The sequence below is a fragment of the Aphelocoma coerulescens genome, chromosome 20 (genome assembly GCF_041296385.1).
Source record: "Aphelocoma coerulescens isolate FSJ_1873_10779 chromosome 20, UR_Acoe_1.0, whole genome shotgun sequence".
NCBI classification, from domain to species: domain Eukaryota; kingdom Metazoa; phylum Chordata; class Aves; order Passeriformes; family Corvidae; genus Aphelocoma; species Aphelocoma coerulescens.
Window position 1 is genome coordinate 9594390 of NC_091033.1, and position 137887 is coordinate 9732276.

The 137887-nt window shown below is 47.4% G+C and overlaps 5 protein-coding genes across 5 annotated transcripts; 4 read left to right on the top strand and 1 right to left on the bottom strand.

Moving 5' to 3' along the window:
- The first annotated feature begins 4030 nt into the window (after positions 1-4030).
- On the top strand, positions 4031-36518 carry MYT1 (myelin transcription factor 1). Its single transcript, XM_069034565.1, has 21 exons — positions 4031-4085; positions 5956-5986; positions 9171-9233; positions 9946-10195; positions 11052-11952; positions 12589-12723; positions 14064-14154; positions 14647-14760; positions 16217-16431; positions 19005-19129; positions 20042-20311; positions 21053-21207; positions 23151-23213; positions 23428-23496; positions 27584-27646; positions 28229-28312; positions 32505-32726; positions 33464-33555; positions 34418-34521; positions 34613-34756; positions 36378-36518. Exons 1-21 carry the CDS (start codon positions 4031-4033, stop codon positions 36516-36518), a joined length of 3387 nt encoding a protein of 1128 aa, XP_068890666.1.
- Positions 36519-50082: 13564 nt separating this feature from the next.
- Positions 50083-62242, top strand: PCMTD2 (protein-L-isoaspartate (D-aspartate) O-methyltransferase domain containing 2). Its single transcript, XM_069034055.1, has 6 exons — positions 50083-50281; positions 52639-52967; positions 54208-54310; positions 56092-56263; positions 57094-57217; positions 58741-62242. Exons 2-6 carry the CDS (start codon positions 52661-52663, stop codon positions 59121-59123), a joined length of 1089 nt encoding a protein of 362 aa, XP_068890156.1. The 5' UTR covers positions 50083-50281; positions 52639-52660; the 3' UTR covers positions 59124-62242.
- Positions 62243-65623: 3381 nt separating this feature from the next.
- On the top strand, positions 65624-110726 carry LOC138120926 (peroxidasin homolog). Its single transcript, XM_069034040.1, has 23 exons — positions 65624-65803; positions 75579-75650; positions 83192-83263; positions 83509-83580; positions 86643-86714; positions 88203-88274; positions 89807-89976; positions 92023-92140; positions 93669-93838; positions 94304-94576; positions 94742-94858; positions 96984-97142; positions 99161-99273; positions 100483-100639; positions 102218-102326; positions 103086-103243; positions 104497-106000; positions 106460-106594; positions 107167-107375; positions 108173-108287; positions 108634-108727; positions 108884-108990; positions 110274-110726. The coding sequence occupies exons 1-22, from the start codon at positions 65640-65642 to the stop codon at positions 108977-108979; spliced, it is 4221 nt and encodes a 1406-aa protein (XP_068890141.1). The 5' UTR covers positions 65624-65639; the 3' UTR covers positions 108980-108990; positions 110274-110726.
- Positions 110727-113714: 2988 nt separating this feature from the next.
- LOC138121111 (tyrosine-protein kinase Srms-like) lies at positions 113715-121654 on the top strand. The gene is made up of 8 exons (XM_069034327.1): positions 113715-114232; positions 116491-116612; positions 117459-117625; positions 118538-118676; positions 119145-119303; positions 120198-120379; positions 120533-120689; positions 121059-121654. Exons 1-8 carry the CDS (start codon positions 113877-113879, stop codon positions 121250-121252), a joined length of 1476 nt encoding a protein of 491 aa, XP_068890428.1. The 5' UTR covers positions 113715-113876; the 3' UTR covers positions 121253-121654.
- A 5133-nt stretch (positions 121655-126787) lies between these two features.
- PPDPF (pancreatic progenitor cell differentiation and proliferation factor) lies at positions 126788-129411 on the bottom strand. The gene is made up of 5 exons (XM_069034284.1): positions 129308-129411; positions 128444-128532; positions 127579-127653; positions 127318-127414; positions 126788-127118 (listed from the first exon to the last, which is right to left on the bottom strand). The coding sequence occupies exons 2-5, from the start codon at positions 128496-128498 to the stop codon at positions 127010-127012; spliced, it is 336 nt and encodes a 111-aa protein (XP_068890385.1). The 5' UTR covers positions 128499-128532; positions 129308-129411; the 3' UTR covers positions 126788-127009.
- Positions 129412-137887: the final 8476 nt, after the last annotated feature.

The window sequence follows — 137887 nt, forward strand, 5'->3', positions numbered from 1 at the left end:
CACTGCTTCTTGCAATTGGCATTTTGCTACATCCACAAATAAGCACCGATGGAAGTTCTGCTGCTTTCAGTGTAAAATAAATATTCCCGCTGAATCCTTACCTCCCTTTGTCCAGCTGAAGGGTTTTTCAGGGTGTTTATTTTCTCTGAGCTCTGGGGTGCTCTTGAATACATATAAAGTATTACTGCTGACCAGGGGGAATTTTGGCAGGGCCTTTAATGGCAGATTTGCATAGAGCTGTCGAAGCCCAGGCACACCTGGGCATCAGCATGTGCTGGGCTCCCAGTGGGTTTTGTGTTCTGTTATGTTCCTCAGGCTTCCATTGGAAAGGAAATTTGTATTAAGACAAGAAGGAAGAAGAAAATGTCAACCCTGTAGGTACTCCATAAAATGGAACTTCAGATCCGTGCTGTATTGCTGCCTTGGCAGCAGAACAAGACCTTTACTGTAGAATCTGGCTGTTAAAATTCACATTGTGCTCGGGTTAAACTCTTTTTCAAGTTTATCTGTCTGAACATCATTGATTTAGGTCTGCAGTATTGACAAATTATCATTATAACTTGTATTCTGCTCATGTCAGGGAGCTCCTTAGTGCAGGGTAAACACATGAGGCAAAATGTCTTACTTTTAGAGAGAGAAGAGGGGGAAAAGGGGCATGTAGAGAAAAAGTGATGTTCCCAAGGTTGCCCTGACTACCACAGGCAGAGCACTGAGCTGAATCCTGAAGGAGTACTCTGAGATGCAGCACAGGGTCCTTTCCTGTAGTGTTGGGTTAGGAAATTTGCTGGATGCTTATTTTGATTTAATCTGAGAGATAACCCATCGATAAGGTGAGGAGGTGTGGAATAAACCTCTGTCTTTTCTAGCCAGGCTAATGTGCTTGTGGCAGCAATAATTTATTTGCAGGTTTCCTTTTGGATTGCTGTGTTTTCATTGAGAGTTAAAGCAATAAGAGTGAAATCCAGACAGCTCCTCAGCCTGGCTGTTATGTGAACAAGAGAGAGACCTAATGAAAATACCCTGTCGGTCTCCAGGACTGCAAACATGCACTGTGTGACCTGAAATTTCACATTAAAACGATCTGTCTAGAGGGCTTCTGGCTGAGACGGCAACAATAAAGGACAATGGTTTCATGTAACCTTCCTGCATCTGAGCCTGATATCATGGAGGCTCCAGAAATGCAGTCATGGCTCTGCCAGTTGTTTAAGTTGCCTGGGAGGAGCAGGGGCTGAGCTATGAAATGGATCTTATTCCTGATGTTTCTGCACTTTGGAGGGAAACGAGGATTTTTGAGGATGATCCTGTTGTTGGTTTAAGCTGAAAAAAGGAGCTTGATTGTAGAAAACAGAATCTGGGAGCGCAGAGCCCACCCCATCCCCATGGTGATGTAAGTGAAACATTATAAGTACACAGCAGTGAGGTTGTGCCAAGTTCTCTAAACAAGTAACGGGGTCCTACTTATGGGGAAAACTCCCAATAATTTAGAAATTTGGAGTTGGGTTGGTTTTTTTTCTAGTATAATAGGCCAGACAAGGCAGCCTATTTGGCTTTTCCATTCTTTGGTCCTCAGCAAGGTTGGGTCACCAGATGTCCCTTCCAACCCTGAGAATTCTGTGATTCTGTGGGTCTGTCCCTGCCTTAGGTAGCTCCTATCCCCTTTCCTCATGTGGTGACTGAATCGGTTCCTGTCTTCCCAGGGCATTTGATCCTGGCTTGAAAGAGGAAGGGGAGGCAATGGGAGGAATTGCTCTGAGGGGCTGTGGAGTAGTGAGGGGCCTGGATGCCAGCTCAGATATGATCTTTAACTCCTGAAGGCAAATGTGACCTGAAATGGGATCTCCCCCATTTATAGACAAGCAGCTTGAGCCCATCCCACCTCCCTGGCTAAGAAAAATGAAATTGTGCTTTGCTTTTCCATGCTGTCCATGTGGGTTCCAGTCCCTCTTTTTTGGCCAGAGCTGGCCCCTTGCAGGCAATGCCCATTGCCCTTCCCACAGCCTGACCTCCTCTGCCACTTTGATCTGCAGAAAAGCCATATTGCCGGGTCACCACCCCAGCACATACCAATTCCCTGAGAGAATTGTCAAAAAAGAAAAAAAAGAGAGAGTAAAAAGAAAGAAAAAGCCCTCTCTGAAATTCCTGCCAGTTGGAGGCTCCCAGCAATCCGAGGTGCCGTTGTACTGGCGGCGTGTGGCGGCGTTCGGGAGCGAGCTCGGCGCACGCCGGCGCTGAAAGGCTCATAAATGTAATGAAGTCCCTGTGACACCTGCTCCTCTCCACACTTTAAACAGGAGCCATTGGTCCGCAGGGAGCCACGGCTTTAAAAATACAAATTATAGTAATTGTCCGCTGTGTTATTGGGAAGATTGTAATAAACGTGGAGCACAACACCGCCGTGCCATGAGCAGAATGCTGACAGGGTGCATAAATTGCTCCAGGTTTTGATTCCCCTCAGCCCCACTATTTTTTTTTCTTCTTCCTCTCCAGCTTTCCTGTCTAGCAAATCACAGCATGTTAACACTGAATTTCTGGAAGGTGGCAGAGTGAAGGAGAGAGGCTCTGGGGGAAACTTCATCCCTCCTCTCTGAGGGGATTTTAGCTGTGGTGCCCCGAGGGCTGGGGACTTTGGTCACCTCTCCCTGCTTGCCCCAACAGCCTCCCTCCCTCCTTGCTGCTCCCAAACCTCAGGGAAAGAGCCAAGCAGGGCTTCCTTTGAGGATGGGGAGCCCTGGCCCTTCTGCTGGGAACTGGGACTTGCATTCATCGAGAAAGGTTTGTAGGGTGCATGTGGGGATGCAGTAGCACATACCCTACCTGCACCATCCCGACTGCCAGTGGAGCAGCACGTGCTCTGCTGCATGTCCCTTCCTGCCTCTGGACTGGGGAGAGCAGCTGATGGTGTCCCTGCTCTGTCAGGAGTGCTGGAGCCGTGGAATCTCCTCTAGGAATGATACAGGAGCTGGTTTGTTCCTTCTCTAACTGGGCCTGTAGAGGATATTCCAGAGAGAGTTTGTTTTTATTATGTCAAATCCCACTTGTAAATGGTTCTTTCGTCTCCTTTTCTCTCTCCTTGTAATCTCTGGAGGAACTGTCCCACACGGTAACACTGCAGTAAAACCTAAACTGTCTTCCCAACCTACCAGGCTCTGATCCCCCTCCCTGCTCACACCCTGGTCTTGCCATTCCCCCTTGGCATTTACTGCCAAACACTCCTGCTTGCAGAGAGAGCATCTGTGTTGAGAGGGAGATGTAAAACAGCTCTTTGACCACTTCAGCAGCTCCTTTGACAACTTTAATGAAATCCCATTTATATTATTCCAGCCACACTTCTGTGCTGTGCCATGGAGGTCCGTGCTTTCCTGCTCCCACCTCCAGGCACTGCCTGGTTTCAAAGGTGCTGCACTCCAGAGGTGGCTGCACTTCATCCTTCTGCTACCTTGTGGCATGTGGTGATGTTTAATTAATATCCAGAACTTTGAAGTCCCCGATGTTACTTATTCATGCCCGTGTTCCCTGCAGACCTCATGTTTGATGTCCACGTTGTGGGTTATTTAGATGCAGACCTCTTTGTGGCAAATTTAAGCAGAGAGGAGAGGTTGTTCTTTAGGGCACTTGTGCAAAATTGCCCTTTTCAGGCAGGAGATCAGCTCAGGCACATATTCAGAGGTTTCTGATTCTGTGTTGGCATTCCACCCAGGTGCTCACAGCAGTTCTGTGCTGTAAATCCAGAGAAATCAGTTCTGCCCTATCTCAGGCACAGCCAACACATCTGGGTGTTTGTCCCTCTGTGCTACTTGACAGAAAAAGTCCTTCCTGTGTCCCAGGATGTGAAAATTAATTTAAAATTGCTAAATCTGTGCACTGTGGGTTGAACAACAGCATTGAGGCAAGAAGCCTCCATCTCAAAAACACGGGAAAGCTTTCCCAGCCGCCCAAGTATTTACACAAAGCCACAACCACATACGAGCTTGTCCCTTAATGATCATTTTCTGGTTCTCTTTCAGTAATGATTTCTTTCCTTCTGTTGCAGATGAGTTTAGAAAATGACGATAAGAGAGCACGCACGCGATCCAAGTCTATCCGAGGTGAGTGGGAGCACTGGGCTGTACAGACCTCAGCTCTCTGCCCTTTCCTTATCCCAAATAGGCTTTGATTTTTCAAGTCCAGGCCTGACTCGTCAAGTTATGCTCATTGCCCCTGCCCCAACCCCACTGAAATTTCTCTAAACAAACCTCCAAAAGTCCCAACGACAAAACTTTACAGGTCCTTATGATATTTAACCCTCATCCTCTCCACCCAGCTGAAGGAAAATAACAAGCAAATAAGGAAAAAAAGCCCCTGTGCCTGCTTTGCTGTAGGGGATGGCAATCACTGGAGCTTCAGATCAGCTCCCGGGGCTTTCATCACGCTCACTCTGCCAGCGGCTTTGAAGTCGCACATCTGAGAGCGCCTGGCAGAAGTAGCTCATGCTGGAGAAGCAAATGGGCCATCCCCTGGCAGGGATGGGAGGACAAACAACTGGTTAATGCAAAGATTGATTGCAATTTATTTCCTGATTTAAAAAAAAAAGGAGAACTGAAATTCTTTTCATGCTTTCTCTCCGGGAGAAGGTGAGAGGCTCTGATAGAGCCCAGGGTGTCACCTCAGGTGGTCCCATAGCCATGTGTGATGGTTACAGACCAGCCCCTCTATTTTTTGGTTCATTTTTGTGGCTGTAGATGTGATGAGTGACAAAGGAGGCTGGAAGTGAGACACCAACAAGGTTGGAAAGGTGTGATGGCTGCAGGGACTGCAGTTTTGTCCTACAGCTGGGCTGGACCACCTTCCTTTTGTCCTCACCTTCCTTCCTTCTTGCTCTTCACAGCATCTGCACCTTTTAAAAACAAAACCAAACCCAGACGTTGCCAGCTGTGTTGAACTGAGCTTGAATATTTGGATTTCATTGCTTTGTTGCACACACACAAAGGTGCTCGTTCAGGTTGCAAATGAGAGCGCCCTGATTCTATTTATTTTCTCACACCCTGCCTTCCCCGTGCTTGAATCCGGGGTTCTTGATGTGAAAAGGTAATTTACTGCCTGCACCCTGGGACTCGTCACTGCCTCCAGTTTGTTGAAGCTTGTGAGTCATCCCACCGGGAGCTGGATCCCAGGAAACCCAATTAGCTCAAACAAATTGAGCAAATGTGTTATGGTTTTTAGCCTGGGCAAATTTAGACTTGTGCTGAGGGATTTTTTTTTTTTTCTCTTGATTATTTGGATTGCTGGCTGGATGTAAGGTTTCAGCTGTGATGGGAAGTTGTTGTATGTTCTTATGGTGAGCAGTGAGAAGCCCTCTTATTCACAAGTGGGGAATACTCCCTGAAAATCCTACAAACTCCTGTTTACCCTAAATCCCAAGTAACAAATCCCCACCATATGTCTGAGCATTGGCAGTGGCTCCTGCATCAGTCTGATGTGACAAGGAAAGGAGAAAAATGCTGGTGTTATAGAGGTGAATGTGGCCATTGCAGGAAAACAGTCGTGAACTGTGAAAGAAGAAATTGATGAGCAGCTTTAAAGGGCAAAAAGAGAGACGAGGGCATGAGAAAACTCGGTCTTTATTTAGAAGTGTTTGAGTTACATGCATGCATGTCAGAACAGCTCCATTGACTTCAAAGTCATCACAGATTCAAAGAAGAGAGGCAGTCCCTGATGCTGCCAACATGCACTCACCTGCTGGAAAATAAGCACAGGCGTGAGGATTTACAAGGCAGGATTATAATTTACTACAGGCTGGCATGCAGCAAATGGCAGCAGGATAGATTGGCCCTTTCTTTTCCAAATGGGATGCCCAGGGAAGCAATAGAAACCCAGCTGCAGGCGGGAGAGCTTCAGTCTTGGGGGAGGGAGCGGGCACCCCTGGTGTGTTTCTGATCTTGTGTTTGTTTCCATTGCTGCATCCTGCCCTGCTCCCAGTGCCCACGGAGCTCATCGGCCAGGAGGTGAGGTAAGGACCCTGCTCCTCCTTGGCCATGGGAGGGATGGGTGGGACACATGGCTTGTTTCCTCAGCTTGGAAACCTGGGTGAGGGCAGCAAACCCATGGGACTAATGGGGTCTTGCTGGGGGGCTTGTATTGGTGGTTGTGTCCAAGCCCTCAGGGTACCACTTGACAACACATCAGAGGAATCACAAGAGTTAAAGAAATTAAAACAGGAGCTCTGGATGAATCACATAAGACTGGAGACCCTCCAGGCATCCGCTGTCCCACCCCAGATCTAAACCCCAGTCAAACCTAATGCCCACAGTTTGTGTTTCAGGATCATTAGGGTCAACATCCTACTAACCAGAGGTTTTTTCCACATATTTGTCACATCACTTCTGGTGCCAGATGCTCCCTGGGCCCCCTGTCCCCTGTTCGCTTACCGGGGTCCTGTTGTCACTCATTTAGCAGTGCTGGGATGCCAACAGCAGCAGCCAAAAGAGCAGGAGCTGAGCCTTTGCAGCCCTCCAGAGCTTCTCATTAGATGTAACAGCCTCCCCCACCTCTAAGCTCCCACTAAACCTTGCACAGGGGCTTATGCCAGAGGCAGGAGCCTTTAACCTGGACAGGCATTAAGAGCACGGGCTGCTTCTCCTTGCAGCCTCCCTTAAAAAGCCACGTGTGTCAAAGAGTAATTGGACCTAAACCAACCCAATTTCAGAGCATTTTGCTCCTCCACTCTCCTATTACTCTGGAGAGCCGGGAGGAGCCAGCGCTGGGCATGCCCCTTCTCCAACTTTTATTGCTGAACACTTGAGTGGAGGTGGTAATTGGAGCAGGTGACATATCTAAGGGGCAGGACAGAGTGCTCCACAAAGCCATCTCTGCAGCTGTCACCTAATTGCCTGAATAACTGGACGATTAATCGACTAATTGGAAGCAGGGCATCGTCTGCATAACAATAAGAAGCCCTTTTGTCAAGCAGATGAAGGCTGCGGAGAGGGGGAGAGCTGGTCGGTGTGGTGGCTCTTGAGGGATGGAGAGCAGCTTTAATAGACCTCGAAGCCCGTTCCCCATTTTGGGACTCCTGCCAAAATACACGAAACCTCCCCAACGGAGAGTGGGGAGGGAAAGCCTGGCCCAGAGCATGTAGGGCATCACCTTTGTGCTGGTGCTTTTTAAAGGCATTAAATCAACACACTGAAGCCAGAAACATTCCAAATCGACACCTGCTTCGGCAAACCTCGATGCTGAACCGCCTGGCTCTTTCCTATATACTTTTTACTGCAGGCTTCATTTAACCACATCAAAAATGGGGTGATGGGTAATCAGCTTTAATCAATACAGGATAATTTATAAAAGCCTGTAACGTCTTCATCAGAGCTGCTCTTGTTTGCCATTGAATAAGGCCTTTTTCAGGCAAGTCACTGGTGACATAAACACCACTCTGTCTTTTGGTGTGCAGTCACTGAAAGTGTGGCTGGGGCTGCTCGGGACAGAGCAGCCTCAGTCAGGACTGAGAGCAATTAAAATTAAAGACTTTCAGATCATAAGCAGCGAAGAAGGAAGCTCCTTCTTCCCATTACACATTAGTGGGATGAGATCTTGTTCTCTGTGACCTGGAGTGTCCTGCTGGAGAAGGCACACCACGCTGCCAGGCCAGACCCCAGGCGTGGTGCGTCTGGGGCTGTGTGTGAATGCCAGAAGAGCTGGGAGCCATCCCACAAGAGATGGCATTGGAAGGTGTTCAGCATCACAGGTTCAAGCCAGGTCACGAGCAAAGGGGACAGCAGGAAGGGGGGACTTATCTGGAGGAGCCATGAGGTGCAGCTTCCATCTCCCCAGAGCACTGTGTCCCCTTAGGGGATGCGCTGCCACCATTTGCCCTCTCAGCATTTGCTTTGCTAACCCAAAGCAAGCTGGTCTCCCTGAAGGAAGGATTCCAGCTCTCCTGACAGCTCAGCAGCCCTGTCCTACCCCGGTTCTGGATTGAATTATATTCTTTGAACACAAAGATCTGACTTACATTCTGGGGAGGTGAAGCATTAATAACCCGCTGGTGCTCCCAAGCTCCGGCACCCATTAGTGAAGCCAGACTCTCCGTGTCCTCAGCTTTCTGCACGGGCTGAGCTCTGCTGAGAGCAGAAATTCTGAGTCCCCAAAGCCTTACTTGGCACTTGGTACTGTTTAATGTTGCCCCATGTCTTTTACTCCAAGAATAACAGGCTGGCCAGATCCCCTCTGGGCTGGCGGTGCCTTCTCCCTTTGCACTGTCATCAAGAGATTTCATTAGCACTTCCAGCTTCCCAGGCTGAGGGTGATACAGTGCTAAATGAGGTTATTAATCCTACACAACTCCAGAATTCCTCAGACATCAGGCAAGTCACTTGGGCATCCTATAATCAATGCCATAATCTGGTTTTGCCAGAAAATGTTTGCTTTAATGCTTCTTATCTGGAGCCCTTACAGCTCCTGAAGCTGGGACTAATTACCCCTGCAGGGGAGGTGCGTGGTCCCGTGTGAGGGATGCTCAAGCGAAGGCAGCAGTGGCTGTGAGCAGGCTCAGAGCTCCCTGCAAGCCTTTAACTCATCCTCTTCTGCAGAGCAGCAGGAAAAAATTGCAGGGATTTGGGAGATCTAGTCAATTAAATCCCATTCCCCCAAAAGTGAGGTTTTGAGGATTTTAGTCCTGGTGATCTCCATCTAATGTCTGGCTAAAACCTCCTTGACAGAGTCCCAGTCTGCTCTTCCCAAAAACCCACACATTTTTTACTGTAAGGAGCCCCAGGTTCCTGACAAGCCACCAGATAAGGGAAAACCCCACGTTTTCCTCCTGAGAAAAAGAAAACTGGAGAGTAGCAGCGGGGAGGCAGAGTGCAGTAGCAGTCTGCCTTTAAAAGCTTGCTCTTACACATGCAAATCTTTAATTAAACATACTCATAAAACTATAGCAAACCGTTCATCTAATTAAATGGGGTGAGTAATTTCATTAATTTTTATCAAACTGCAAGGCTGTTCTCCTGCCCTCCTCCCTTGGAATTCAAAGGGACAAACTGAACCATTTGAAGGAAATTACCTTCCTGTCTGCAGTTGGCTCGTTCCTTGGGCATAGGACCTGTCTAACTGACCGTAGTTAATACAATTCTAATTAAAAATGAATTCTCTGAGTCCTCTTGCAGTTCCTGATGGTTGTTTGTTTCCCTCCCAAGCTGTCCAACCCCAGGCTGTAATGGCTCAGGACATATCCGTGGGAAGTATGCGAGACACAGAAGGTGAGGCGGGGTTGGAGGTAGTGGGGATGGAAAAATGTGAGCAGCAGACCCAAAGACAGGCATTCACTGGAGAAAGTCTGGTTCAGAGCAGCAACCCAACTTGTCTGCTCCAAATCTTCCTGTTTCTGGCTCTCCATCCGTCCCTATGGGATCCTGAGGGGATCTGCTTTTCCAGACTCATACCAGCCTTCCTACAAACCCCAAACTTGGCCAGAAGTACCTGACTCGGCTGTCTGGGATTGGTGGGAGCTGCTGATGGGCGGAGATTTTGGTCTGCCTGGTGTCTCTATGGATGGGGAAGGCAAATGAGAACACATTGGCTGCTTTGGAGGCCATGCCAGCCTTAACTGAGGGTTTTCATCATGCCATGATGGTGAAATTGGAGCAGTTGGTGGACATGCCCCAGGGGCTGGTTCTGCATCCCACGCCTGGTTTCTTGGTGCCTGTCACCAACATTAGTCCTGGGATGCCACATCCCAACATCCATGTGCTGATTTCCAGGAAATAGTTGATGTCGTTGCACAAAGTCAAGGTCTAAGAGCACATCTGGTCACAAGGGGTTAAACTAGCTAAAAATCTGGGGTGCTGGATGATTTCTTTGGTAGTATTTGTGTATTTGTCCCACTTGCCTTTGCCTAACCAGTTGGGATGAGGTAGCCAGGCCTTTCTCACTTGGCAATGCCTCCTCTCTGCTCCTTGATCCCATCCGCAGTTTACAAAGCTGCCCTCTAGCCAAGAAGAGGAAACTTCAGGATGCGGAGGCCGAACACCTGGTGTCAAAGAGGAAATCCCATCCGCTCAAACTGGCCTTGGATGAAGGCTACAACGTCGACAGCGATGGCAGCGAGGAGGCCGAGGCCAAGGAGGAGTCCGGCTCCGATGAGTCGGAGGGGATGCTGGAGGAGGACGAGGCGGAGGCCATGGAGCACGAGGAGACCCGCAGCCCCGAGGCAGCAGAAGGTGCTTTATCATTATTGATTGCAGAGCTGTGTTCTGCAGATGAAGAAAGGGCAGGAAGTGTTGACAGCCAGGAGTTATAGCTCCTCTGAATTATGTACAGGATGGGTCCCTCAATTATTACGTGGGGTAGAAGCACAATGGCAATGCTCTGGTTAAGCTGAGAGGGCACAGTGCCTCCAGTGTCTCAAAAGTGACAGCTTTTCCATCAGGGATGCTCCCTAGGGAAAGACCCATGGAAAGCACAGAGGAGCCTGCTGTGTGGCAGGGAAGGCGACCAGGGTCCCTCACCAGTGCCGTGAGGGGCTCAGCAGGAGCCTCCTCCCTGGACAGATCTGGCCACTATCCAAGAGGAGCGATAGGAAAAGGACATGGCAAAGGACGTGGATGTTCATCTGGGGTCCTGACACTGCCTTGCTCACTGGTTTGGAGCCCTGGCTGGGAGAGCACTGGGAGCAGGGGTGTAAGATATCTGCTGATGGGGCAGGCAGTGGGAAGACGGTGCATCTGATCAGTCCCATGTGGAAATCCTCTTTCTACCTGCCATCCCCAAATTCAATAAATTAGGCAGCTCCAGGGGTGGAACTGCCAGGCTCTAGTTTCAATTAAATTTAAGTGCAACAAAGTTGTATTTTATGAGTTTATGTAATTACTTTCTTTGCCTCCTTTTCTCTTCCCCCTCCTTTTCTCTTCCCCCTCCTTTTCTCTTCCCCCTCCTTTTCCCTTCCCCCTCCTTTTCTTTTACTCCTTTCTTCTTTTCCTCCTTTTCTCATTTCCTCCTTTTTTTTTTTTTTTTGTTCTTTTTCACATTTTCTTTCTTTTCCCCTTTTTCTTTCTATTCATTCTTTCCCTGCTTCAGAGAGAAGCCCAGTGAAATCAACCCACTTTGGACAAAACACAGCAACAACTACATCTGGGCCCAGCAAGGCCAACTACAGCAGCTACCAAGAAATAATCGCCAACTCTCTCCTAAACTTAGGCCAAATAGCAGAGGAAACCCTCGCCATCGAAGGGCAGCTGCCCGAAGCGGAGCTGCAGAGCTCCAAGCCGGCATCCAACGTTGTGCATTTGGTCCATGAGGATGCGGGAGAGGAGTTGGTGGAGGAGGAGTGCGACAAGGAGATCATCATGGAGGAGGAGTGTGACAAGGAGATCATCATCCAGACGGAGGACGCGGAGGAGGTCATCGAGGTCACCAGCGAGCGCAGCAGCGAGTTGTGTGCAGAGCCCCGAGATGACGCGAACGGAGAGGAGTCCTGCAAACTGGAAAAGGCTGAAGCGGAAGAAGAGGATGAGGAGGAGGAGGAGGAGGAGGATGATGATGAGGAGGAAGAGGAGGAAGAGGATGAGGAGGAGGAGGAGGAAGAGGAAGAAGAGGAGGATGAAGAGGAGGAGGAGATGGCTCCTGAAGTGATCTGCGAGGAAGCTCCTCACACTTCTCAGGACACCCAGAAAAGCCACTGTGAAGGGCAGTTCAGCCCCAAGCCTGAGTACTCGGTCATTGTGGAGGTCCGGTCGGACGATGACAAGGACGACGATGCCCGCTCCCAGAAATCAGCCGTGACCGATGAGTCGGAGATGTACGACATGATGACCAGGGGCAACCTGGGGCTGCTGGAACAAGCCATTGCCCTGAAAGCTGAGCAGGTGAAAATCGTGCGGGAGCCCAGCCGGCTGCCGGGAGAGCACGTGAAGCACTTCCAGGTGGAGGACAAACAGAACAAACCGCTGGACAGCATCCGGAAGAGCTACTACGGCAAAGGTATGGGACAAACATTTGTGTATCTCCCTCCTTCACATCCCTGGCGGAAGAGCTGAACTTGTCTGCTCAGCAAAGGATGATGGGGGGGAGCTCACAGGCCACAGGTGGAATTTAACCACAAATCCTCAATGCCCAGAGGGATGGGGACATCCTAGAGGTCAACAGTGAATGCACAAAATGATGGTGTCCTCTACACTGTCACGAGGGTTTCTTCCTCTGAGAAGAGGATTTGCTTAGCTAAATTGTCAGTTAACCTTGAAAACCTCAGCCTGAGCAAAAGGGGTGGTTTAAAATCCAAGTGGTTTTTAAAATAGTGGTAGGAGTCTGGCCACAGAAACATGAGGGCAGGGGCTCCAGCATCCCCAGGCTCTGAGCTGGGCTGCCTGCTCAGTTGCTGTGAGTGGCTCCATACTCCGAGCCTTGTTCCTCAAATCACTTTGCCGACTTCAATTTTTGAAACTTTCAGTATTACACTTCCACCTCCAGAAAAAAAAAAACCAAACCTCCAAACCCAAAGATTTCTCGCTGCTTGACTGGAAAAGTGGTGAGAAGCATCCTCAGCACTTGTCTTCTTTCCACTTTTTCACCTCCAAATCCACTAACCTGCTTCCCTCTGCCTTTCCCCATAATCCTTAGATCCTTCAAGACCCGAGAAGCGAGAAATCAAATGTCCAACTCCTGGTTGCGATGGGACCGGCCACGTCACGGGACTTTACCCTCACCATCGCAGCCTCTCTGGTTGTCCGCACAAAGACAGGATCCCCCCCGAGAGTGAGTACCTGGTGATACCAAGGGCTGCTTCAATTAGGCTGGAGCCTAATTTTCTTGGGGGAATTTCTCAAATGATATGAATTTGATGACTGAATGCCTAGAAAAAGTCTGATGTTATTCCTTGGAGTATAATGTTGTTTTTGGCATGGGATGGTCCTTATCCAAGTTGATCCTGGGTGCTGCTATCCACCAAAGTGTTATTGCTACTCACAGGAAAGGTGATGGGGATTTACTTGGGAGTCCTGTCCTTCTTAAAGGATTTTTAGCACCATCCTGTGGAGAATGAGATCCCTTCTCTGAAAATCAAAGAGGGGCTTTAAAAATTATGCCTGCCCACCTCCAGAGGTGTGTTAAGAAGTGCCCGTCTTTACACTAGAAGTCGCATATTTTTCCCTACTTGGGATATTACATAGGGGAAAAGGGAATATTGTTCTTCCTTGCTGTCCAGATGTGTTGCCATGCAGGAAAGGAGTCATTTAGGATTGTGCAGGATTGCTGAGTCTCCTGTGCTCTCATCACTGCAAAATTCCCAAGGTGCTATGCCAAGATTCACCTATTCTACAGAAAATATTTATCATCCTCATAACAGATTTTTGTATATACATATGCACAGAGAGAGATTTTATTTCTGCCTCTCTACCAGCATCCTAAATAGCTTTCCCTGTACAGATACATAAATATCAATGTTGTATGTTTATGATAATGGCATAATAGATGAAAAAAAAAGAGGAGGCCTTCCTTATCAGTAATTTCAAAGGTTGCAGACCTGACATAAACACAGAACTGGAAGAAACAAGGAGAAAGTACAGCCATCTTCACAGGCTGGAGTGCAAGGAAAAATATTAATAAATAAATAACACAAGCTGCGGGCTTAACAAAAGCTTGCAGATCAAATTATTTTCTTTACTTTTAAGGTCAGCGCTGCAGGAAGCAATAATCCTGAAGATTAAAAATAAAAAAAAAATCAAACAAAGATCAGTCCTAAGGATAAAAGCAGAGCTACAACTTCAATCACTTAAAACTACCTGAAACTGGGAGACCTGTTCCAAAACAGGGGTGGGGAGGAGGGGCTGGATGAGGGAAACTGGATTGCAATCAGAAAATGAGGAGAAAGCCCAGGCTGTGTGCAGAGATGCTAATCTAGTGCTGACCTGGGCACTGCTGCATTGTAAATCTTTTATTTTTTCTCTGCAAATTCTAATTACAGCATTTCACGTTCCCTGATTTCTAGGAAACCAGCGTACAAGGCTTGATGATTTTCTCTTTTTTCTTTCTCTTTGATTTTTATTAAGTTGTTTTTCTTTCCCTTCCCTTCTCCTCCTCCCCTTCTCGCTCTGAAGTCTTGGCAATGCACGAGAACGTTTTGAAATGCCCCACACCCGGGTGCACAGGACAGGGTCACGTCAACAGCAACCGCAACACGCACAGGAGGTACCACCTTTGCTTCTTCTTACACAAGCACAGGGACAGGACAGGGGGAATGGCTTCAAATTGGCAGAGGACAGGGCTAGATTGGAAGGAATTCTTCCCTCTGAGGGTGGGGAGGCCCTGGCACAGGGTGCCCAGAGAAGCTGTGGCTGCCCCAACCCTGGAAGTGTTCAAGGCCAGGTTGGATGGGGCTTGGAGCAACCTGGGATAGAGGAAGGTGTCCCTGTTCATGGCAGGGGGGTTGGAATCAGATGAGTTTTAAGGTTCTTTCCAACCCAAACCATTCCATAATCCATGACTCTGTGATTCTATCTTGATGAGGTGCAAGGTGAGTTTGTCTTATTACTTGTTCAGTGTGGAGGAAGCAAACACTTTTCTCACGGGCTCGGTGCAGTTTGGGTCCCTGAAATGAAGGCTTCTGTGCTCATTCCTCATGCTTGGTTTCCCTCTCTCTTTTTTTCTCCTTCAAAAAAAAACCCCAACCAACTCCCACAGTTTATCTGGGTGCCCCATTGCTGCTGCTGAAAAATTAGCCAAATCGCATGAAAAGCAACAGACCCAATCTGGTGATCCTGCGAAGACCAGCTCCAATTCTGACCGGATACTCAGGTAAGGGGGACAGGAAGGCTCAACTCTACATCCCCACACTGCCCCAGCCCTTCCCACCCCGCCACACTCACTGGAACAGCCGCCACGGCTCCCTCCAGCTGTATCTTGGTACTGCTGAGCCCTGTTGTTATGATCATAGGTCTCGCCAAGGTGGGGAGGTATTTAATTGATGATCCCAGGGAGAGCATTGAGGACAATGAATTGCTTCTGTAGCATCAATTAATGCTGAGGCTACAGGCCAAAGGGTTTTAGCAGTGCAGCAGAAGGCACTTGTGCCGATTGCTCCACAGCACAAACTGCCAGCAAGGGCTGGTTATTATATCAGTGTTATAAATAGGGTGGGCTCAGGGAGGGAGATGAGGAGAAGGAGGAGATTTAGGCTACACACAGATCACTCCATGGCAGTTGTGCATTAAAGTCCACCTGCTTTTCTTCCTTAGCCTGCATGTTTCAGAGGAGAGGAACCTGCCTCTTGTTTCCAAACCAGTCACATTAATTTTGATACTTTGCCTGTCTCTCTCTTCCTGGGAGAAAGGGCTGTCTCCCATTAAGGATGTCCCTGATAGATGCTGGCTTCCGTAGCTGATGTGATTCATGAGGCTACAGATGGATTGGAATATGGTTGGTTATTTTGCAATGGAAGCAAGATAAAAACCACAGTACGAGCCCCGAGCAGCCCTCCCACAAAGGCATCGAGCTCTGATTCATTTATTTATTTGCTCACCAGGACTGCTGAGCACCCTGGTGCTCCAGCTCTTGCTACTTTGGAAAGGCCATTTAGGGCGATTACTTATTTATTTGCAGCGGAGCTCGCGCCCGGCGCAGAGCGCTCTGAGCGTGTCACGAGGACGGCCCATGCTCCAAGGAGCTCCCGCTCCGAGGACTCTCTGGTGGAAAGAGGTCACGGGAAGGAGAATAACAATAGGCCATTTATATACAATTTATATGCAAGACAAATTGATTCATGATAGGCAGCCCCGCAGCAGCCGGTCTCTAAGAGGGGCTGCAGGCAGGGGAGAGGCCCTGGCGCCCCTGCAGTGAACCTGCAGCAGGGGCCGAGCTGAACTGGGGTCCTCAGGCCTTTGTGTGCCACCCCGTGTCATGGGTCCCATGAGGGAGTGATGCCAAAGTTTGTTCTCTTCTGGAAAATGCTGCCACACCACGACAGCCTGCAAGAACATTGTGTTGGATGAGGCTGACACCTCGGTGTTTCACTTAAAAAGAGGACAAAAGAAAAGAAGGTAAAAAATGATAGAAAAAATAAAAATGGAGTCTGAGAGATCCAAACCAGATGCAGCCTCACTGAGGGAGAGCAAAAGGGCTGTCCCTGCCTCCTTGTCCCCAGTAAGCCCTCAGGAACAAGGTGCAGCTACGCCCCCATCGTGTCTGGTCCCCTCTCAACAGTCACCTTGTCAAGGAAAAGAGAAATAATTGCTGTTCATTGTTTCATCCTCAGGCCTATGTGCTTTGTGAAGCAACTGGAGATCCCTCAGTATGGAAGCTACCGGCCCAACATGGTCCCAGCAACCCCCCGGGCCAACCTGGCCAAGGAGCTGGAGAAGTACTCCAAGGTCACCTTCGATTATGCAAGTTTTGATGCTCAGGTTTTTGGCAAACGCATGCTTGCCCCAAAGATTCAGACTAGCGAAACCTCACCTAAAGCCTTTAAATGTAAGTTGGGAGCAGAGACGGAGTTTTTGCATTTTCTGCCTTTCTCGGTGTTGTGAGGCTCTTGGGATCGTGGCTTTGGGGTGATGGGAGAGTCTTGGGTCTGAGCTGCTGGACCCTCCTGGGATGGGGAGGGTGAGATGGGTCCCAAGGTGGGCACCTTTGATGGTGAGGGGAGTCCGTGGCTCCTGGGAAAGCTTTGTTTGGAGGAGAGTCTCTTTGGCTTCAGCTTTGGGAAGAACTGTGGTGGGAACACTAATCTGAGTGATGTCTCGAGGTGGGATAAGTTACACAGCTGTCCTCAGTTGGTCCCCGTTGCTTTGCAGCTCATATCTATTGATCTGGCTTTCCTCATCTGGCTAAATGGATTACAGTTTTCTTCTCTTCCATCTTATATATGACCCACTCCCCCCATTTGTCTTCCCGGCTGTGCTCTGCTCTCCAGCTCTACCTATCGATCACCCACCTCTATCTTCCAGCTCTTTCCTGTCGTAGCCACCCATCTCTGCTCTGTTCTGAGGACCTTGCACTGGTTATAACTCTGGGTGAAAATGAATAAACTCTGAGGGGCTGGGCTACCAGGGGCAAGAGGGACACTGCATGGGGACACAGCCCATGCAAACGTGTTATTTGATGCCAACTGTGCACCTCAAGACATTCTTTTGAGGGGGTAAAAAAATTATTTAGGAGCCCAGTTTGTAGAAGTCAGCAGCCTCAAGAGGGCTTTCTGTCTGGCTAATCCCACTTCCACAATCCTGTTTAATCCTGATGCAGCTGCTCTCTAAAAAAAGTGCTCGTACTTGAAAGCATCCCGGTTGTTGCACTACAATGGGAGCGCCCTTTATTACAGTACTAAATCTGTACAGGATCAGACAATGAAATTGGATGGAGGCCAGAGAGCACAACTGCCACTGTCATCCTGGGTTAGGGCTGATGGAAAAGTAATTTGTTTCCCAGTACAAGTGATTCTCTCACTGAATAGATTGTGTTATTTGCAATATTAGCAAAGAATTTTCAGGGTAATTGTACTGACAAAAATAATTCCAGCAGACCCACTAGGATAATCCTTTCTATTTTTTCTCATCACTTATTTCACTAATTTGCTGATTGCAAGTCTATTAGTGGTAGAAATACTTACGAAATGGAAAAGCATCGCTGAGCCTACGGTGTGAAATTGAAATTGGCATCTCCCGATCCTGGATATTGTCAGGTTGGGTTGGCGGATACTTGCACCCCGCCTCGAAGACATGGATTAAACTGGACAGGAAAACAAGCAGCCAGACACAAGAATAACCATGTGGGCAAACCTCCAATGAGTTAATCAAAGCGACAAGATGAATATGATTGCCAATCATAGCAGGGAAATCTGCTCCTTTCGCTGAGAACTTATTTTAAAGAGATCTTCATCCAGAGGGATTTATATTCCCCCACATGTGTGTGCATAACTCCCATTAATGTCAATATGCATTATACACACACGCAACGAGGAAGAAAGCAGTGCTGGGGAAGATTAGTATTTTATAGTGTCTTATATTACGAGTTTGTAATGGGAATAATGAAATCACTTTGCTCCGCGGCTGCATCAGCTGAGGTTGGCTTTGCTTTGCCATGATCAGGCTGAAGCTTATGAGTTTCCCTGGGTGAGCCTCCCACTAAAGGGGAGATGGTTTCCCCCAGAAAGAGCACGGTGGAATGAATTAAGAATTTGAAGGTTTCGATAATTCATTCAGAATACAATCCTGGGGCGGTTCTAAATCAGATGATCTCCTGTTTGCACCCACTGAAATTACTGAGGGCCTCTAAATGGGACCAGCTTCAAGTTTTATTAACAGGGAGTTATTAGTTATTATTAGGGAAAGTTTTATTGTGCATCCACCCCGAGAAATCCTTTCATTTCACAGGGTATGAAGAAAAATTGCATTTCCAGGCTGGCACTGCTGCTGCTGTGACATACAGGAGCTGTGCGCAGCTGTGTAATAAATCCCGTTACTCTGACATATTTAAATGATATGTCAGCTGTCAGAAAATCCATATTTCACCAGTGTCATCCTTGGAAGCTCATATTTTATGACCATGTTTTTTCTATTAATGTAATTTTATAAATTTTAAGTTTCCAAACATGCTACTAGAAATCTCCCTGTAAGGCAGCCCTGCAAATAAATTATGGAAAGAAAGAGAATAAAAAAAGAGCCAGCAAGCTTCTCTAAGCTTTCTCCTTTAACTGCTTCCACTGAAGGAGCAGCTCTAATGAAGAAAAGCACTTGTGTTTTGGGTATTGATGGCAGAGTCAGTTAATGAATTAACCTTTCACACCAAGCACAAGCTGCAGCCAGCACTGCTCCTGTTGCACGTCCCAGGCAACAAACCAGCCCTTGGATCGGGAATAACCCCAGGAACTGTGCATACATTAACCGTGTCACACTGACTTAACCTTTCCCTGCTGCTCATGCTGCTTATACATTAGCCTTGTGTTGTTCCTTCTCTTTTTATTCCAGCCAAACCTTTTCCAAAGGCCTCTTCCCCCAGCCACAGCCCCTCCAGCAGTTACGTGAAGAGCACTTCATCTTCCTCCACAGGCTTCGACTACTCCCACGACGCTGAGGCTGCGCACATGGCGGCCACCGCCATCCTCAACCTCTCCACCCGCTGCTGGGAGATGCCCGAGAATCTCAGCACCAAGCAGCAAGAGGCCCCCGGCAAGGTGGGTGAACCTGCCCAGGCACCACTGCCCAGGGGCCAGACTTGAAGCTTGGGATGGGAGAAATACCTTGGTTTACCCTTCCTTTCAGTTTGTTTTTTTAAATATAGAAGGAATGCAGGCACTCGTACAAAATCCCCCTTTGGCTTCCTGCTTTGGGTTTGGAGGAGAGGATCTCGGCTCTTAGAGGGATGTGGAGGTGCCTCGTGGTTCCAATTAGCCATGTGAGATGAGCATCAATCCCAAGCCAAGTCTCGGGCTGAGATTGGATATTAGGAAAAGTTTATGATTTATGATGATGGTCAAGCCCTGGAACTGGCTGTCCAGGGCAGTGGTGGAGTCACCATCCCTGGAGGGATTTGAAGGACATGTGTATGTGGCACCTGGGGACATGGTTTAGTGATGGGCTTGGCAATGCTGTGGGTGAATGTTTGGACTTCATGATCTCAGAGGGCTTTTCCAACCCAAACAATTCTGTGATTCCATGATTCTCAGAGCTGGTTTCAGTTGTTCCCTGTTCTGTGTCTGATGCCATTTGAGATTCCCCAGTTTTGTCCAGTCTGACCTCCACCTATTTTTCAGAGGAACACAGGTTCTCCAGAACTCCCATGGAGCACTCCCAACCTTGGGCAGATGTTTTGGATGCCATGAGGCATCCTAAGTGGCACTAGATGCCTGTGTTCAATCAACTGAGTCAATATACTACACTGCTGGTAGTAGAGGGGTGCCTTTGCATGACATGTTCCTGAAATATTTAGGAAAGAGCAATCCTTGTTATTCAGTTCCTCCTACCTGGCTGTGGAGAGGATGCGACATGAAAACCTGCCTGCTGCACTGCAGAAGACAAACAGGGGCAAGACTTCCATGGGGAATTTCTGGCAGCTGCTAACATTGGGTTTGTTTCCAACCTTTCAGTCCATGGACATTGAGGTGGATGAAAACGGGACTCTGGACTTGAGTATGAACAAACACCGCAAACGGGAGACCACCTTCCCCAGCAGCAGCAGCTGCAGCAGTAGTCCCAGCATGAAGTCCCCAGATGTGTCCCAGCGCCAAAACAGCACCAGTGCCACGAGCAGCACCATGACCTCCCCCCAGTCCAGCCAGACCTCCCGCCAGGATGAATGGGATGGGCCCATTGACTACACTAAACCAAACCGTCAGCGGGAAGAGGAGCCAGAGGAGGTGAGCAGTGGCTCTTGATGCTTGAATAACAACTCATGGGATGTTGAATGCCATGTTCACCTGCAGAGTTGTCCAATTTCCCACAGAACCCCCAGTTTGTCCTTTGAGCCAAGGAAAGAAATATTCCTAGCTTTGTCAGTGCTATCAGGTATCAGCCAGGGCAAACCAGGCAGGAAGAAGTTGCTCTTGGATCTGTTGGGGTGCCCTTGCAAAGGAAGAACCCACCACTTTCCTTGCCCTGTGTCTGCAAGGCTTTCTTTGTTGTAAATCCTGTCAGCTCTCTTGCAGCAGTGCTGCTCCTGGTGATGTTTCCTGGGATGAGTTATATCTGCCATTAGCAGCTACAGCCCTGCATGGCACTGACATTAATCCTGCAGGTGGGGCACCCAGCCATGACCCCCTGGCTGGGCTGAGGGGCCCGGCTCTGGGAGCATCACCTGCCTCTGCCCATGGGGAGGCTGTTGAGGAATAGTGTGAGGGGACTGCACAGAGCTTCACCCCTTCAAGACCTTGGGAAAGCCACGTGTAATTCCCTGTACAGACATGTTTTACCCATTTCTACTAAAACCCCAGGAAATTACAGGCTATTGGATCTCTGGGTTGGGTACTGTGAGGTGCTTGCAGGGGGCTCAGGAATGTTGGCAGTGGTGCACTAACCCTTAGCTGGGATGAACTTGGGATCCTTTCCCACCACAGCTCAGCAGCAATGACCCCACCACAACTCTGCCCCTTTCCTTGCAGTCAGAGCCTGCTGCTCACTCTTTTGCCTCCTCGGAAGCTGATGAGCAAGAAGTGTCAGAGGAGAACTTTGAAGAGAGAAAATACCCAGGTGAAGTTACTTTAACCAACTTCAAGCTGAAATTCCTCTCAAAGGACATCAAGAAAGAGCTGCTCACGTGAGTCCTGCCTTCTAGTCTCTTCCTTCAAAATCTATTAATAGCCAATATCTATTAATATCTATTAATAGCCAGGATGCTAGGAAACAAAATTAGTAAATGCATTTTAAAAATAAGAACTGTAATTCCCCTTCTTACTGTGATTGATCTTACTCATCCTCCTACAACTGCTGATCAATGAGGCAAAGTATGTTCCTACATGGCTTTAGTTTGCAGTGATGAAGGCAACCTGAGAGCTTGGTGCTCTTGGGATTCATGGACAGGGTTGTGGGAAACTCCTTTCAGGGCCAGTTTTTCCTGGTGTTTTCCAGCAAGAGTGTTTCTGGCATGGTGATGGTGCCTACCCAATGTCCTGATTGTTTGGGACACTGGCTGGTGCTGCGCAGCCAAGAGCACCCAAGGGACCTCAGCACCTTCTTGAACGGGATGTTGAACACAAGGAGACAGGATTTGTTGGCTTAGAGCAATGGGTCCCAGCATTGTGATACTGCAGGGTCACAAAGTGGGACCTGAGGCTGCAGCAAGTTTGCTGTTGTGTTGCATTTTGCATTGGAGAGAGACCTTGACCCAGCTCACATCTGTCTGTCCGTTGTGTGGCTGGAAGTACAGACCCACATCTGCCCTATCAGATGGAGTATGGCTCTGCATCCACACTGATTCCCACAGGAATGGTTCATGTTTAAGAGTTTGAGCCAAACATGGCAGCTTGGGCCTGGCTCTGGTCTAACAGCATGTCGGGATCAGCCTGGAGGCTGTGATGGGGAGGTTTCCAGGCATCCCAGCTGTTCCTGGCTCCTTTCCTGTGCATCTGACCCTCCCACACATTACGCAGGGAGAGCCGGTGGGCACAGTTTTGCTGATCTCATCCAAATCACCCCTCATCTGCAGGCAGGAGGCTGAGGGAGCAGCCAGGCAGGGAGGAGATCTGTGGGGGCAGAGCAGCAGCAGCATCTTCCCTAAATGAGCAAAGCTCAGACCAGCTGCCCTACACAAACCTCTAAAGGGTTCTTTAAAACCCACCAGTGATGTGAACAGCAATTTCTGAGGTAGAGCCCTGAAGTCCTCCTGTGCTTTAATTTTATGGTGATGGTAGAGAAATTTCCTAAATAGAAACAGCCCTGGAATAAATAAATGGTGTTGTGGGCAGCCCTGAGCCTTCCCTCCCTGTTTAATATCCTTGTTCCTCTCTGGCCCGAGGGCTGTAATGAATTAGCTGTAGTTAACTCAGAAGCAGACTCGCCTGCTGTGTTGGATGCTCTGTGTCTGGGTGCAGATCTTGGGCCACTTCCAGGCAGGTGCTCCTCACCTGTATCTTCCCATCACCCCCAGGCACAGCCAGAGGTTGCTGTCATTCCCTTTCTGCAGCAAACAGTGTTTGCAAGCTTTTCTTTGCAGCTGTAAGGGTTGGGAGGAACAAAAAAAATCAGAAAGCTGAAATTTGAAGGACCTTATTCAGATCTGAAATCTGAACAAGATGATTCCTGAGGCCAGAGCTTCAGTATTGCAGGAATCATCCAACCTGGCAGCAGCTGCCAGGGGTGGCCACATCTGTCAGGCCATGCCACCCAGCAGGCTGCTGCCAGTCCCCCACTGCCACCAAGCCCTCCCAGCAACTACGGCTTTTAAACACTTTCTTTGCCTTTGACACAATTTTTCTCAATTATTTTTTATTTCAAAATGTGTTTTTAGGATCCTTATGGTCTTTTAGAAGTAAAAGGGGAGGAAGGGGAGCTGAAAGGGAAACAGATGATTTATATTCATGCAAACAGAAACACACACCAAGATCTGATGGATGGGACTGGTGTAAGGAATCAGGCAGCAGGGTGCACTAAGACCCCCCCCAGACAGACCCCGAAGGGGCTCTGCTGGTTTTGCCCACCCGTGGGTCTTGGGGAATCAATTCCTTCCCCACACTTACGCTCTTTGTTTTTGTTGTTGCCCAGTTGCCCAACCCCAGGCTGTGATGGCAGCGGACACATAACGGGGAACTATGCCTCTCACCGCAGGTGGGTCGACATTCTTTTCGTGGTTTGAACTCTAAAGACAACTTTTTTTTTCTTTTGGTATAGTTTGTGACCATGTGGATAGTTTGGTTCCGTTTCTTCCCCCCTTCTGTTGCCCCTCTCCCTCCCCATGCCCCAGCCCTTTTTCTTTTTCCTTTTTCTTTTTTTTTTTTTTTTTTTTTTTGCTTATCCAGATATTCCATCTCTTCTCTTTCAGCCTTTCTGGTTGTCCTCTTGCTGACAAGAGCCTCAGAAACCTCATGGCTGCCCACTCTGCTGACCTCAAGTATGTTTGCGCTCAACTTGGAACTCCTTTTTTTTCTTTATTTCCACCCTTTTTTTCTCTCTTCTCCCTTCCTGCCCCCACACTTCTTGCTCTGCTTTTGCTTTTCCATCCCCTCCCTTCTCCTTTCAAAGAGCTGATCAAAACCTGCCTCCGAGGAGCTCTGGTGGAGTCCAGCTTCCAGATGCTGCATTGAAGAGGCAATGGCATAGAGGAAGGATAATTTTGGGGAGGGGGCTGATGGCAGTGATTGGAAATAACCTGGACACCTGGCAGCTTTCCTCTGGGCACTGTAGACATGTTATTTTCTTTGTCACTTGGCATCTTTTCCCAAGCTCTTGTTGCCTAGTTTGGGCCATAACCCTTTTCATTTAACATTTTTGTCCATCTCAAATAATCCAAAGCCTGGATTTATTTTCGGCTAGAGACACAGCTGGGAAGTCACCACCAGCACACAGCCAAGCCAACTCTTTTGGAGAACCTGGGGTGCTATTTTTATGCTACATTTTTAGGGGCTGCTTGGGATGCAGTGAGAGAGGTTCCTCTTCATTTCCATGATTTGTGGGGGAATGAAAAGCAAAAGCATGGTGAGGCCGGATCCTGAGCCAGTGGGCAAGGGCTCATGGAAATTCAAACTTCCCCATTTCCATTGCTGCCCCTGAAGGGAGGAACCGTTTTGACATTTTCATTCAGGAATCTTCCTCTAAATCCTGTATTCAGCTTTGCTGCTGTCGCCTCCAAACTCCTCCTTTTCAGTAGGAGCTTATTCTTCACAGGTGGCTCTCCCAGATGTTCTCTTAGGTTGCCTTCCCTAAAGAAAGGTGAAATTGTATTTACTTGGGACACTGGGGAGACCCCAACCCTCTCTACCCAATCTGCATCTCTGGGGTAAAGCTCATTGTGAATTTTTTTCATCATCACTTTTGTGGGCCCAGTCTATCCTTGCAGGCTGAGTCTCCTCTGAGTTCCCCACTGAATCCAGCTGAATCCAGGTTTTAGATCATTTAGACACATTAGTTATGAATTAGATACCATAACTACAGCTGAGGAGCCTCCACCAAGAGTTAAACCTCATGAAGGGCTTCACATTGCACAGGCTTAAAAAATCCAAATGTGCTGTGTCCTGTGTGCAACCAGGGATTTCTGGAGCCATAGGTGAGTCAGTGGGATCCCAAATGGTCACTAAGGTCATTGGAAAATTCCCAAATCCCTCCGTGGTGGCTCCTGGACTCCTCTGTGCCCCACCACCAATGTGGAGCTGGTGCCAGGAAAAGTGTTTGTTAACCTGCTCCTTATCACAGAGGTGGAAGAGGTGGCAGGATTAGTTGATATTAATAGAATATGCTGGTGGATGGCAAGGGCTGCTGTGATTAGTGCTAAGTACACTTAATCACACACCATAGACGATACACGTTTTGAAAGGACCTCTTAAGAGAGCTTTGCTGAACTGGTGTTTCTCCAACAGCTTGAAAGAATAGCCAAGTGATCAAACAATTAGTGTTAAAGATATCAAAAGCTCTCAGGAGCAGTGGCCACTTCCAGCAAGGGCCAGACAAAAAGCAAACAGGCTCATCCCTGAGACCAAGCATCGTGTCCAGCCTTGCTGTGCAGCATCCCCTGTTCCCCTCTGGCATACAATGTCAGTGGTTTTTATCAAAATACTGTGGAAAATAGGAGACTTCTGGCCCAAAAAAAGCTTGTTAATATTTATTTCCTCAAATACTACTTTTTTTTATGTCCTGGTGAGGATGGGAGCAGAGGAAGAAGGAAGGGATTTTGAGATATTATTGATTGCACAGTCATAGCTTTTCACAACTCCAGATAAGACCATGTCAGTGTTTCTATTATAAATTCTATTTCAGGGGTTAATATCACTGATATAAAAAAAATAGCTCCAGGCTGGAACATGCAATAAAAGGTCTCTGTTGGTATGATTTGTCTCCAGATAATTAAAAATAAAAATCAAATTACTTCTCTCTCCTCTTTAAAAGTCCTGAAAGGAAGAAAGTGTTCGGTGTTAATGTTTTCATAATTTCCTCCCACCCTGAAGCTAGAACAACAGAGAAATAGTTTTGCTTTCTACTGTAACAGTGTAGAGCTGGGAAATACCACAGTCATCTCCCAAACCTGTAATTTCTAAATAAGTTGAAGAATTTGCACCCTCATTGAGGTCCTGCTGGATGTGTCCCTGCTCTTACTGCATCAGACCTATGTGCACTTATGTTTTCCTGGCTCTGAGCCTCCCTGTTACCCCTCTGAGTCCAGGATATGTTCCTGCTCTCCTACCCAAGGCGAGGTACCAATTTTTTTTACCAGTGGAGATTATTCAGTGACCGGCAAATGCCAAAGTCTCCCTCAGAGATGCTGCAAAGAGGAGAGTTTTGATATTTTCTGAACAAAAAAAGAAGACTTTAAAAAAAGCTGTTTTCCAAGCTGGCAAACTAAAGTCACCTGTGGAAACCATTGCTCCACTGACTCTCGGGGCCAGAGCACCAGCATAGAATCACAGAATAATTTGGGTTGGAAGGGACCTTAAAGGCCATCGAGTCCGATCCCCTGCAGTGAGCAGGGACATCTTCAGCTACCTCCGGCTGCTCAGAGCCCTGTCCAACCTTTGGGAAAGCATCTTGCCTTTCCCAAGGGCACTGACATCAGGGGCTGCCCGTGCACCACCACCTTGCCCATCATTTCACTGGCATGTCTGAGAGACACCGACCCCTGCCCTGCTGCAGGTACCAACCAGTCATCCCAACCAGGCACTGGTAGCTTTAAAAATAGGGATGGAGGAAGAGGAGAACAGGTGCTCTGCAAGCTCGTGGATGTGCCCTGAGCCTTGCTCGCTCTGCTCAGAAGGAGCAGCTGAGCATCTCCCCCTCGTCCTGCGGCAGCACCGTGGATTTCCTCCCCACACCCCCTCCCCCGGCCCTAATCACTTGACTCAAAAAGCCCTGGCTAATTGGCAGGCTGGCGTGCACATCCTCTGCAAACACTCCTCGCCTCTCTTCCTTGTCCCCATGACAACTTTTATGTCCGCCGCGTCACCTACAGCATTGGGAACAGATCTTTGTGCTCGTGGTACTTCACATCCCCTCACCGTTCCTGCTCTGAGCCCTTAATGATGTGGTGCTTAACTCGGGCCATTATCTTTGTGCCTTGGGTGGGCTCGCAGCCCCCACCAGCCTTTGTGCAGGTTGGGTGATCCCAGAAGCGTTCTCGAGCCTTTGCTGGATGCTCACCTGGAACCCCACGGCCACGGACGCACTTTCAAAGGTCACTTTGTAACGCAGTGGCTGAGGACTGAGGGGCAGATTCTGCACCAAAAGCTGCTGGTGCACCTGTGTGGTGACCCAGTGATCCCCAGCCCGAGGCCCCTCACGGGCTGTCCCCTTGCTGACCCCCTGTCGCCTGCCCATGGTGTTGTGGAAGGACAGGACCCAGGGATAAACTAACCTTTTCCCACCTCTTCCTTCATCATTTTCCTTCAAAAGCACCAGCCAGTTTTGCACTCTGAGGACCCTTCTGCCATGGGCTGCCCATTTGCCCTCACTGAGATTATGCCCCCAAAGTCACCTGGAACTGAGCCAAGACCTTCTGCTGGGCTTCTTCTTGGTGGTGGTCATGGGGGCCATGCTGTCCAGATCTGTAGGGTGTTTTTCTGGTTTCTTGTCTCTGCTTGGGTCCATCCTGCTGGCCCTGGATGGCCCCTGCTGTCTCCTTATGGCTTCCTCAAGATGACAAACATTGTCCTGGAGAGATTTTTTTAGCTCATTATCTGCTCCTGAGCTGTCCCCTTCACAAGACTGGGGACACAGGCTGGGACCTGAGTCCCTCATGGGAGAGCAGCCACTCACTGTGCTCCCAACATTCCACAGATGTTCCTCTCCAACACCACATCACGCAGTGATGCACTGACTTCCGTACCACGGATATTACAGACCAAATCTCGTCCTTACAGAGGCAGAAGGCGCAGGAAGGAAAAGCCTGCTCCTGTGTTGACAGTGCCCAGATTTCTCTTTGAAAAGAGCTGTCACAGAGTGTCGATCCCCTGCTCACATCCCCAGGCTAATCCGAGCCTCCCTTGCCTCCGCAGGTGCCCTACTCCTGGTTGTGATGGCTCTGGTCACATAACAGGAAATTATGCATCGCATAGAAGGTAAGATCTCCCTTAAATTATTTTCTCTCTCCCTCTTTCTGTGTTGCTTTCTTTCTTTTTTTTTTTTTTTTTTCCCCTGCAGTGGGCAGAGTTGTAAAGTTCTGAATAAAACATTAATGTTACTGACAACTGAAGCCTATTTTCATCTCTTTAATCTGACTTCTCTTTTTTTTTCTGATGTTTCCAGCATCTGATTAGAAGCTCCTTTCAACAGAATAAAAGACAAAGGGTCAGATTTTAGCTGATGCAATGTTCCTGTTAATATTGCTACCTATTTATGACTTCTATTATCGCTTTAGAACATTAATAGCAGAGATCTGAGCCTTCTGTTCCAACAATTCCATTAAACATTGCAGGCTGTTAGCAGATATCTTCTTATCTAGACACCATTAATTACTGTCCATCTCCCTCAATTTTTTACTATTTTTTTTCCTTCTGACTTCTCCTCGTGATGTGAAGCTGCAAAACGAGAGAGATCAAAAACACTGTGCCAAATTCAAGGGAAAGATGACTGAAGCGGGGGAATAGCAAATGCAGGGATTCTGCCAGTGAGACAGGCCTTTCTTCTCTTTTTAACCACAGTCTGTCAGGCTGCCCTCGTGCCAAGAAAAGTGGGATCAAGATTACCCCGACAAAGGATGATAAAGAAGACCCAGAGCTGATGAAGTAAGTCTGGAAAATAACTCCTGAACAAAGCTTGTCACTCCATCCCCTTTGCCTCACACAGATTTACGTGGGGGATCAGCACCCACCCCACATCCCTCCTTGGTCACGCTGCTTTGAGCATCTTCTACTGAAGCTCTTTGCTGTGTTTTGGTGTTGCAGTTCTGAGATTTGATGGAAAAATTGGGTGGTGGTGGGGTAATGCTGTATTTTTTCTTATTTGTTCCTGCAGATGTGAAAGGTAGGCTGGTAGGGCACTCTCTGCTAGCTGTACTTTATGTAATTCCAGAAAAATCACACCAGTGTTGTAAATGAGGGTAAAACCCCACGTCAAGCCAAACATTGCAGGTTTTGGGGAAGCAGTGGGCAGGCAAGGGCTGATGGACTGGCTTCAGTGCCAGGAACACAGAAGTAGAAACTACCCAGCTCTGAGCTGGGTCAGGACCTGGTAACCCTGAATAAACTGTGTTTTGTAGAGTCTTTGCCAGGGCAGAATATTTGAAGTGAACTGAAAAAACCTTTCTCTGCTGCCTCAGGCTGAAGTTTTCAAAACATCCCAGGGGGTTTATTCCTGCGGGGAATAGAGATTTGAAATCGCTTAGTCCACCTCAGGAGTTTTCACGAGCCGTGAAATCCATTTGTCCTGACTTTTAGCAAGTCTGAGCATCACAGGCTCAGCATGTGGGGTCTGGATCTATATCTCCTTACACAGTTATAGGGCATCAAAGGCAGCACTGACTCCAAGACCCTATTTTTTTTTTTGTTACCTCAGAGCATTTCCAGCCTTTCTGGAGCCTGTCCACTCACCCAGCAAGTGCAGGTGGAAGGGGGTAAAAAGAAACATGGAAAAAAATTATCAACCTCCTCCAAGAGTTTCTGGTTGCCCATGAGTGCTGGCATATCTGTCCAAACCCCTTTGGCTCAGCACACTGTCTGCAAATGGATCTTTTTTTTTACTTATTTTAGTCCCAGGGCAGGTCTTGCCCTCACAGAGGAGCAGAGGTGGATATCTCCATGTGCCCAGGTTTTGTCCTGGAGCAGAGGCTGAGCCAAAGCAGGACCCAGTGGGTGTGGAAGAACCCTGTGGGGTCTGTGGGAAGCCGGGATGTGCCCGCTGGGGGGGAAGAACCTTTCAGAAAAAGATGATATTTGAGCCATCTGCTCTGTTCTTCCTCCTCAGTCTACAGGAAGGAAAGCCTCCCAGTTAAATGAGCCGTGTGATAATTAGCAGGATTTAGGAGAGTTTATTAAAAATTAAGCAACCTACTTGTGAATCTGTGGGAAAAAAGGCTCTTTTGGCTCAAATACACTGAATTGCTGGTGGTGTTGCAATGCTGTGCCATTAACCAGTGACACAGGGAAGGAAAGGACAAGGAGCAGACTGGTGTTGTGCAAGTGCTGGCTGTTGTACCTTTGCTCTCACCATGGTTGGAGCCCCCAGCTGGGAGGTCACCCCTCTGCATGGTTTCCTCGGGGACACGTGCCCTGTGGAGCTGGGGAAGCTGTGGTTTTACTCATTTGTGCCTTCCCCATTCAGGGCAGGACAGGGCAGGAATGTGCCAAGCAGTTTCCCCAGTGTGGTTTCTCTGCACAGAAATCACTTCCCAGTGCAAGGAGAAAAGGGGTTTTTGTGTGGCTGTTTTGTTATGGTTCAGCTGGGCCTTGTGTAGGGGCATGGGATGGGCTGGCAGGACAGCCACAGCAGAGTGAGGGTCCCCACCAGCATCCTCACCAGGGTTTGGGTTTCTCCTAGCCCACCCTAAAGATGCAAACACTGGGAAGATAAAATGGCAAGAAATCATATAATTGTTTGGGTTGGAAGGGATCTTAAATCTCACCTCATTCCAACCCCCTGCCATGGGGTGGGACACCTTCCACTAGACCAGATTTCTCAAAGGCCCATCCAGTCTGGCCTTAGACACTTCAGAGGGGCACATCCACAGATTCTCTAGATTCCAGGCTCCAAATGGCGTTGAAGGATTTTGTGACTCCTAGAAACCTGATGTCATCCACCCCCAGAGAGGCCTCGTGGGACCATGGACATGGGTGCAGGAAGCGTGGGATGGGCTGCGAGGGTCTCTGCAGCAGCAGGAGGTGAAGGCATTCCCTAACATCCCATGGCCCAGGCACCAACCCCCCCCTCTTCCAGTACACCCAGGAGGAACAGAAGCTCCTCTGAGATGTGCAAGACAACGTGGCACCACAATCCCTGGCTGGTGCCTTCCCCCAGCCTGTGGAAGTGTTTGTTCCACCACCCACGGCAAGGTGCGCCCGGTGTGGGTTTACGTTAAGGAGCTTTGGCTCTAAATCCTTCCTCCGTCTGCACCGAGCTCCGCTTGGAACCCGGCCGAGTTTTGCACATCGTCACCGAGGAGAAAGTCATTTAGTGCCTGTTGTTTCTGCTGTTCATCCTTCAAGTAATTTGCTGCAGACGTGATTGAACAGATCACCTCAACCTTCAGCGAGCCCACAGAGCGGAAGCACCCACAGGTGTCTAATTGATCAAATGCTACTGGTGCTCCCACTAAATAATAATAATGTAAAAAAAATCATTTAAAAGATGTCCAAGACAGATGTTTTGCAGAATAAGGCTCTGGTTTATTTTTTAACAATGAAAGTGTAATAAAAGTTAAATTAACGGTGTAAAATATGTAATAGTTGGGCCGTAATGGCTGCATACGAAATGCTGGGGTTTGTCTCTTTCTCTCTTGCTCTTCCCCCCTCTCCCCCTTCTCCTTTTCCTCCTGAGGATTCAGTAATTTGCTCGTGATCATATAAAAGCAATGATGTTATGAATTTACTGAGGATCCTGCTGGCAGGGATATTATAAGTGAATTGTGCTGCATTTGCAGCTGATTAAAATCGAGATCAGCATTTTTCAAATTATCTTGGGAAAAGGCTGGGTGTACGCCCCCCCCCTTTGCTGTCATCTCCCTTTTGTGTGGAATGTAAACAATCAGGGCAATAATTTCTGCGGTGAAACGCAGCTTGCGATTTTCAGGAGCAGCTCCGCGAATGTTTTTGCTGAGGAGCCTCAAAGTCCCTAATTGCTCCCAAACTGAGGATATGGAGATTGTTTTTGTCATTTCTTATCTCCTTCCACCTCCCCTATTTTTGAGTAACCTCCCTTGAGTAATAAACTTTTAACTGTATTTATAATTGACAAGCATTTTTAAAACAAATGCAAACCCCAGCAGAAACCTGATAGATACATGGGGCTTGTGGGATGGCTGGATTTAGGGAGAATGCCATTAGGTGAGGAGGGAGGAAAGAGGTGCCTTTTAGAGACCCACTCGTGTGCTTGGCAGCAGCACAAGTTTTGTTGGTGCTTCCACAAGGCTTCTCACAGTTCCTGTGTGTTTCAACTGGCAATAAGGAGGCAGAAGTCTGGCAGTGGCAGGGCTCGTGTGCTGCCTCGATGATAATTCCCACTTTATCCCCTTGTGAGCGTGGGTTGATCTCCCCAGAGGCAGGATGTGAACCAGGAGGAGGAGGCAAGCGAGGCCATGCCGTGGCTGCAGGCTGAGTGATGGCCCAGTGATTTGTCCTGCCTGACGGGGTGCAGGCTCAGAAACCCCTCGGACAGCCTCCTGGCAGGAACAGGGCTGCAGCTCTTTGTGCACTGCCTGAACAGCTCCTGGCTCAGGAACTGGCTCCTGGGGAGGGCTGTGTCCCCAAGGGCACAGACAGTGCTCTTACATTGGGTTGACTGTGCTAGTGGAAGGTGATAAGCGATGAGTCTGGGTTCATCAGCAGCGACACCGGGCAGAGCCAGCAGTACGTGTGTGATGGTTCAGTGTGCGTGTCAGCCTTGGGGTACATCAGGATCCCTTGTCAGGCAGCCCAACCTGCCATTTTTGTCCCCAGTGAGGCACCAAATACCTGGTTTCTGACACCATTGGGACCTACATTTGCTTCATGTGATGTGACCTCCACAGACTTCCCTCCCGCAGAATTCTCCTTGATTCTCTTTGGCTCTTTCGAAGGAGCAGTTCGTAGCTCTTAATTTCCCATCTGCTATTTCCATCAACCAAGTACCTCCCCTGTAAACTCCAGACGAGACCCAAATGCAAATGCTCTCTTCCCAGGCTTCCTCATTCCTGCTCATCAATAATTTCCTTACGCCTTTATTCCTTCCTTTTGTTCCTTCCTCTTGATTACTGTGCTGTAACTTGGGGTGACTCCCTGTGCCCAGGTGTCCGGTTCCGGGCTGCGTTGGGCTGGGACACATCAGCGGCAAGTACGCGTCTCACCGGAGCGCCTCCGGGTGCCCTCTGGCAGCCCGCAGGCAGAAGGAAGGATCCCTCAACGGCTCCTCATTTTCCTGGAAGTCCTTGAAGAACGAAGGCCCAACCTGCCCCACCCCAGGCTGTGACGGTTCTGGCCATGCCAACGGGAGCTTCCTCACTCACAGAAGGTAAATGCCAGGCTTCAAATCAGTGTGAGTGTGATGATGTTGCTGTGGACTGATTACCTGCCCCAAGATGCTGCTTGAGCAGCGTTCAGCTCCTCAGGCGAGGGTGAAGAACTGGGGCTTTTGATGCTGAGTTCAGTCAGGTTGAAGTTTACTGAACAGAGAAAATGTGTGGTTATTTTGATATTCACAGAATCACAGAACAGTTTGGGTTGGAAGGGACCTTAAAGATCACCTCATTCCAACCTCCTGCCATGGGCAGGGACACCTTGCTCTGTCCCAGGTTGTTCTAAGCCCTGTCCAACCTGGCCTTGGACACTTCCAGGGATGAGGCAGCCACAGCTTCTCTGGGGAACTCTGGCCTCACCACCCTCACAGGGAAGAATTTCTTCCTAACCTCTAATCTAAATCTCTATTTGCATGCTGGAACAGAACTTGAGCACCACAAATAGCAGTTTGGTGCCCAAGACAACCAGACTCATCTCTCCCTCCTCACCTGGCACAACTCCTCTTTTAGGAAGCAATGTGTTTTTAATCTTTGTTTAAAGAAAATTGCTCTCACTTTATAAATGGGGAGTTTTGTGGCATTATTCATAAAGCAATTTCCTCTGTACCATAAAAAGCTTTTAGAAGAACTGTCTCGCAGCTTGAATTCCACCAAATGGCACATGCTCTTATGTTGGAACATAAGCACCTATAAATACTGAGAGTTTATGAAACCCATTTTACTTGTTTTTCAGTTTGTCAGGGTGTCCAAGAGCTACTTTTGCTGGGAAGAAAGGAAAACTCTCAGGGGATGAAATTCTCAACACAAAGTTCAAGACCAGCGATGGTAAGGTTTTACACTCCTTTGCCTTGCAGGTGTGTCAGGGTATTGAGCCCGTGGATCTTTTTCTTAATAGACTGGGGAGATTTCAGCTGAAATCTAGACACAGATTTCAAGGACATTGTGTACTTTGAACACCCATTCCTTGGTTTTCTGGGTGCTTGTGGTGGCATGGTACCAGTCTCACTCCTTGAGTCACATATTTTGAGGGAGCAACAATAAAGAAGGCAAAAGAAGTAATGCTGAAATTCAGATTTTTTTTCCCTTCATATATTCACTGGCATTTTTACAAACCCCTTGCAGTCATTCAGCAATTTTCACCTATTCAAGGCTTTTAATACTGAGATATTTCTGGATCTGGAATTTTGTTAGCAATGGCACTTTGCATTTCCAGTGCTATTACTGAGCTTTCTGTGGTATTTGACAAGTTTCAGGCATTGAACTTGAATACTTAGATAGCTTGGAACCTATAAATACCTGCACTCCTCTAGAATTATTGCCTTATTTTATGGACCTTGTAATTTCTCATCAAGACATGCATTAGTTTTTTAAGTGGCATCATTCCAAACTCAGGATTGGAGAGAGTGACCTGGTTGTTAAGGACAATCAACCTTGCTGGGTATGGGGATGTGTTGGACTCCAACTGCTCTGCTGTCCTTTGCTTTTGCATTTGCATATTGACCTGTTCAAGTATCATTGAATTGTGATGATAAAAACATTAATTATAAAAAAAAATAGAAGAAAAAAGGCAGGTGAGAGGTATGTCCTGTTTAGAGGATGGTGCAGCAGGATGGGCTCAGCAGAAAGCCCAACACTTTTGTTTTACCCAAGAGCATTTGCTGACTGCCCGTGACCTTCCCTCTTGCAGTTCTGGAGAACGATGAGGAGATCAAGCAGCTGAACAAGGAGATCAGTGAGCTGAACGAGTCCAACTCAGAGATGGAAGCGGCCATGGTGAAACTCCAGTCCCAGGTTTGTCCATGCATTCAAGCCCCGGGGTGCAGGGCGTTGGTGGGTGCCACTGGTGAGGGTTGGTAACCCTGCCATTCTCCTTGCTCCACAGATCTCCACCATGGAGAAGAACCTGAAGAACATTGAGGAGGAAAACAAAATCATAGAGGAGCAAAATGAAGCCCTGTTCCTGGAGCTCTCAGGGTTGAGCCAGGCTCTCATCCAAAGTCTTGCCAATATCCGCCTTCCGCACATGGTAAGAAACTTTGACAGTGCTCGGCCCAAGCCGGCATCACCGAGGGAGCTGTGCCAAACCCAATTCATGATAAGGCTTATTCACAATTAAAGAGTGGGAGAATTTCTTTCCATACACCTATGTGTCCTTTATAAGATCAGTACTTTTCCCTTATCTCTGAAGCTTGCATTTTATCTCCCTTTTGTTGTCATTTTCTGCTGATCTCCCTTTGTATCTATTGTTCTGTCTCATTACATCTGGAAGCACTATCACAAAATAGGAAACTTTATCAAGGGCACCCAGTGCCTTTTAGGCTAAGACAGCACAAGCAGAGATCAGGAGGGATTGGATTTCAACGTCAGAAAGATCTTAGAGCTCCTATTATAATGCAGGTAGTTTCAATTCAGTTTTGAATAGCTGGCAGCTAAAGAATAGCATTCTTAAAGAGAGTGTATTTTGTTTAATTTAACAAGGTCTAACAGCCCACAGCATGTTACCATAGAGTTACTGAGAAATGAAAAGACTGCATTAAAATAGTAAAACCACAAAAGGCTATTAATTACCTTCTCTCTATTCCCAGGAATGTAATTACTGTTGTCAAAACCAGGTGTGTGGAGGTGGGGCTCGTGTTGTTGAGAAAGCTGTCCTCTTACAACTCATAAAGACCATTGCAATGATCAGAGGAATGAGCTTTTGATTTATTTTTTCTTCCATACTTTTTTTCTTTTTCTTTTTTTTTTCTTTTTCTTTTTTTTTTTTGGGAATCCTTTTCATTGGGGTTTGTATTTAAATTCAGGCTGGCTGGAGAGAAGCCATCCTCCAGCAGAGCAGTTTTGGATAGTATTCACCCAGCTGCCTAACTGGCAGAAAACCACTTGCTGAGAGCTTTTTTGTAAAATATTTGACACATAAAGGTCAAATAAACTGTTCAGCAAATATTTTTTCAAGGTTTCAGGCAACTCCAATTAAATGATGCCCATGAGACTTGTATGCTCATTTTATTCCCATTCTTTTTCTTCCTGCTCTCTCTCTTTTTTCCCCCACTAAGCCCAAGTTAGATATTTGCAATGCCCCTGAAAAGCAGAAGCTGTACTGCAGCAGAGAGCTGGGCTGGGCAGCTGTGAGCCCAAGGTGACCTGACTTTGACTTTGGTTCTCTCCGTGATGTTTCAGCAGTCCTGTCGTCCTCCAGCCCTTCATTTCCATGCCTTAATTCAGCCTCCAGCCTGTCAGGCTGCCTGTACACACTTAACCTGATGCTGTCAATAGTTCCACAAGGCCAGTGCATAAAATTAAGGGCCTGGTTAAGATCCGGTGGGATCAGGGCGATTATGAGATTGCCGTAGGTGCAGCACTGCACACAAAAAAGCTCCAATGGGGAGACCTTTATCTGTCTGTACATACAGAGAATCATGGAATGGTTTGGGTCAGAAGGGACCTTAAACCTCACCCTGTTCCAGCCCCCTGCCATGGGTAGGGATAGCTTCCACCAGACCAGGTTTCTCCAAGCCTGGCCTTGAGCACTTTCAAGAGCCCACAGCTTCTCTGGGCACTAAAATACACAGATGGTTTATTGCAAAGACTCTCATCCGCTTCCTGCTCTTCTACTAACACTTTTATTTGGCTTTTTTTTTTGGCTGCAGGAACCAATTAGTGAGCAGAACTTTGATGCCTACGTGAACACGCTGACAGACATGTACACTAACCAGGAGTGCTACCAGAACCCGGAGAACAAGGACCTGCTGGAGAGCATCAAGCAAGCCGTCAAAGGCATCCAGGTGTAGTGCCGTGGGATGGAGAGCAGCAAGCAAACAGACTGTAAGATGGAACTTTCCCTCCAAGTATTCAGGTTTACAAGTTAGAAAACTTGTTTAATGAATGAAAAAAAAAGAAAAAAAAAAAAAAGGACCAAAATGTAACCAAGAGGCCATTTCTGAGACATGGAACTGATCAAACTCAATGTTCTCGTTTACTTAACTTTGGACCTTCTTGAGAAAAGTGGGATTTTTTTTCTACCTGGACCACAAGGTAGATCAGGATGGAAGGTTAAATTCTCCAGTAGGCTGTGGGGCTTGGTAGCAGGTGAAGAGCAGGCATCTTTCCTGAGTTGCTGTGCTCTTGCAGAGTTGATCCAAGGGTTAAAATGTTACAAGAACAGGGTCTTGTCCAATCCAAGACTAGTGTATGACTGGCTTAAACCCTCATGTTGTCTATGGTCGTATGTCCAGATCACCTACTCACACATGAGTTATGTTCTATGTTACTACAAGTGCTGGAGCTGCAAGCTACCTGTAAATCTGAACCTGTGCTGGGCCTCCCAACCGTGAAGTGTTCAGATATCCACTGGGCATGGGAACTCTGAAGTATTATAAAGTAGCTTATTTTTATTTTCTGAAAGAAATCTGAAGAGCAGTTCTGGATCTCCAGTGGAAAGCGCAATGGAAAAAAGGTTCTCAGGGAAGCTTTTGGAGTTTGCAACTACAGTATTCCTTTGTCTGTCTTAAATATGAGAGTAGCTATTATGAATAGACCAATTCCAGATATTTCAAACAGAAGAATTTCTTTAATGTGTCATGGTCCGGTGTATATGATTTTTTGGAAATCTGTTTGATGACAGTTCTGGTTCTTTTCATTATTGTGATCATCCCTACAGTGGCGCAGTACTGCCAGTCCAGAGATCATACATCAATGCCAGAGAACGGTTGAGATTGCAATGAACAAAACAAAACAAATCAAAAAGAAGCAAAAACCAACAAAAAGAGAGATGTTAATTGATGGCCAGAAAAGTGCTTATGTACCGTGAACCAGGAGCTGATTTCTTACACGTATCCACAGGGCAATGAGGATGGTTTGGTTTGGTGTTCTAGGATTTGTGCGAAATCACAGCGTGAGCGCCATTCTGCAACAACAAAAAAAGGGAAAAACGGAAAAGAAAAAGAGGATTCAGGTATTGGGAATTCTTCCAAAGAAGCAGTTGTAAGCAGCTGGGTACACGCAGCCCTCTGTGCACTTAGAGAACAACTCCATGGCCAGGGCCAGCTGTCACCCCACGGGGCTGCTCCTCACCTTTGCTCCCATCCGGAGCTCGCTTCCTTCTCCAAACACTTCAGTGAGGCAAAACCCCCCGAGGGGTCCCAGCGTGGGGGGCATCCCACATCCCATATCCTGCATCCCTCCCGGCCATGGGGTGGGCAGAACTGGGGAGGATCTTGTTGACCCCAACTAAAAGCAAGACTGTGGTGTCATTTCGAGCCAAATCCTGTAGATATTTAGGGTGTAATTCACAATTTGGAGAAGTCAGTGGAAAGTCCTAGTGACTACCATGGCCACTGGATCCGGCCTGGAAGCCCATGAGTGGCTTGATTGGAGTCGTTCCCTGTGTTGAGTTCCATAGGGCAGTTGGCCTGCGTGGGTTTGCTCCCATAATTAAGTGTTTGCAGGATCAGGCTCCACGAGTTCACTTACTTTAGAACCCATTCCAAGTGCAAAAATAGAAAAAAAAAGGTAAAAAAAAAAAAGGTATAAAATTTGAGGTGTTAAAAACACAACGTTCTTAACATGTAAATAGAGTCCAAATTGATTGTGACTGCAATTCAGTTAGTATTTAAAAGTAGAGAAATTGCACTTACTGGAAGAAAGAGAAGAAAAAAAAAAAAGTAGTTAGTTTAATTATCCTGTAAATTATTTAATTTTGGCAAGATGTATGTAATTTATATTTACAACACCTTATGTTAACTTTTTGCTATTTATTTAACTTTTTTATTTATTAATTTTATACTTATTTTAAACTGGACACTGCACCATAGAAATGAAGAGAAAAGAAGCAAAAAAAAAGTTAAAAATTAAAACCTTTGACCATAAAAAATGATATTCCAAAAAAAAAAAGAAAAAAAAGAAAAAAACCCCTATCTACAACTCCTACTTGTAATTTTGATGCAACCAAGTTATTTTTTATATATTTTGTTATTTATTCTTTTAATGATGGGAATTTTTTTAAAGATATTTTATAACTGAGACATTTTGATAATTTTTTGGTTTGTTTTTTTGCGGGGGCAGGGGCACTGGGGGGAAGAGAGACTTTTTCAGTTTTTCTTTTCTTTTTCATTCATATTGTTTCAGGCACTGATAACAGGAAATGAAAATTCTGTATTTATTATTTATTTAATATTTAAGTCGGGAAAAAAAATGAACTGTGCTCTTGTTGTATATTTATTTTGTCGTTTGTGTGTTGGTTATGTGATGACTGAGTACTTGTTTATGTGAAGGAATACTGTTAATATTTAAATAATAAAGAGTCACATTGAAAGTTATAGCAGGCTACATGTTATTCTGTGAAAACGAATACTGTGATCTACTTTCCTCAGGAAATGTATTTTGCAGACAGAACTTCCTTATGTACTGGCAGGGTTATTTCATAATAAAACCCAGTTCTGTTTGTGACTTTAGTTCCTATGGTCTTTCTTCGAGCTGCTGCCAATGTGTCCCCACTGGGCTTTGTCCTTGTCCTGCACCATGGCTTGGGGGTGGTCAGAATGTCCCTGCTGACCTGGAGCTCCAGCCAGGGACTGTGCACGTCCCACCTGGCTCTTCCCACCTCCTCAGCTGGGGGATTTAAGGGGAATTTAGGTTTGATATCTCTGAAGGCTTTGGAGAAGGAGCTGCCACCATCCAGCCAAGCACGTGCTTAAAATCCCGCTAGTGCTGTGATGGGGAGAATTGTAAGTCCCAGGAATGCTGCAGGCAGAATTCCTCTGGGCAGGACTTGCCCCCTGCAACCCCAGTGCTCCACATCCCCAGGAGTGCAGGAACACCTCTGCTATGGATGCAGGTTGAGAGAGCTGGGGTGTTCAGCCTGGAGAAGAGAAGAGCCTCTTCCAGTGCCTGAAGGATCTCCAAGAGAGATAGAGAAGGACTTGGGGCAAGGATGTGGAAGGACAGGACAAGGGGGATTGCCTTCACACTGACAGAGGGCAGGGTTAGATGGGATATGGCGAAGGAATTCTTCCCTGTGAGGGTGGTGAGGCCCTGGCACAGGGTGCCCAGAGAAGCTGTGGTTGCCCCATCCCTGGAAGAGTTCAAGGCCAGGTTGAATGGGGCTTGGAGCAACCTGGGATAGTGGAAGGTGTCTCTGTTCATAGCAGGAGGTTGGAATGAGATGGTCTTTAAGGTCCATTCCAACTCAAACCATTCCAGGATTTCATGATCTTGTGGCTTTGTGCTCCCACAGGTGGTGTGTGAGCAGAGGAGATGCCATTGGGAGTGGTACGGGAGATGCCAGCCCTAGGATGCGACACAGAGATGGACACTTTTCCCTCCTGGATTTCCAAAAAGCTTCACCAAACTGATCTCTGAGGTTTAGCTCAAATGCTGGGCAGTGTCTGGTTTTTGTCAACAAGATTTGCTCAGTTGCCTCAACCCAACTGTGATGTTCACAGATCGCCCTCCTGGAAGAACGGAGCCTTTTCTCCGGTAAGAGTTTATGTTTTGAAGCTGTAGCAATGAAGAGAATTTTTCACTGATCACTGTGTTGGAGACATAATTTCTAAAGTTGCCAAAATTCAGTTTTGCTCTGCTGTAGCTGAGGTGAAATAGGGTAAATCATGTTAAGGCCATTTGGAGCTGAGTGAATTGGATCAAATGGGAATTTCAGGCAGGTTCATCACCAAGAAATTCAGTTGTCTGATTAACTGAACTGAACTTCTCTGTCTGTCCCTGCACGGAAGCACAAGCACTGCTGGGTTACAGCAGAAGGAGGTGGTCCTACCACAGGCATGAAGGTAAAGGGGGCACAGTAAAATACAGCTGAAAAGGTAAGAACTGCAGTCAGAAAAACATAGAGAAAAGTTTGGGTAGAAGGAAGATTTCCTAAAGCCTTTCCTTGAGCATGTAGATGGCCATGGGTGCTCACTGGAAGTTTTTTTGCCTTCATTTGCTGTCTGCAAGGTGTGCCGGGGCAGTAAACTGGCAGAAGCTTAAGACAGGCTTAGGATCCCTTAGCCAGTGGTCCCAAATGCCTGAAAACAAACACCCCCAGAAAGGAGGACTGCTGGAGATGGAGCCACGCTTGCTCAAGAGTCCCAAGGGCAAAGTCTCTTTGAGGCTTTGCTGGACATAACTTGGAGTTGATAGGATTTTGTCCCTTTCTCACAGGAGGAAAACCAGCTGGACTCATGTTCACTTTACTGGCTGGCACATTGTTTTCCTGAAGGGCACATAATTGTTTTATGGGGGTTTCGCCTGACTTTGCAGTGCCGAGCAGTTCCTTGTGCCAATATTTGATTATGATGATCGAGCTAATAGACGTGCTCGCCTGTCCTTCCTTAACGAATTGGCTGAGCTGGATAATAGAGCGCTCAGATTTGTGCTAAATTGCAGCTCGGGGAGCCATCACTGGGAGATGTTATCTTCTTGGAACTGGCGTCCTTTATCGCAGGGAAGGGAATTGAATTGGTTTAAGATGGTACACTGTCAGTTTATAGGTGTGCTTAGGAGAGCTCTTAAGCCTCCTGCAGCGGGCGTAGGGTGAGAGCAGAATGTCAGAGCAGTGTGGGGTTTGGCTTCAAGGATGCCAGGGAAAAGATACTCGTCAGCATATGGTTGTCTCTAAACATGTCGATAAACCATTGACCAACGAGCATCATTTGGCCTCACTGATACCACTGTTAATTGTTAAAAGCTGCTAATGACCCATTCCTCCAGCAGTACCTTCCACTTGTCAGCATTGACCTAATCTCTCCCAGAGCAGCGCTCCAACCATGGCTTTCAGCTGTAAGCAGCGAGGGGGGGGTTCTTTCCCAACCTCGTGCATTTTTTCTGGTTGTTGTTCCCCTTGCCCCACAGCTCCTCTGAGTGAAGGCTCGAACCACCTCACCCCGCTCCCACAACCAAGGGGTCCTGAAAAACACACAGCTGGGTGGTCGGGAAGGGGTTGCCTCGTTCCCATCAGGTTTCTGGGGAGAGAAGGCCACTTTGCTCTTCAGAGATGCCATTTAGCATCAAATTCATCCCCTCTGGGCCTCAGAAAGACAATACTGAGGCTGAGGAGCAATGGGATAGGCTGGAGATGACACTGCAGCCAATGGAGCAGCCCTGAGATGGAAATTGCTCCAGCACAGCTTGGTTGGATATAAAGGCTCTGGCCTGCACTTGTTAGCACACTCACTTCTCCTACACTTTTACGAGAAGATATATCCTAAAACGACCTCCCGCTTTTGTACAGAAGGCTCATGGGATTGAGGCTTTGGAAAGCATGAGGATGATGCATTCTTCAGACAAACAGCTCTTGTTACTCCAGCTGCCTTCATCCCTGTCTCTCAGTGGGATGAATAAACCAGAAATTGTTGTAGAAACAGTAGTATCTGTTTTAAAGACATTTTCAACCCTGTCAACAAGGAAGTATAAGAACCTCTAAAGCCTGCCTTCATTTCTATGACTGCAGTGCTCCTTTGTTTAAATGACAGGGACTATCTGTGATGACCTGAGGAAACATGAGCCATGAAGGGGCAGAACAAGGACATATGCTCTGTCTGAGCTTCCCCAGGACCTGTCCATGCCAAGATGCCCTTGCAGCATCCTGCCCACAGCAGGTTAACACCAGCACATCCTTATTGAAACCAAGATATGCCAAAACTTTTCCTTGCCTCTTCCTTACTCACACCAAGCCCCGAAGTCCACCTACACTGAGCATGAGGCAATGGTTGAATGGTTTGGACTCAAACAGGGGCTAACCTGGCCTTAGCACTGCAGGGGAGTTGGTTTTGCTAGGTCAAGTCCAAGATCAAGGTCCTCAGGTTTTGCCATTTGTTAGAGGACTCCTTCTCAGGCTCTAATATTTAATAATCCAGCCTAATCATGCTGAGGCTGTTTAGCAATTAAATAACATAAATCCAGAAGCTAGATTAATAAACAGTCTGGTCTGTCTAGAGCAGTCTACAGGGTGGAGAGATAAAACTATAAAATATTTATTACCAGCTTGGGGATGAAGTCATTAATTTAATAACTACCCATTGCTTTGCTTCTTACAGTTGTTAGCAGTCTGAAGGTTGCAGAAGATTAGGTGGGAAACTTACTGCTTCCCTGCTGAGTGGAGCCTTTCCCATGAAAGCCAGGGCCCAGCTCCCATCTGTCACCCCATTACGTTTGGAGGTGGTGAATATATTACTGTGCCGCTTCCCGAAATAAAACAAAACAAAATTTCTGCTGGCCACATGGCAACCCTCCGTGGGATTTAATGACGACACTGCCCTTTGTGCACAAGGCCACTTCCAACAGCTGTAGAGACTAAGGCAGGGAGATCTTTGACCACACGCACGACGTGGCTCCCACGGTGAGCACGGCCCCAGCAGCACCGCCAGTGCAAGTGCCTTTGGGGACCAAAGCTTTGGCTGCCTCTTGTCCTGAGAGGTCGGGAGCACTGTCTGAGCCTCCCTCATCAAGGATTTCTCAGTGGGTCTTCATGTTTTCAGGAGAGGGAACAAGGGTATTAGTTGTGTCCCTGCTGTGATGTGATATTGGGGAGCATCCAGGACTTAGATCCACGCATCTGCTTTGCAGTGATTATGGCTAGAGTCCCCTGATGAGCGTGGTCCCCCGCTGACAGCTACGATTTGCAGCGATGTTGTACCAAAAGTCATGGGGGGAGAGGGAGGGAGGGCGGCTGTGTGCCCTCGGCATGTTTTGTCATCAGTTTCATCCAGGGACAGCAAAGAGGTGCCAACTGAGGGAGTGGGGTTTGAGCAGGAGCAGCGTGTGATGTGGGACATCAGTGCTGATGAGGGGCTGAAACACTGCTAATCCTCCCCAATGGCTGCACTGACAGCAAAGGTAATCCAATTCCCCAAATAATTTAATCGAATTGTTAGCCTGTTTTTTTAAAATAAATAAACTAAAAACAGGCACGGCCTGTGAACACCAACCACAGCATGGATGAACACAGGGGTGCAGCCAGCCAGCCCTGCCTGGCCTGTGACTGCTGACTCCCTTGGGAGGAACCAGCTCCAGCAGCTCTTAGTGTCCACCCCTGTTCCTGAGAAGGGCAGGGGAAACCGCTCAGGGAGTACTGAAAGGTCCTGGGGGGCTCCTGTCTTGCCAGAGCTCAGCCACCAGCCTTGGAAGAGCCCTGTTGTCCATGGGCATCCCCAATCCTCCTCCAGTCTCAGAGAGCTGCAGAGCCACAGGACTGATCCCAGGCAAAGCAGGAATGAGTGGGAATCCTAAGTGGGTGCCTTGAGGAAGTCAGAAAGGTCAACAGGAGCAAAGGTGGGCAGGGATGGAGAAAGGCATCTGTGCTGTCCAGGCGAGAAAGGAAAACAACAGCTGTAAAATAGTGCTCTGGCTTCTGAGGCTCCCACAAAGGAGATCCTTGCATGAGGCTTGTGGGCAGCTCAAAACAGGCAAGTCCAAACCTGGGTCTCCAAGTACTGGAGATGAGAAGCTCTGGACAGATGGATCAAATGAGGTATCTTGGCCTAGATTTTGCACTAAGGTTTAATGACATCACACTGTGCTTTAGCACAGAGAGAGTGAGATTTTAGGGGTACTTTTAGTAGGGTAGGGAGGAGAAGGAAAGAGAGGGAGAAAATTCATGTGAATCACAACAGACCTGCAAGGTATTTCTATTGTCACCCCAAAAGTAACAGAAATGTTTCTGCAGAGCATTCACCTCAATTTTTCTCTCACAGCAGACTAATTTGGAACTGTCAGCACAAGTATCTTTGTCCTGACCATCCTGTCCTCCAGTACACATCCAGCACAGGCAGGGCTAACTGCAGAGGCCCCACTCCAGTATCATGTCATCGCATTACCCTTTCATTTCTCTTATCAATGCTGCCATTCAGTTCCACTCCTTTTTCCCAGCCCTTATCACAGTGAGCCAAAAAAGTGCAGACCATCAGTCAGGAGGAAAAAAAAAAAAAAAAAGAACAGGTGAAATTCTGATTTTGTCAGCTAAAATAGCTTCCAGATGAGCTCTGCCCACAAAGAAGCTGAATCTTGGTGATTTAGTTGCCAAATTCTACATTTTCTCCCTCTCCCCCATCTCTCCTCTCATCTCCGAGCTCAAAGTGGAGTCCTGACACTGCAAAGCATTAATAGAATTAGTGTCCTGCTATAAACTGTTCACTGGGGCTTGTTAGCTCAATTGTTGATGCTAAATTCTTATCAGCAGAGCCACCTAAAAGAGCATTAATCAAGAAAGGCTGAACTCCCTGCTTGGGTCACGGAAATTTAATTAAACCCCAACTAAAACTGGAAAATCATTTTGAAAAAGAGAAGAGATGAATGCAAAGTGTTTTTCGTCATTTGACTCTGCACCTCGGCAGTTCAAACCCTCAGCCGTGATTTCAAAGAGAATTTTGCCACAGCAAAGGTTGAGGGAAACACAGGCAAGACTTTCCTCTGTGCCTCCTTTAATACAAGGTCCTGATGCTCATCCAGGGTAAATAAAATATGGAAAACCACCGATTAAGGCCTGTTAAAGACCTGCACCCACTAATGCAAAAGAGCAGAATGCATGACCAAGCAACACAGTGATCTCCTTGAGTAAGGTTCTGTTATGGTTAAGGTCGTGTTATGGTTATTCATTTACGGATTTGCATCTATTTTCCATTTGCTGTGCAAAAAGTCTCATGCAGCAAACCATTTATTTGGCAGATGCAGAGAAATATCAGTATTGGTACGACCTCGTGTGGGATATTTTGTGTATTTCTGGGACCTCTCCTTGGAAAAAGAAAAGATTAATTTATCCCTGAACAGGTGCGGAGAAGGACTGGCAGAGTGATTAGCAGAACTGAGAGCCTATCTTAGGAGAGGAGATTAAAAGAGCTTGGCTTGTTTAGCCTAGAAAAACAAAGGTTAAGAGGGGATATGATTACTTTTCATAAATACATTCAGGGTGGGAGGAAGGGGAATGATTTTTGTTAGAGGATAATATGGGTGGGAGAGCAAATAAGGAATAAATTTCCACTGGAAATTTGAAGATGTTTTCCTGTTGCTGGAGGAGGGAGGTTTTGGAAAGGCCTTCTGAGCAGGATGGATGAGCCCCTGTGGTCTTTGAGGGGACAAATGTGGCTAGCTCAGCCCGACCAGTGAGTCTGCAGGTAGGACACGTAGGACTGCCAAAGGCAAAGCAGGGAAGTGTGACATGGCTGCCATCTGATTGCATTTTTATTATTTATAAATCCATAAAATCCATCGATTTTATTTAATCCATGAATCACTTGAAAGATCCAGGAATGGTTTTCTTCCTCCATCAATATGAAAAGCTTGGTTTTCGAGATTTTTATTTGGCAGTCACCTCCTAAATCACAGCAGATGGGCCACAACAAGGCAGCAGAGGGACAGGACAGAGAGCTGCTGGTGCTCCTGGCAGTACCAAGAAGAGATGAAACACCTCTCTGCTCCATGTCCCCACTGTCAGGGATGCCTGGTGACACCTTCTCCCACTCTCAGCCAGGCTGCACCATCTCCTGGCTGCCTTCCTTCGATGACACACTTAAGTGAGATGAATCCAGGGCTCTAGGAGTCCTTTTTCCATGTGGCACTGGTTATGCATGGTGCAATCCAGTGGAAATCAAGACATATGTTCTTCCTCTTGCTTCAGCAATTACTCACAGAGCCCTGAGATGAAGTGAAGCAAGAGGACACACACACACACACATACATAGACAAATATATATACACACACACACACATATATATATAAATCCTTTGCATGGGCAGGAGGATCTCAAGCGATTTGCTGTCAGTGTGTTAATGTTAATTCTAGTGTAAATGCATATGTCTGCATGCATTTGCATATATGCACGTGTGTGCATATGCATATATGGAATATTTGCATATGAAAGTGGTACAGAGCCAAAATGACCAGAAAAGACAACACAGCATATTTTACAAAATGAAAAAAAAATGGTGAAAATATACCCCTATGATTTAATGCTCCCCCAGCTCTTAATTTATGTGAGTCCTCCTGTCACTCACTAATTACCCTGTTGACTTAACCAACCATCTGGATTGCCAGGCTGCAGGTCAGCTCGGTCTGCTGGGCCCTGGCTTGGGGGCTAAAATGCATTTTTACTGTTTGATCTTCCAAATAAATAAAAACATCTCATTTTAACTCATCATCACTAAGAGTTCAGAAGTTAATTCATGCTGACTGCTGTTTTGAAAATATTTATTAAAGAAACTGTTTTAAAAAAGATGAAGGTGGAAACTGTAAAACACGGGGAAATAAAGACAAGGAAAAGCAAGAAAAATCTTGGCTTCAGCTTGGCCTTATGAAAATTGATCACTCTCAGCAATTATCTCAGCTAATGAAGGATGGAGACTGAGTCTCTCTGGTAAGACCGTGGTTGCTGAGAGTTGGGACTCGTGCCTGTGAGGGTCCCTGCCCTGCCCCAGCCAGGGAGAAGATGCTGAGGTGCCACCTCCGAACCCCGCGGCAATGCCTGTACTGCTGGGGACACCTTGTGGTGCACGGCTGAGAGAGAAACGCTGCGATTTAAGTGTCACCAGGCCCTGCTTTCCCAATCCTACCCCGCTTTTTCCACTTCCAGGGGCTGCTGGGGCTCTCCAAGCCAGGGGCAGCTGCCCACAGGCGTTCGCAGACAGGAGAGAGTCACTGATCTATTGCTGACTGTAACTCCTGGCTAACAAAGCCCCAGTGAGCTGTAAGGAGGAAAGGAAGGTCTTTGTAAAGAGTAGGGAAAGAAGAAACACAGAGAATCAGCAGCTGGAGATCCGTGGAATCTCAACTGTTCTTTTTTTCTAAGCGTGGGGGTTTTTGCAACATTATTAGGTGGTTTTTGGTATCCTCCAGAGCTGGAGCCCCATGCTCTAACACCCATGGAGGTGTTTTCAGCCATAGCTACACTCTCAAAGAAAAGAGATGGGAAAAAGCTGCCAGGGGAGGAGAACCAACGGGAAGCTGGGGATGAACCCATGGAGCAGTGCCAGCGTGGCTGCCTGGGCACAGCTTGGCACGAGGGATTTGGGCCACGTGCAGCAGAGATCTGCAGGACTTAGAGGTGCAGAAAACAACCTGTCCCTGGAGGGTGACCGTGTCCTTTCAGCTGCTCCCTCCCCATGGTGGTGCTCCTGACATATTTGGGGTGCAGGCAATGAGGTGGGGATTTGCAGTGGGTAAATATCCTCCCTGTGTGTTTCTCCTGGCTAATCCCTGTAATTCTCTGGCTGGAAACAGGGGCTGCAGGTCTCACTGATCTTGGCAGTTTAAGGCTGGAAGGAATCATGAATACACCTGGGAGGGCACAGCGTACTTGGAAATTCCTTAAACACTCTTCAAGTCCTTTCTGGGCTTCCTGAGGACTCGTTGCTGCCAGAAAGAGGCACAAGCAGTGCTCTCCTCTGCCCCTGCGAGCTCTCTGCTGACAGAACAGCTGCTTTAGCAATAATTGCACATTTTTTTTACCCAGCTTTTATTATAACAATTTTCGCAAACAAAAAAAAAAAAAAAAAACCCAAAACCCCAAAATCCCAACTGCTATTTTCCAAGTGATTCCAGCAGCGAGGGGAGCAGATGCTGAATGGAATCACACGTGCAAGGAGTTTGTGTGTCCTGCGTTTGCAGTTTCCAGTGCGTTGCCATTATCCCTGAGCCTTCTCTGTATGAAAGATGAGGAGAGCGCAATCACCACGGCCTGGTTTGGTTGAATCAGCAAGGAGGAGTTTCAGAGCTGGCTCTCCACGAATAATCCCATTCTCCCAGGCAGCTGTCTTCTGCAAAATGAAAGTGCAGACATCTACAGTATTACCCTGCGCCTGTTTGCAGAGTCTGCTGTTATCACGTTAATGAGGGGAGCTGAGATAATCACCTTAAAGCATAAATAAATCTCGGATGCTGATTCACTTTCTCCTATTTGAGTCTCATTTACCAGGGTAATTCTTATTTCTTTTCCGCTGCGGGCTTGTTGTGTCTGCCAAGACAGCTTTTTTTCCACAATTCATCTCCAGAGGACTTGAATTAAGAGGCCTCTTGTTGTGTTGCAGTTTTTCCTTCTCATTTTGCAGCATATGAAGTCCTAGATCCAAGGCCAGTCCAGACAATTTTATTTTATCTGCAGCATCAGCCAATGCTGGGTGGGCCACTTACATATGAAAACAAAGATACACTTTTAGAGGATAATTTCTCTCAGTCTTAGACAGGTGACAGGAGACACCTTTTCCCCAGGTCACTGAAGGAGCTCACACAGGAGCGTAAAATTTAAATTCGTGGCCTATATAACGTTGGCCTAAATAACACTCCTTTGTGGGACAGGGATCCGTCACACTTGCCACAAATGGCAAGTCAGATACTGTGGAGTTCCACAATATTCCATATTTCCTTCAAGCCCCAGCCCCTGGAATCAGGTGAATCTGCATCTCACTGATTTATCCCTCAGTAAATGCACATCTGGCAATTACGGTTGCAGGGGGAAAAAAAAAAAAAAGGTAATCCGAGCGTGTGACTCAAATTGGATGTTCATCGGCTCAAAATGAAGAATATTAACCAGTTCCCACCAAATTTTTTTTTCCTGATTGCCTATGATTTTTTCCGAAGCCTGACTAAGTGATACCAGGACGCCTGGTGTTGGCCAGGCTTCACACAGGAGGGCTGCCTGTGCCAGCTGCTCACCGGCATCCCCCAGCCCCTCGCTCCCTGCGGCCCCTCCCGCATCCTGGGATGCCCTGATCCCACCAGGAGCTGGGGCAATGCGCTGTCACTGCGGCATCGCAGGGCACCAGGCTGGGACAACTGGGACAACTGGGACAGCTGGGAGAACTGGGACAACTGGGACAATTGGGAGAACTGGGACAACTGGGACAACTGGGAGAACTGGGACAATTGGGACAACTGGGCGATGAGTTGGAGGAGCAGGTGTAGAGATGAAGCCTCGTGCTGGGAACAAGAACTTTGGGAAGGGCAGAGGGTCCGGGAATGGGGAAAGGCATCCACGCTGGGATGGGGAGATGTTCCCAGGAGCTGTGCGATGGGACCGACGGGGAAAAGCGAGAGTCACAGTCTGTGTCTGGCCCTGGTACGCTGCACTGAGTGTGCATGGCAAGGCTGTGGTAGCGGAGTGCTTTCTGGGAGAAGTTGCTGGAAGATTTCCCTGTATCTGACGGGGTCAATTCCAGCCGGCTCCATCCCTGGGACTCCCCTCACGGAACCAGCCGTGGTACAGTCCCGCCCTCCGCGCCGGCTCTGCGTGGTACGGTCCAGGGGGGCAGCAGTGGTGTGCTCCCTTCCCCCCCCGCCCGCGGCGGTGGTGCGCTCCGCGCGTGCGCAGTGCCGCGGCCGGCGCTCAGCTGGGCAGTGTTTACAGCCCGAGCGCGCCGGCCTGGGCTGCGCCGAGCCGAGCCGAGCCGAGCGGAGCCGAGTCGAGCCGAACCGAACCAAACATAACCGAGCAGCACAGAGCCGAACCGAACGGAGCCGAGGCGAACCGAAACGGGCCGAACCTAACGGAGCCGAGGCGAACCGAAGCGAGCCGAACGGAGCCGAACCGTGCCGAACGGCGCCGAGCCGAACGGAGCCGAGCCATCCGCTGAGGTACCGCTGTTGCCTGAATCCCTGAGTAAGCTCCCCTTGGCTGCTCCCCGTGCCGTGTCGGGGCACGGGCTCCCCGCAGGTCTGCTGGCCGTGAGCAGCTGCATTTTTGTGCCTTGTGTATTGTTTTGAGCCCTGCCCTGGGCGTCGGGCGGCGTTGGTGTGCCTGGGCAGGAACCGCTCCGGTTCCAGGTGTTGTGGCAGGCGTCTGAGCGCAGCTGGGTGGTCGGTTCGTGTTCTGGTTTGTTGTTCTCGAAGGGGAAGGTGGCAACGAGGGGATGTTTGAACACTCAGAGGTGCCTCCGGTGTCTCTGTTGTGGGCAGCGACCCGAATTTCTGCGTGTGGACTTGGTCCCTGCTCACATTTGGGGAAATCTCTGTTTTGCCTTAGGAGTGAGGAAAATGCACCTGGGTTTGCTGCGGAGGGAGAGGGTTTTGTTTTGAAAAGTTTAATAAAAATAAGCCCTACTTGGTTCCCATTTCCCACCAAGTGAAGCACAGATGTGCAATCACATCAAGAGAGGAGTTTGAATGTCAGAGTTTTAAGTTCTGCCTATAAAGCCTTCATTTTACTGGAAATAAGTTAATGTGCAGTAAAAGTGATGATTTCAGAAGTGACTGGCACCTGTTACACTGTGGATATTCCTTGGTCCCATTGTCAGGATGTCTCAGGCAGCAGTTTTTGTTGTTTTCCATGGTGTAGAGCATGGAAGAGCACTTGTTGTCCATGGAGCTGAGCTAAAACCAGGTCAGACCAGTTGTCCCAGTGGGGCTTGCGTACATCAGCAGGAATTTGTTGGGGATCCAAAGTGGAGCACTGTTAAAGGCACAACTTCTTGTTCTTGCTTTAAATCTAACAATGTAGATTTTTACTTTCTTTTTTTTTTTAAATAGCAAAAAGAGTGGAAGAATGAAGGAGGCCTAAGAACAAAAATATATAAAAGAAAGTCAAGGGAATCAAGACCCTCGGTGAAAAGAGTATTTTAATGTGGAATGTTAAATAAAGACCAAAGATACAGGCAACCCTGTGTTGCAAATGCAATGAGGTTTTGTGTATGCAAGAGGAAGGGGAAAAAAATAATTGGTAGATTAACCCACCTGAACCTTCAACCTGATGTGTTCCCACTGTGAAGTAATAAAACACAATGATTTTTTGTAGAGAAAATGATGGCGTAACTGTAGAAAGGGGAGGGGTGGCATTTTATTTCATGTTTTTTAATGGTCTTGAACTGGATTGATGTGTTTGAGACATGAATGGATTAAAAACTGGCTCGAGTTCTCTGCCTAAGTATATCCTGTTTTGTGTGCCTCTACAGGTAATCAGAATGGTGTGTTATTTGAACAACTGTGAAATTTCCTTGCGGTCAGGTAGCTTTGCTTTGTTTCCTCAGAAAATGAAAGTGTATAATTTGCTCTGGCTGAATGTAACAAATAAACCCCAACAATTTCGCTGTAGGCAGATCTTCTGATCTGAGGAATGAACTCCAAAGCTTCTGCTTCGTGGTTATTACTGTGAGCAGGGAAAGGCATTGTAAATAAACACGTTTGAAAAATCATGGTGTGCTTTCTGGAAGGGATTTTGTTTTTCTTAACATGTGAGAAGGGGAGAAAAAGCCAGGTTAATTTTGAGTGGTTTTCTCCCCCTATACATTTTCCTTTAAAACCTGTGGGCTGCAGTGGGAATTCTCTCCGGAGCTGCTGTCTGTGTCATTAAGTGCTTTACTAATGGTGGTGGCTCAGGCTCTGGAGATGAGCTGTGTGAAATTGCATTTGCTAAAGTGCATTGGCTAAAGTAAGCAAGGTTGACAGGTCAGAGTTCTGTTGGGTTTTTTGAACCTCTGTGCAATCAACATCCTGATGCATGTTCAAAGGAAATGTAATTTGAGATTTTTCTGGATTTCCTGCCTGTGTCTTAGTCTTTTCAGTTGTTAGAGGTAGAAAGTCTGTGTGTGACAAGAATTCTGACAGACAGCCCAAACTTGCACTGTTGTCTGGGCCTGCAGTGAAAAATGACCCATAAGCACAGGAGCTGGAATAATCCTTTATATAAAAGGGTTCAGTGGAAAAGCTGATGTGCTGGTAAAACGGTGGGAGGGTTTGAAGACAGGCCTTGCACATTGAAATTGCTTATTGTGATTTTTTTCCCCCACTGGTGTCAGGTACTGGATGCCAGCTCTGCTGCTTTTTGTTTTCCATTGTTGGGATGGGGGACGGGAGCGCTGGGGTGAGGTTTTTCTGGAGCTTGTGGCCCTTGGAGTATGTCAAGACCTCTCTCAAAATACTCCATGTACAGCAACGTAATCTAGTGTTGGAGTGCATGGTCTGTACCTCACTTTGCTTTGTTGTTATTTCACTTTCAGTGTTTATAGGAGGCTGCTGAAGATGGGAGGCGCAGTGAGTGCGGGAGAGGATAACGATGAATTAATTGATAACCTGAAGGAGGCCCAATACATCAGGACAGAGCTGGTGGAACAGGCATTCCGAGCCATTGATCGGGCAGATTACTACCTGGAAGAGTTCAAAGACAATGCTTACAAGGACTTGGCATGGAAGCATGGAAATATTCATCTCTCAGCACCGTGCATTTACTCGGAGGTGATGGAAGCTTTGGACCTGCAGCCAGGGCTGTCGTTTCTGAACCTTGGCAGTGGCACTGGTTATCTGAGTTCTATGGTTGGACTCATCCTGGGTAAATACCTTTTCAGTCACATTAACTGTTTGTGTTAGAGCTTTAAAAAGAGATTTTGAAATCAGGGATGAGGCATTCCTCCACTACTGGAGCTAAAAAGGTAGCTGGGAAAGTAAAGAATGTATTAATCCAGCTCAGCAATTTATCAGGATTCTCACAGCCTTCTCTCGGGAGCTGGATGGGATCCAGATTTCTGTGGCAGATCAGAACAGGCACCGATGTCGTGGTGGCTGTAGGGGATTCCTGCAGGTGGGGACACAAAGCTGGGTTTGTTTCCACTTAAGCAGGACCCCAGGTCAGGATCAGGAGTACAGTGTTGAAACTGGGACTGAGCAAGTCCACAAAAAGCTGTGACTGCACCTGCTCTGTGCCTGGTTTTTGTTCATTTCTGTCTAGACTGAGACATGTTTGAAATCCACTTTTGACTCCTAACTCCCCAGCACACTGATGGGAATATTGTCTGGGAAGCACTGCAGTGCAGCAGAACTGATTTTGTGACCACATCTACAGTGGCACAAAGCAAATCATCAAAGTGTAATTGGACAATTTAAATTCCCCTTGCAGCGTTTCAGTCAGAGTTGTGCTGCCAGGATACATACAGGAAACGGCTGTAGGGTACTTTCTTCAATTTTGTGGGAGTGTCTGGAATTCTAACTGCTGGGATGTTTATTCTCAGGGTGAAGTCTCACTCTCATTTCCCATTTGTGATTTTCTTCTAGGTTTGTTGGCATTACTTGGGATACCAATATGTAGCTCCAGGGCTTCTATATTCTGTTTTGCAAAAGTTACGCTGTCAGTTCTGAATAAAAAGCATGAGTGTTGAACAACTTCCATATTTTCCAATTTGTTTTTGCTGTTAGTTGAGGTACAGTGTATGATGACTGTTCCTGATTTATTGCAGAGATTTTTGGATGTGCTAAAACATGCAGGCCATAGGAATTTTTTTCCAGGTGGTCACTTTCACAGCAATGGCATCAGTGTTTCCCTCCTATAGAGAAGTTTCCTGCATAGTTAAGAGCAAATGATTCAGAATCAATTGTGCAGAAGAGGCTCATTTGCTGCCAGAAATTGCAGGTATAGGATTGCAATTCCCATTGTAGCAGTGAGAGAGCTGACCCTACACAAACACCGACTCTGACACTCCTGGAACAATCTGCTGGAGGAAGGAACCCAAAGTGTATCGATCCTGCTGGATTTTGTGTTGTTGCTGTTGCCATTCCCTGGTGTTCTGCACTTGCAGGTCCTTTTGGTGTTAACCATGGTGTGGAGCTTCACTCTGATGTGATCGAGTACGCGAAGCAGAAATTGGACTTTTTCATTAAAACAAGTGACAGCTTTGACAAGTAAGAATGCAAAATGCCTGTTGGGATTAATTTTGGGCTTTTGGCTTTGCTCAGGGCAGTTCTTGCTCCCATGTGGCCCCTCTGGATTCAGGGTAATCTGAGGATTCAGGCTCCTTAGGCTTGCTGAGCTGCAGTGTGTGACCTTTGAAGCTGGTGTGTGTCATGGGGGAGTTTCAGAAATGTTTGCTGTGTTTTTAATAGCACTGCTGATGTTGCAGGGCTTAGAGGGACCTGAAGAAGTTTGTTTATTTTTAAATGCACTTGCAGTAACAGCTTAAAACTTGCAAATAACAATACTTGGTTCGTGCTTGTGATCTGAGAGCCTGCATGGTGATGAGATTATGAAGTGGTTTCTGTGCTGGCCTAATATGTTTTATCTGAGAAGAAGGAAAAATGGCATTTTAAAATATGAAGGTAGTTTTATGATGATTAAGTTGGTACTAAAACTGCCTGGGGTTTGATTTATGTTCTTCCTTAGACCCTCCATTCTGCTGCTGTCACAAGTAATAACTTCCCAGCCAGATAACCATTGCTAATAGTAACCTCAGCAGTAAAAGTTGTGGCTGTCATATTTTTGGATCCGTTTCACAGTTTGTTCAAACGGGGAAGCAAAGCATCTGTGAATACCTGATATCCTCCACTCCTGGGAGGAAGAAAATTAAAATCATGACATGCAGGATTTTAGGCTATTCAGCCTTTTGCTGTTCCTGCTGCCTTGGGAAGCTGCTGAGGAGGGGGTTGTATTTTCTGCATGTTGGCAGCAGACTGAAGGTTTCTGGCATGGATGGTGCTCAACAGGGTTTTTTTCAGTCATGTTGTTATTGTTTGAGTAGATGTTTTAAGGAAGACTATCTTCTCTCTCCAGACAAATATAGCTATGGAGCAAAAGTGAGCTGAATTCAGAAATCAACATGCCTGGAAAATTGGCATTGCTGAGTGATGTCTGCTGGGTTGTGCTCCTGGAACAGCGTGTGCAGGAACTGTTCTCTGGCTGCTCTGAATGTCCAGCACTCTTTGCAAACCCAGAAAGCTCCAGGAAGTGTTTAGGAATAAATAGGTGCTATGTTGAGCTGCTGCTCAAGATACCAGTAAAAGAATGGATGTGCTGAACAACTTCTATCAAAATCAGCCTTTAAATGTAGGGCTTAAAACTTAGGGAGTGTTGGAGCTTGTAAGAAAACCAGAGGCATCACAGAATCACTCATTTTTCTCTTAAACCGAGTCAGAAATGCTGAAGGCAAAAGGTCTTTTTTATGAAGGGTGAAATCACAGTTCTTTTGAAGCTGATGGCAAAACTTCCATTGGCTTCAGCACAGCTTACTTCTGTAGCATCAGGTGGTAATTCCCACATCTAAAAACCAGTTAAAAGCTTTTGAAAATAAAATAAAAATAAACCCAGGTGCAGTCCTTAAAATACTTTGACATTTGGAAGCGCAGGTCTAATATTTGTACTTGCATTTTATGACTGAGTCAGCATCAGGTGACTAAAAATAGCTCATTCTGAAGAGTTACCTGCAGCTCAAGTATGAAATTATGCATCCTTATCCTTTGGAGATTTTAATCCATGAATTCTGACCTCACTGTTCTGTGGTTTTGAGACTTCTAGCTGAGGTCTCTTACAATAATGTCTAGAATAGATGGGCTTTGGAGGAGAAATACTGTAAAACTGTTTTGGGTTTTTTTTTCAAGTTTTTAATAGTTCAGTTTTTCCAGAATTGTGAAAATAATGTATGTGATAAATTGTCATATTCTTGTCTAATACAAGTCTTCTTCACTTTCAGGTTTGAATTTTGTGAGCCATCCTTTGTCACTGGCAATTGTTTAGAGATTTCTCCAGACTGCACTCAGTATGACCGTGTTTACTGTGGTGCTGGAGTCCAGAAGGAGCACGAGGACTACATGAAGAACCTGTTGAAAGTTGGGGGAATTCTTGTCATGCCTCTAGAAGAGAAGGTTGAGTGCCTTTTTACTCATATTTCAGTTATTAATTCTGATCTTGGTTTAGTCAGTAGCTGCTCCTTTAGCTTGCCCTTGTAGCAGGCTGAAGAAAGAATTAAGTGCACCAGTTTTCACTACGACTGAAAACTGAACTCTGCACATTCCTCATATTTAAGAAATTTGTAGTTCTGCAGTCTTTCATATATTGAAATCTGTTGTTAATTGCAATTTTACTTTCATACTGCAAAAATGTGAGCTAGGTTTTGTTCAGTTATAAATTTAGTGTTCTTTATGGCAAAACAAAACATTCTGTACCCTGACTGGCTTGTGAAAGAGCATGCAGGATGTCTCTCTTTACAAGTGTCAGTGGGTTCTTTTTAGTAAAAAGTGGGTTAAGTGCCTGACCTTTTACCTCTGTCGGGGAACTTGAGAGGAGCAGGGTGCAGGTTTTTTTCCCAGTGAGAGGCTGTGCAGTGGGTCAGTGTAGGAGATTTGATCCAATGACCTTTTCAGGAGTGAGTGCTCATGGTGACTCAGGATTTTTCTCAGAGGTCAAACACAGCTGCTCTGGTCCAGCCTGGAGGAAGATCTGGGCAAGCAGAGTGACCCAAATTGCCAGTGCCCATGCTCTGTTGCAATAGATGAAGTTACTTGGGGCTAATCCTGCAAGGAGTTCTCAGGTTTTTTTCAAAAAACCACCATTATTTTCTCCTTATCACCTTTTACTATTGCACCTTCCAGTACTTCAACTTGTCCAGGCAGAAAAGTCATTTGTTCATTTTTTTTTGTTCAAAAATCTCACTGTAGTTCCCACAATGGACAATAATCTACCTGTTTTGCTTCAGTTGACTAAGATAACTCGGACTGGTCCTTCTGCCTGGGAGACGAAGAAGATTCTTGCTGTTTCTTTTGCTCCTTTGATTCAGCCAAACCATGCAGATTCAGGAAAATCAAAGCTCGTTCACTTGCGTGAGTACAGACATTCCTGAGCTTGGGGAAGGTTCCTTCTGCTGCTTGGCTGTGAGCTGTAACATCCCTGGGAATCCTTTCAAGGAAAATTACTCCAAGCCCTTCCTTTTTTTAAACAGTTGTCTGTCTTGTGCAAGAATTTGAGTTGTATGATCTAGATTCTAAATCACAGACTCACAGAATGGTCTGGGTTGGAAGGGACCTTAAAGATCATCCAATTCCAATATCCCTGCTGTGGACAGGGACACCTTCCACTGGGCCATCATTCTAAACCCAAATGATTTCTTGTGAAGTCGTACCTGGACTTTGCAGGGTGTTTTATCCTTATTTTTGCACATTCTGTTCCAGTCCTGAATGATTGAATCCTGTCGTGGTTCTCGGGCACTGTGCCACAAGGAGGGGAAATAACCAAGCAGTACCTGTGAACAAATGTTGTATCTGCTCAAAGATTCTCACCCCCAGCAATCCAGAATTATCCTGAACCTGGAATGCTTGAGGGATACAAGTTGTGCAGTTCTTGGTTAGCTGTTTGAAATGCTATCAGTGGCCCCAATCTTTAGATTAAGACTTTAATGTCAAGAGGCCTCTTAAGAACACATGAAGACAGAGGTACTTTCATAAAGAGATTAGTGAGGCTTTGGCCTTAACCTGGAAAGGTGTCTGCAGGACAGAGAGGAGCTCAGGAAACAGTGTACAGCATGCTAGAAAGTCCAATAAGTGCATGCTTCAGCATGATCTCACTTTGTAGTGAGACCTGCATGTAAATTACATGTAATTATTTCCTGCTTCCTTCACTCAGGTCCCCGGAAAGCTCCCTTGTTGGCAGAGGACAGGGACTTTTTGTATCAGTTTTGATTCATTTTAGTTCATGGATCTGTGTGCATCAATACATTTTTTAAACATTTTTGCTGCATTTCTGAGCTGGCAGCAAATAAGTGCAGAAGACAGAATAGTCTTCCAAACCATTAATGTGGGAGGCATTTTAATACAGGAACTTACTGTAATGTTTCTATAATTACTTCTACAAAGTGGTTTTCAGCCTGTCTTCACCCACTAAGTCTGAAGCAGTTTTTGAACAGCATAAATAGTACTTGTGTTTTATAAGTGCAGAGCTTGGCAAAGCTGAAGGAACTGTACAATAGAAAAATCATTTTATGGAAGAGTTAAATAGACTTCAGGTCTAGTTATCTACCACAGGAAAATACCTTATTCTGTGTCATTAAACAGTCACAGCTCCCAGCACTAAGTCTGCATTCATACAATCTTTAAGATGTGTATCTTACAATAATTGAGAACTTGAAATCAAAGTAGGAAGTTTTTTAATGAGAGAAATGCACAATTAAATTTTGTATGGAAAGTTGCAACGCAGTTTATCCGAGTTGACAGGAGCTGAATAGAGCTGTTTGTGTAATCCCAGCAGGGAATTCAAATGGCCTAATTTAATCTGAGCAAACAGAACTTTTCCTGGGAGTACTTTTGGGGGAGTTCCTCCGTCTCTGCTCACGGGTTTCGTTTGGTTGCAGCCCCCGTGGCCGTTCGCAGCCTGCAGGACCTGGCTCGCATCGCCATCCGCGGCACCATCAAGAAAATCATCCATCAGGAGGCGCTGAGCAGAGCTGGGAACGGGCTGAAGAACCCCCCCAGGTTCAAACGGAGGCGGGTCCGGCGCCGGCGCATGGAAACCATCGTGTTCCTGGACAAGGAGGTGTTCGCCAGCCACATCTCCAACCCCTCGGACGACAACAACAACAGCGAGGACATCGAGGAGGAGAGGCCAGAGGAGGAGGAAACCAAACCCTCTGAACTAAAGCCAGACCCTCCTGTAAACTTTTTGAGAGAAAAGGTCTTGAGCCTGCCTTTGCCCGATCCCTTGAAGTATTACTTGCTTTATTACAGGGAAAAGTAGTTTTCCTTCCTCTAGAAAGCGGGAAGTAGGCAGAGAATAAAGTATTCCTTAGGGCTTGACAAACGTGTCCCACTTGCTTGCCTGCGAATGTGACACCCGAGGCAGTAGGCTGGCTGGGGAATGTGGCTGCTGTAAACTTCGACATTATAGCTTTTTTGAGTTCCTTCTTTCTTCTCAGTTGTGTGCTATAGTTTTATCCTACAGCAGGGATTCCTTAGGAAGCAAGTTGGTGAAGTGCTCAGCTGCTTATGGAAAGGAGGATTTAATTCCCTCAAAACTAACTGCAGGAGGTATTCCTAAAAATCTCATGGCTGCTCCACCGAATATCAGTTTGGAAAAACTCCTAAGCAGTTCCCCAAAGACCTTTCCTGTCTGTGCTCTCTCCCACTAAACCTGCCGTGTGTTTGCCATGGTGTGTGTTTAATGGAGGATGAAGATTATTAGTTAAAACCTGACCTGGCAAATCTTGTTTCTTCCAGTAATCTGAAAAAGCACAACTTTTACAGAAAGGAAAGAATTTTTGGCATTACCCTTGTGGCATCCAGATTTTGAATGAGAAGGAAAGCATCAGCTCCCCTTTGGTTGGTCTGTTTTGCTTATAAATTATATATAATTTTTCAGTGAAAAGTGTTTTACAAAATGCTGGTTTTTAATGGAGAACACCTGTTCTGGTGAATGAGTTGGTGGGGTTTTTTTTTGTTTTTTTTTTTTTTAAAGCACAGGAGGCAAGTGAGGAATTGCAAAGCTGTTTAGCTTTGACAGGATGCAGGGGTAGTTAGGGTTGGGACTGTTGTCTCTGGAAATGTTTACAGAGTAATTCTGAATGGGGAAAGGGGTAGAGAAGAGCTGCAGAGCAGTGAGTTTGTGAAAGCTGAAAGCAGAATCTGTGGGTTTTGCTGTTGTGTGAGATAACTTAGATCGTCTGGGCTGTACAGAGTGTGGTGCAGAGCACCAGCCTGAGCAGTAAATCAGCCAAACAGAGTTTTGTGGAGAGTCTGCAGAATGTGAAAGCAGCCTAGAGAGCCACATGGGTGCAGTTCTTAGGTGTGTTCCTCTGTGTGTGCCCCTGCTGTGGCAAGGTGGCCGGAATGCAGCTCGTGCACAAGAGTGGAATGAAATTGCTCAGCTTGGCAGGTAATTTTATTCCTGCAACAATGAAGCAGAAATTTTACAGGCTCACGTGGAAGGACTTGTCACTCTGCAGTTCTGTGGATGTGAGCCGTAATTTTTATTCCCAAGTCTTTCTGTCATGGTGATGGAAGGAGATGCTATGGAACCATAGGATCACAGAATGGTTTGGGTTGGAAGGGACCTTAAAGACCATCTTGTTCTAACTCCCTGCCATGGACAGGGCATCTTCCATTAGGCCAGGTTGCTCCCAACCCTATCCAGCCTGGCCTTGAGCAGTTCCAGGAATGGGGAGGCCACAGTGTGTGGACAATAAAATACTGTCTTTAGAAGAGGTTTACTTGGTTCAGCCTGTTTGGAAAATCTACCTAAACTGGTAAAAGCTGGAGAGAAACCCTGGAGTTTGTGTTGATGTGAAATGGTCCTAAAGCTGGGGGGATGGAAGGCTCTCCCAGTAGGCAGTGAAGCTGTGTTAAGGCATTGCCCCATCAGAAGCACTTAAGTTGGTATCACTTTGATATCTTTTGGTTTTTTTCATGTGTGCTGTCTCCTCATTTTCTGAGGAGGAATGAGTGAAGACTGTATTGCCAAATGGTCCTGAGTTGCACAACTTGCTTCATGAAAAATAGTTTCAAAGTTCTGTGTGGCTTTGAAAATAAATGAGTTACTTGTATGTCTAAGCCTGAAGTGGAGAACTTTTCCTTGCTTAACAGGATTTTTGTGTCTCTTTGGGAATATTATCTGATAATCCTGTATCATGTGGCTGCTGGCACATAGCACTGTCATAGGCTGGGTTTTGCCTCTGGTTTCCTGTCTCCACTTCTGGTCTCAATGGTACCCCAAGCTGTCTTTCTCCCTTGGATTTTGATTTCCTTCTTTGCAGTGGGTGGTTCTGTGGCCACTGAGCTGATGGTTTCCTGTAAAGGTGCACGTCCCCATCCTGTGATACTGGCAACTCCCATGAATTTCTTTCTACAAATGCAAGTCCTGAACGTGGTGGTAAATAGAGGCTTAATAGAATCTGTGTGTAATTATTCTCAGTGCTTCCCTACAGGCTGTGCCCTCTTATTGGTTGGAAAATTCTGCTTAATAGGTGTTGTGCCAGGTATGTGCCTTTCTGGACTGTGGCACAATTTCCACACCTCTCCACAGTACAGGGTGCCTCCTGCTTTTGGCTGCCAGGTCATCCTTCAGTTTAGTCACAACACTTTTAAAGAAGTTCCTTTAAAAATGACATTAAACTTCAGGTTCCTGTTAGTAAGCCTTGCAGAGATTCTGTTAAAGCTGACCGGTTGAGAGAGGATTATCTTTCATTTATCCCTTGTTTCATTTTTATCCCCATCCCAGCCCCAGTTGCAAAAGGTATTTTATCAGATTTTTCACCAGATTTGCCTTTTTTATTGCATTTGCTAGATTTTTGTAGCTTTCTAGAAGATGCATAAATACTGCTATTTTTTCCTGGATAAGGTTGAATAAATAAATATATATATACAGGAAATTTATGTTCTAGGTTGTCAAATTGTCCCCTTGTCCAAAAAAAACCACAGATCTAAACAGATAGTAGAAATTTTATGTATAATATAACTGTGAAATAGTATTGCTTATAGCCTGTAAATAAAGGGCAGTTGTAAATACATTTTCCCTGTGCACAAGCACTTGCACTGTGGTTTTGTAGGCATTTCTAACAGAGGGGTTGAGGCAGAGCTGGGTTTGTATGGATCTGTGAGCTGTCCAGGAATTGTACCTGCTTTGTTTCCTTTTGTGTTCTAAGTAGTTGTCACTTTTTTTGTGTGTGTGACTCCTTTTAGGTTTTGATCCTGCAGTAAATTAGCAAAAAGAACTGAACTTCAAGCTGCTTTAGTCATGAGTGTGTAAGCTGAAAAATCTCTGTATAGAAACTAGAGTTAATTTGGCCTGAGGCATGCAGAAGTGTTATGCATCTTAAACTTTATTAATAAGTGTTTCTGTATCAATAAATTCAGTAAAGACTTTTTAGCCTTCTTACCATGGCTTTACATCATGTTGTGATTAGAATACTTTGTAGGTGAGTGCTTATTTCCATGATTGGAGGTCAAGACACAAAACCTTCAGAAAAAAATGCTTAATAATGTGGTGCAGGTGCATAGTTTTAGATGAACTCTGCAGAATGTGATCTCTCAAACCTGATGAGTTCCAAACCTTGATGTCGTGCAGTTGTGCAGGATGATTTTTGGGATCAGCACACACAGAACTGACCTAGATTGAATGTATCAGTGTGGTTAAAGAGTGAACTCACTTCCCTGGCTGTTTGACTGTAAACAACACATATCAAAAGGTGATTTAGTCCATTTCTGTACTTCAAGGAGGTGCCTAAACCAACCATGTCAGGAGTTTGTTCTGTGCATTGTGAACTGCAGCTCCCCTCTTGTCCCTGGGCTCTGAGTGTTTAATTAACGTGGATTTTGAAGAGCTGGTGTTCAAGGCTTTCATTTCTCCAGCACTGAGAACAATATTTTGGTTTCAGCTGTGGTAGGAATCTGGTCATAATAGCAAATACAGCTGCTGCTAATTAAGTGAATCTGTTAACCTTTATTCCATAGGATAATTGCCTGTCTGTATGTTTCTTCCTGTCATCTGTGTGTATGATAAATGTCCTTTACCCAGCTATAACAGGAGATTAGTCCAACGTTAATGTTTTCCTTCACGTGCTGCGTGCTGAAAGAAAATCCTTTTCTGCTTTGGAAAGCCACGGATGTGTCATACCAATGGTATTGAGGAAATTAAATTTGTCAGATGATGTTTATGTTCACTTCATTGTAAAATGTAACAACATCACAGTTCCTTGGGGTGTAGAGAGGGGGCAGGTCCCCTGAGGGAAATCTTTGTACTGCAGAAAAAGGGACAGAAGGGAGAGTTAAAAAATAAAGGGTGAAGGGGAGAAAAACCCCACCAGAGGGAAACCCCCCAACTTTCTTGCTTTCTACAGGTGTGAAAAGCCTGTGTAGCAGAGGCTGGAAATGCTGGAGCATGGGACACAAGTGTTCACATCATTCCTGGTGTTCAGGAGAGAAGTTTTGGTTGTTGCTCAGAGTTGCACGCTCCTTTTTAAGGACTCTGTCACAGTACTGGAAAATAAGAGAAATTAATGTGAGAGTAAGGGGCCTGGGATTGCTGGTGTTCCATAACTCCCACCAACATCCTGTTTGTCATGAGGGGAGATAGGCAAGGCAGGAGAGGTGTGGTGAAGGTCAGGTGAAGATCTGCCTCTCAGTAAAGGTGTGGGTTGCAGAACTTCCCTTCTTGCACTGAAATGACTCCATGTGCTCTGTTAAATCTGCTGACTTGGCTCAAGATCCCATTCGTACAAAGTAGTGGGCAAATACCCCTCAATCCTTCCCAAAGCTGCTCCCCCACACCACAGGCAGGCTCTGAAATGCGATTCCACAGACCGGACTCGTTCCACAGAAATGGGACTGAGCCCTGGCCCAGTTCTCCTCTTTGCAATACAAATAAACCTGGAAAGGATTTTGTTGTTGTTGTTGCAGAGGGTTGGTTTAGAGCTCAGGGTTTATGCACCACAGAGGCAGAAAACAAAAGCTTCGTATTTGCAGAGCAGCCAGATGTACCAGGGGAAATGATGGCTCCAAAATACTGACGCATGGTTTGGAGAGAGCGTTTTTGTTTCTTTTCCCAGCTTTGCAGAACAGCTCCTACCAGCTGTGGTACCCTGTCCTAGCAGAGTCCAGTGTGCTTGGGAAGGAGATGATGTGGGGAGCAATCGGTCTGGAAGAACAGAGAACTTGAGTCAGGAAGATTTTCACATAACACGCATAGCCTGGTGCACATGGAGGATGTGTTTCTAATGCACGTAAAGCAGAATTAAAAGCTGTCATGTTTAAGCCAGAGCAGTCTGATCTCAGCTGCCAGTTGTTGTATAAAGGCTGAAGATGATAATTTGGGCTTTCACAACCCGTTTTTGTGAGCAGGGTTGGCCTGGGTTGGGTTGGGTGGCCGCTAGAGGACACTCTGCCCAAAACCATGAGTTCAGTGAACTTGGTTGGATTTCCAAGCAATGGCAGGGCAAACAAACAGCAGAGTGCCTGAGGACTAAATGCAGAAAGCCTGCAGTATAATTCTCTTTATAGCTGGAAAAAAGAAACATCCTTTACCTTCTATGGCATAAAATTTTAGGTGAAACCCCAAACCCAATGCTCTCCCCAAATGCTCAAGTGACAGAGAATCTGAACTGGGAAGGTTTAAATGTCACTCTCATGAAGTACTGCTTTGTCACATCGATTATTTTTTAGTGTACAGTACAAAGCACATGTGCAGTTTGATGGGAAACCATCATTTGATCTTCCAGGCTCTGTGAGATGGTGCTGTGTTTGAAATTCCTCAAGTACCTTTACATCCTAATGTGTTTTAATACCTCCCTCCTGCTCAAGCCACACATTTGTAATAACTTGAAACCTAAAGATAGGCTGGTTTCACTGTAGCTTCTCTATAAAGGTGATTAATTCAACTGGAAACAAATCCTGCCTTTTGCATCTCAGTTTTATCATCCAGTGGGAAGAAAACAAGTGGAGGACTGCATTTCCTACTGCTCAAAATCAGTTGATTTTATTGTTTGTTTCCCTCTTCATCCCTCAGTTGCCTTGAACTTCGCAAAAAACCTGACATTCTTCCAAATGACATCCTTGTAGAAAGAAAGGCCTTTGAAATGAATCAGCTTTCACTCTGCCTAAGAAACTTTACAGATTCCAGGGTGGGGTTTTGTCTTTATTTGCAGGTTTTTTATCTCTGTTAGTGATATCTCCCTTTTAAAATCCCTTATCTGTAACATCCCATGCCCACATCAATGGTTGGAGGCATATTTTTGCTTGATGTTGTAATTACATGTGATAAGAGACAGCTTTTATGGTGAAAGTGTTACAGCACAATACATTTGACAGGCTGCTAGATAAGACTCCCTATTTAGTCTGCAGAGAGTGCTAGGGCAAAAAAATGGACATAAAAACCTTGGCCCCGCATCTTTTGCATCCCAGCTCAGCCCTGGAAGCACAGGGTCATTTTCTGGTTGCTGTCCATGGAGGTACATTGTGCTTTCAGACAGATGCCCGAGGAGAAGGTGAGGAGTTAACTTGCTGTTCAAAAGAAGCAACAAGGCGAAAATAGATCAAAATGAAGAGTTTGTATTTCAGCGCCACAATTAGAGAGGGGTGGGGGCAGTGTGAGCTCCAGTGATGTGCAGAATGGCAGAGAGGGTGGGCGGTTGGACTGTCAAACTGCCTTAATTTAATTGCAAACACATGCTGATGAGTCCCCTCCTCCTGGACCTCAGGGCTGGGAAACTTTTTTTGTCAGCTCCCTGCAGCTCAGAATTGAGGCAAATACGCTCCAGCAAACACCATGCTGATCAAACCTTCAGCTCTTGGAAGCTTTTTGTATTTTCTCCTCCTGCCTGGTTTCTCCTGCTCCTGCCCCAGCCGCTGCCTGTGCTTCAGGACTACAGTGAGATGCATGCATCTGATGTTGGAAACCATCCCCGAGATCCCGCCCCAGACAAACATTCTGTGAGTAACCACTTCATTTTCCTGCCTTTCTTACCTGCTTGGGCTGTAGAAAGAAAAAAAAAAAAAGAGCCAAGGCCAAAGGCATACTTTTATCCTCCTTCTTTTTCCTACAAGAACTGCCTCAAGAACTGTTTTGTGCTTTTAAAACATGAAACAGAAACTGCTTCTTTTGGCATCAGTTAATTGCTAATAGGACAATCAAGGGAATTGAAAAATTTAATGAGACTAATTCCAGGGCAAGCACTGGAAGACCGTTTTGGGGAATCAAAGGTCAAAAATATTAAACTGAGCTTATGGAAAGGAGCACAGTTTGCATTTTAGGATGCTTTGTATATGGGCGTAGGGGAGAGGGGAAAAAGAGCTGCTCAGGCTTTTGTCTCCAGTGACACAAACACTTTCCTTATATATACAACACCATTTCAGTACTGAACTTTTAAGTACTGGTTGTTTGCTTTCTATTTGAACTGTTCAAAGTTAAGGCTTATTTGGAAAGTAGCAACTGTGGTAACTCAATTCCTTGAGAAATAAGAAGGTGAGGGAGCTGGTGGCTGGGTCCATTCAAACGGGAAAGGTGGAGGAAAAGGACGTGTAATGCTTGGAGACTCCTAAAGAGCTCTTTCTGATAGGTGCAGAAGAGCACTTCCCTGTGATTCTAAACTAATCCTGAATTTAAAGGTGGCTTTAAGATGCAGTGGCACATGACAAAATCCTTCCCTTCGTGCTGCTCTTATCTGATCCCTTGGCTTGAAAGACCTTTTTTTTTGTAAGTAGCTGGAAAGACTTGTCAAAAATGAATCTTCATTCTCATCCTCCTTAAACTTTGCAAAACTTTTCCAACACGAGTTTGAGCAGCTTTTCCCTGTGCTTGTAACAAAGTCAGTTTTCTCTCAGCTAGCACATCCATACTGGCTTTTCTCCCATAAACATCTCACTAATACTCCTAATGCACTTTCTCTGCTGGCAGCCTGAGGAACATGCTGTGGGCAGGATGCTGGCATTGGTTTGCTGCCATCCAGGTCTGCTTTGGTGGGAGGTTCTTGCATTAGTGGCCCACAGGATAAGATCTACGCTTGCTACAGGTGCCAAAGCTTTCTCACCCCCCGGGCTGGTGCTGGAGTAGTTATTTTCAGTGGGACCCTGCTCAGGACTTGCTCACTGGGCAGTGGTTATGTGCTCTTATTAAAATACCCTGACACTGATTTTAGCAAAGTAACTTGTTCCTCCTTGTTTAAACCTAGATTTGTTTGAGGGAAGGGTTTTTTCCATTGGCTGAACTGAAGTATTTCTGAGATCATTGAAGCTTAATTCCTGTTCTCTGAAATGACACAACGTTTGTTGTCACAGTGGAGCCTGAGAGTGTTTCTGCTACAGATCCTTTGAGTGCAGAGGGAGGGAAGTTTACTGTGTCACCACCTCTTTCCCAGTTCTGGAATGGTGTGGTTCCAAGCTCCCTCTGGCAGCAGCACACCTCATTCTCTGCACCACCTTGAATGGGAAAATGGCTTTTAAAACATTAAAGAAATAGTATAGGTGTGAGATATAAAAATTGCAGTATTGCAAAGGAAGATCACTTTTCATAGACCAGTATTTTTTAAGGTGGTTTATGCATTTTATTCCCTTTTACTACTGTCTGCATAATTATAAGCAAATAATATGTTGGTGATCAGAGATCCTCACAGACATAAAGATGGATGAGCCTGGTGAGTGCTCTCTGTTGGCAGATCATGGGCCTTTGTGTGGCAAGGAAAAATCCTGACTTTCTGACTATCTTGAAGATCTAATGTGCGCAAATACATTTCCCAGCCAGCATCCCATTGTATCTGTTATAAATAGCATTAGAATAATTAAACTTTTTTTGAATTGTGGAAGATCAAGGAATGCCTCTTAACCAAGCCCTGAGTCTTTTTGGTATGTTAGTGTTTCTCCTGGGAGAACCCTTGTGTCAGACTGAACATTTGGAATTATAGCAAGAATAGTCTTGATCACGGAGTTATTCTGAGCAGAAAATGTGGGATTGGGATATTTTCCACAGTTAATCTTTGGTGTGAACAGGACTGAGTCTGTGACTGCTGCTCCAAACACCGATCCCGGGCTCCAGCTCGGTTCCCTTGAAGAACAGCTGCAGTTTCCAGATGGAGTTTGCTTTGAAGTTGGGAGTTTGGGACTTTCTGACCTCCATGACTCCATGCCACCCTCTCTAAGAATCCTGGAAGAGTGGGGAAGTCTCCTAGCTGGCACAGGCTGTGCTTCACCATTGGCAGATGGCCCCTGGGGCTGCAGCCAGCTGGCGGCACTTGGAGCCGCCCATCGCCTTCTCCGAGCGGTGCTGGATTGGCATGGAACCAGCTCCAGGATTGATGAGCTGTTACTGGCTCCTCTTGGGTTGCCATTTCCCTCCTCCCTTCCCAATCCCAGCTGGGTACAGCTGAGGATCTGGCCCAAAGTCTGGTTTTAGTGATATTTATCTTTGGTAATGGAGTCTGCTCGCTTTATCCCGAGCCGAGAATAGGACGGCAGGAACGACTACACGTGTACAGATAAGCCATAAAAACTCATTGTGTAGAACTGCAGACGTATTTTGGCTGTTGTCTGTTCAATTGGAACACGATTATCCAGATGTGATCTGCTGGTTACCACTGGGATTCAGGCAGTTCTTTCAGCCAGCAGCCCAAGGAAGGGAACAGCTGTGGAACATACACTCCGAAAATTTCAATAGGTCTTTAACCTTCGCAGCCATTTGTTCAGCAGTGTGACATTTAAACAATAAACTTCAAAACGTGTGGGCATGAGTAGAAGAAATCCATGGAAAGAAGTTCCCCTCTGGCTGGCAGCTAATGGATTGCAATCCAATTATCCATGGGTTATTCTTCTTTCTGCATTATGCAGGGCACATAATGAACGAGTACTGCTGGAGAAACATAGCTGAGGGCACAGGGCAGGATCTGGGATCTGAGCACATCGCTGGCATGAACTGAAGGTGACCCAGTTGTTCACAGACCTGGTTGCTAATTGGGCAGTGGAAGCATGGCCAGCTTGACAAGTTTTGTTTCCCTTCATCGTTGTGCTGCTTTTGGTGCCTGCTCAGTTCCTCTCCTCCTCCCGCGGGAGGAAGGCTGGAGTAGGACAGGGTGTAGCTCTCTTAGTCTATTAACGAGCACAGTTTGGTGAAGGAATTTTATACATTTGTTGGGGAAAGGTTTACTGAGCAAATGAGTTCTTGGAAGTGCTGCTCTGTTTGTGGTCTCTGTCGTGTGTTTTGGGTTGAAGAAGGGATTACTCATTTCCTCTGTGTGTGATAATCTTATATGCAGCCATTAAATGCACACCCACACATTCTGCATGTGCCAGGTAGAATGTGTAGTATTTAATCCCTATTAAACCTTCTAAAGGTGACCAAGAACTTTATGTTCTATTTTTAGAACTCCCTTCATTGGAAGCAAAATAGGGAGGGAAGGTATTTCAAACATACTTTCCTTCTAGAAACATTCCAGCATCTTTTCATGGAAGCATCCTAAGTCTTGTGATTGTGTTTAAATGTTTAAAATCCTACGTTCACTGAGCTCCCCAGTGCTTCAGCAGCTGGTTCACACTTGAATATTTGTATTTTTGTTGCCCTCACCACATCCCTCTCCCCATAGGGATACCAGGACTTTTTCCTGTGCTCTTTAAGGAGAAGCCAGTATTTTTTGGTGAAAGAATGTGTGTGTATTCTGTGTAAAAACTTTAATGATCATGCTCTTAAAAAAGTGAAAGACTGACACTTAAGCTACCCAAGACCCAATATTAAAGTGTTGATTTTACTTCCTCTGAATCAGGGCCAGAACACACTTCAGGAGGAGGGAAAAGTTGTCTTCCTTTGATGTAGGCAATACCTTGGGTAGTTGGTGCAAAGGAATTATGCATCAGGTTAAAAGAGTCCTTGCTGCCATGAATGCCCAAGAATAGACTCAGCTGGTTTGAGTGGGATCAGACCTTAATCTTCATCCCTTTCTAATACATAGTAGCTCAAACATTGCTGAATTCAGCATCTTTTTATGTAATCTCCCTACTTAAATATGTGTTCAGGACCAAAACTATGTTTTGGAGGTGTTCCTTGTTCCTCCCCTTCCTGCAAAGAGCTAAAGGGATGCCAGGTGGCATTTGAAGTGATTCCACCAGGAGTGAGGCACCAGCAGATCCCTCCTGCCCTGGAACTGCCTCTCAGGCATAGCATTCCCACCAGTTTACATACACAGAAAAAGTGGGATCAAACCAGCTTGGTACACTGGCTGCTGGATTATGGTCAAGTTCCTGCCCCAGCTGACGCACAGGGAGCCCTTTTGAAAATCTGACTCCTGTTTGTGCGAGTTGAATCTTAAAAAGCTGGGTTCAGGAATGCCTTTGGTAACTTCTTAATTAAAATCTAGTGTTCCTAGAATTTCAGAATAAGTGGTGTGGCAGTGCAACAGTGAACTGCAGCCTGTTCTGCCGAGTGAGGCTCCCTGCAGCTGCTTGTTCTCCACTGTTTCAGCCATGATCCCATCATTTCATTTCCTTGTATCTCCATGCTCAACATATCTTCCTTCCTCTTCACTCTTTGAACAGTCAGATCTTGATGTGTTAAGCTGGTAAACCTCAAAATAACCAGGACTTGGAAGATCCCCAGCCCTGAGCCTCCCCATGGTCTCCTCATCTGCCGTGCAGTGCTGGCAGGGGTCAGCTGTCCATGTAGGGGTTCTGGGATGAAGGCTGTCATTTATTAAAGCCATTTGGGGACTCGTGTGGGACAGGGACATTCCTGAGTTGTGGAGCTGATGACAGTGAGTCTGGAAGACTTCATTTCCATCTCAGCAAGGCAGCTTTCCCTTCCTGCCAGGACTGGAGTGGTTTGGCAGGACTGGGGAACCTGCAGAGCTGACTGATGCTGTGCAGATAAGTGTGAGGAACAGCTTCTTTCTGATAAGTGTCCTGGCTCTTCTTGTATATGGGAAACTTGACTTATAGGATATTTTTAGAATATGTTTAGGATGTCTTTCATGCCCTTTCTTCACTGGAAACACTGGGAGGAACTTCAACATCTTCTCTGTAAAAGCACCTTTACTCTGGGTGTCATTGTTGGTAGTGATTGTGTGGCTGCCACTTTCCAACCAGTTCTGGGCAGAACTGTCAGCATCACTGCTGTGCACACAAAGGATTCTTCTACAAACCCCATAATTTCCATGGAGCTGCAGTAAAATGCCTCTTGTAGCTAATTATCTGCTTAGTTAACATAGTAATACATGAGTCTGTGAAAACCTAAATAGATTAAACAGAAGTGGAAGTTTCTTGTAAAAGCCATTGATTGCTTTATATGCTAATCACTGATAATTATTTAACACAAGGCTTGCAGGGATGATTGTTCTGATAGCAGCTGAGAGGCTCAGACAGATTGAGTGTCATTCTGTAAAGACCCATTTCCCCATCCATTTGCAAATTCTGGCATTCTTTGTAGCCTCTGTTAATAGTTCCCAAATTCAGAAAAGGTGACTTACTTCACAGCAGACCCTGGATTGTATTCCAGGTCACTTTCCTGTCAGAGCTTGGGCACCAGGGTTTGGTGAGATTTTCAGTTGAGCCAGTCAAGCTGGTGTTGTCCAGAGGGATCCGTGTTGGGTGATGCTGCTGTCCCAGGCCTCCACTCTGTGTGAAGGTAAAAGAGGATCCAGAATCCTTTAGCAGCAGCTGTTCCTTGTAGGGAGGTCATTTGTAGTCCCAGACTGCCGGTCTTGAAATCATGGGGGAGATTTAAATCCCAAGGGATTATTTTTTCCCCCCATTTTTCAAATTCCCAGGTGGAAAGAAGTGGGCAGGAGGGAGGGAACCCAGCTGCTGGGGCACGGGGCAGCTGGGAGCAGCTGCCCTGGGAGCAGCTCCGCGGTGGGTCCCTGTAAAAACCACATTTGTTTCTGAAAAGAAACGTGAATTTCCAGAGTGAGTGCCCTGGGAATAAAGAGGAACAAGAGTTTCTGTGTGAGAGGAGACAAACTCTGTAGGGAATGTTCTCAATCAAACACATGCAAGCCAGGGAATTCCCAGTGCAGCCCTTCATTGCCAGCGATGCTTTAGGCTAAGGCAAGGTCTGGAGTAAAAACACTAAAGGATGAACCAAAATATTGGGGTTTTTATGTGGTAAAGAGGAATATGTAGGCTCCTCTGCATGCCCAGGGACTTTCTTTGCTGTGCAGGGACCTCCACATTGGTACTTTTAATGCTGTCTGGGGTACAGGGAGCAGAATAGCCTGGTCCATCCTTTGGCTCCAGGGCAGGATCCACCTACCTAAACCGTGTGTGGCTAATGCCTGTCTCACCTGCAGTCCACTGGGTGGTTTATGAGCCTTGCTAATTGAGATATTTGAAAAAAAACCCCTGAACCTGCAGTTTAGCCAGTGACCATTTGCCCTTTCTATTTGTAGCAATTTCCTGACATAGTTATTGTATCTATTGCTAAATAAGCAATTTCAGTTCTTTTCATTGTCATATTTTCTAGACTTCAGATCATTCCTATTGCTTTCCTTTGGATTCTCTCCAGTTATTTCACATCATTTCTTGAAATGAAGTGCTCAGAGAAGAGATGCAGTGTTTCAGTTCCATTTTTGTCTGTGGGGAAAGCTGTTGCCTTTGTGATGGTGAGCAATCCAAAAAGAACTTTCCAAAGGATTGAAAGATAGCAGGGCTCCAGAGAATCATCTAAAGGTCTTACCCGGAACAGAAAACAGAAGAAAAATTTAATTATTTCATTAAAATAATGAGCTAAGTTTTATTACATGCTCCTTGGGGGTGGTGTAGTTTAAAAAGAACAGGTTGTCCAGAGAAGCTGTAGCTGCCCCATCTCTGGAAGTGTCCGAGGCCACGTTGGATAGGGCTTGGAGCAGCCTGGGATAGTGGAAGGTGTCCCTGCCCATGGCAAGATAAACTTTGAGGTCCCTTTCAGCCCAAACCAGTCTGGGATTCTGTTCTATGATTCTAAAAGCTCCTGCCTGAACCCAGCCCCGCACTGCTCATTCAGCAGCGGGAACTGTCAGGAGGCATCTCCACCCCTGTGCTGCTCAGAGCAGGAGCCCCACAGAGCGGTGGAGCAGCCAGGGGACAGCCCTGAGAGCTCTGCTGGTGACACCGGGTCACTCCTGCCAGGCTCTGCCTCCCACCTGTGCTTTGTTTCTCTCCCAGGTGAACAAATCACCACCGGGGAGTTCAGACTTGCTTAGGGGGCTCAAGGCCATGTGCAAACTTCCACAGCACTGTTTCCAAGGAGTCCTTTTTGTCAAGTGACCGAAGAAACAGCCCTGGGATCGGTGGAGCTTGTGGTTTATTTTCCCCTGTGTTTTCAGAGGTGTTTTCTGTCACCTGAGCCCTGGCTTTGGCTTTGTTTCAGCCGTGGAAGCCGAGTGCCTCTGTGTGAATGCTGGGCTGTGAAGGATTGCATTGTCTTTGTTCATTAAAATACTCAGAGGCTTTTTGTCCCCACCTTCAGCCAGTGACCCGAAGTTGGATTTTACACTTCACTGCCTGCTCCCTGCTGCCTTCCTTGAGCATCACCAGCTCCAGCCCTGACCCCTGTGTGTTCCTCCCACGTATTTGTAATGTCCCCTATTACCTGCAGCCAGCTGCCTGGACTAATTACAGGGCCCTTTACAACCCCCCGGGGCAGCGGAGTTGGTGTCTGTGCATGGCAGGCTATAAATCAAGTTTGCATTTCTTTACCTTTTTTCCTGGTCTAGTCTTTCCTTTTAGTTTCCTTTTAATGAGGCCGTGGAAAACAGGCAGCGTGTTGTGCTATCACTGTTGCCAATATTTAATTGTGTTTGGCTTCATGGTGGCAGCCATTGCCTTGAAAAATCCATAAGGATGCCCTCAAACTCACGTTGTCAGGGAAGAAGGATACGGAACTCCCTCCGAGAAGGGCAAGAAATGCACATCTGAAGCAATGCAAGTTAAGCCAAACACACTTGAAAATGTCAGAGGTGAAGTTTCTGTTAAAAACTGAAATTCCAAAGGGTGATCCTTTGGGGCCGCAGTTTGCAGTGGACAGAGAAGGTGAATTACAATTAGAAATCTTGTGGTTTTTTAAATATTGTGAAGCTGTGTTTCATTCTGCCCTCTAATTCTTTGTGCAATATTTACCACTAAGAGAGGGGGAAGATTTCTTTCTATATTAGACTTCTGAATCCTTTGGTTGAAGTGGAAAAGTTAAAGGAAAAAAGTGCAACAGAAAAAAACAAATTCCACGGGCCCGTGTGCTGTTGCATCCAGTGATAACAAAGGGCTAACGAGGCAGAGATTTGATATTTCAGTATAATTTAAGTAAAACTGCCTTTCATTTTCTGCCTAAAATGTAAGAAAAATTATTATAAGTCTTTTCACATAAAATAACTACATTTTGCAAACTGTTAACCTAAAGAAACATTACATCTTGGGACAAAGGTTTTAAACTGAAAGAAGTCAGGTTTAGATTAGGTATTAAGCAGAATTTTTTACTCAGAGGGTGCTGAGGCCCTGGCACAGGGTGCCCAGAGGAGCAGTGGCTGCCCCTGGATCCCTGGAAGTGTTCAAGGCCAGGTTGGATGGGGCTTGGAGCAACCTGGGGTAGTGGAAGGTGTCCCTGCCCATGGCAGGGGGTTGGAATGAAATGAATTTTAAAGTCCCTTGCAACCCAAGCTATTCTATGATTCCATGATCTTAAAATAAAATCAGCTGTACTCCTTGTGCAGCCTCTTCCTGAGTACTTGCTCCAAGCTGTTTCATCTCCTTTGGGTCCTCACTGCCAGTTTGGGGTTACCTGCAATGACTGCACCTTTTTCTAATTTGAGTTTTATAAATGCTGGGATTCTTGTTGATACCTGTCTAAAAACAAGTCTTGAAAATGCAGCTATTTGTAGAATCCTTGGTTTAAACTCTGCGTCCAAGTGTGATTTTTTACCACCAGAATGGGCAACCTGTGCTTTTTCCTCTTAAAGCAAATGCCCTTAAAAAGCTGTCTTAAACTGAAAATTAGCCATGTATTCCCTAAATGTGATAGATCAAGCAGTGCAGGAGAAAAAAAAATCCACTTAATTGTGTGCTTTGGACAGAAACCTACAGCAATCCCCGTTTGTCAGCCTTTTGTGGTTTGTTATAATACACTGGACCACGCAAGGTGCCAAATCAATGCACGCTCCCTATAGAAGTGTTTCTCCTTGGTTAACCAGGTTAAACCACTTAGCTCTTGTTTTATTATCCCATTAGCAATCCAACCCCCATATTTTTGGGTTCCAAGCTGATGTAGTTCCATGGGCAGCCCTTGAAATTTGCCAGAATCCCCTGGGCTCCAGTAATTCTAATTGAAGTTGGCACAAATTTGAAATGCAGGCAGCGATAAGCTCTTGTAAGTCTTGGAGCATTGCAGAGCAAAATGGGAAATGCTTATTATATGAGGTTATTTGAGCAGATTTAACCATTTTAGGGCACAGATAGTTTTGGTAGGGAGCTAAATTATGGGTCCACGTGATGATGGGTGTTCCTCTACAAATCAGGATGAGATGCAAGAGTAATTGCACATGGGGTGTTTTGATGCAGACTTTTTTCTGGTGCTTATGGGAATGATCCCTTGAGACCTTTTAGTGTTTAGTTTTCTGTGGAATTAGAATAAAGAATTTTCTCAGTGTAGGCTTGTCCCAGCTGTTGGCTGACTTTGCAGACAAGGACAGACCCCAGCCATTGTCCCCCCACTCCTTCACTCCCTTCACTGGTCTAATGGCTTGTTTATATCCTCTGCTTTTAGAGATTTACGCTTCAACCGCATCAAGGAGATACAACCTGGAGCCTTCAGAAGACTGAAGAACCTCAACACACTGTAAGTTGCACTCTGAGAATATCCATTTATTACTTGTGTTAGTACTGTCCCCTAAAATGGCTTAAAGGTAGCCTTGGGCTTTGAGTTATTTCAGTCAAGTTGTGCATATCCAGCCAAAGCTTTAAAATTCCCTCTGTTCCACCGTGGATCATGTTTCTTACCCATTTTATTTAAATGTGGTGTTTAATAACTTTCGTTTTTCACACTTAACCTCTGTGTTCAAAAATAAAATATGGTGAGCTCTAGCACAGACTGAGGGTGTTTGAGCAGGTATGGGCTGGGAACAGCCTGTGAAAGCATTTCTCACCTGGGATCAAGACAGTGGAGGGATGGATTAAAATCTTCTTCCTTTCCATGATCTCCTCTAATGAATGAACCACATCAGTTGCTCTACATGAATTTGACTGAGCATCCTTCAAATGCCATCTTGCCCCTATGCCTTGCCCTAAAAGAGGTGCCTACAGCTGCCCTGCTCCAGGTAGAAATGGGGGTAGAAAGCTGCCCCTCCAACCTTCTATCCCTATATGTTGATACTCTCACATCACTGTACACACTGCTCCTCTAACCAGCTTCTCACTCTTCCCAATGGAAATCCTGGGAACCTCTGCTCCTTCTGGCTGCTGCAGGGCTGAGGGTTTGGAGACAGATCTGAGTGCATCTGCACCCCGTAGCCAAGGAGCTGAAAACACACCAGCTCCCAAATCAGAACCAGAAGCTGTGTCAGCACAGCACTGTGCTGGATGTAGCTGGGCTGTTGAGACTCAGACCTAATTATCTGAGCTGTGACATGGTGCTAACAGCCGTAGGATTTCCAGGTCCAAGCCAGAATTCCTCAGCGAGGCAAAGCAGCTCCTTTGGGAGCCTGACAGATATTCACACATTCATGATCCCAAATGGCAACAGAAAGTTCAGGCTGGTTTTTATTGTCTGGCCTTGAGCGATCTGAAGTCCCTGATCCTGTGAAGGTGGCAGAGCTGAAGGAAGGCAAGCCTGGGCAAAAAGGCATTCAGTCAACTCCAAGCAGTTGTAGGAAAAGTGGGATTACAGCAGGACTTTATTATAGAGACCTGCTCAAGTGTTATCTTTGAAAAACCAACATTTGCCAAAGATTGTTCCACTCTGTGTGTGGGGCTGAGTGGCCAAGCCATGACTGCAGGATGTTCCAGAGTACCCTGGCTGTGGCCCAGGACAAGTGGTCGTGGAGTGGGCTGGTCAAAAACTTTACTGCCACTGATGCTGTTCATCCAGAACAGCCCAGGTTAGTCTCACAAACAGCACCATGTGGTATTTAATTGCCAAAAATAATAGGGAAGAAAGGATGCTTTGGATGGATTTCTGTCATTTGAGATAGGGTCAGATACAGCGAGAAATGAGAAAAAAATATCTAGAGAGATAATAGAGTCCAAGTCCGTAGGGTTTTGCCTTATCACAAAGCTCTGCTGAGGCCTCTTGATCTCCAGCCCTGCTCTTCCACCCCTGGAGCTCTCCTGAGTCGAGGAAACAAAGGGTTCCAGATGATGTCATCTCTGTGTGATGCAGGCAGATGTTTGGCAGCAGCTCCCAGGACCACCAGGCGAGTTTCAGCCAAGCTCTGGGGAAAATGAGGATGCTGGCAGGGCTTCCCTGGGACAGATGCTCCACCCAGCCTGCCAAGCTTTGTAAGGGGTCCTAGTTCCTGCCCTGCCAGCACCTTGGACTGGGCAGGTCTCTGACCTGTGCAGGACTTTTGCTTTTGTCTTTCTGACTCCTCCACTCTGCATAGGGGTAGATACAGATAGAGCCTGGCTGAGGGGGAAAAGACCTGCCTATCTCTAACACCTGTTTGTGCTCCATGAATTTCTGCAGTTCCTTTTCCTTTCTGTCTCTATACACTCCTGGACAGAGACCTCAAGGACAGCAAGTCCAGGAGCAGTACCAGAAGGAATAGGCATGAATGTACCCCCTGCCATCCCTGATCTCATGATTTGGGATGCCAGGCCAGTAAGAACAATGCGTTTTCACAGGTGCTGGGCAGACACTCCTGCTTTCCCCAAACAGTGTCCTATGGCCATTGTCAGAGCTGGAATACTGGACTAGGTGAAATGCTGCTCTGAAAAAATACTGCATTTTTATATTTGAATTCTGAAAATCAACCTGATTTGCCAAGGAAACCTTTGTTTAGATAGTACTTCTGATGCTTTGTTGTATTTCCTGGTCTGGCCAGCAAACTGGAACACTCAGTTATTCTCACACTTGTAGTAGTTAATTCCCACGGCTGAGGAGCTTGATAACTGACTGAGGGAACATTGGACCTCACACTCCTGAAGCAAATTTCTCTCCAGGAACTTTGGTTTGTCCAATTCCCACATCAAAACTGACAAGAGCTGAAGAATTTGCTGATGTTTCTTAGATGGTAAATTTTGCCCAAGGACTTGGATAGCTTTTCAAGTGATAAAGAGAATGAATCCTTTCAAATCCCTGAGAAACTTCCTGGGAAAATTTGTCCAGAAAATTTGAAGTGAGAGGTTTGGAGGATAGAATAGTCCGGGTTCCACGTGCAGACCTCTGAGCTTGCAGCTTTCTGCCATTGAATTTAAATAAATCTTCCGTAAGCAAATAAATGTTTTTTAAAGAGCTGCTTTTTCCACTAATGGCAGAGGAAGAGCAACAGATTCTGGTGAAGCTTCTGTTCTCCATCTCCTTTAGGGCAGGGTGGCTGTTCTGTATCCAAGTTTGACAGTTTATAAACCACCCTGAAAAGGAAACCTTTGTAGCCTGTGTTGGATGCAGGGAAATGGGTTGACAGGAGAGGAGCTTGTGTGGATGTCCAGTGGGGCTGTTCAACAGTTCAAACCCTCCCCTGGCTCCTTTCTGCTTTCCTCTGGTGTGGGAGATTTGATAAATCACAGAGCACTCCTTTAGCATTAAAAACAGGAGCCCTGTTTTTGGAAGAGACACAGTCACTGTTTGCTTCCAGCTGGGGACTCCTGGTACAGCACCACAGGTAAAGAGCAGTTATCCCAAATCCTGCACCACTGGGAGCTTCTGTGTTGGCTGTGTGCCATTGGAGAAGTTCTCTTGGGCTAAACATCTTAGACAGTTGTAAGATTTCCTTGTCCCTTCCTACTGGCTCTGCTCTGTTCCCATCTGTGTAGATGTGGTGTGTATTTTTAAACTCTTAATATGTCCCCTTGGTACAAAAGAAAAAAAAAATAGGGTAACAGGGAGAGTGAGGCAAAAAAACCTTCATGTATGCCATCCACAAAATCCCCCCAGCTCCAGGACAGCTGCTTTGCTGCAGTTTGCCATCACTTGCTGCATGGCTGAAGCCAACATTAGCTCAGAGCAGGTGCTGGGCTGTGGGAGAGAGAGGAAGCCCTGTGAGCCCATGGTGAGGCACAGCCTCTCGCTGCTTCCCAGTTTTTGCTCCTTTAGGTCATTTTTGGGTGGGGATGGATGATGACACCCCTGTGAGGCCTCTCCTTACATGTTTCCACAGGAGTCAGCGCTGCCCTGTCAGCCCAGTTGGTTCATTGCTGTATTTTCAAACCACAGCCAAAGGGTTGCTGCTCCTTGGGTCTCTCCAGCACCATCCACAGAAATGTCCAACCCAGGGACCAAGGTTTCTTAACATCCCCAGTCTGTATTTTGTCCTTCCTGAGACAAGAGCACCCTAGGGAACAGCGACTCTGTGGAGACCACATTGCTGTGCCTCTGCCTGGCCCTTTGCCCTGTCACTGCTCACATCATATTTCTCTTCCTGCTTAGGAGAGAGCAAAAGCACTTCTGCTGAGCCCTGCAGCTCTGCTTTAGGTGCTGCTTGTGAAGGATCTCAGGGCAAACAACAGCAGTAATGTGGAGTTTCTGTCTTTTACCCTCTAGTAACTCTTGACAGAATGTGTTCCTGCCAGAAAGGAGGGGATGTCAGAGCCTGCTTGGATCTCAGAATAGGAGTTTCTCCCTTTAATATGGGAAATGGATATTCCAGATCATTCTGTCAACAAGGGAGAATGAGTGGTTGAACATAAAACTCACTTTTTTTCCCCCTCTAAATACACTGTGTGATGATTTCTATTAGTGGTGTGAGGAAAAAAATAGCTGTTTTTTCACAATGACTGTAGCATGTGGTTTGTCAAATGAAAAGAGGAAAGAGAGCATGGTTTGAGTCTGAATTCTGTACTGTCACATCATTTAATACATTCTTCAAAACAGAAAACCACTCATTTAATGCAACTTAAGCCTGTGCCTGGCAAGCTGGGGAGAGGGTGGGGAAGGAGAAGGGAGAGGCAGTCAGGACATAAAACCTAAAGGAAACCGAATATGAAACGTTCTCTTGGTGAATCTGGGCCAGATCTCATGGTGCTTGTATATCTCAAACGTCCCAGAAGAGTTTTGCAGGAATAGAACCTGTGTGATTGAGTTCTCCTGCTCATTTGGAGTCCAATTCACTGTCTGGCATGAAAGGGAATGTCCCATCCTTTTGCTAGGAAATGTGCTTCTGATACTTTTAATTTAGCCTGTTTTGCTACAGGGTGTGCTTAAGATAATGATTGTGATAATGATCTTTCCAGCCTCTGTCTGCCAGAGCATCTATTCCCGGCAGATCTGGGATTTCAGCTTTCAGCCCTCTAAGGGCAGCAGGAATTTGGGCATTTTTGCTATGGATGGCAGCTGGGACTGATAGGCCCAGGCCATGCCAGGATTTTGCCCACTTCTCTGCCTGGGTGAATTGCACAGGAGTCAAGGAGCAGACAGCTGTGCAGGAACCATCCAAAGTCTTTCTAGGAGCCACATGTGCTGCCTTATCCATGGATTTCTGTGAAAGCAGCATTTTGGATTAAGTGGACTGTTAGGGACTTCATCAATTATCTCACTCTCAAATGTTTTCCAGGACTTATTCTTCCATTACAATGGGGAATTCTGAGACAGGAAGCAGAGATGGCTTCTTCCATGCAGTTTTTATTCTTCAATCAGGCAATGAACAAATTTTTAAGTATCAGACGATGAGATAAGAGCCCTGTGTGCTGCTTGCCATCTGAACTTCCAGGATTCATCTTATTTGGCTGGGTCAGTGATTACACTCCCTTGAACTGTACAAAATAGCCAAGACAACAAAACAGACTGGGATAATGCTTTTAAATAGCCCCAAAACACAGCCAGACAACATAATGCAATTTGAAATCCCAGTGGAGATCAGTCCTGGTCTGAACTCTGAGCATTAAAGATAACAATCAGTGAAGGGCTCCAGACCGTGGTGCTGCGTGGGGCTGCTCAGGCTGTTGGTATGACCCTGCTCCCCTGGTCACTGTCACCTGTCCCCTGGGAGGCAAATGGCCAATGCCAGTTGCGTGACAGGTGCTCACATCCATGGGAATGACATCGATGCTGGCACCCGTCTGTCAGCCCTTTGTGTGCTCAGAAGTGTGGCCAAGGATCAGATAACAGAGAACAACTGCCTTGGTCCTGCTCTGGCCAGAGATGAAAGTTGATAGGGGCAGGGAGGGAAGCACTGCTGGTGCCTGTGTTGTCTTTGTCCTGTGGGTAAATAGACAAAAGCCCTGTCCCACACTGCTCTCAGGCAGTTATTTCCAGCCCTTGGGTGTTCAGTCACCAAACCAACTTTTGGGTTGATGCTCAGATGCTGTGTTTCCACTCAGCATAGCTGGCTGTCAAAGCAGGATCGTGTGTTCCAAGGACTTGACATCACTTTTGCATCCTTATGAGTGAGCTCGGGCTGTTTGACCTCAGCTGTGTGTATGGAGCCATTGCTTCCAGCTGTGCTGGAGCTTTGCAGCAACACTGCCTTAACCTCTCCAGGCTGCCTGTGCCAGCCCTGGTGATGTGCAGTCTGGCAGTGGCACCCACATCCATGGTATCAGGGCAGCCAATCCAGGGAGGATAGTCAAATCAAGGAGAATGAGGTTTTTCTCAACCCCTTATTACCTGACTTACAAAGTTGTTTGCTCTTAAGTTTCTCATATGCTGTTTTTGACTCTCAGTGTAATTCTCCACCTGAGAACAGGCTGGTGGAAAGCTGGTGTGACTCAGGTGCCTGGAGAGAACTTGTGAAGCTGCCATCCCACGTGTGTGCTTCTGACATCTTTTATCTCTCCTGTCATCCCTGAGGTGTTTGATTTTACCTTCATCTTCTTTTCCCACAGGTTTTTTATCATTTCTCCCCATCTCTTTGTCTTTTCTCTCCATCCTTTACCTGCACAAACTGTTTTTCCTCAGGAAATGACATTGGCTCATAATGCCAGAGGCTGGCTGCTCTTTCTTCTCCAGAAAAGTGGGGCAGAAGATTGGGTTTTACTGCTGGGAATGTGCTGAACTGTCTTCTCACCTGCTGCCTGGTGGCAGATCGTTCCTGAGGAGCAGCGCAATGCCAAAAATCAACTTGTGAAATGCACATCCAGTGCATGTATTGAATGTGAACCAGCGTTGTAAGGTCTGGCTGCTTGCACAGGGAATTGCTGTTTTTCCTATAACACCAGAAAAATGAATCTTTGCAGTACACAGTCAAGGACTCCCTCTCTGCCCACAGCTCCATTTAGGAATTTTAAAAATTAGTGTGGCTGGTGAAATCTTTGCTCTGGGCTATTCAACTCGAAAAGCTCCACCAGCTCTGAGCTTTGCCAGATCTGAACATCAGTGGGACACCGCAGCGAGAGACCCACGGGAGCATGGCCAGGCAGCCACGATGAACAGCTAAACTTTGTGTATTACAGAGCTATTTAAAAGTGATTCATCGTGTCTTCTCGGTGTTGGGCTTGGCAGGGGCTGCAGGAGAGTGTTCTGCAGGGCTCAGCTGTGTGGTTGCACTGCTGCACACTGTGGTTCTTACAGGGCTGGGCTGTTTCTGGTCACTGGCACTGGCCACCATCTGCATGCACAGTCATGGCAACTGCACACACAGGGCACACACAGCTTCCCAGTGCCATGTGGTGCAGAGGTTTTGTATTGAAATCTGGCACAAGGCTCCCTAGACCAAAAGAGGCTGTCTCTGAGCAGCCTCGGGAGTCAAAGTTGAATTTATTTCTTTCTCATTTGCAGGTATCGGTTACAAAGTGGTTAGAGCAAAGCCATCACCATTTTATAGCTCCTATAACTCTGCTGAGAACTGGTGTTTAAAACTGCATGTGTTCTTTTAAAAACTGGCTCTGCACTGCCCTGCTCACTTGTTGAACACGGCCAGGCACCTCCAAAACCCATCGTGGCTGTACAAGAGTGGCAGCAATGGTTTAATATCTCACTCCCCTACACTTCTGTCTGTGTGGGTCCCTTTCCCTCATCCCTTTTCTGGACAAAATTGTCAATTTGGGGTGAAAACTGTGGAAAAAGGTAAGGAAAATTCTTTGAACCCTGCAAGAGTGGAAGCACTTGGCAGCTTGCATTGACCTGGCTGGTGTGAGTATCCAAACTTTGGCTTTCCAACCCTGTTAAATCTTAAATTCTGTGACACCTGGACTCAGGATTTTTCAGTGGGTATCCAAGAACAGAAATGCCACAGTCTCACATGTGCTGATTTCACCAGCTGCATTTTTCTTTTTTGATTTGAACAGGCTGCTGAACAATAACCAGATAAAACAAATTGTGAGAAGATCCTTTGAAGGTCTGGACAACCTGAAATACCTGTGAGTTGATATCTCATTAATTTCTTAACCTCTTTAAAATCTAACAACCCACTTTTCATGGCTTTGCCAGTCAAGGATGTATTTTCTGTGTTTGGAGTTCGGTGTCAGAGGTATAAAACACGGCCCTTGAGTCCAGGCAGCAAGTTCTGCTTTGGGTTGAGGGTCATTGCTGTTTCCTGTGACTTTTTAGAACACAACTGCTGATCAGTTGGCCTAATGCTGTTTCTTTTCTCTCCTTTTGAAAGCTACCTTTATAAAAATGAAATTCAGAGCATCCAGCAACATGCCTTCCACGGGCTCCGTTCCCTGGAGCAGCTGTAAGTACAGACGAGCCTTGTTTGTGTGCTGTGTTCCCAGGCTCGGAGAGCAGCAGGAACTTAGCGAGGGGTAGGATGAAGCTTCTGCTCTTTTATCATCCAGATTTGCCAGACTACCCTGGGTTCATTTGAAAACAGCTGGTCTGAGTATTGGATTTGGTTAGTTAATACCGAACTTCCTGCTGATGTTCCGTATGTTTTCTCCTGCCCCTAAACCTCTGGAGCATAGGAAGAGCCCCGCTGTGCTTCTGATGGCCTTGATTTGCAAGGACCTTATGATGGGAGGAGAGAGGGGTCTGCAGGATGGCTGGAAGCAGAAGGCAGCTGCTCTGCTGGGTTTGTGTCTGGGGATTCCTTGAGCAGAGAGTCAGATCTGGTCCTTTACTTAAACGGAGGGTGCTGGTTGAGTTTCTCTTTCATCCAAAGCTCTGCTGGGAATGAATGGATGAAGTATGAGCTGGGAGCTGGGGCAGCTGAGTATTCCTGGGAGCTACCAGGATGGTGGAGCTCCCATGCTGCAAAGCATCTAGAAATTGCAGGGGGGGAAGATGATGGATCCAAACCAACACAGTAATGACCTTCCCTCAAGCTGCATGGCACTCTGTGCTGGATCTGGGATGAAGGGAGCCTCGTGTGTTTTCCTGGCAGCTGGAGTCCATCACAGTGACACTCCAGCAGTCCCCACTTGCTCCCCTTCTGTGTATGGCAAAACTCTGCTGTTTATTCAAAGAAGTTTTGTTTTTTTGGCTCTTTGTGCTCTGTGCTTGAGGTGAGATGGGCAAACTTATATTAAAATCTGGCACAAGGCTCCCTAGACCTGGCTCTTCTGAAGTGTCTTCCTAAACTGCGATTGGATTTTTCTTGCTTGGGACTGGTGGAGAGAGTGTGAGCTTGTATATTTGAATCGTAGATACATGGAATGGTGTGGCTTGGAAGTGATCTTAGAGCTCCTTTTATTCCAACCCCTTGCCATTGGCAGGGACACCTCCCACTAAGCCAGGCTTCTCCCAGCCCAGTCCAACCTGGCCTGGGATGAGGCAGCCACAGCTTCTCTGGGAAACCTGTGCCAGGCTCTCAACACCCTCACAGGGAAGAATTTCTTCCTAATGATTTATTCTTCCTAAATAATTGAAATGCAGGAATTACTTGCATCATCAGAGAACAGGGATCAAAGGTGAAACTGGTCTAATTCCTGAATTGTTCCCAGCCGCAGCATTTATAGGGCTGGAATGTAACCAAGAGTTTTGCTGTAAAAGGAATAGGATCCAGCTTGTTCTCCAGGTTGACAGAAGGAGGACAGAGAGCACAAGAGGACAGAGCACAACTGGAAGTTTCAGGCAGTCCTAACAATAGGTGTGCCACCAAGCTTGTGTACAGGGTGGTTTTTCATCAGCCAGCTCAGCAAGGATGCCTGGGAGAAAATTTAGGAAGCTGAAACTGGCTCTAAGCTGAGCTTAGAGAGCTGACGCTGCCCACAGGGATATTTTAGCAGTGAGCATTCCAGACTTGATGTCACGAATAAAAAAAAAAAAACCAAAACCAACAAACCCACAAAACCAACAAACAATCTGCTGAAAGTCCCATCTGTTTTCAATCCCAGGCAGGCTGATCTCCAAAAGAATTAGCGTTGTTCAAACCCTACCCCATTTTCCTGTCCCCCACAAGCCAGCTTTTCAAGAAAAAGTAGAACCCAATTGATGGACAGGATCAGATGCTTTCCTAAAGGTCCAAAGCAATCTCAACAGACATCTGAGACTGATTAGAGCAAGTCCCTCTCTTCCCCACTGTGACCCTCCAGTGCAGAATCTGAGTCATCCTCTCCCAGTTTGAGCTCTGATACTGGACCATTTATCATGAATCCTTCCATTACAAATCAAACAGCCATGTGGAGGCTTAGGCAATTATTTCTCAATGCAGTCAGCTACAATAGCAGAATGAGCATTTGTAGATCTGTGATTAATCTGTGTCTGCTGTGAAATTTATGCCTGTGTAAAATAAAGGAGAAGAGTTTAGGCAACTTTGGGACTGTGCAAAATCCATCTAAAGGTCAGGAATGCATCAGTTGTGCTGGTGAATGTCAGAGCTCATGGCAGCAGGGAGGCTCAGGTGTTGTGGTGAGTTGCTCTGCAGGCACCACGTTTCCTTTCTTGATGGCAAGGGATGACCTGGGGCAGGCAGGAGGTCCCCCAGGCCTCTGTAGTGGCAGGTCACACTTGAGATTTTAGTGGAACTAAAACCATTAACCCGTGTTAGCAAGAACTGGGCTGTCCCTGTTGATGTGTCATTAGGATCCAAGTGTTCCAGGTGACTGCACCTTCCCTGTTTTTGGAGGCTGTGCCTTCCTTCCACAGAACACAGCAACCCCACACCAGCCATTTGGAGATGCTTCTGCTCTTGCTGGGTGGATGCACATCCTGGGAGCCCCTGTTGGAATAAAAGATAAATGCAGGCTGGAAAATACCTTTGGCTGTATTTGGCTGTATCTCCAGTCCCACTTCAACAAGGACCAATTTCAAAGTTTTCTTGGGTTGTTCAGGGCCTTTTTCTTCAAATTAATACTCAGCAAACTGATTGTCCACTCAGAAGTGTTGCAATTCCTAGGCTGGGAAGAAGTGCCTTATTGTGAGGCTGTTTCTCCCTCCCTGTCAATTCAAGGGTGTGCTGAGAAAGGCAGGGAAAATTCCTGTACAGTGCTTGGATGGCAGCAGCTGCTGCTGGCTCTCCATGGGCAATAGTTTCTTCCTGTCTCTTAACAGTGCAGCAGTTCACAGGGATGGTGGTGTCGGTCTTCAGGGAAGAGCAAATCAGCAAATCTGTCCTTTATTCTTTCTGTGTTTGAGTTTATTTACAGAGAGAGTAAATAACTGACAGGATAGGGAAAGGCTATGTTCACTACTGTGTTTGCATGTGGAAACTGGGGACACTAAAGTGGATTCTGGCTTCTCAGCACCTGCCCTGAGATGAGTGTGACCAGCTGGGGGGCACTGGTGGATTGATCTGGGAAGATGTTCTGTCCCTTAAATTGCAATCTGTGTGATATCTGTGTGATTTCTGTATCACAGGTACCTGCATTTCAACAACCTGGAAAGTCTGGAGCTGGAGACTTTTAGTGACCTGCCTAAACTTGAAAGGCTGTGAGTAAAGATGGGATATTTCTTGGGACTAAGAGGGTGAGGAGAAGGGGGAAAACCCCTTTATTTAGTGTAGCAGTTTTGGTAGCACAGAGTGTGGTCTTCAAAATGCAAAAAAGCAGCTTTAAAGAAAGAGGTTTTACATAATTGCCGAGTAGGAGGGTGACTGAGGATGTGAAGGGAATTTCCCATCTTATGTTATGTTCACATTTCCATCTAAATAGGAGTAAATCTGCAGAAAGTCCTACAGCTGGTCAAGCCAAGTGAAATTTTACTCTGAGCATAAGGTCAGCAACATTAGTCACTGTTGGGCAAAGTGAGCAAAAAAAAGGGGGTGGAAAAGGGATAAAGTCAGAAGAAAGTCTAACAAGAAAAACACACATCCTTCTTGAAAGCAGTAGGGAAATGGAGTCTCTTGCTTCTAGCAGTAATGGAGCCACCAGCACAACAGTCCGTGTGTGGTTCCCACTCCATGGAGAAACCAGCAGACTTCTCTAGGCTGTGTGGAAATGTGCCTTATATCCATACATGCCAAGGAAATAAAATTGTGGGATCCCACACCCTTAGGAAAGTTCAGACCTGGATCAGTACATGGCTGATCTCAGTCACTGTATTGGGTCCAACAAAAATTCTGGATTTAAATTTTAAAGGAAGGCTTTTTAGCATCCAAGCTGGGCAACCAGGCTGAACTCTGGTGCACATGTGTGTGTGCAGACATTTGCACTCGAGCTGTGCTGCTTTTGTGTTCTCCAAAAAATTCACCTACTAAAATTGCTTCATATCTATTATCAGTGGTCTCTTATGAGTTTTTGGTGTAACCAACATAAGTAAATTCCCCTACCATTATGGGAATGGGGAGTTAGTTATCCCCTCTTGGTCCCCACTGATGCATTTTAGCACAATCGGGGTTTTTCCCCAAGAACTGGGGAGTTTTATGTGTGTGCTAAGATTCTGAAAGTGAGAATTTGCCTCAGTTTTGTTCAGAGATAAGCCCAGTTTAGGTGGCTGTTGTCTCAATTAGATTTGCTCACGGATTTGGGTTAATAACTACACAGAGTCTAAGGCAGGAGTTGTCTAACTCCAATGGCTGCCCTTGTAAAATTGTCACGTCATCTGCACAGGGGAAGGAAAAGGTCCCTTCTAAACTGGAGCTGACTCAGGCCCAGAAAACAGAGGGTGGGTCCAATCTGAGGGGATTTTGTGCCCTTTCTCCTCCCTTTGCAAAGAAACTGCAAGGGTCCAGTTTAAACCTGTTCCATCACATCCTGAGTCAGTGTTTCCAGCCCACACCCACTCTCGGCTTTGGCACATTACATCACACCCACCAAGGGATGAAATCCCTCCAGCTCATGGAAACAAACACGGAATTTAAAAACCGAGCTCCATTTTGATGAGCAGCCTTTGCATTTAAACTGAGTGGTGACCTGGGGTGTTATCATCCTCACAGTGCAAATACTGAATAATGTTTTGGCGTGGCTTCTCCCACTGCAGATTCTTGCACAACAACAAGATTTCCAGGATTCACCCAGGGACATTCTCTCAACTGGAATCCCTCAAGCGACTGTAAGTAAAAAACATTGCCTGCAAAGAGGATTTGTTTATCTTCAATCAGATGGGCAGGACCTGAGGAAGAATGTGCCTGGTTGGCAATGCTTTTAGTTGTTGCACTTCTAAGGCCACTGCTAAGTTTATAAAACAGTTTTGATTGGACCTGAAAGCTTATTTAAGCAGTTAGAAGTTTCTTTATTCTAGTGTCTAATTATAATCAGCTTACAGCTTAATAATGCCACAGGAATGAACGTTCCTGGAAAGTCTTCACAACAGTTTGAACCCATAAAACATCCTTGAAAAATGTAGAAAGTCCAGGTCATGGATATGACCTTGAACATGTCTGTAGATCAGGATCTAACATGGAAAGAAAAATCACAGTCATAAAAGAAAAGGCTTGTTTTCTAGATTGAAATTAGTCAGAGGGTGCCAAGGTGCATGATTCTCTTTCCACGCAGGAATTCCCCAGGGTGCTATTCCCATATAACCTGTCTGTCTCTTAAGCTTACTTCTTTCTTGCTTTGGTTTTATGATCTCTGGAAATAAGTTCTATGATGTGTTTGGGGGGAAAAAAATGAAAAAGGTAAAGAATTTTGGTGTTCTGCCACGATTTTCAAGTACAATAAAATAATGTATTTCTCACTGCAGCCCTCAGTCATTTCTGCAAGCAGGTAAAATGCTTCACTTCTCTTTAACAGGGAATATCTTGTGAAATGCTGTCTGTAGATGCCAGAGAAAAAGCTGGGGTGTCTATAAAATACTCAGTCATGGCCCTGGGTGAAATCTCACATTCTCAAATATGTGACCCTGAAAGTGTTAGACTTTTCTTCCATGGTTTTTTTTTTTTTTTTTTTTTTTTTTTTTTTTTTTTTTTTTTCGGATGGCCCAGACCCATTAACTGTAAAACTGTCAGTGGGGAAGGAGGCACAAACTAATCCCCCTGTAGTCCTTATTTATCCTCATGGATAGCACTGCTCGTAGGAATGAGGTCAGTGTAGGGAAGAGTCTGGGGGCGCTGGCAGGTCACTGGAGCTCCATTTGCTGTGGTTCAGGCTTGTGTTGCAGTAATAAAAGTTCTTCCAGTTGTGCAGAAATGCTGCAACCCCTCACAGCTGGTTACAGAAAGGGACTGATCCCATCCACACATAAATCAAGGGGGAGATTTTTTTGGAACTAAAAGAGAAAAGCTCTAACAGAGCCAGTTCTTATAGAATTCAGTAAAGGTTGAAATCTCCATCCCAGGGTAAACCCCAATATTTCAGTGTCTCAGTTAGTCAAAAAATGCATAATCCAGTTTAACTGAATCATTTATATTTGAAACTGGAATGGTTGATGGTAATGCTAGTTTTACAATTAAACCCTTCTACTAGTTAACCATCCTGCCAATGAGATATCTCAAATTTTCACTTGGGATATGATCAAATGCAGGGCAAACCACCCAAGTGACCCTTCACTCCAGAGGACTGCTCCCCTCCTGTGCCCTGGAGAAGGAGGCAGCACAGCAGTTGGAGGCTGGGCACTGAGCTGCCTTCTCCTGGCTCTTGCAGGCGGCTGGACTCCAACTCCCTGTTCTGTGACTGTGACCTGCTGTGGCTGGCAGAGCTGCTGAAGAAATACGCGGAGCAGGGCAGCATCCAGACAGCCGCCACCTGCGAGGCTCCCCGGGACCTGCACGGCCGCTCCATTGTCACCTTGACTGCCCAGGAGTTCAACTGTGGTGAGCGAGGTCAAACCCCTCCATCGGCCCCCCTCAGGCCCTGGAGCTGGGCTTTGGTCTGGGAATGCTTCCTCCATCCCTTTTCCTCCCTCTTTCCTCTGCTGGCATCCTGATTTATCCCTCCTTCACTGCTGAAATGGGAAAATCCCAGTGGGGCTGCAGGAGGAAGCTGACATTCCCAGAGGTGTTGGAGGCAGCTCTGTTTTGGCTGGTGGGTGTTGTCTTGGCTTTTTGCATAGAGTAGGGCTGGTAAAGGATCTGCTGCAACAGTGGCTAAACCAGGAACCAGAGGAAATATACCAAATTAGGCTGAACAGAAGGGGAACACTGGGAGAACTGCAGTGGCTGGAAACACATCTGGAAACCTGTGGGAGAGCACAGAAGACGTGTAGCTGTATACTTTGTTTGACTGTGGTGTAACTGATGGCTCTTGTTAGGCTGTTATTCTTTAAATTTAGAATTTTAAATTTGGTTTTGTTCTGAAAAATCCTAAAATTAACTGTTTCCCATAGAAAAAAGACAAAGCTCTGATTTTTAAGTGGAGGTAAGTTAGAACTCTGATTTTTCAGTGGAAGCTGGCACAAGCATTGGCTGTAGTTCCATGGTACTTCGCTGCTGGTAGAGTCAGTTTGAGAAATTCCCACTCACACAGGCTTGCTGTTAGCATCCCTTCTGGATATGCCAGTCCAGTTGTGCATGGCCCTACTGTGAGCCAAATGTGTAAGCTCAGCTGGATTTTGAAGAGCTCTCCATTGAATTCAGCTTGCTTTTGTAAAAAGTCTTGACCATTTCACAGCTTAATTTAGGGCACAGCCATGCAAAGAGTTGAGCTGGCACAAATGGGTCTGTGACCTCAACAGAGGGGGGATAGGAAGGGCCTAGGGAAAGCAGCTGGAGACACATGGAGTGGCTGTGCCACACAACAAGCTGTTCCCAACACATCCCCAGTGCCACAGTACAGCTGTTAGTGCAAATTTGTTCTGGTTTAGGCATGGACACACAGTGGGGTGTCTGTCAAATCAGCCAGAGCACCTGGTGGGAAGATTTTGCTGGCATTTGGCTTTCACTCTGGTGGTGTGCCAGCTGGGAAGACAAATGATACAGAGTTCAGCACAAAGCTCTACCCATGCAGGTGGCTGATATCTGAGTCAGTCTGAAAGCTGCTGGTACCATTAACCCATGGCTTTGAGCAGCTGTGAGCCAGAGGCGTTTTGTACTGTGGGGCTGTGCTGGCTTTGCCTTTGGGGATTTTTTCTGAGCCATTAACTTGTGGACTAGGGAGTGAGGATACTGACCTTCCACTGGAGGGAGTGATAGGTTCTCAATTTTAGGAATAATCCAGCTGGTTTTACTGGATTACTGGTGAGCATACAGACTGTGAAATGGGTAAGCTTTTTGCTGAATCAAGATCAAGCACTCCAGGGCTTGTCCACAAATTCCTCACTATTTTAGCACATCCTTTCAATGTTTAACTTGCTTGGTGCTGGAGTACATCTCAAAGTGAAGCACACAGTGAAAGGCTTGGCTGGATAGGGGCAGGATGATGAATTAAGGACATAATGAATGAAATCCTGTTGGGAGGGAAGTGGTGTGGTTTGCAGGGAGCTGGCTCTGTGTTCAGGTGGAGCAGGAAGCTGCAGGCTGCCAAGGGCAGAAAAACAACCCAAGTGAGGATGCTGCTGACTTCTTTGCTTCTCTGGGGGGAGACAGGGACCAGCTCTATAATGAGCCACTGTACAGACAGATCTGTGGGAACTGATCCACTGCCCAACATACTGAGAATAGGAACAGCAACTATTCCCCAGGGCTTTTAGTGGGTTCGGGTGAATGATGCTATTCCTTCACGACATTCGCAGGTGTTAGTGAGTTTTGGGGTGGCTCTGAGCAGATGCTGCTGTGCCTAGGGCTCTGCTGATGCCTGTTTCTCGGGGCACTGCAGGATGAGTGTTGCAGGATGGGTGTTGTCTGCCCCACCATACCCCCAGTTGGGCTGCAGGTGGTTTTGTGCTGCTTTGGACTGGGTTGTGTTCAAATGGTGTTTTGCAGAGAGGCCTCGAATAACCTCAGAACCCCACGACGTCGATGTGCTCTTGGGAAACACAGTTTATTTCACCTGCAGGGCAGAAGGCAACCCAAAGCCTGCCATTATTTGGCTGCACAACAAGTAAGTCACACGCAAGGAGCCCTGGGGTGGCAAAGGTTTTCAAGCACTGAGCTCTTCAGTGTTTGCCTGTAATTACAAAAGCTGTTTCACACAACGTTGAAGAAAAGAAGGAAAAAGAAATGGTTATCCCATGGGCTATATTTACCTTCCTTTTAACAGCATTCTCTGGTGACCACGTAATCCAAGTGGTGTTTTCATCTGCAGTTGGAATATTTCATCTGCGTTTGTAATGGATTCCAAGAGCTTATAACTTTCCTATAAACATACTCTGCAGGCTGAAAGCAATTGTCTTTTGACCAGGAAAAAAATAAAATTAGTGTTTCATGTTGCTCTCAGCCACCATGCTTGCCATTTGTTAACTGCTGAAATGCTTCTCACTAAAGGCTGACCGTGTTAGGTATGAGGTTTCTTTCCAAAGGGAAAAATCGCCGTGCCCCACTGAAGGGTGGAATTTGCAAATTCGTGTGTAGGTTATGTGCTAGATGCCAGAGTGTTCTGGGAAATGCTACACAATAAAATATTCTGTGCTCAGGCAGTTGCCCACTGTGGAAGAGAAGCTGCTTTGCTGCTTTACGAGCTTCTTGTCTGGTGAAGCCTGAGCAGGGCTCGGTTATTAATAAAAATGATCAATGTGTGCTTCTTCAGCAAACCCCCCACCAGGCAGAGTTTCAGCCTGGAGCAAAAGTTTATAGCTGAGTTAAGTCCCTTTGGAAGGAAGGTTTTGTTAGGGAAATGCTGGCAGGCTCCCAAAGACAGCATTGTAAGAAGGGTAATGATAATAAATGTTCCACAAATGAGATATGACTGGAGTGAGGAGACACCAGGGGAATTAAATAAGTGCCCAGCAAGCAGATTAGATTGCATAGTGGGTTCAGCCTTTGTCCTAGGGGGAGAGAGGTTCCTTCTTCCCTTTCAATCATCTGCAGCCATCCAAGATTCCTTCGTGCTGGGACAAATGGGATGCAGCACTGGGACCTTCTGCCGTGGGCTGGGATCCAGGAGTCGCAGGTCATTGCAGAAAGGAGGAAGATGTTTCACAGCTCTCGGGCTGGGTTGGAGTCCAAGCTGTGTTGGGGTCCCATGGTGACTTCTCAGAGCTTTTTGCTCCTCTGAGGCCTTTGAGCCTTGAGTTTGAATAGCAATGGCTGCACACAAGAACAATATTAATTCATTGTTAAATTTGCACTTAGTGAGTAAGGAGAACAGGCTTTCCGGGCCAGGATGCCCTGACAATGGCAGTGATGCTGTGACATGGGAACAGAGTGCTCTCCTGATGAGCTGTAAACGTCCTGCCTAATCAGTAGGGAGAGAAAAAGCAGCTCACCCAGGGAGTAAACTGGAGCTGGAGCTGCAGTTCAGTGCTGTGAATCAGAACTCTTGCTGCAGATTTCACAAAGTCTCAGAATAGCTCCATGAAACACCAACTTACTGCCATGCAAGCAAAGCCCCCAGAAACCCCAACAGCTCGAGGGGGAACCACCAGCCTTTATTCCTTTCAGATTTTGCCTGTTTGTGGCTGTTTTTTCAGTAATAAGATTGACATGAAAGATGACAGCCGCCTGAACCTGTTGCAAGATGGTACCTTGATGATCCAGAACACCAAGGAGTCGGACAAAGGCGTCTACCAGTGCATGGCCAAGAACATTGCTGGGGAGGTCAAGACACAGGAAGTCGTGCTGCGCTATTCTGGCACCCCATGTAATTGAGCTTTGTGCATCCCTTGACGACCCAGCTGAGCTTGGGGGTGGGAGTGGAGCTAAATCAGAGTCAGTCCCAGCTTTGTATGTGCCAAGGTGTTCTTGGTGTGCTGGGGGAGAGCGTGGCTGTCAGCGAAGTGACGCCTGAACTTAAGGGGTTCCCACTGGAGTAGGAAAAGGGGTACTTAAAGATGGAAGGGAGTTCAGCACTGGGGAGGGAGTTTGAAGTCTGGGATGAATTCTACAGCACAAGGGTGAAGGGGACACGGGCGTGGGGATGCTCCAGCACTGAGTGAGTGGGTGTGAGGAGGTGGTAGGAAGGTGCTGGGGGCATTGCTCAGAGCGAGGATTTAGATGTCAGGGAAGAACCAGGGTGGGTTGCTGGGTTTCAGAGGAGTCCAAGCAACTTCTGCCCGTCAGTGAGCAGGTAGCAGAGCTGGTTCCTAAAGCTCTCATTCCCTTCCAGCCAAGCCCACTTTTGTGATCCAGCCACAGAACACTGAAGTGCTGATTGGGGAAAGTGTCACCCTGGAGTGTGGGGTCTCTGGGCACCCCTACCCCCGCATCAGCTGGACCCTTGGCACGGGCTCTCCTTTGCCACAGGATTCCCGTTTCACAATCACCAGCTCTGGAGGCCTCTTCATTCAGAACGTCACCTTCTTGGACCAGGGGCAGTACAACTGCAATGCCAGCAACTCCGAGGGATCCATCCAGGCCACAGCAAGGATCATAGTGCAAGGTGAGGGCTCCCAGGCTGGTCCTGTGAAGATTCTGTGACATTTCTGGGATACAGTGTTTGGTCAGTGGTGTGTATTTGAGTCTTGTGACTGGTTCTGCTCCCATGGACTCCCCAAGTTTGCTGCCTGAGTGTTTCCTGCTGCTCAGTCACTGCTTTCCCTTCCAGATTCTCCCAGGTTTCTCGTCATTCCCACTGATCAGACAGTAACTGAGGGACAAAGCGTGGATTTCCCCTGCTCTGCTGAGGGTCACCCTCCCCCAGTGATTACCTGGACAAGGGCAGGTACTGCCTCACTTGACTCGTGGTTTCTCTCTCCCAGGCCATCATCCATGGGGTGTGGGTGGGAATAGCTGAGCTGCTGGTTCAGTGTGGTGACTTGCAGGGGTGGCACAGGACAAGCTGTGAACAGCACAGACCTAGTCCCACCGGGAGGTGTGTTGTAGATCACCAAGGATGGTGTTAAGCGCTGCAGAAGGAGCCTCTTAAGATCTCTGTCACAAGGTAGGAGTGTGATGGTTTTCGTCAGCATGGAACCCATGGAAAGCCTCACACTTCTTCCTGCAGAGGCTTCCCACCTCCTCTGAAAAGGCAAGGTCTGGAAACTCCAGATCAGTGGATATCAATCACAGAATTGTTGGAGTGGGAAAAGACCTCTAAGATCATCAAGTCCAACCTTTAACCCAACATTGCCATGTTCACCACTTTACTGTGTCCCTAAATGCCAAATGTACACTTTTTTTGAGCACTTTTGGGGATGATGATTCCACCACTTCTCTTTGCTGTACCACCATGTGCCAGCTCTCTGTCATTGTCCTTGATTTGCTGCCCTTGGGGACACACATTGCAGAAGGGCACCATTCACTGACACACCTCAGAGTTTTCTCTTAGCTTAGGAAAAAGGATTTTGGGACAACAGGTGGTGGTGAACTTTTAAAGTCTCAAATAATTGTTAGCGCTGGCTCCACTGAACTGATCTCATCCAACACTTTCTGGGACAGGAGCCAATAATGCTTGGCCCAGAGGTCCTCCAACTTTTCCTTATGCTTCACAAGCCGTAATTAATGGTTTAGTGCTGTGGAGTTTGTGGGTATTGTGTTCCAGCTTCCACAGCAATGGCCCTGACACAGAGTTAAGAAGGACCAGCTGAAATTCTGCTCTGCCAGCATGTTCTCCATCTCCTTTAACCTGTTTTCCTCCACTTCCCAGAAAATATATCTTAGGCATGTGGAAAGGAGCACGATGACAAGAAGTAAGGTTCGTAACTGCTCTGCAACCAGGTTTGCACTCAGAAATCCTAAATCAAAAGTCAGCCAGGCTTTACAGCGCTTTCACATGCTAAAAGCAGGACAAGAGGAGGGGAAGTGGTGGAGCATTGCTCATCTCAAAGCCACTTTTGACAGCGTGGGGGGATTTTGGTATTTGGAATGAATGAATAGCGGTTGAATAAATGGAAGGAAATGGAATATTAAAAAAAAAGTTGTTAAACTGATGAGTTTTAATAATGTTAATTGGGTTTGTTAAAGCAATTTAGGTTTCAGCTTTTCTCCTGAAAGAAAGAAAATATTGAAACAACAGTTTCCAAAACAGAAAATCAGACCAACATATTTAGAAAGACAATGCCAAATGTTCCCATTTATTTGATGAAACAGACAGTTTAGATAATTGAAGAGTGATTTGCTATCCATCAGGAGTCAAAAAATCTGCAGGTTGCACTAAGAAAATACTTAGGAGGAAAGAAAAAGGGTTTCAGCTCTTCTCAGCTAATCAGACAACTCCGTGTGTAAAGCTGATATTTCAGGGTGATTGATGCTGGAAAGGAAGTGAAATGTGTAACTCACACAGACCCTTCCAGTGATGGTGATGCCTTCAAAATCTAGAAACAAAACAAAACACTTTCAAGACAATATTAATATAGGAAGTAATATAAAATCAGGTCTTTGATTGGAGGCCTCCAGGTGTAAATATGGCAAATTGCACACCGAAAATGCATTGAAAACGCACATTTGTTGAAGCACTGGGGCATAGGGCAAGTACAATTTTATAAGTTCAGCAAATTAGCATAATTGACAATAATCCCCCATTAGAAACACAGGTAATAAAGTAATTCCCCCTCTTGGTTCGACCCCTTCTGAATCTCCCTCCTCGCTAGTTGTTTATGCCTAATAAATGAGAAGGTGTCTTGGCAAGGTGTCTTGTCCTTGATTCCCCAAGAAGCAAGATCAGAACTGGCCCTCAGGAATTTGTTTGCCTAATAGGAAAAATGCTGGAGTTAGGAAACCATACAACCATACAACAACAGTCTGCAGAGCCACGAGCAGACATGAAGAATACATCAAAGCCAAAACCGTTTTGGCATCAATGGGATGAGGACAGTCACGGGGAATTAACGAGCTGCTCGTTATCCCAGGTGGGCCCTTGCCGAGTGACCGGCGGCACAGCGTCCTGTCCACGGGCACCCTGCGGCTGGGCCGGGTGGCCCTGCACGACCACGGGCAGTACGAGTGCCACGCCATCAGCGCCATCGGCGTCAGGACCCTCCCGGTGCAGCTCTCGGTCACCCCGCGAGGTGAGCTGGTGTCATACCTGAAATCCCTAATTGTGCTTGGTCTTCGCATATTAAGTGCTTTAATTAATTAATTTTGAGTTAAATATTTTTAAATTGAATGTTAAAATTAACCCATCAGCCCAGGTACCAAAAATCAAGTTCCATTAACCGCTTGTACACCGTAAGAGCTATCTTTCCTGTGTTTACTGTATACTTTTACAAGTGTTTTAAGATGTGTTGGATGTATTTTAATACTCTTTTTAGGTGTTTTTACTTGTACTTTGGTTCCAAGGCAAATTTCAAAAACCCCAGTTCTAACAGCCAGCCCAGCCCCATAGCCATTATCCTGTAGGCAAGCTCCACGGCAACCTGAATTTTAATGAAGGCATTGTAGCACCCTTATCTCAACTAATACCACCCCTCTGACAAGGATGAGCCATTGGTGGACGGAGATGATCTGTCAAAGGGAAACACCAATCACTTTAAACTGAAGGGGTGTGCTGTGGGCGGACTGGGGCGGAGCAAAGGCACTATAAAACATCAAGCCAGGTAGAGACACACCCCTTTTTTCTCCCTCCAGCCTTGCTGAGGTGGAGGTCAGTGCTGGGAAAGCCTACTCCTATTAAGGAGCCTTTAGAAATTTTTTTTGCTTTTGGATCAGCCAAAAGCCAGCCTAGCACTGTAAGTCCTTTTTCTCTACCTGAGGTCCACTGCTGTTTCAGCCAGAAGATCTAAAATCCCTGCGCTCCTGGGGCATACCGTCTATCGAGCCATAGGATCCCAAATTTTTATATTTTTCTAATTTCTGTAATTTTTCCATTTTTCTGTTTTCAATAAATTATTTTAATTTTTTTTACTAAGAGTTGTCTCATTTCTCACAGCTGGGCACAAAGGGGCTGGCAGAGGTGTGACACTAATTTGGTGTTATGGTAAATAACCATCTGAGCAGGCAGGGAGCTGCCCCCTTCCCGATGGGTTGGGATTTTGCTCTTCCCTGGGAGCAGACATCCAGCCATGAGGGCTCCATCAGCTGGTGGGAAACGTTAGAGAGGTTTCCAGAGTGCCAAGGTTTGTAAATTGGAATAAGCTGCTGCAGTTTGGGAGTTGATCATCAAGAAGATTGCTTTGGTAAAGGAAAAACTGGACAATAATAGAGTGTATTAATTAAATTCTTACATATATATATATATATAAATTTTAAAATTTTGTCTTTCCTGCAAAATTAATAGTAAAATTGTTTCTTAAACAAAATATTCCGCAAAACATAATGTTTCCTTCTAGTGAACATTTAATCCTGCCTCTAAATACCTTTGTCTTAAACATTCCCTACCAGGTCATAGGTTCAATCTAAATTTAGGTTTTCTAAAATCAAGACTCTGTAAAACACAAGTCACACAGGGATGCTTTTGCTTAATTAAGGCTTAATTTCTTTTTCTCCTTAATTTTTTAAAGCTTTTGTTTAATTTTCTTTTTTATTTTCTCCTTATAAATAATTCTTCTAAATAAGCAAACTTCCTTGCTTGTTCACAAATAGGGCAGGGTTTTACTAAGGGTAGACTGGAGGGAAGGAATCTCTCTAGAAGCATAAGTTAGTGAAGCTTCAAGCACAGAATTCACAGAATACTTTAAGACCAGGAAGATCAATATAATTACTTAATCTGGCCTGACTAATACTTCAAGAGAGCCTCATCTGATAATTCCTGAAACAAGTCATGATCCCTGTTTCAGCTGGAGCATCTTTTCTAGAAAGCCTTTGAATTAAGGATTTTAAATGATGCAGCACATTCCTGTGTAATTGCCCCAAGCAGAGACACAGAGGAGCAGAAAATAATGAACATAAACTACGTAAATTAATGAAAAGAGAGCTTGGCAGCGAGACAGAGAGCACAGGGTGAGCGGCTGCCCCTCTGCAGAGCCCTTGAGAGCAGCAGCTCAGCAGCTCTGCTTTCTCCGTGCTGAGATGGTTTTTTACACCCAGATTTCTCTATTTTCCTTGATGCATTTCTTACCCCAGTGGCTTTTTTCCCTGTGTTGCACAGTGATCCCCGTGTTCCTGCATCCCCCCCAAGACCTGGTGGCAGAGACCGGCCAGGACGTTGCCATTTCCTGCGCTGCCCAGGGAGACCCTCGGCCCACCATAACCTGGGTCAAGGTACGTGATGATTTCGTGTCACTGGGGAAAGGGACGGCTCCTCCGGGGCAGAATTAAACAGCTCTCTCCTTCAACACCTCTCCCAGCTTCATTAGTTTCATCAGTTTTGCAGTACACATGGGATAGACACCAACATTTCTACTGATTTGGGGTTTTTGAAAGAGCGTTGCAGTTTCTCAGGCTCAAAGCCATGCAGCAAATATTCTCCTGTTCTTCCTTCCAAAAGAGTCACTTGAAGCCAGTGACATTCCAGGATGTTATAAATACTTGATTGACAATCCCTGGAAAAAATAAAAAAACCTGAAAATTGATTTTTTTTTCTATGTAGTTTGTCCATATTTTCAGCATTTCTGCTGATGGCATTGGATGATGCTTTTTGGCTCCAGTTTTGACAAGGCAAAGCCACGATCCCTCAGAATCACGCTGCAGCCTGGCTGCTCTTTCCAAGAATTCATTAGGTGAAGTTCTTTAGACTTCTTTCCTGCTGTGCTGTAGTACAACACTTGGGATCTTCCTTTATACCTGCCCTGCCTTTGAGCACAGACAGGCACAGAATATGCTTGGGCCTCACTTACCCCACAGATCTCTGGTGGGAGGTGAACTTGCAGCTTTCTGTGAGCTCAACCAACAGTGGGAGCAGAAGAAAAAAGCCTGGAAGGGCATCAGAGCAAGCATTAGATTGGGGCAGGGCAGCAGAAAGATGTTACGAAGCAGGGAAATAGAAAAGTAAAACCTAAAGTCACTTCTACCACCAGCCAGGCTGAGAGGTTGGGTTTGAGTGATGCTGTCAGAGCCAGCAAAAGCTGTGATCTGCAGCTCAAGGCCAGCAAAAATCCATCAGTTTCAGGTTGGCCTAAAACTGAAAACATTTTGACTTAATTTTGTGCCATGAAATTTCTGTGAGGGCATCAGGGTCTGGGACTTGTTCCAGCCAGCCTGACTGTGTGGGGTGTCTGTGTGGGGTGTCTGTGCCCTGTGGGGAGTTCCTGGGCTGGGCCAGGGGAAGGAGCAGAGCAGGGACCTCCTCACCAGGGTCCTGTCAGGACCAGGTATCCTTGGACTTCTTTCTGGTTTCCCTGGAAGAGCAATGCTAACATCTGGTGGCCACATTCGTTCATCACATCCTGGGTTTGCTGAGCAGGCTGAGGGCTGGGGTAGTGGAAGCTTTCTGTTCTCTGACACAGCTTCTGTCTTTTGATGGTGCAACAGGAGGGCATCCAGATCACAGAGAGTGGCAAGTTCCACATCAGCCAGGACGGGACCCTCTCCATTCAGGACCTGGGTGTGGCTGACCAGGGCAGATACGAGTGCATAGCAAGGAACCCCTTTGGCTTCACCTCGAGTGCCATGCAGCTCACCATCACCGGTACCGTATCTGCCGCGCTCTCCCCGAGCCTTCTCTGGCTCCTGTGTGAGGAGGTGCTGTGCTGTGCTGTGCTGACAGCTACACTTTGAGCAGATAATTATGTAAGAAATTATTTCTTCAGCTTCTTTGCAGACAGGTCCCTTGGATCGGAGTCACTCCATTGTGAAAGCCCACGCATCTCCCAGCTGCCCCTCGCTGTTTGCTCAGCTGAGCTGCAGTTGCTCCCTGCAAAGCCAAAGGTGTTGTCTTAAACCTCCTTCTGCAAGCCCAGCTGTCCGTGTCCATGTAGTTATTGCCTCTGCTGGGAGGGAGAAACTTATTAAAATGAGCCGACACGCTCACAGATCATCATCTGACTGAAACCTCACACACTGGGGGAGGCAGGAGCAGAACGACATTGTTGCTGCACATACAGGGGTTTAAATGTCTGCTCAGTCATAAAATCATAGACTCATAGAATCAGTAAGGCTGGAAAAGGTCTCCAAGATCATCAAGTCCAGCCTTAGACCATGTACCTCTCTTGGGAATAGGAACTAAATCTGGTTTGCAAGCTCCTGCTCCGTGCGTTAGTGAAGATGTAATGAACAAGGAGGCGTAACTCTCTTCTGCTGGTCAAAGCAGAGGTCAAGAGTGGATTTTTTGGACCTCTTAGAGAGTAAGAAAACTGGCAAAGGAAAAAAGAAATCAAAGGCAAGCAAAAAAGTTTAAAATATAAGTGAAGAGCTGTTCCAGAAATAGCCAGAGTGGATAGTGAGTCACTTATTAGGTGAATTTAGTAACATTTTCCATACAGGGGTTGTAAGCAAGGAGCTGAAAATGGTCTGAAATGTCTTTGTTGTTTGAAATTATTCCTGAGACAATTTCTTGGTTTATTCTTGATTGGTGCCTCATTCACCAGCTGGCTGTAGCATACACCAGTAGCCAACTGGGAACTGGTTTGTTCAGCTGTGACAAAGGCCCTGGCTTAAAAAATGCATCCTGTAGTAATTTTAAAGAAGTGATGTCTTTTTACTTCTAAAGAAACAACAACAACAACTTTGGTATTTTTGATTTAAAATGATGTAGCAGAGATGTTTATACTAACTTTGAACTATTATTATCATCATAAATGTCTATTAATTACTACCAATAATTAGTAAGTAAAGTGTTCCACAAACAGAAAATTAATGGATGAGCAATATATTTAAATTAATTTCATGAATTTGAGAAGTACCTTTGTGGGAAGTAAATATATTATTTTGGGCTAAGCCACTGTGATTTGTACATCTTCTTTTTGCAATTTAACCACTAACCAAAACAGACTTTTTTTTTTTTTTTGCAAAGCTGTACAGGAGAAAACCCTGAAAATGTGTCCACAGACATCTCCTGAAAAAGCCACCTTCTTTTTCAGGCAGCTTACATTTTTCAGAATATCTGTCTTAAAAATAAATCCATGGTGTTGATATTGCAGACGGAAACACAGCTTGTTCTGCAGTGGGGTCACTCTGGGGCTGGTGCTGGTGCACCCTTGAGCTGGGAGGGCCAAATAATATGAAAGTAAATTGAGGGTGTTTTGTTGTTTCTTTGTGCTCGGGGAAGCCACGGACGTGGGTCGGAGCGGGGACACATTTGTGGCCACGTCGCTGCGCGAGGCCATCAGCAGCGTGGACCACGCCATCAACTCCACACGCACCGAGCTCTTCAGCAAGTAAGTGTGGGAAGTGCCTCGAGCTGGGGCCTGAAGCAGCAAAGTGTTGAAAACCCACAAGAAATGAAGCTTTCTGAAAGCTCATTTTATCACTGACAACCCGCAGATGAAAGCTACGGGATTGTTTCGAGTGTTGGAGGTTGAAGCTGCACCGTGTAGGATGTGATAGGGCTTCCCAACAGGCATTTGGGACTCTGGAAAAATGAGATCCACAAGCATCATCTCTTAGGTCACTTCTATCTGCATTTTGTCAGCTGGAGTTGGTTCTGTAGATAGTGAATAAAAAAGAAAATAATCAGAGTAGTCATTTTACGAATGCAACTGACTTTGTGGAGGGTGAACAGAAATAATAATATAAAAATTCTAACCATTTCCTCAATAAAAAAATAAATTCTTGAGTGAATATGATTCTGTCCTCTTCTACCCCAATATATGTTTTTATTGGAGGGATGGATAGTTTGTGTTAAGCCCAAAACCTTCTGGGTTTCAGCTGTTGAAAAGTGAAAAAATAAATCACTATCGCAGAAAAAACCCAGAGATACTGAGAGAATTAAATGTGTGCATTTTCCTGGGGAAATATTTCCCTTCTTTAATCATCTGCAATGTGCAGGCAAGCCACGTTGGTCTTATGCACTAATTTGGGGGTCAAGCACTAGACCAGGCTTAGAGCTTGACTCTTGCTGCTTGTAGGGTCTCACTGCCCTGAGCAGAGTTGATTAATTTTAATGATCCTGCATCACTTTTAATTCCTGGAAACAGGCGCCCCAAGACTCCCAATGACCTCCTGGCTTTGTTCCGCTACCCAAGGGACCCCTACACCATCGAGACAGCCAGGGCAGGGGAGATCTTTGAAAGGACCCTGCAGCTGATTCAGGAACACGTGCAGCAAGGGCTGGTCGTGGACATGAATGTCACAGGTAGGAGAGATTTCATTTCCCTTCTTAATTTTGTGCTCAGGATGAAATGAAAACAATAATGTGTAGACATCCAGGAAGTTTAAAATGTGCCAAGGTATATAAAAAATCCCTATAAATGTTGGGTATATGATGAAATGTGTTGTCTGGGTGGCAATTCTTCCTATGTCTCATGGTTTCTTTAATAGCTGAAGGGCTGGTCTTGTGTTCACCGAACTAATTTGATACCCAGGCAATGGTTTGAGTTCCCTGTTTTGTAAAGGTTCCTCAGATGGCTATAAAAGCCCTATTCCTTAAAAAATATTAACCAACTAGCTGATGAAGGAGTATCCTTGTGGGTCTGAAGCTCAGACCCTCAAGAGCATGGTCTGAGATGTTTCCTGCCCTCCAAATGGCAACGAGCACAATGCTGTGAACTCTGGGGTATTTGGGTGCTGTTACAGAAGAAGAGGGAATTTCCCTCCTCTCTACTACTTTGACTTCTTAGCTACAAACTCAGGTAAGTCCCAGCAGCTCAGGTTCCTTTTATTGAAGCAGGATAGCAAACAACAAAGCAACATAATGCCAAAATTACCTAACGAGGTCCAAGCATGCAGCAGCTGGACCCCAAAACTTGCTGCCTGGGACTTCCTTGATACAGAGCAAACATTCTGCATGCTTCTACCTATACGTGTGATTCATCATGGAGCAGGCATGTGTGTCTGGGACCTGTAAATATCTTTTCCTGCCTGGATGTATTCCAGGGTGTGAGGAGTCTCTCTCCAGGCAGCAGGTCTGGTCTGGGCTGGTTGGACTGCCAGCCTCTCCTCCTCATTGCCCTGTCAGCATCCACACAATGCAGCATCATTCAGCACTTTCACACAGTGCAGCAGTGCCCTGGCAGTCACCCACGGCTTCCTGCTGCTCGTCACGTAGAGCTTGGGTGGGTGATGGAGCTCATGGTGGCAGCAGTAACCCAGGGAGCCATAAAATAAACCTAGAATAGGGACTGAGACCACCCCCACAGTTTGCTCTGCCAGTGACAAGTTTCCAGCTCTGTGCAGCTAAATTCTTTCCCCTTTTTTTGCTTTGTGGGCCTGATGCTATCCTGTGCTTCCTTTGTTTCCCATAAATTCCACAGCAAAAGCATGCTCAGAGCCCCGGGCATCCCATGCCCATCCTGACAGGGATTTGAATACAGAGCTGTTCCATGGGACAGTGGGAATCAGGAGGCTGCAGGTGATGCCTGACCTGGTGCTTTGCCCTTCCCTTTGCAGGCTATCGCTACAATGACCTGGTGTCCCCTCACTACCTGACCATGATCGCCAACCTGTCGGGCTGCTCCGCCCACCGGCGCACGCCCAACTGCTCTGACATCTGCTTCCACAAGAAGTACAGGACCCACGATGGCTCTTGCAACAACCTCCAGCACCCCATGTGGGGTGCGTCCCTCACAGCCTTCCAGAGGCTCCTCAAACCTGCCTACCAGAATGGATTTAACCTCCCCCGAGGGTTTTCCTTGGCAGAAGATGCCAGGGATCTGCCCCTTCCTCTACCTCGCCTTGTCTCCACTGCCATGATTGGGACCGAGACCATCACCCCCGATGACCAGTTCACGCACATGCTCATGCAGTGGGGCCAGTTCCTGGACCACGACATGGACCAGACGGTGGCAGCCATCAGCATGTCCCGTTTCTCAGACGGAGCCCCTTGCAGCGAGGTGTGCAGCAACGACCCTCCCTGCTTCTCCATCACGGTCCCCGCCAACGACCCCCGCGTGCGGAACGGGCGCTGCATGTTCTTTGTGCGCTCGAGCCCTGTGTGCGGCAGCGGCATGACCTCCCTGCTGATGAACTCTGTCTATGCCAGGGAGCAGATCAACCACCTGACATCCTACATTGATGCCTCCAACGTTTATGGCAGCACGGAGCAGGAATCGCGGGAGCTGCGGGATCTGAGCGGCCAGAAAGGGCTGCTGAAGCGAGGGCAAGTTGTGCCCAGTTCGGGGAAGCATCTCCTTCCCTTTGCAGTGGGGCCACCCACGGAGTGCATGAGGGATGAGAACGAGAGCCCCGTGCCATGCTTCCTGGCAGGAGACCACCGTGCCAACGAGCAGCTGGGGCTCACGGCCATGCACACGCTGTGGTTCAGGGAGCACAACCGCGTTGCCACCGAGCTGGCCACGCTCAACCCGCACTGGGATGGGGATCTCCTGTACCACGAGGCACGAAAGATTGTGGGTGCCCAGATGCAGCACATCACCTATGCCCAGTGGCTGCCCAAGGTCCTTGGGGAGGCTGGGATGAAGATGCTGGGTGAGTACAAAGGCTACAGCCCCAATGTCAATGCAGGGATTCTCAACGCCTTTGCCACGGCCGCTTTCCGCTTTGGGCACACCTTGATCAACCCCATCCTGTACCGACTGAATGAGACCTTCCAGCCCATCCGACAAGGCCACATCCCCCTGCACAAGGCCTTCTTCTCCCCTTTCAGGATCATGCAGGAAGGGGGGATTGACCCCCTCCTCCGTGGGCTGTTTGGGGTTCCTGGGAAAATGCGGGTGCCCTCTGAACTCCTCAACATGGAGCTGACGGAGAAACTCTTCTCCATGGCACACTCTGTGTCACTGGACTTGGCCGCTATCAACATCCAGAGAGGGCGAGACCACGGCATCCCACCCTACAATGACTTCAGGGTCTTCTGCAACCTCTCCTCTGCACAGGAGTTTGAGGACCTCAGAAATGAGATAAAGAACTTGGAGATCAGAGAAAAGCTCAGGAGGTACTGTAGCCTGGATGTGGAAGCATCGAAATTACTGGAGAGTGAATTACAGTCAGTGAAAAGTTCCTGCTCCTTCCAGTACACCCATGGAATAACCTTCCCAGATACTGTCCCCCACAGATGTTAAGATAGGGTAATAGCTGTGGTTTAACAGTGGGGTAAGACAAATGAGGTTTCTCCAAGTGATCAGTCTGGTTCTGGGTGGAATGTTGTCAGGCACTGCTGTGGTGTAGCTTGGGAGCAGATTGAGCCTTGGAGCTATTTTCCAGTCAGACTAAACTGCGTCCTATCTGCCCTGGCTGCCTCTTCCAAGGCAGGTCTTTATCCCATTGTCTTTTAGATAGAAGTATTAAAAATATTGTCCAGATGAGTTCCTGACATACAAATTTCTATGTTGGTATCAGATTTATATTATCTCTCCTCTTAACTTTTTTTTTTTTTATATTGGTTATCCTGCAGTTTATACGGAACTACCAAAAATATTGACCTGTTTCCAGCACTGATGGTGGAGGACCTTGTCCCTGGGACCAGAGTGGGACCAACACTGATGTGCCTGTTAACGACACAGTTCAGAAGGCTGAGAGATGGAGACAGGTATTATCATTCGAGTCACCCCAAATCCTTTGGTTATTCTGTTTGGGAGTTTTTTTGCCTTACAGAAAGAAGCAGAATCTGTAATTTTAAATTATTTATTGTCTTATGATATGAGGAACAGTGTTCTCTGTCCAGTGTATTTGCAAAAGCACTTGTCACAGTTACTGTCAAGGTGTCCTTTCTTGATTTAGTGATTCTCATTTCACTGCAGAACACTGGGAATCATTGAGGATGTTCCCAATATCTCATGAAAATGCTAGAAAATGTCCGCAGGAGCTCTTTTATAATCCCTGTTTGCTGCTTGTGTGAATGAGACACATCTTTGCTTGGTGATGCACTTAGGGCAGGAGCATGGGGGTTTGTGGGTTCAGAAAAAGCCATCTGTGTTTGCAGCCACCTGACACCAGAGCAGACGCTCATTTTGAGGGGTGTGGGTGCTGCCACACAGATGTCGGGGAACTCTTCTTCCTCTCCCAGCCTCACTCACTCACTCACTCACTCACTCACTCCCTCCCTCCCTCCCTCCCTCTTCTCCCACTCCTGAGTCATGCTGTGATTACACCCCACTGCAGATTTTGGTATGAGAACCCCGGAGTCTTCACGCCGGCGCAGCTGACTCAGATCAGACAGGCGTCCCTTGCTCGTGTCATCTGTGACAACAGTGACCACATCCAGCAGCTGCAGAGAGATGTGTTCCGGGTGGCATCGTACCTGCAGGGCATGGTCAGCTGTGAGGAGATTCCTGCCGTGGACCTGCGCCTGTGGCAGGACTGTTGTGAGGGTAAGGAGAGGGATGCTCTGGCGCTGACTGGTGTGGGGATCACTCTGGATGGCATTTGTCACACACCACAGCAGCTTTTATGGCATTGTAGCTGATTTCTGCCTGCACCACGAGAACCTTGTGTCAGCAAATGGGTGCAAAGGGAACAGAGAATAGAATAGAATAGAATAGAATAGAATAGAATAGAATAGAATAGAATAGAATAGAATATTTCAGTTGTGGAGGACCTGAAGCAATCATCCTGTCCAACCGCCTGACCAATTCAGGGCTGATCGAAAGTTAAAGCAAATTCTTAATTATGTCTTAATTATGTAATTATTATTATTATTATTATTATTATTATTATTATTGTTATATTCAAATGCTTCTTAAACCCCAAGAGGTTTGGGACATTGGCCACCTCTCTAGGAAGCCTGTTAGCTTCATTTAATCTGTCTGAAAGCCCCACCTCACTGAGGGCTTTGGTCTCTGGCTGGGGGGAGAGACTGAAACAGGACATGATCCCCACCACATGCCATTTCACAGATTCATTTGGGAGCCTAAATCTCTGCCATTAAACCACAGATCCTGCCATGGTCCCTCTGTGCTGCATTCCGGGTGCAGATGTCCATCTGACACATGGGAATCCATGAGTGATGCACACCCTGTTCCACACCTTTGTTGCCTCTTTCCCTCTGGCCCAAGAGATGTGTCCAGGGTGGATAGTGCAGGAGGGCAGCGCTGCCGTGTGCTGCTGAAATTCACGCAGTCCTGCTTCAACACCAGTGCTCACTGCAGACTTTCCCTTCCTTCCCAAGACTGCCGGACACGAGGGCAATTCAGGGCTCTTTCGCAGCGGTTCCGAAGCAAGAGGTCTCCTGGCTTCAGCTACCCGGAGGAAAACCCTGCCAGGCACAAGCCTGACTTGCCCAGGTGTAGTATCAGCCCTTCTACCTCCATTTTATGAAACAGAAGTTTTTAATAGTCCATTCAGGCCTCTGAATCTGGTGCTTTGCAGAGGTTTGGGGTAGGGCTGAATCAGTAGAGAGATGCTGAACTCAGCCAGTCCTCCAACACTTCAGTGCAGAGCCCAACTCTGATGAGTAAATACCTGGGCTGAGGGGCTCTTTGGCTGGCATCCCTTGGCAGGTGAATCTGGGAGCTGGGCCCTTCCCTTTGATGCTCACTTGGAGGCTGGTGTTGGAGAAGGCAGAATGATTCCCTCACCCAGGAAGCTGCTGTTTGCATAACCCCTTTTACTTTTTATCCCCAACCCCAGAAACGAGGCGCCTTCCCCAAGCCCTTCCTCCAGAGAGAATCTTGAGTCCCTTGTGGCTGAACTGGAGAAGACAGTCACTTCTCTAAGGAAACAGGTAAAACTTGGTGTCCCGATGTTTATCTTTCATGGAGTCGTGAACCTCAGTGAAGAAAACTTGAGCCAGCATTTTCTTCTTGTATTTGGGACAGGTTAAAGATTACCTGTGCAGTGGTGCAAACTCCTCTCAGGGCTGCTGCTTTCTCACCCCCAGGTGAATGCACTAGAGAGCCAGCTGAGGTGGCACCACAGGAACACCAGCACACGTGGACAGGGCAAGAAGACTGGGGACAAACGGAGAAAAAGATGACCACGTACAAGGTCAGTGTGTTTGTTCTGGGCTGGGGCCCAGTAGGGTCAGTGTGGGGGGACACCTCAGCAGTGTTCCCATGCAGGAAGGAATGGAGCAATGAGGTGATGAATGGGACATGAGGTAACAGATTTAAATGCAGCAGGTTAGACACTCGTTTCTGCTGGTAATGATCAGTGACTCACTGGAATGGGTTGTCTGGGGATGTGGTGGCGTATCCATTCCTGGAGGTCTGTTAAGAACTGGTTTGGCAAAGATGGGGAAAGACATAAGTATAGGATGGACCAGATGGATTGGGTGAGGTCTCCTGGGCCTATTCTCCGGTGACTCTGCGTAGGTTTATTCTAACAGCATTTAATGTCCTAACCCCAAATCCAGCAGCCTCTGAAGGACCTTTGTGGGGAGAGATATCACAAAGCTCGGTGATGGAGTGGATGGACTGGTTCCTCCCTAGGGAAACAAGGAGCTTTGGGCAGATGGAGCAATCCATCATTTGCTTACAAACTGGCAGAGATTTCCCCCTCCCCATGAGTCACTGTGTTCCTCACTCCTGAAGGCACCAGTCCTCTGCCTGAGCCAGGGCAGCACAGCTGTGAGGTGTCTGTGAAAAGTCCCTGCCAGCCTCTGCCAGCCTGGGGACTCCGGCTGCTGCTCAGCAGTGGCACAGTCCTGGCAGAGAGCTGCCAGAACTCCAGTCCAGGTGTTCATGGGCACAGGGAGCACAGCCTGAGCTCCCTTCTCCTGCTTCCCATGGAGATCTCTGCAGCTGTGAGAGAGAGGCTGAACAGCTCCCTGGCACCTGCCAGTCTGGAGGTGTTGAATGGTTTTTATGTGTTGCAAATGATTTCTCCAGAGACAGGAGCAGAGGAGTTTTGAGAAGTGCAGTTCTGCCGGGCAGTGTGTACTAGAAGGAGCATTCATTCTCTGGAAGTTAGGTTAAAGGGCGGGGCAAGCAAAGGCTGATCTGTGCTGATAAACTCGGCAGAATGCAGAAAGGGAAGCCTGCAGGTTGGCCAGGCTGTCTTTCAGCATGATTTGGTGTTTTGGTCCTTACAGATTTTCTCCTCAGTGACTGCTTCAGAAATGTGACAAAGAGTGCAGTGTGACTTATGGGTTGGCTTTTCCTTGCCATTGTTTCAGATCCTTGATGAGCCCTGTGTTTACAGGGTCCCTGAAAAGTTTTACTGTGGGTTTAAAGGTTTCCCTGCCGCAGACCTGCCAGGCACTGTTCAAACAGCTCGCTCTGCCTCCAGCTGCTCCCACAGAGCTTTTCTGCTTTCATGTGCCATTTCAGGTGCCCTGTGACCTGCACTCCTGCTCTCCACCAGCCAGTCCAACCCACCCCTACAGGGCTCAGAGAGCCACCATGAGACCCCACGATGCTGTGCCTGCTCTCACACCTCTCATACCACTCCCTGTCCCAGGACCACTGTACTTTTGCCTGCATTGAACCCTCTGCACTGACTGTCTACGAGCCACTCAGCCCCTGGACCCTTCCTGCCCTTGTTGGCCTCCCGGGGATGAGCTCTGCCCTCAATGATGAGAGCCCAGAGTTTGCCAAGGTGCCTCTTTCTTCCACAGCCCCCAGGAAACAGAGACAAATTGAAGCTGCTTTAATGCCACTGTTCTGCTCCGCTCCTCTTCCCATGCACCTCTGTTGTCACCCATCACTCCTTGTCGGAACTGTCCCATGGACACCCATCCAAACCAATTCATTGAGAGGCAAAACCTTTCTCAAATGCACTGTGGTGCCAGGAAACATCTGGAGAAATCACTAAAAAAAAAAACAAAAAACAAAAAAAAAAAACATGAAGCCCAGAAGAAATCCCAGCCATCTTCTGACACCATCAAAAAGACCAAGAGGAACCTCAGGGTTGGGTGTTTCAGGATGGGGTGCCAGGCACGGTGTGGCCACCCTTGATCTCCAGCTGTGCTTTGCCAGTCATTGGTGACAAGTGGAACATCCTCTGACCCCACGAGTGACTTACCATTCCTCAAAACCATTTTCCTCAGCATGACCTGCATTCCCCAACTTTCTGCCCCTTTAGGGGCTTAATTGGAATTATGCTTCTCTTCCTTTTTTTTTCCCCTCCAAAAAGGCTCTTTGCTGGAAGATGTATTTCGAGTGTAAACGTAACAGGACCTGGAATAGAACCTCAGCTAATTAGGTGTAATGGGCACTCTCATTAGTGGAAGGGAGCTGCTGGTTTCTGTCAATTAGGCTGGGAGGCCACGCTGTGGTGTTTGACACGCGGGTGTATACAAAGTGCTGTTTGTGTTGATGGCTCCCCAGTGCTCTGCAGCCAAACCAGGGCTGTGTAGGCAGCTCTGCTGCTCAGGTCTGCTGGTTTTGGTGCTCTTTGGAGGTGCTCTTTAGTGGTGCTAGAACTGAAGTCCCTGTGTACCCACCACAACCCCAAATCTGTGGACAGATTGGTTTTTAATACATCCTTGTAAGCTGGCCACAGGGACTGAAAATACTTGACCCATCAGATCTCTGTACCTTCCTTATCTTTATCACTTTTCCTGCCTCCTCCCACTTTCTTTCCCACAGCACAAGGACCAGAAACTTCTATGAACATGCTTTTTCTTCTTTACTTTTTTTAGGTGTTTTATAGTACCAAAAGGGATTCAAGGCAGCAGGGATGCTCCTGGAACTGAATAGGAAAATAAAATTAAAAAAAAAAAAGATCATAGAAAAAGGTTGTGATTTATCATCTCCTTCCTGGCATGGAGCTGAGCTTTGTGTGTGTGTCTTGTGCAGACAGAGGTTTGCAGGGATGAGTCTGTGCTCTGCATGTCTGGTAGGCTCAGCTCAGAGGCAGTATTTAGTCCTCAGGGATGTTTGTCATTTGGAAGTACTCTTTCATTTAGGTGCAAATGAAGATCCAAAGCCTCGTGTGTTGGAAATCAGCTGCACTTGTCTATCACTGGAACCCCTGGAGAATCTAATCTGGCATAGGTCAATAAAGGTAAATCAGTTCAGTCTCCTTCTGCAGACCAGACGTTCAGCGAGTCCTCATTCATAACAGTGAGGCACAAGCGCTCCATGCTGGATCTGATCAGATCATCTTTCAGGGCACAACCAGGCAGCCCCTTTTGCACCTGATGGAGTGTGACATGAGGAGCACACTGGTCTCAAGGGCTGCAGAAGGACAGCAGAGGGGATGTCCCTTCCCTTTGGTTTGCAAACCCTTCTGTGCCCCATCCTCAGTTGCCCTCCTCATGCTGAAGTGGGAAAAATGCACGGAGACTTTGCACATCCCTGTGTGGCACTGGGGGCGAGGCTGTGAGCTGGGCAGGGGGCAGATCTTGGGGGACTTACCTGTGTATTCAGGTGCTACTTGGATAAGCAGGGAGCAGAATGTTTTATTAAAGACTCCCTTTCTTTCCAGTTCTCATCTGTTCAGGAACACAAAGGCCACGCTGAGGAGTGCTCTGTATTCCTGCCCTCTGCCCTGGGTGTCTGTGCCTGGGAGAGGGTGAGGAAATTGCTGAGTCCAAAACCCAGACAAGGAAATCCTTTTGCAGGTTTTTGGCCATCACAGGACACCCAGGATGCAGGACACAGCATGTCTAGAGCTGTTGACCCAAGGGTGGGTCCAGCTTGTTCCTCATGCCCCACACAGTTGCAGTTGGCAGCCCAGACTTCTACAATTAATTTTTCATATTTCTTTTTAAGCAGCCTCTTTCAAATCCCAACTACACGCCCAAAATGAGCTACAAAGACCAACTGCAAGCAGAGGAGGATCAAAATAATGGGCTTAAGGCCAGGAGTGGAGTTGACAGGCACAAAACTCCCACTAATTAGATGGAACAGTTAAATGACAAAGTCCAGGTGGTGGCTGGGGGATTGGAGTTGGGATTTCTCACCAGAGCAGTGATCTCCAGGTGGCTTAAAGTGCACGTGGAAGATGTGAGGGGGGAATCTCTGTCCTTTGGCTGATGGCTGTGGGTGGTGGGATTTGGGAGGGGGGTTGGAGCATGTCAGTGTCCGAGTGTGACCAGGGCTGGGGAAGTGTGGCTGTGCTGACACACTGAGAGCTGGGGGCTGCATTCCAGGGCTTGGCTCTGGATGCCATGCTGATCCTGAGGCTGATTGCAGGCCCTGCATCAGGCAAAGATCTCCCGATTCTGAGTGGGACCCATCTCTGATGGAAGCTGAATGAGCACCAGACCCTGGTGGTTCTGGGATGTGAATTCCCCAGTGACCCTCTGCAACAGGGAATGAGTGTGAGGAGGCAAATGCTTTAGTGGGGTTACTCTGGGAGGTCATCGTAGACTGAAGGAAGAAAGGATCTGGTGTTATAAACCTCCACAATATCCACCCAGGAAATATCCAAACACTTCAGATCTCTTCTAAGGTTATTTCCTTAATTCTGTTTTAACTTTCCCACATTTGTGGATGCAATTATTGTCCTATGGAAAAAAAAAATAGCCTCCCACACAAGTGAGATAAAGACTATAAACAAGAGTCAGCCACTTGTGACAAGAGCTGCTTAAAGAACAGAGAGCTGTGTTTATGGTGCTCCGGTAAGAAGCAAAGAGCACACTTTAAAATAATGATTAAATAAAACAACAGCCGTCCTCCTTCTTCTTCGAGAGCAGCAAGCCCGGCTCCAGCTGTGCCTGTCTCCCAGATGTGCCCGTGGCTCTGAGCGTGGGACTCCTGCCTGCAGACTCGTCCCGCCTGCAGACTCGTCTCGCCAGATGAACCAGTTTCACTTTCAGAAATAGGAAGTTCGCCGGGAAGGGCCGGCGAGCGCCCAGACGCGTGCGGGTAACGCGGGCCGGCAGGATGAGCTTCCCGGCCGGCGGCAGGAGCCCGGCACCCCCCCCTCCCCCGGCCTCCCGGAGCGCGGTGGCATAGCCCACCGCATCCAGCGCTTCACCGGGGATGGAGCAGTTCGTCAGGAAGCGTTTGACCTTCCTGACATCTTTCTGGAACAAGCTCCGTCCCCGCTCCGTGACGGAGAGCTGCTCGCTGGGGTATCTTGGCTCTGATTCCGTTTCGCTGAACTCGGAGGCGACTTCCATTTCCTTCATCCCCAAGTCCTCTCTCTGTATCGCTTTGTACGCTTTCACAGCCCGGAGCGCCGAGGAGCTGAGCATAAGCGCAGGGGACAAACTGCGTGTCCTCAGAGAAGAGGGAGAGTATGTCCTAGCCCGGCGGCTGCTGGGGGAGCCGGCCACGGGCTACGTCCCTGCTGCCTACGTGGCCAACCTCAGCCAGGGCACCTCCGCTCACCGCCCGTAAGTATCCGCTGCTCTGGATCCACAGGGGGATGGAGGCTGGGCTGGGGTAGCACATCCCTGCGCAGGGAAAGGCAGTGCTCACCCTCCACAGCGGCACGGAGCGCCAGATCCTCACCCCCTGCTTTGGCCTTCAGCGGCGCTGGGGCTGAGCGGGGATCTGCCCTCCCCTGGGCATCCCTGCCCTGCAGCCCCTACAGCTCGTGGCAGTGGAGTGGAGGTGTTGGGCACAGCAAGTGAGATTTGGGGGATGCGCCAGCGGGGAGAGATGCCAGTGCCCCTTCCTGGCTGCATCACTCTCGCACTGTGGCTCCGGGCTGCGATGCGGTGTGACGGTGGGCAGGGGTGCAAAGGCTCCTGCTTGTTCCGGCTCCTCTCCCTGTTGTTCTGCCTTAAAGGGGAGACAGGAGGAAGGCAGGGAGATGGGGAAACTTGTACCTGAGCCCTGCTGGCTCCAAAGGGCTTGGGAGCACGGGAAGAAGCAGTTGGTACCTGCCAGGAAGCCCAGAGCTCTGCTGCTGCCATCCTGCTTACCCAGGGCTGGGGGCTTCCTCCCGGTCGGTGCCTCTCCCAGCCGACACGGAGCTCGGGGGATGTCTCAGCCCGCCGGCAGCTGGAGAAAGCCCAGGCTCCTCGTTGCATAAGGCAGCCTGGTCCCGACACGTCGGGCAAAGCGCCCCGAGGCATTGCTGTTCCCTCTGTACTCGGCCCTGAGACATGCCGAGTGCGGGCAGCGCAGGGCTGGGGCAGGCGTGGCACCCTGGAGACCCCTCCGCGCTCGCCCTGTGCTGAGCCGGGTAAAGGAGAGGAGCGGGAGAAGCCCGGGAAGAGTCCCCGATGTGCAGGGGCAGTGATGGGAACCAGTGGGATGCGAGAGACCCTCCCTGCGCGTGCTTTGAGGAAGGCAAATCCAGTCTGGTTGGGCTGTGCTGGGACCACACCGGTGTGGACCGTGGGGTCGGCTCCCTGCCTTATTCCCATGGCACGGGACCTTTGGGCAGGCTACAGCGGAGCGTGTGTGTTTTTGTGTACGTGTGTGTTTGTGTACGTGTGTGTGTGTTCCTGTGTGTGTGTACACGTGTGAGCACCATCCGTGAGCAGCTGGTGCCCAGCCACATCTCGAGGACAGGGACAAGGGCGATGCCGCGGCGTGGAAGGCAGACGGCAGGAACGTGCCCGGCTTCCCAGCCGGAGCAAGCCGTGAGCGCACAGACTCCGCGGAGCCGCAGGTCGGAGCTGGGTGGTAATTTGTTCACCTCATCACATGTAATTTCCTGCGCGGCTTCTCAGACGCTGGCGATCCCAGCTAATGACGAAACTTTTGGCTTCTCACGTCCTGGCTGCCTTAGGCTGGATGAGGCTGCCTCTTCTGTGCTTCCCTCTGTGTCGGAAGCCAGCCAACCTGCCTTTCCTTACAGGAATTCAGTGATGAATCTCAGTGATATGACACAGAAGAGGGATTTGGCTGGGTCCTCCCCCCGGCTTGGTGCTGTGAAATCCCCAGACAGTGCTGCACAGCTGGAGCAGCAAAAGGCAATTGCCAGGGATGTTTCCATCGATGCCATTTGCTCATGGGCTCAGAGCCGGTTCTGCCCATGAGCTGCAGGTCAAGAAGTGCAAAGTGATCCTGTGCCTGCAGATGTTGCTCTCATGGCAGGACACAGGGACAGCCTCACCAGAGCACCTTCCACACAGCACCAGGTGGTTGGTGCTTTATTTACCACAGGCTGTCAGACCAAAAATGTAAACCTCACGGGTGTGGGATGGACCTGAGACCTGGACAGCTTGATACAGCAGTGTCCAGACACTGATGGAGGAAATGCCCCATCCCCGGCAGTGTTCAAGAACAGGTTGGATGGAGCTTTGAACAACCTGGTCTAGTGGAAGGTGTCCCTGCCCATGGCAGGAGGGGTGGAATGAGATGAGTTTTAAGGTCCCTCCCAACCCAAACCATTCTGGGATTCTCTGATTCTATGAGATGGTCTGCAGGCAGTGAGCCTCAATAAACTGCAGTAAGTGCCTGTAAAGTGCCCACCCAACGGAACAGCCCTGATGCAGGCAGCCACATCTGCAGGTTCTGAGACACGGACTGGCCACTGTGCCACTTGCTTGGTGGCTGTAGGGATGAGCAAACAGTGGGGTCACAGCAGCTGCTCCCCCTGTCTGGCTCAGGAGGTACAGGATCCCCTGAAATGGATACAGACCCATCTGTGCAGCAACCCCTTGCACCGCTCTGACCCCTGTGCTCTGTTCCCCAGCTGGTACTTTAGTAAGATCAGCCGAAACGAAGCGGAGCAGCTCCTCCTCTCGCCTCCCAACCAGCATGGCTCCTTCCTCGTCCGGGACAGCGAGAGCAGCAAGGGCGAGTACTCTCTCTCAGGTGACTTTGTGGCAATTATTCAGATAAAATTAGCACAGGGAAAGGAAGCAGGCTGTTCCTGAGGGGCAAATCCTGGTTTGCTTAGCACGGGGTGAAAAACAGGGGAGTAAGTTTAAAGCACTTTTCAGCACCTTGTTGAAGGGAATCGGCTGCTTTCTGAAGGCAAGGGGAAAGTTAACAGAGCAGGGATGGATTGTTGAATCACTGTGGCAAAGGAAAGTGCGTGGCTCCTGTCCGGGGTATGAAAGCCATAAACATTTCACTGCAGCTTAATGATGGTTTCGTGGCACTAACTTCCAGGGTTTCATTCCAGCAGCTTTTGTCATCTGACGGTTGTTTAAAAATACGCTGCCATTCCAGATTACCAGGGCCTGGGCCGCTCCCACATACTGAAATCTGAATTCAGGGGGTTTTGGACCAGAGTGCCATTACGATCTGGTTTTATCCCCATAAAAGCAATCCTAGGAAAACCATGGCAAACTCCACATCCCACCCTCAGTCTCTGGGCTGTGGGAGTCACAGCTGCCCCTGGTTTATCCTCTTTGAGCAGCTCCACTGTTCCTGGTGGAATTATGCCTGACAATAAAGCTTATTAATTTTCCCTGATAATAAAGCTGTGTGGTCCAAGGAGCCCAGCTCACAATGGCCAGGAGTCCTCTGGGCCAGGAGGTGGGAGCAGAAGGGATGTGGAGTGTGGGATGGAGCAGTCCAGGGGAGAGCTGTGTTGCTTTAGGTTAATTAAAAGACTGGGAATCTGGAAAGGAGAGAGGGTGAAGTCAGCAGGGAGATGGGCAGGGGCTGATCTTTGCATGAGTTGAGTTTCCCCCAACCTGGGCTTCCCCACAGTGCGCAACCACACGAAGGTCAGCCACTTCCGAATCTGCAAGAGCCCCAGGGGCAGTCTCTACATCCAGAAGGGACACCCCTTTCCCAACATGGAGGAGCTCCTCGCCTTCTACACGGAGCACTGGAAGGTCATCCAGAGCCCCCTGCTGCAGCCCTGCAGCCCCGCGGTGCGTACGCCAGGCACAGCTCAGCCCTGCTCCCCGGGGTCACCGGCATGGAAAAAGGGAAAGGGAAACGAGGGAAACTAGAAATAATTAGGCTGTCCATTTGGGTTTTGAGCTTTATTAAACTAAATTTAAAGCCCACCAGTAGTATAGCTGCCAGCATCACCTTTCATCAGCCATGTTAAGGTTGGGCATGGCATTTATATGCATTTTTGACCAGCCATTTTCTGCAATGTCTTCTCCATCTCAAAGACTGGAAACCAAGTTGTTACAATCCCCTTCACTATGGATTCTGGAAATACCCATGCTTCCAATTTTTTCCTGGGAATATAAGAAAAAACCACATGGCTTTTATAAAGTTTTCATACCAATTAGTGCAGCACTCATAAGTCTAATTACAGTATTAATCCCAAATTGCCAACTCATTTCCTGATTAGAGTTCCATCCACTGATTATGACTTGGAAATAGCAATTAACCATGTGAATAATCCAAGAATGAAATTGAAAGGTGTGGGATAAAAGAAATGCTTAATGAGCTGTAGTCTAAATCAGACATAATATGCAATAATATTAATTCACTCATTTTTATTTATTGGTGGAGATGGAGAAAAGGCACTTCTGAGGTCTGATGAGGAGTGAATTATAACTTGAACTCCTGGTATTTTGTGTAGTCTCCAAACTCTCCCCCTTGCACACCTGGGCTCCCAGCAGGGATCATGCAGAGGATGCCCCAGGTGTTTTGTGCCCACAGTGAGCATTGAGGGAAGGGCAGTGCTCGGGCTCAGCCCATGGGCACACAGCTGGTGAAGCATCGTGCCCTGCTTCTCTGTGGGCACCAAGGGCTGGTGCAGGCTCCATCAGCAGGTCCTGCCTGGCTGGCTGGTCCAAGTGTGCCATTCCATGTCCATCTGGCAGACTCCCCCCGAGAGGGACGGCTGGGAGAGGCCGCGCTGGGAGTTCACCCTGCGGAGGAAGCTGGGAGAGGGCTACTTCGGAGAGGTGTGGGAAGGGCTGTGGAGGAACACGGTGCCGGTGGCCATCAAGATCATTAAAGGTATGTGGAGAATCAGATGTTAATTGTGGCCAGCTGAGTCTCGTTCACTGCTGTATCATTCACCCTCCTTCATTTCCTCATCCTCTTGGTCACTGTGACTGTTTTATCAGGCAAACTGCAGTAGGACCTGGCAAAGAGCCACCGGAATATTTCTGTGCACAAACCTGAGCTTGGGCTGCATCCCTATAAAATGGCTCCAGCCAGTGGGTTTGTGATAAGTGACATCATGTCAAGTCAAAGGGGTTTGTGATACATAAAATCCTGATGGAACTATGATCCTGAAAATGGGATCCAAAGCCCCATGGAAAACATCAGCTCTGAGACACAGGCTGTGCAAACCTGAGCTTTGAGAGCGGGCGGTGGGGACGTGAGGAGGTAAAAAAGGTCCTCATCCCAGTTGGAGGTGCTGAGGTCCCAACATCGTGTGAGAAAGTGGATCACAAGGGCTGTGTTGGCTTTCTCCCGCAGCTGACATGAAAGCAGAAGACTTCAACAAGGAGATTCAGAACCTGAAGCGCCTGAGACATGAGAAGCTGATCCAGCTGCACGCTGTGTGCTCTCTGGAGGAGCCCGTGTACATCATCACCGAGCTCATGCGCAAAGGCAACCTCCACAGCTACCTCAACAGTGAGTGCTGTGCTGGCCCCACGGGATGGGGGATCCTGGGGCACTGCTTCCTGTGCCCCAGAATGGCCCTATGAATCCGAATGGGAACCCTAAGAGAGTGCCATCCTGGTTTCTGTCCTGTTTGGATCAGTGGTAGCACAGCAATCCATGGGCACTTGGTGGAGATGGTCTTGGGATCACGAAGTCTGGGATGATCCTTTGGGTGTCCACATGGGCTGGGTCTGTATCAACTCTTGGGAGCCAAGAATGTTGGTTGGGACCTTCGTCCCTCCTTCTCCACCCACCCATGGTCTGCCAGCTCCCACCAGTGCACAGAAATCTCACTGCCATGTTTGGGCAACTCCACCTTCTTTAGGAATGAAACAGCCAAACCTCCCCATGGGTTTGTTTGCGTGCAGAGCTCGTAACGGGTCATGGACCACTCATTACCCAGTTTAATTTTCTTGGCCTTTCTTTTCCTGACCCAGCACAATCAGCCTTAAAAGGAAACAAAACAAACCGCTCCCACCAAGACCTGCTTCTCTACAGGGTACTCCCCCTCCCACCCACACTGACCTTGCTTCTGACTGCGGCTCCAGCAGCATTTGGTGCCGGAGGAGCTGGAGCTTGCAGGTACAACAGGTTCAGAGGCCTGGAGGGAGATTTGCATGGCAGAAGGTCACCTTTGGCTTTGAATAAGCCATGGATATCTGTGTCCTTGGTGCTCTTCAGAGCCCGCCCCTGTCCCATGCCTGAGGAGCACATGGCAGTGCTGAACGTCCCACACAGCTCAAATTTGAAGTTTTACATGTTCCCCATGTCCCATATTGTCAGCACAGGGTCTCCTTCCAAACCAGAACCCCCATAATAGATTGCCCCCAATGCTTGGATTGTCTGGATTGTCTGGATTAACAGGTCCTGAAGGGAAGTCCCTGGGCACCTCCCACCTGCTCAACATCGCCTGTCAAGTGGCAGATGGGATGAGGTACCTGGAGGAGAAGCACATTGTCCACCGGGATCTGGCAGCCAGAAACATCCTGGTGGGAGAGGAACTCACCTGCAAAATCGCCGATTTCGGACTTGCCCGGCTCCTCAAGGTCAGTTCAGCGGGATGCTCTGTTCCCTCCCTGCTACCCACCAGCCATAAAGCTGCCCCATGCTGGAGCCATTCCTTGCTGTCCACTTTCCCCAAAAACCATGTCTCTGTTGCTCACCCCATCCCTCATGTCCCATCTCCCATTGCTTTTCAGGATGACATTTATTCTACCAGCAGCAGCACTAAAATCCCAGTGAAGTGGACGGCCCCAGAGGCAGCCAACTACCGCACCTACTCCCTCAAGTCCGACGTCTGGTCCTACGGGATTCTGCTCTATGAAGTCTTCACGTATGGACAGATCCCCTATGAAGGTAAAGCTGCCACCCCACTCCTGTGCCCTCCATCCATCTGCTGGGCAGCTCACCCATGATCCCCAAAACCAGTGTCGTGAATTGTTATATTGTCGCTTCCCCAAGGGATATGGAAGCAGCTTCTGGAGCATGAGCAAGTTATTGTCCACTTAGGGGATGGCTTGGAGGGATATTCAGTGGCTGCAGAGTGGGTGCAGGAGCTGGGGGCAGGAAGTTGGTCTGGCTCTCCCACATCCTTTCTTCTACCACCCCTCTGGCAGAGAGACACCATTTCACAGCACCACCAGTGACATCTTGGCCACTGCAGGTGTACCTTCAGGGCATCCTTTGGGGACATCAGACTCAGGGGCATCTTCTCCTTCCTTGCAGGAATGACAAACCAAGAAACCGTAAGGCAAATCACCAGGGGCTACCGCCTCCCCCGGCCCAGCCCCTGCCCTCCCGAGATCTACAGCATCATGCTGGAGTGCTGGAGCGGCAACACGGAGGAGCGTCCCACCTTCCTGGCCCTGCGGGAGAAGCTGGGCTTCATCTACAGGCGGCTGCTCAGCTCCCTCTCCTGAGGGACCCCTTCCCACCATCCTTCCTGCACAAGCCCCTCCAGGCCAGCTCTTGCCAAGAAGTTCCTTCCTTCTGGTTTGCTCTCTGACAGGCCTACAAGGAATGCACATCCCCCCAAAAAACAGCATGTGGTCCCTCACAGTCAGGGTGCAGGGAGGCGGCCAAGGGAAAAAGCAACAATTTGTGGAGAACTCGTTGCCAGCGCTTGGCTGTGTAACAGTTTGGAGAAGGCCCACAGAGGGATCACTCTGAGTTTACATCTTCATTTGCTCAGTAGGGTGGGAGGTCCCTGCTGCTCCCCACACCAACGTGAAGGTTTGCAGTTCATGTTCAGTTGTGGCTCTGCTTGATTTATCTTGTAGTGTGTGTTCGGTGTGTTTATCAATAAATGTGTGTGCATCCACCCACAGGAGTCCTTGCAGGGCATTGCTGGATGCTCCTCCCTCAGCACGCTGAAACTCCCTCCCAGAAACCATGGAACAGCTTGGGTTGGAAGGGTCCTTAAAGTTCCACGGGCAGGGACACCTTCCACTAGACCAGGCTGCTCCAAGCTCCATCCAACCTGGATGTGAAAACTTTCAGGGATGGATTCAAGGAATCCATCAAGGACAGGTTCAAGGAAGCACTGATTTGCAACCAGTCCCACTCTTGCAACCACAGATAAAACCATTCTTGTGTCTCTTTGGACTCTGTTCATCCAAGTATCCTTGTGTGCCTCTGCTACCCCTTTCCCAGGCAGCAGCCCCACATGCCCCGAGGACTCTGCACAGTCAGCTCCTGACTGGGCTGCTCCACTCTGGGTCCTTGTCTCACTCACCATTGTGTGGTTATTCCAAGAAAAATCTATGTCTGGGTTCAAATACTGAATACTTCCTTATCCCAGGTGCAGGCAGCAAAGGTAAAACACTACATCACCCTGTTTTTCTCTTCATCCCACCCATGGGATGGGCCAAGAGATATTCCCACCGCCCCCAGCTCCTCCCTGATCCCAGGATATGGCATTGCAGGGGGACCTTGAGCCTTTGGTCCCTTCCAAGCTGGGGCAGAGTTTGCTCCAGTCAAGTCCCTGTTGCCCCCCTGCCCGTGCACTCTCCCAGAGGCCGGGCTGTTTTTGGCAGCAGTGGAAAGACACATGGAAAAGCAGCACTGGGAGCAATGCCAAGGCTCCAGGCTGGTGCAGGCAGGGGCAGCCCGAGTGGGGCTGTTGGAGCCCTAACACATTTGTGGCACTGGAGCAGACATGCTGTGGGTGAAAGGCAACTGGCAGAGGTTTAGAATTCCTCCTGACAAGCCCATTTTGCCTGTTTGCAGGTGACCAGTGGGACTGAGCCAACAGCAACGTTGAAATTTATACAGTTAATAAAGTTTATGCAACACTCCCCATGCCTGGGCAGCGTCTGTGCTGTGCAGAAGAGCAGAAACAAGTCTGGCTCTTAATTGAACAAGTCTCCAAGCACGAGGGGCCTGGAAAGGGGAGGCAGGAATGTGGTTTAGGGGTGGGATAAAGCCTGCTCTGTTCATGCCCACAGAGCTGCAGCCCTGTCCTGGGAAGGCAGCAGCTCCTGGTTAGAGTGTTCCCAGGTGGAAAAAGTACCAGGCTGGGTTTGGGCATGGTTGCAAGAGGAAATCCTCACCTTACTCAAACATTTTGCAGCCTGATCAAACACTGGAGCAGAGAGCACACCCATGCACAGCCCAGGTCCTCTCCTGCAGGAAACTAAAGACTGAAGCCATATCCAGCAGGTGAAGGGCTATGGCACACTAAGGAAGGGCAGGAACACGCCTGGTGCAGGCACGGTGGGGCTGATGTAGCACAGAATCACAGAGTGGTTTAGGTTGGAAGGGACCTTCAAGATCATCTTGTTCCAGCCTCCTGCCATGGGCAGGGGCACTTTCCTCTAGACCAGGCTGTCAAACAGCAATTAAGACAGTAAATTGGCAGGTCTGGCTGCCACCAGATGGAGCTCAAAAATAAGCAGGAGGAGAAGGGTGTGTATGGGGTGATGGGGCTGGTGTGGGGCTCAGCCGTCCATGGTGGGGTACCTGGAGAAGCCCGTGGGGCTGGCAGGGCACCAGCCCGTCAGACACATGGCCCAAAACCAGGTCCCTCAGCAGCCACGGTGACCTCTTGGGGATGTGGAGGGGGAATACGGGGATGTGATGACACGGTGCTGCCCCACAGCAGTTTTCCTTCCTCCTCCTCTGCTGCATGAAAGGCCAATCCGCAGCCTGGGTTTGCCCTCCAGCATGGTCTGCTGGGTTCTGGCATTTCTCCGAGTCTTACTTGCTTTATAAAAATAGATAAACTTGGTGGCCGGGGGTGGAAGATAGATCTTCCTATCTGCTGCCAGGATCTCAGCCTGGGCTGGGCACTGCAGCCCCCCTCCCCCCAAAAAACCGGAACCAGGTTTTTCCTTAAGTCCATTCCACAAAGGCAGGAATGCTGGGGTCCCAGTCCTTCCGGAACCACTCCAGAGTGGGCATTGCAAACCCTGCTGTTAGTCCTGTTGTTACAGGTATCTCCTGCTCCATTTGCAGCCTGGCATGTGCCCCGTTTGCAGATTCAAGGATCGGAGCCTTGACCCAGTGGCATTTGGAAGCAGCCTCAGGCTAATGCGATGTATTTCAGCTGCACAGCTCATTTCTATTTTTAAGGTTCCACATCAGCCTTTGAAGGGTGAGGGGGAAGCAAGGCTGCTGGAGGGAAATAAACCAAACCAAAACAACCCCCAGCAGCAAGAGGCAGGGAATGTAAAGAAATACTTCTCACTGGAGGCGGCGGGGTGGCATGAGGGCTGCTGCAAGGGACGAGAGTGAGCAGAAAACACCAGCGAGTTTTTAGCAAAGATGTGAATTAACAACAGTCAAAACACCACAGAGGGAGCAGAGGGGGGGCACATCAGTCCCAGTGGATTTGATGCCATGGGAGGTGGGTGCTTGCCCCTCCAATATCAAGCCCTATAGGAAGAAGGGGATTGCTTAGGGAGGGGTGCCCTGTATGGGGAACCCCTTTGATTGTCTTGCTTCTACTGCCCAATGTTTCCCTTGCTATCCCACCACAGCAGCAGCATGAGGACACAGGAAATCAGCTAGAATCACAGAATCACTTAGGTTGGAAAAGCCCTCTAAGATCATCGAGTCCAACCATTCCCCCAGCACTGCCGAGCCCGCCACTAACCCCAAGTGCCACATCCACAGGTCTGTTAAACCCCTCCAGGGATGGGGACTCCACTGCCCTGGACAGCCTGTTCCCATGCTTGGTAACTCTTTCAGTGTGAAAGTTTGTCCAGATATCCAACCTAAACCTCTCCTGGCACAACCTGAGGCTGTTCCACGGCACTGTGAAATGAGAGTTTTCTCTCATCACTTGTTACTTGAGAAGAGAGACACCCACAGCAGTGAAGATGAAAACAGGACAAAAATAAACATGCTTGGCTGTCAAATGCTTTTCCAAAATATGTCTGAATGCTTTGAAGGGGCAAGAAAGAGCCTAAAAGCCTTTCAGCCCCAAGCAAAAAAGGCAATGCCAAGGGCTTTGCCCTCAGAAATGCCATGAAGCTGCCCAGGAGCACATCTGGGGGCATCTGGACTCTCCCTGTATCTTCACTCCCAGCAGAGAAGGAGTCTGAGTCTGTGACACTTTACAGACATTCAGAAACACAGCCTGGGATTCTGCAGGGTTTTTCCAGGCAGTTTTGCTTCACTGGACAGGGAACCATGGGCACAAGGGCAGCCACTGACAGGTGCTGCAGTCCCTGCTGTAAATCCAACCCACCCCGGAGCAATGTGGGAATGAACTTAACTGCCATCCAGCATCCAAAACCTGGATAGGGGAGCATCCATGAGCTCATGGCATTGCAGAGCACCTCACTTAGAGCTGGATCAGGCTGGGGAATGTGCCCAGATGAAAGCCAGGGATGTAGGATTGGTGCCTTTGCTCTGCGACTGCCTCCCCTGGGTGCCTGGGGACAGTTGCTGGGTTTGTCCCTCCATGATCATGAGACCAACAAGCAAATACAGTAATATTGACTTTACCTTTGTGTGTCCACACTGATTTTCAGGCTTGCAAAAAAATACTTGTCTCTCCAAAATATGTGGCTTTTGCTAGGAACCAGGATCAGAGGAGATCCCTGAGGCATCCTGGGGGTGAGCAGCACCCAAAGGGCTTTGCTGGGGCATGGGAAGACCCTGGAGAGGTGCCACAGCCACACTTTCCAAACAGCCTTGCCTGCTCTTACTCAGAAAGGGTCTATTTTATCTTTATTTCCCCATGTTTAGGGAAGTTTAAAAGCTGCCATGTGCTTCCTGGGATGTGCTGCCCCCCAACAACAGCAGTTTGCTGCCCCACTGGAAGTCACATCCCATCAGTTGCTGCCATGGACATGGGGGTCACCCTCAGGGTGCTGGCAGCCCCTGGGGTCCCAACTGTTCCAGACTGCTGGAACTCCCCTGAAGCCATTCCCCTTGGATGCACACACACAGGGGGAGCAGAGGTGCCAGTGCTGCCCTGGCCCCTCCAAGGCACAGAGGACACAGACCCTCTGCCCCAAAAACAAGGATCCATGCCTGGGGAAGCAGAGCTCAGTGAAAAGCTTACTCAACACTTTCCACTGTCAGAAACAACAGAGCTGGAAGTGACCCTGGATGCCCCTGCAGAGCAGACAGAAAACAGAGCGGCCACGTGCCCCCAGCTGCTCCCTGCCCTTTGCCCTGCCTGCCTGGGACACCAGGAGGGAAAATCATGGCTCAAGGGTCCCATGGCCTCAGCTGCAGCCCCTGCTGCATGCAGGGACAGCCCCACTCCTCATGCTGTGGCAAGAAGCAGAGCAGGAACATTTGGAACCTTTAAATCAACCTCTGCCAAGTTTTTTTTTACTTTCCAGCAGGAACAAAGTTGCTCCCTTCATGCAGGCACCTGCAGGCTCTTGTTTTCCCAGCTCTCAGAAGGATCAAACAGCCAAACCGACTAATTTGAAGGCAAAAATCAGGCAAAACAGCACTTGGGGCAGTGCAGCACATGGGACAGCTGGGATCCAGGGCTGCCAAACCGAGTGCAGCCCCTGAGCTGCCATCCACACCATGAGCTCCAGCCCGATACCCAGATACACAAAATGCATGTCCTGAGCAAGCCTTATCTCTCTCCTCATTATGGAGGGGTCACTGTGCACCCAAATCCTCCCCCGAGCCACACCTGCTCAGGCCCTGGCACTCACTCCTGCCCCTCGAGGTACCAAAGCAGAGCAGGGCAGCCACGTGTTTGGGGAGCAAAACAAGTTCAGTGCCAGCAGGGGCAGGCTGTGTAGCCAAGTAAGGAGAGAAGAGGGTGAGGGAAGGCGTTTGCAACACCACCACAGCCCAGCCAGATCCTGCTCACGTGCAAAACACACACGGCCCAGTGAGTCAGGCTAGCATGTGGTATCTGGCACCACCGCATCCTGCTCTGCGGCCAGGAGCCGTGCTGTGTCCTGGTCCAGCCCCACCAACACCCCCAGCACCGCTCTGCTCCCCCCTCCACAGACAAAGAACAACCCACAGCGTTTTAAAAGGCTGCTCAAGTTTATTCGTTGCCATTGTACGAGTTTAAGAAAAGCTTTGAGAGGGCTTAGTTACGCTGGGAGAGAGTAAAAAAGGCAGGAGTGGAATCGTCGGGGTTGCTGCACTTCTCCATCAGAAAGCAGCACCTTTTCCTTGGAGCAGCCGGCTACTCTACAGGGAGGGGCTGTGCCCGCCGGGGTGGGAGGGAGCAGCCGCCGACCCGCTCACACCGAGGACCCCGCGCTGGACTCGCTGACGTGGCGCCTCCGTCCCGGGGCTGCCACCAGGGCACAGGCCATCGGTCCTGTGGCCACCCGCAGAGCTCCTCCCAAGCTGCAACACAGAGCAGAGAGAGAGTCAGCAATCATGCCAACCCCGAAACGGGGCGTTACTGCTCTGCATTTATTCCTGCAGCCCTGGGCATGGACATGGCCCACTGGGTCAGAATGCACCTTCGGGGATGCAGCAGGGATGTCCCCAAGTGCCCTGGGTGCTGCATTGGTGCTCCCCTGTGTCACCTCTAAGCACTCACCTCTCCTGGGACTCTGACACTGTTGTCATGGCTGGGTGAGTCGTCTTCCCAAAGAAGAAGCTGGCCCACCACTGGCCGGGGTCAGACTTGGGCAGGTCTGGGGAACAGTGCATGACAAGGAGAGTCCAGGTCACTGCAACCTGGGCAGCCCCATGGCCACCCCAGCCTCATCCCACAGGAGAGGCTGGGTCACCTCCAGTAAGATTTCCCAAGGAGGGACTGGGAGCAGTGTCTCCCTGGGCCAGGACAGGTGACACTTACCCGGGCCATGGGGGATGACCTCCCCAGAGTACTCTGAGCTGCAGGAGCTGGTGCTGGATGTGGAGCTCAGGCGCCCTGTGGAAAAATCATGGCCATCAGAACCACTGCTGAGCCATGGTCATGCCATGAGCAGGAAAGCACAGCCTTGGCATGGCTGTCCCTGGGTGCTATTGCTCAGCCTCATCACTAATTCGCTCCAGTACTTGCCCAGTTTAGGGCCAGGCCAATAAAAACCACTAGGAAGGGAATACTGGGGAGATTCCATGAGCAGCGAGCAGAAAAACACCTGAACACCTCTGTAGGAAAAAACCTGCAACCCCAAGGACATAATTTAGTGGCTTTAGAGGCCTCTGCAGATGAATTGAGGCCAAGAGGATGCAAATTCCTGTGTATAATCCATGCGCTTTTAGTACAACAGCTACGAGCCTGCTGCTTGTTTCAGCTCAGGGGGAATCCTTTAATTCCCTCTGGTTTAAGCAATCCATTAAACCAGAAAGTCTCCCCCGGCTGAGGTATGAGGAGCTACCATTGCCCAGACTGGTTTTGCAGCTCATTTCTGAAGCAACAGTGCAAGGTGAAACCATCCACTCTGGCCCCCACAAGCTTCCTAACAAGTGAAGGAGATTTGAGCCCCCTCACCAGCTGGTACAGCTGAGCTGGGGGGCCCAAAGGGGGGCTTGGGCAGCAGCAGGGACACTGCTGGCTGTCCCCTTTTCTCAGCAAATGCTCACATGGGGCTGCAGCTGAAAGCACAGACCTGAGCTCAGCTCCATCTCTGCAGGAGCCACATCCCCCACACCTGGCAGAGATCCCCATATGCTCACCCGCCACCCCAAGCCCACGCCGGCCCCCAGCCTGCCCTTACTTCTGCGATAGTTGTGCGTGGCCATGAGGGAGCCGCTGGATGGAATGGATGCCATGGTTCCTGATCTTGGCTCTTGTGCAGATCTAAACCTGGGAGCACAGAGGCAGCTGTCAGCACCCACCCTGACCCACCCCTGCACCCCCGAAAGCTGCAGGGGTGTAAATGGAACCAATGTGACTTCTGGAGAAATGGGATGTGCAACCCTGCGCTGGGAATGGTGGCTGGTGCTCACTGCACGTGGATTAAATCCACGGAGCTCCAAGAGCTATGTGCAAAACCAAAATAATTCCCCTCATCCACAACCGCCTGCCCAGAGCACAGTCTGCACAGCCCCTTCCCGACCCCCCCTCCTTCCAGGGTGTTTTTCTTGCAGAAATCCAGCTCCCCTCCTTGGATCAACATCTGGAGTTACAAAATCTCAGGCGGATGTTGCATAAGGAGCAAAGAAACATTCAGCTGGGGCACATACCGGGGGTGTTCCTGCAAGGAGTTCCAGCCCCAGCCTGTCCTCAGCAGCCTCCCCATCACCCACAGCCGGTACAAACCTGCCCGCCTTTAATGTGGTGAAATGTTCTGAACTGGGGAAGTTTTTTGCCTCTTCCGGGTACAAACCACCTTCCTGCCAGCAGCTGACTCTTCCCACAGTCTGACCCCTTCTTCCCCAAGAAAGCTCTTAAAAAAGGCTCCGGGGGCCAAACGTCCCAGCTGCCAACAGCTGGCGGACACCGAGCCCCATCGGGGAGAAGCACCCTTTCCTCAGCGCGGAAACCGAGGCACGGGCAAGTCCCGGCAGCAGCCCCCTGGCAAAGCAAACGCGCCGATCGCTCGCTCGGGGCCGCCCCGTTCCCCCCGCGGGCAGCGCACCTGGGCTGTGTGCGGGGTCCGGCGTGCGGGGTCCGGCGGGCAGGGCAGGGGGTCCGGGGCGGCGGCCGCTGTCCGCTCGCACCGCACGGCCTGAGCCGCGGTGCTGCCGCTCCGCCCCCGCACGGAGCCTTTATCGGCTCCGGACGCGCCCTCCCGGCGGCCGCCAATGGCAGCGGGGGCGTGCCCGGACACGCCCCTGCCACCCGAGGGGTCGCGGTTGTCGCGATTGTCGCGACAGGGAGCGGGGACACCCCCCCAGGGCCGCGCGGACCCGCCGCGGAACGGCCCAACAACGCCCGGAGAGAGGGGATTGGGAATCCTGCCCGCCCTTCACCTTTGAGGTGGTTCAGCTCCTGTTCTGAGCTGGTGAATTTTTTTTTTTTTTTTTTTTTTTTCTCCTTTCAAGCCATGCCGTCTTTAAAATGAGGGTAAACATGAAAAATAAATAAATACGGATTCGAGGGATTCCAAGCTGGCTGGGCTTTATCAGTTTTGGGAAAGAACGCTTTATTTCAGAGGATAAACTTGCAACAAGGCCAAAGTACAACCTGCACCACAGTCCAGCTCCTCCGTGTTTGGGCACCGGTGAACAATCCTGCTCCTTAAATCACTGGTTTTGTGGGATGTGAGTCTGGGAGAGCCAAGGTGATGGATGTGTGTACAAGGAAGCAGATCTGTGTAAGAGGAACAGAAACTTCACAGAAAATTTCTTTCTGTATGGAATGGAAATGGGGTTGAGAACAAAACACTCGGAGAGATGCCAGAGCCTTGGGGTGTCTCCACAAAGGCAGTTTGGTACCTGATATACCTAAAATGTTACTCCTTTTTTTCTCCCCTAAAATTCAGTAATGCTCCAGAGCAGAGCTCTGCAGCCCAGCATACTGAGGGTCTGCAGGAAAATCCTGCACTTTGAGTGCAGCTGTGGAAAAGAGCATTTTTTGGGGGGGTGATACTTTAACCATTTTAGGGATTGGAGGCAGAAGGGAGCCCACCTTGCAGCCTGGGGTGGTTCTGGCACAAGCTCCCAATGAAACAAGGTTCACTCCTCCCCCAATCTGTGTTTTTTCTCATTAATCTGGAGTTACTCTTTAAGCACCAGGATGAGGAACCAGTGCCAGGGGAGGCAGCCCTGGGTTGCTCCAGGGCATCGATCTCCCTGCTCAGCTCATGGGGCAGTAAAAGGGCCGAGCTGCCCTCAGGGTGTGTTTCTCAGTGGGGTATGACCACCCCAGCATGGGGACACTCCATGTGAGCCATGTCCCCAGCTGACCCAAGAAGAAGGCCACACTGTCCACTGCCATGGCAACATCCTGTTCTACTAGCTGAAAAAAAAAAAAAAAGATCTAGTGTGGAAATGTGGAAAAACCCACATAAACCACAAGACTTTGTGTTGTAACACCTGCTATTGCTCATGGCTTGCAGCAGCAATAATCTATCCAGTATTTGGCACAAATTGTATTGTTTGCTATGACAGTTTGTCATGTTCCAATTCCAAAACGCAGGATTTGACTATTCTCTGATTGACAGTAATATAAAACAGCACATTAGCTTTATTTTACTTGTTTTACAGAACTCCATCACAAGGTAAAATCAGAATCTGTCCCATTAAATAGGCCTTGAAAATCTGGACAAAAGTCTCAAACCCATGGAACAGGTGAAAGTTTTAACATAAGATCACATGGTTTTCACAATTACTTTGGATTAATTTTAGGATTTTTTCCTGTGCCTGTCTGAAATTTCCTGGGTCCCTCATGACTGATCTAAATAACTAAAATACTAAAGATTTATTGCCATAAAAGGATTTCTGTTTTCCAGCTGATAAGAATTTTATGACACGCATTGATCTACTGAGGTGGTAGTAGTCACTGAAAGATGGATCTTCCCATTTATTTTTTTGTCCTTTTTGCTATTATTATTTTATTGAGAACATGTGAGAACAATTGGCACAAAACCTTGAGATGCTGATAAACTGATAAGCTGTGCACATATCTGAAACAGTAGTTGATCAATGTATATTAACTAAGGTTATTTGGACAAGGAAATGTAATACTTTCCACATCTCCTCTTGGAAATAAATTTAATAGTCTATCTCACCTCCCATGTGTGTCCCAGTAATCACCCTGTAATTTTTTTTCCCAATTAATTACAGCCTTTTAGATGATGAACGGAGTCTTTCTCATGGGGACATGAAGTCAGAGTATTGCTTGGAAAATGCAGCCTTACATACAGATTATTTCTAAGCAGATTTTTCTCTGTGTCTCACTCATCTCAATGCATATTTGGAGACTCCAGAATTTATTCCAAGCTAGTTTACAACTAAATTAAAGGAGGGGAAGGAAACACCAGAAGGAAGATTTCATGCAGTTTGTCAGTGTAAGCTCTGATCTATCGAGGATTATTCCCTTGTTTTCGTGGGGGTTTTATGATCTTTATTGTGATTTAAGGAGGAAAGTGCACAGGATTTGTTTTCTGTGTTCTTTTTCTTCTGTTCATGTGACCTCCCTTCCTCATTTTTCATTTACAATGCTCGCTTGGAGAACACACAACAGTGGCAACATTTAGGAGCAGGGAAAGATTTTAATTGTAGTCTTCCAAGGCAATGACGACGACGAACATAAACCATTCTATGTGAATTATGTTACAGCAGAGAATCTCACTGAGGAATAATGAGGAAGCAAACAGAAAATATTTGCAGGAAGGGAAAATTGGAGACAGACCAGATTGCAGATTTCTGTAGGATCTTTTTCATTAAGCCATATCCCAGCCATGCTACAAATATACCCTAGAGCAGGAATTGAACTGCTTAAGGAGGTCGTGCTAATGGGATGGTTTTAAAGCATGAGAAATTTTGCTGTTTGTGTTTCAATACCAGGGAAAGAGGCATCATTTGGAGTCCACTAAAGTAAATCTTCATGCACACATCTCCTGACAGGCATGAATATGTGGTGTGCATAAATAAATGCATACTGTGCAACAGAATTCTTATGGAAATTGCCATATTGCAGAGAATATATTTTGGAAATGCTCAAGGTATCAAAAGTGCATCACCCCCTGTGCTGTTTAGCTGCTCCTGGGATATTGGGGGAACGCTTGCCATCTCAGTGTTCCTAATTCTGTCAGTGGGCCCCACTCCTGGTGTCACTGAGTCCAACTTTTGACTGTCACAGGTAATTTTTCCCTTTAGTGTCAAGTTACAGGTCTGAATTTAATTTAGACTGCTTGTGTGATCAAGTTCATTCAGCATGGGCTTCACTTAATAGATGGGCCAGGGTTACCACATTGATTTGCATAGAAATTAGAATTGATCAAAACAAAATTATTGATTATTTCAAGTTGAAAAACACCCTCTTCAACCTTGCATTCCCATAGAGCACCTCCTAACTGATGAGCTTTTATTGTCACAGAAGTGGTAACATAATAAATGCAGGTAGGGTGGGATTTTCTGGTCATTTTGAACATTGTAGAATGGATAATAAGCTTGAATCTGAAGAACTTCCATTTAAATGTTATGAAAACCTGATACATTCTGATATTTTCAACATTATTTGGGAATGAAAAAGGCTTGATTTTCTGCTTCACATTAAAAATGTGGTTTTCCATTTAAAAATTAATTAATTAAGCTTTTGATGTTGGTATTCATGTGTTCTTATTTCTTTGAACTTTTGGTGGATATTTTTGCTAGTAATTCCATGGGAGAGTGACCTTGTATTTCAAAGGCACCGTCTATTTGCTACAGTACAAGCGAGATGCTGCTCTGTTTGTTGCTGGGTTGTGTTTTCTCTCAGGATGGCACCACTGAATTTTGTTGGAGAAAGTTCCAGTGCTGCAGGGTTGGGTGGAGGGTGCAGCTCAGCACACCCCGGCTCCCGCTGGACACGGGGAGCCATGAAAAAAACCGGGTCAATTCCATCCGGGAACCAGGCTGCGGGAAAACCCGGACTGGAGATTTCCCGGAGTACGGAATGGGGGAAAACCCGGACTGGATTTTTCCCGGAGTACGGAATGGATTCGGGGGAAAACCCGGACTGGATTTTTCCCGGAGTACGGAATGGATTCGGGGGAAAACCCGGACTGGATTTTTCCCGCAGTACGGAATGGATTCGGGGAAAACCCGGACTGGATTTTTGCCGGAGTACGGAATGGACTCTTGCGAAAACCCGGACTGGATTTTTCCCGGAGTACGGAATGGACTCCTGGGAAAACCCGGACTGGATTTTTCCCGGAGTACGGAATGAACTCCTGGGAAAACCCGGACTGGATTTTTCCCGGAGTACGGAATGGATTCAGGGGAAAACCCGGACTGGATTTAAAAAAAAAAAATGTAATGGGAGAAAAATCCGGACTGAAGATGATAGTACCAGTTACCTCTCAAACTCAGAACAGATTTTCATTCCCCCCTCTCCCTGCACACCACAAGAACTCATCCTCAGAGCTGAAGAAATCGACCCGGTTTATTTGTAACCTGTCCCTGAAATGGAATTTAAAGATTCCGAATATTACTGCCCTGACTTCCTCCCACCCCGTTCAACCTGTGGGACCTGAAGCAGCTGGGCATCTTTGTCCATGTGGAAGGGAAAATGGATTTCTGTCCCAAGCCCATGGGATCTCTGCAGAAATACATCGAGTGCCTGGTGCAGCTCATAAACAAATCAGAAATTGCATGCCAGCATTTTGATTTAAAAACGCATTTTTGGGAGATCAGAACCAGTTCTTAATGGTTTAACAAACAGGAGTGAAACAACCCCAAATTCTCCATACATGTAATTTGCCAGGCACAGTTTGACAGGCTCCCAGTAATGGCTACATGTTTTCTGCACAATAAATACCAGCCTTGGAGTCACACTGTTACTTCTGTTTGGAATGGCGCTCTAGGTGTCATTCCAAAACTGCCACTCAGCCCCTGGGGACTGGCTCAGGTGACCCTGCCTGGTTCTCTGTGCTACCCTTGGCTTCAGCTGGAGCAGAGGAGACCCACACTGTGCCAGATGAGGATTTTTGGAAGGGCTGTTTCTCACAGAGCATCCAACAGTATTCTCCAGGCAAATCTTCTCTCCATGATGTAAACTTCATTTCCCATACATATTTACATAAATTTGCTGATGCTTCTCTGAAATTTCAAACACAAGGTAATCTCTGTGATGGGACACAGCTCCTTGATTTATTTATTTACACTACATTAAGCAAAACAGAAATGTGAGTGCTTCTCACAAGACTTTTTTAGGACATCATTGAGGACACAGGGATCTTTATAGAATTAACTCAGACATTCTGCAGATTCCTCTGCCCTCCCTGTAGTTTTGTGGGATTAAAACACATCCATGCCATTGACAGCTGTCTCATTATCTTCAAATGGCAGTCCCTGGACTTATTACCAAAGTAGCCAGGTTAAAAATGAGTGTTGAGGCTTAACTATTATTTGATTGCCAGTAATGTTTATCAGTGCTCTTTGCATTTGAACTGACTCAGGGGAGATTGCAGGGGGCAATAACTGGGCTGATCTGGCTCAATGCAAGGTAATTGCAGGGTCACTCATTAGGTGTTTTCTCTCATGTCCTACGGTGTAAGAAGTAACCAATAGCAGTATTCGGTGATCATCTTCACCAGCTGTTAAACTGGGTGGGGCAGTGATTGTTATCTCCTACCATGACTCATCCCTGATAAGCTCCCTCCAGGTGCTATCTTTGTTCAATGGGCAATCAAGGACCCACCACGTGACTCACAGAATGACATCATCCCATTGTGAGATGCTTCGCCCAGGGGGAGGAGCCAAGCATTCCCACCTGGATATAATCTGGGGTTTGAAACAGCACAAGAAGCCTTTACCTCCTAGAGTCCTGCAGGACAAGAGCTACTACTGGACTGTCTGGTGAAGACCAGACCCTGCTACAACAGGACCACTTCATTCGGACTGCTCCCACCACCCTGGCTAAGAGGGTGTCACGTTGTATCCTGACCCTGTCAGTGTTTTTGTTCTATTCCATTTATTTTAATTTTCCTGTTAAATTATAATTCTGGCTTGCAATCTGCCACTGGTTTGTTTTCAAACTGGCACGTTATCAGTTTGTTCATAAAGCTGGAAATGCTTTTAGGAGTCTGTGGTAGTGCTGCAGTGAGGCACTTGACCTGCCAGCCAGTGGAGGTGGAAAGGCCATCCCAGCCCAGGCACTTGGAGAGCACTTAACAAAAAATCCCTTTTTTGTTTGTGCGTGACTGCAGGGACATTTTCATGCACTGAAAAAAAAGTAAGTGCCCATGAAGAGTTCCTAGAAAACACCTTATATGATAAAGTTTTAAACATTAAAACTTACATATAGACACCAACCCTCCAATGATATGATTTCTGTGATGTTCTCTCTTTGATTCTATCTGCAGACAATGCCACACTGTTGTTAGAAAAACAAAGGAGGGGAAAATAGGAAAAAAATCCAAGGGCATTTAATGATGAATTCTAAAATCAATTTCTTCACTGTCCTGTCCTCCCCCCTTCAGACACTGAATTATTTAATAAAAAGATCTGAGGGCACATGAAACACATTACGAAGGAAGATATCAGCTGGGGTCTCCGTTACCACAATCTTCTTGTGTGTTTTTTTTCACTGGCAGTCTAAAACCCAAACTAGCCATATTATTTGATGGAGTTTAAAGAAGCAGAAATTTTCAGGTGCAGGGAAAACAGTCTTTTTTGTAATGAAAGATAAGCTAACTTCCTTTGGAATTTTTAATTGCAAGACACAGGGAAACGATAAAACAACATGAACAAATGGTCTAGAAAGTATGTTTGTGATTGGGTGAATTTGTGATGCCACACTGGTGGCAGCAATAGTGGATCAGAGGAAGAAGGAGGAGTTACTGGGCCAGAATCTCATTTAGACAGTGCATTTTTGGGGTGAAAACTGCGGACTGGTTACAGAACACTTGTTCTGATAAATCAAGTTAGGAGAGCCTCAAATACAGAACAGTGCTAGAAGAGTTGCTCTCCATCTTACCCAGCTGAGTTTCTAAAGGGTAATATATCCTCTCATCTGTGATGCTGTAACAACCCTCAGCTTCCAGTGCCATCAGTGGGGACACACTGGTGTGTGATCTCACTTAAAGATACCACTGGTGTGTTTTAAATACATTGGAAAAAAGAATTTGACTTAGATATTTCCCATATTTTTACTGTGTATTGATATTAGGGGCCTGTTATCAGAACTTTAGAGATATTAGAGCTCTAGGTAGATCCTGTTTCGTGGAAATGAGAAAGATATAAAAATGCATTTGACTTTTTTTGAGTTTGCTTTATTTAATATGAATTGTTCTCTGTATTCCTATTGCTGGGAAGATAGAAATTTGCTAGTGAGCTGTCTGTGAAAGTCAGAAACATTTATGAAAAGCAGGCAACGTTCTGTGTAAATTATTGAATATTGGCACACACCTGGCTGAAAAGGTTGAACTAGAGATGAACTAGATTTACTCAGAGGAGGGACAAAGCCCCATCCACTCATCCTGCAGATCTAAAAAAGGCTTAATTTATGCTTTAGGCTCTATGCCCCAGTGTAGCCTCTGTCCTGGTGTCTGTGCTGTCATGGCCACTGACGGGAAGGGCTCTGCTTTTCCTGATGTCTTCCCTGGAGGACAAACATAAATATTGTGGGAGGTCTGCAGAAATAAATACTTCTTTAAGCCCAGATAAATTAAAGAATAAAAATTCGTGGAGTACAGTTATGGTCCAGAGTCAAGTCCATAAGTTTAGTGATAAATTTTGGGGTTTACCAGGGTAAAATGCTGCCTGAATTCAGAGCTGCATTTGCTGCACAAACCAAGGTCGTGCAAATGTGGGAGACTGATTTAGCTTAAATCTGGCTCATATATCAGTAACAGAATTGTTAATTGACTACAGAATCGTTTATAGCCACTTACACAATATCAAGGACTCTGATACTAAATTTACAAGTTTGTTTATCAGGCTGGTGAACAGGAAAACTCTTTCCTTTGGAAGCTACTGCAGTTTTAAATGAATTCATTGATATAAAGCTGCTATGTCGAATTCTCAGCAATACACTCCAGTTCTGCCTAAGAAAATGAATCTGTGCCAGTTTACAGTGTCTGAGACTTTGGTCCCATGAGTCCATTTTTAGATTCACATTTTGACTATAATTGTATTTTAAAGTGTAAGGCAGAATATTATGTGGCATTTTCTTCTACTCTGTTAAAATGATCCCAGTATAATGGAAACAGGGGAAAAAAAAAAATCACTTATTTAGGCAGTTTCCAAAATTGCAGTTCTGCAGAAAGGAGGGAAGTGAGTAGTTATATTTAAAAACATTGGTAAATTGTCAGGAGCACGGATGGAAGAAGAAATGGAAGCGGGAATGTCGGCACAGCTTTAGCAATGAGTCTGTGTTTGTGGGCACTGTGCACACATGCAGAGCCTCCTGTTGGCACAGCCAGCTCTGTGCTCTGGCAAAAATGGTGTGGGTTTGGGAAAGTTTTGCTTTTCACACATCAAAACCCTTACTCCTCTCTCTAACAGAAAAATGACTTTGAAATATACACAGTCATCTTTCTTGGGTATGTATGAAGATAACGTCAAGCATT

What these genes read in the sequence shown, in the direction of transcription:
- LOC138120926 (XM_069034040.1), top strand. Translation starts at nt 65,640, where the DNA reads ATGCTGATCAAACCTTCAGCTCTTGGAAGCTTTTTGTATTTTCTCCTC. An exon ending in CGTGGACATGAATGTCACAG is followed by an intron (nt 103,244 to 104,496) that starts GTAGGAGAGATT and finishes TTCCCTTTGCAG; the next exon opens with GCTATCGCTACAATGACCTG. An exon ending in AGGCTGAGAGATGGAGACAG is followed by an intron (nt 106,595 to 107,166) that starts GTATTATCATTC and finishes ACCCCACTGCAG; the next exon opens with ATTTTGGTATGAGAACCCCG.
- MYT1 (XM_069034565.1), top strand. Translation starts at nt 4,031, where the DNA reads ATGAGTTTAGAAAATGACGATAAGAGAGCACGCACGCGATCCAAGTCT. An exon ending in GCCCCGAGGCAGCAGAAGGT is followed by an intron (nt 10,196 to 11,051) that starts GCTTTATCATTA and finishes CCTGCTTCAGAG; the next exon opens with AGAAGCCCAGTGAAATCAAC. An exon ending in GAAGAGCTACTACGGCAAAG is followed by an intron (nt 11,953 to 12,588) that starts GTATGGGACAAA and finishes CATAATCCTTAG; the next exon opens with ATCCTTCAAGACCCGAGAAG.
- LOC138121111 (XM_069034327.1), top strand. Translation starts at nt 113,877, where the DNA reads ATGGAGCAGTTCGTCAGGAAGCGTTTGACCTTCCTGACATCTTTCTGG. An exon ending in GGCACCTCCGCTCACCGCCC is followed by an intron (nt 114,233 to 116,490) that starts GTAAGTATCCGC and finishes TCTGTTCCCCAG; the next exon opens with CTGGTACTTTAGTAAGATCA. An exon ending in TGCAGCCCTGCAGCCCCGCG is followed by an intron (nt 117,626 to 118,537) that starts GTGCGTACGCCA and finishes TCCATCTGGCAG; the next exon opens with ACTCCCCCCGAGAGGGACGG.
- PCMTD2 (XM_069034055.1), top strand. Translation starts at nt 52,661, where the DNA reads ATGGGAGGCGCAGTGAGTGCGGGAGAGGATAACGATGAATTAATTGAT. An exon ending in ACAAGTGACAGCTTTGACAA is followed by an intron (nt 54,311 to 56,091) that starts GTAAGAATGCAA and finishes CTTCACTTTCAG; the next exon opens with GTTTGAATTTTGTGAGCCAT. An exon ending in TCATGCCTCTAGAAGAGAAG is followed by an intron (nt 56,264 to 57,093) that starts GTTGAGTGCCTT and finishes GTTTTGCTTCAG; the next exon opens with TTGACTAAGATAACTCGGAC.
- PPDPF (XM_069034284.1), bottom strand. Translation starts at nt 128,498, where the DNA reads ATGGCATCCATTCCATCCAGCGGCTCCCTCATGGCCACGCACAACTAT. An exon ending in CACGCACAACTATCGCAGAA is followed by an intron (nt 127,654 to 128,443) that starts GTAAGGGCAGGC and finishes ATTTTTCCACAG; the next exon opens with GGCGCCTGAGCTCCACATCC. An exon ending in GGTCATCCCCCATGGCCCGG is followed by an intron (nt 127,415 to 127,578) that starts GTAAGTGTCACC and finishes ACTGTTCCCCAG; the next exon opens with ACCTGCCCAAGTCTGACCCC.